Source organism: Panicum hallii, chromosome 8 (assembly GCF_002211085.1).
Source record: "Panicum hallii strain FIL2 chromosome 8, PHallii_v3.1, whole genome shotgun sequence".
Lineage (NCBI taxonomy): Eukaryota > Viridiplantae > Streptophyta > Magnoliopsida > Poales > Poaceae > Panicum > Panicum hallii.
This window is the reverse complement of record NC_038049.1, coordinates 39,840,019-39,953,581: the sequence shown is the minus strand read 5'-3', so window position 1 is coordinate 39,953,581 and position 113,563 is coordinate 39,840,019. Positions and strand designations below refer to the sequence as shown.

The 113,563-nt window shown below is 43.9% G+C and overlaps 8 protein-coding genes, 1 non-coding gene and 1 pseudogene across 15 annotated transcripts; 7 read left to right on the top strand and 3 right to left on the bottom strand.

The window, feature by feature from the left end:
- Positions 1-4,190: 4,190 nt before the first annotated feature.
- LOC112903817 lies at positions 4,191-6,659 on the top strand. Its single transcript, XM_025973013.1, has one exon. The coding sequence runs from the start codon at positions 4,191-4,193 to the stop codon at positions 6,657-6,659; it is 2,469 nt and encodes an 822-aa protein (XP_025828798.1).
- A 3,109-nt stretch (positions 6,660-9,768) lies between these two features.
- Positions 9,769-11,318, top strand: LOC112903282 (glucan endo-1,3-beta-glucosidase 8-like). The gene is made up of 2 exons (XM_025972519.1): positions 9,769-10,097; positions 10,196-11,318. Exons 1-2 carry the CDS (start codon positions 9,769-9,771, stop codon positions 11,316-11,318), a joined length of 1,452 nt encoding a protein of 483 aa, XP_025828304.1.
- Positions 11,319-11,964: 646 nt separating this feature from the next.
- On the top strand, positions 11,965-16,797 carry LOC112902892 (T-complex protein 1 subunit theta). Of its 2 annotated transcripts, XM_025972083.1 has the most exons (14): positions 11,965-12,256; positions 12,681-12,943; positions 13,027-13,173; positions 13,272-13,433; positions 13,903-13,980; positions 14,287-14,420; positions 14,631-14,703; positions 14,781-14,858; positions 14,939-15,061; positions 15,174-15,268; positions 15,668-15,877; positions 16,186-16,243; positions 16,329-16,418; positions 16,501-16,797. In XM_025972083.1, exons 1-13 carry the CDS (start codon positions 12,103-12,105, stop codon positions 16,398-16,400), a joined length of 1,647 nt encoding a protein of 548 aa, XP_025827868.1. In that variant the 5' UTR covers positions 11,965-12,102; the 3' UTR covers positions 16,401-16,418; positions 16,501-16,797. The 2 variants fall into 2 exon arrangements, with proteins under 2 accessions (XP_025827868.1, XP_025827867.1); XM_025972082.1 differs by having other exon boundaries at positions 16,329-16,797.
- A 5,262-nt stretch (positions 16,798-22,059) lies between these two features.
- Positions 22,060-28,998, top strand: LOC112902476. Of its 5 annotated transcripts, XM_025971581.1 has the most exons (6): positions 22,060-22,260; positions 22,390-22,519; positions 23,354-23,455; positions 24,317-24,450; positions 25,408-26,163; positions 26,248-28,998. In XM_025971581.1, the coding sequence occupies exons 5-6, from the start codon at positions 25,413-25,415 to the stop codon at positions 28,611-28,613; spliced, it is 3,117 nt and encodes a 1,038-aa protein (XP_025827366.1). In that variant the 5' UTR covers positions 22,060-22,260; positions 22,390-22,519; positions 23,354-23,455; positions 24,317-24,450; positions 25,408-25,412; the 3' UTR covers positions 28,614-28,998. The 5 variants fall into 5 exon arrangements, with proteins under 5 accessions (XP_025827366.1, XP_025827362.1, XP_025827363.1 ...); XM_025971577.1 differs by having other exon boundaries at positions 25,408-28,998; XM_025971578.1 differs by having other exon boundaries at positions 24,314-24,450; positions 25,408-28,998.
- A 3,513-nt stretch (positions 28,999-32,511) lies between these two features.
- On the top strand, positions 32,512-99,207 carry LOC112902333 (protein AIR1-like). Of its 2 annotated transcripts, XM_025971359.1 has the most exons (8): positions 32,512-33,067; positions 33,568-33,672; positions 33,756-33,914; positions 34,726-34,887; positions 35,329-35,445; positions 35,536-35,643; positions 35,725-36,168; positions 98,985-99,207. In XM_025971359.1, exons 1-7 carry the CDS (start codon positions 32,642-32,644, stop codon positions 36,154-36,156), a joined length of 1,509 nt encoding a protein of 502 aa, XP_025827144.1. In that variant the 5' UTR covers positions 32,512-32,641; the 3' UTR covers positions 36,157-36,168; positions 98,985-99,207. The 2 variants fall into 2 exon arrangements, with proteins under 2 accessions (XP_025827144.1, XP_025827142.1); XM_025971357.1 differs by lacking the exon at positions 98,985-99,207 and having other exon boundaries at positions 32,513-33,067; positions 35,725-36,328.
- TRNAR-CCU lies at positions 40,710-40,782 on the bottom strand. Its single transcript has one exon. It is a non-coding gene; the product is annotated as a tRNA-Arg (tRNA).
- Positions 41,006-43,091, bottom strand: LOC112903815 (GATA transcription factor 20-like). The gene is made up of 5 exons (XM_025973012.1): positions 43,041-43,091; positions 42,204-42,281; positions 41,659-41,789; positions 41,261-41,366; positions 41,006-41,149 (listed from the first exon to the last, which is right to left on the bottom strand). The coding sequence occupies exons 1-5, from the start codon at positions 43,089-43,091 to the stop codon at positions 41,006-41,008; spliced, it is 510 nt and encodes a 169-aa protein (XP_025828797.1).
- On the top strand, positions 77,403-78,906 carry LOC112903814 (cytochrome b). Its single transcript, XM_025973011.1, is given in 5 exon segments — positions 77,403-77,414; positions 77,833-77,918; positions 78,276-78,298; positions 78,301-78,613; positions 78,615-78,906. Coding segments are annotated over 5 exon segments (726 nt in total).
- On the top strand, positions 95,877-105,855 carry LOC112902334 (annotated as a pseudogene).
- LOC112902335 (zinc finger CCHC domain-containing protein 7-like) lies at positions 99,025-108,986 on the bottom strand. The gene is given in 11 exon segments (XM_025971360.1): positions 99,025-99,169; positions 99,274-99,403; positions 99,484-99,678; positions 105,890-105,997; positions 106,088-106,118; positions 106,120-106,190; positions 106,632-106,793; positions 107,603-107,761; positions 107,845-107,949; positions 108,452-108,730; positions 108,732-108,986. Coding segments are annotated over 10 exon segments (1,275 nt in total). The 5' UTR covers positions 108,849-108,986; the 3' UTR covers positions 99,025-99,169; positions 99,274-99,355.
- Positions 108,987-113,563: the final 4,577 nt, after the last annotated feature.

Genomic DNA, 113,563 nt, shown 5'->3' with positions numbered 1-113,563 from the left:
CGCGTGGGAACTGTTTCCACACTCTTGTTGCGTGGGAATACTAGAAATAAGATGTAGAGCCGGAGATGTTCAGTAGGGTGCCAACTAACAACTTCGGTACAGTAAAGCTGGAAATGATCTTCTCAAGCCGAGCTTGGAACACGTTCGGTTGGATTAAATGACCCGAATGAAGTTTAAAATTTTCGTATTAACTGATTGAAAGTTTGCTTGTTTGGATAAAGATCGTTTCGATAGAAGACGACAAAGAGCTGCAAGGATGAACGGGAGAGTATACTGGTACAAGAACGGAAAAATGAATGGGATCTCGTCTCAAGGCGACGGTCCGCGACGGCTAGGTCGCCCTGGCGCTCCGCCTCGCCAGGCACCTCCTGCCGGGGCGACAACGAGTTGTCGCCGGTTGTGGCAGCCACGGCAACGTCGTCGCGTTCTCGCCGCTGTCAGTGCTCGCGGCGGGCGCGCGCGGCGACACGCTCTACCAGCGGCACGACTTCCTCGGGACGCCATGGCCCGCCGACCTCGCGGCGTTCGCCGCCCGCGTGGGGGGCCGACGTCGTCGCCGGCTGGTCGGCCTCTGGCGGGGCGAAGGTGCTGCTCGGCGGCGGCATTTGGGTGGACGCATTCCGCGGCGAGCTCCGGAAGCCCTGACCGTTCCACCGCCTCGACGGCGGCTGCGTCACGACGTGCCATTCATGTCTACATACGCCAGGGCCATGGACGGGTTCAAGGTGCTCAAGCTGCCTTACAAGCAGGGACGGAGCACCGAGTACTCATGTCAATCTTCCTCCCGGACGCGCGCGCGGCGGCATCTCAGCGCCATGGTGGACGCGGTCACCGCGCTCCCTCCCTGGCGTCCTGCGCGACGCTGTGCCCAAGAAACGGGTACTGGCGACTGTCAAGCCGCCCAAGTTCAAGGTCTCCTACGAGGCTACGACTGCAGGCTCGACAGGGCTCTACCGGGGATGGGGCCCCACCTACCCTTCTCCAGGGACACGGCGAACCTGCGAGGCACGCTGGAGACGGTCGATGATCCGGGCCGGCCGGCGTTCCTGAGCGGCATGGTGTCAGCAAGGCGGTCGTCGAGGTGAACGAGGAAGGGACAGAACCAAGCGCGTTCACCAGGATCCTGCGCGGTGGAGGATATGGCCCGCCGCTGCAGCGTCTCGAGTTTGTGGCCGACCACCACCCGTTCACCGTCATCATCGAGGAGTGGTCAGGGGTGGTGGACTTGTGTTCGCCGGCTGGACACGTTCTCGACGCCGCCATGTGAGCTTAGCTTTTATGGTGTATCATGGTGAATGCCTAATTAAATCCAGAAAAATTTTTTGGGAAATGATCTAGAAAAACTTTACCATGGAAGAAAATTCATAAAAAGATGTCTTCTTGTTATTCCCGTACGTTTCTAGAAATGTGCGAACAATCCAGTCCCAGCCTCGTCGCAGCTTTGTCATGCAGCATTCCACGTTCCTCGACCTTGTTGCGATATCTTGGTAGTTGTGCTTGTGCTAATAGTTTCAAGAAAACCCCCTCACAACCTCACCAAAAATGTCACTTCAAATATAATTATTTACTGCTCCCCTAGTTCAAAATACATGTCACTTTAAAGTTGGGCAGAAGAACAAGAAATCGTATCAAATGATAATATTACCCTTCGTTTACACTACGTTGGAGAGAGATGTTTTATTTATTTGTGACAGTGATAACACTTATTTAGCAAGGGCAAGAAAGGAAGAAAATAGATAAATACCTAGAAGATCTCGGATAACAGGTTTTTGGGAGGAGTTTAGACGGCTCGAATAACATGTATTTAAACCAGGGAGAGTATACTTTTTTAATATTATATATATTTTCTTCAGTGAATCCCAACTGAATTTTTACCCAATAATTTGGAAGCAGCACATTTGCCAGCCAAGAATAAGAGGGGCCAGCATACCATATTTATATCTGCAAAGCAAGAGGGATGCTTTAGCACACACAAAAAATTTGTCCCTAAATTAGAGATAAAAATGACATATTTAGCTTGAGCAATTCAATTGTTGTGTAACAATGAAAACTGAATAGAAAATATACACAGTAGGGAAAATTGTAAAAATAAGACAATGTTTTTAGTGAAAAATAAATAATGTTGGAGAGAAAAAGGATAGAGTAATAATGTAAGAGTACACAGTCCTAAGGGAAAATACCGCATGAGCCTATGAAAATCTAGGACACTGTAAAACACACCAATTATTCCATTATGTATCTAAAAAGGAATATTTCTATGTACCCAATGAGATCCTTAAAAGACACGGATAGCGAATGTGTGGTGTCTAGCTATTACACTTCTAGGACTTCAAGAAAGGAATATAGTATGGTGAAATGATATGTAGAATATACTATAGAATATACTATCTATCGTATTGATAGTCAAGCAGAGTGTGGAGCGCATTTGGCGTGTGTTAGTGTGTAGAGAGAGGGGGGAGAGGGAGAGGATGCTAAAAGACCTTGACAACAAGTATTCATCTTATGGGCAAACTTTTTGAATTGTGGACCCTTTATGCATTGAGAAAGAGGAACCATTAGCATATTTGTATATTAAATTATGGTTATTAGCAAAAATTTCATATGCATAATATGTTTATCTTCTGATACAATGAATTTGAAGGTTGTACGGGATTATCGGTGCTCAAGAAAAAGAGACTCAAGGAGGGTCTTAAATTTTGTTATAAGATCTAGTCATATATTGTAAGCCAGTTACTATCTGCATTAAGGTGTGTATATCCTTCATGTAAGAAATCCTTACTATTTTATTAGAATTTTTTCAACCTAATTCACTAACAAAGTTTTCTCCTCAATGGATGATGACTAAAAATTTCAAGTTTATTGCATTTTATGTTTGATCTGATAGTATAAAAGTAGCTAGCTAACTCTTTTGTTGTTCAACAAGGTGCATGGATGATCTCAGTAAGAGTATGGTCCAAATTATCTAGGACTGGAATTTCGAGACCGGATTTCTCTTGCTTCTGGTATATAAGTATTTGAGGTATGCCTAGCTACTTGATTTCACTTGACCGTAACCTGTTTGATCTATTAACAAAATGTACAAAGGGAAGATTTGGTTTTTATTCATCATTGATTTGGAGAATCTTTTTGGCAAACTTTTTGAATTGTCCAGTTGTCTGTGAATATTCCAAGCCATACTTCAGCCTTGCCTTTGGAGGTTTGCACTTAAGTGCATTACCCTTCTTGAATTGATGCATTTTGTTGGGTTGCTAATCAAGCACACCCTCCACACCATGCAACTCTCGCATGCTCCTAGCAAAAGATTACCAAGATATTATATATCTTCTTTCACATGGTCCATTTTTTTCCCACAAAAACATTTGCTCGAAATACTATTCAAATTTTTCATCGGTCATTTTGTGCTTTTCCTCGATAAAAAATCAAAGTTCTATTTGAACACAAAACTGTTGACCCCATCTGAGTCATGATCATGCATATGGCTTTGCAATTTTATCAATATTTATGCATGCAAATTTTTTGGGGTGCATTTATGGATGAAATCTCAGAGAGATACACCTAGTGATGGTTATACATATGGCCATTGGAAGTGCCTATTTATGCTTGTGAGTTTATGTTGGAATGCATTTATGCATGACATTCCAAAGATTATATACTTTTAAATCCATGCTATATGTATATCATGGGATCAAAGTGTCTAACAAATGACCTCTAAAATATAATAATAATATACAAACAAACAAACAAAAAGGTGGAAATAACGTCTACATTTGATTCCCCTTTTGTCCTTTGATAAACCAATGCCCAGCCGTCCATCCCATGATAAGGGGCTCACAGTTCTGCCATCCCCCGGCCCCACATTTTTGGCCAGCAAATCAGCAACTAATCCGTTCCAAACAAAAAAAATAGCTAAAAAAATCCATGCCAAAATTCTGCCATGCAAAGCACCTTCCAGTTCAAAACTTTCCCGCTTTGCTTCACCTCCAGTTGGAAACCTTGTTTTCTACTGCTGGACATGCAAGCACTTCATCAATGCCACTTCTTGGATCCCATCATCTCCTTCCTAGTTTCGCCTATTCAGAGTGCTCCGTCGCGGCGATCCCCTCTCGGACTCACCGGAACGCGATCTAGCTCCGAATCTAGGCGCTTATCGAGTGAGACAAGAAACCTTCGAGCGAGCTAGAGAGCAGGTAATGGCGCCGGCGACGTCGAGCTCCGGGGCCGCGCGGGGGGTCCGCATCCTGGACCCGGAGGAGGTGAGGAGGAGGGCGGCGCCGTGGACCTCCCTGGGGGTCGACGAGGCCGACTGCGAGGAGGAGGCGGCGGGGAGGGCGAGGGCGAGGGCGCGCGAGTGCGACGTCTACGTCGGGCACGGAGGCGACGCGCGGCGGATGGCGGCGTGGCTGCGCGCCGAGCTGGAGCTGCTGGGCGTGCCCTGCGTCGCGGCCGACCGGCGCCGGTGCGGGGACGCGCCGGCGCACGCGGCTGCGCGGGCCGCCGTGGACGCGGCCGTGGTGGGGGTGGTCCTGGTCACGCCGACGACGCTGCGCAACCCCTACGCCGTCGAGGAGGTCCGGGCCTTCCTGGACCGCGGCGCGCTCGTGCCGGTCTTCGTCGGGGTCAGGAGAGGCGACTTCGTCGCCGAGGACGTCGTGGCGGGGCGCGGTGACCTGTGGGAGAAGTACGGGGGCCATCTCTGGATGGCCTACGACGGGCTGGAGGAGGAGTGGAGGGAGGCCGTGGAGGGGCTGGCCCGCGCGGAGCCGGCGGTGGAGGTGCGCGTCGGCGACCTCCGGGACCGCGTCCTCGACGTGCTCGAGATCCTCGGCGCGCGGCTCGGGCGGCGGGCAATATCCCCGGCCGTCAGGGCGTGGCGCGCCGAGGCGGGCCTGGAGATCCCGTTCCCCTGGAACACGGGCTTCGTCGGCCGGGAGAAGGAGCTGCTCGACCTGGAGTCCATGCTGTGCGGCGGCGCTCGTGCCCACGACAAGGCCTCCAGGAATAGGCCGATGCATCCGAACGGCGCCTTCGTCAGCGAGTGGCCCTTCCTGGACGGCGTCGTCTGCATCTCCGCCGCGTCCGGCGCCGGGAAGACGGAGCTGGCGCTCGAGTTCGCGCACCGGCACTGGCACGAGTACAAGAAGGTGCTCTGGGTGCACGGCGAGGCGAGGTACCTGCGCCAGAGCTACCTCAAGCTCGCCGACCACCTCGGCATCGCCGTCGGCGACAGCTTCCTGCAGTCTACAGGGCGGGCCACCGCCAGGAGCCTCCACGACATCGAGGGCGACGCCATCGCCAAGATCAACAAGGAGCTCGCCCGCGACATCCCGTACCTCGTCGTCATCGACAACCTCGAGAGCGAGAAGGACTGGTGGGACCGCCGGGCCGTCGGGGAGCTCCTGCCACGCGGCTGCCGGCGCACGCGCGTCATCGTCACAACGCGGCTCGCCGGCGGCATCGAGGGGGTCAGGACGCTCGCGCTGGGAGACCTCGACGCGTCCAACGCCATGCGCCTGATGAAGTGCAGCACGCGCGCGCTCAGCGAAGACGACACGGCTATCCTTCGGGACATCCAGGAAACGGTAGGCGGCGTGCCTCTAGGGCTCGCCCTCGTCGGCGCGATGCTCTCCGAGGTCCCCATCGGCCCGGCCGAGCTCCGGGGCGCGATGCGCCGCGCGCCGCATCGGGCGCCGACGTGGGAGGCCAGGGACGACGCCGCGCTGCGCGACAACCCGGGCCTGGTGCAGCTCCTGGACGCGTGCTTCGCGCTGCTGGGGCGGGAGGCAGCCGGGCTCGAGGAGGTGTCTCTCCGGCTGCTGGAGGCCAGCAGCTTCTTCGCGCCGGTGCCGATCCCGGCGGCGATGCTCGTAGACGCCGCCCACGCGGCCGTAGCCGTCGAGACGCCGTGGAAGCGGTTCAAGCGCACGATGAAGCTACCCTGCGCCTCGCCGCGTGCGCCGTCGTTCGCCGGCAGCGCTGAGCAGGAGGCGCTGGCGACGCTGCAGCGCCTAGGGGTGGTCCGGCGGAGCACGCGGGATGGGTGCGTCTCCGTGCACGGCGTGTTCCGGCTCTTCAGCCGCAAGATCGGCTCCGGCCGGGCGGCCCGCGCCGTCATGGACGCCGTCGCCGCGGCCGCCGCGCAGGGTGGCGCGGCGCGGAACGCCGACGACCACACGTGGGCGGCGTGCCTATCTCTGTTCAGGTTCGATGCGCCGGCGGCGAGCGTCGAGCTGCCGGCGCTGGAGCTCGCGCGGTTTGTCACGAGCTCCGTGCTGCCCCTCGCCGCGCACTGCCTGGCCGGGTACTCGGCGTGCAGCGCCGCACTCGAGCTGCTCCGGGAGGCCACCGACGGCGTCTTCGAGGCCGAGGAGAAGTACGTCGGCGCGCCTCGCCGGAGCAGCAACGGCGGCGTGTACGTGGAGCTGGACCCGAAGGTGTACCGGGAGCTCGCGCGGGCGAGGGCGGAGCTCCTGGTGGCGCGGGCGAGGGTGATGATGAGGGCCGGCGAGCGCGCCGTCGCCAAGGACCACTGCCAGTCGGCGATCAACATCCTGGAGGTGGTCTCCGGCGACTGGCACCCTGCGACGCTGGCCGTCCGGGGGTTTCTAGAGCAGGACGTGCTCGTTCAAACCTTGAACGGAGTAGAACCCACCACGGTGTAGCCGTGCATCGGGACCCCGTGAATTTGTAGGAATTGCGTGAATTTTTCCACCGAAATTCCTACCAAAATTCTTGGGGTCAAAAAGAGTAGTTCGTTCTTTTAGAATTTCAGAGTTTGGAATGAGGCATGTTGTTCTTGCTAGAAGTCTAGGTAATGTTCGTTTGCAATATTCTCTTAATGTTAAATTTTTGTTGCTGGAACCTTGAGTTACCGTAGTTATTTGTATCATCATTTGAATTCAGTTCAAAGTCCTGTTTTGATCCATTTGCTATTTCACATTCATGAGTCAAGGAATATTTTTTTCACAAAATCAGTCGGAATTTACAGCTTTGTATATTTGCATACACAACATTACCAATGATTTGTTGATCTCCTCTAGTGACCGATATTTCGTTATGCTTCTTTGGGGTCAAGGTTCAGGTTGACCGTAATTATCTTGGTCAGTTGTTCATCCGGCTTTCACTCATCTGTCACTAGTTTAATGGACTAAATAGGGCATCAGGTCATATGCTACAATCAGAAAAATCATTAAGACCAAGTTCAACTACAATATAGAGATATGAAATTTACAAAAAAAAAGATGAAATAGATAACGATCAATCGCATTTCACGTAAGACATTACTATTTTCATATCTTTCATTTCCAATCGAATCTGATCCCCAACATATTCAGTGCATTAAACTATTGATGGATGGAAGAAAGCTAGATGAACAACTAACCAAGGTACCGTTAGCACGATGCCTGAGCGCAAAGAAGCTCAACCAAATATCGATCACTAGAGAAGGAGATGAACACACGCAACGATGATGGTGTGGATGAAATTGTGCAAGTTTGTCGATTGGACTGATTTCTTGAAAAATATTCCTTGCATCATGAATAGCATACTGATCAACATAAGAATCTTGAAGCTGAATTCAGATGATTTTCTATAGTAAACAAGGTTCTAACAACAACATCTAAACCAAGAGCCTGTGAGCGACCTATTCCTTGCAGCAGCAGCAACAACAACAACATGCCTGAAATTGTAAAGAGTTCAACCACTCTTGGTGACCTTAGGAACTTCTGTAGGAGTATCGGTGAAAAGAGTCACGGAAAAATCTTACAAATTCCCGGGGTTTTGATACATGGCTAGAACATGATGGGTTTGAATCAGTTCATGGTATGAACTAACACATCCTGCTCTAAAAATACTTGGACTCCTAGTGTCTCGCAGGGCGCCAGTCCCCATAGGCAACCTCCAGGATGCTGATCCCAGAAAGTGGTCCTTGGTGATGTCATGCTCCCCGGGCCTCACCATTGCCCTAGCTCGCATTGCCAGGAGCAGCTCTGCCTTCGCCCGCGCGAGCTCATGGTACAATTTCAAGTCTAACTCCAGGCCGCTACTAATGTGGCCGTTGCTCCAACACAATATCTAGTTTTCATAGGACTTGTCCTGCGTCTGATCTAAATCCATACTCATGAAGTTTCATATGGGATTTGGCATGACTAGTTTTAGAGCATATACATTGTCCGGAACTTGGGGATCTCATTTGGAATGTGTGTTCTTTGTCAACATTCATGCCTGATTCCTTTTTGTCTGTAAGGTTGCTTGTTTGCTATGGTTTGATTCAAGCAATTTTGCGTGGGTCTCAAATAAGGACGAAGCATGTCGTAAGAACATCTTTTTTTTTGTTGCTATAGCCTGGGTTTTCTTGCATTAGTGCAATTAAACTCTCATTTCTCCATTTGGCAGTCGCCACATAGCATCTCTAGATAGGTCATCCATCAAATCCTTGAATTATCATAAAAGTCCAATTTTCAACGTTTAATTACAAAACCGGATAGCAGAGGCTATCCAACTGTCGAAACTGCGCAAATTTGGTCCTTTGGGTGGTTTCAAATGTGGTTTTTTTATTTCATAGAAATTAAAAATATTCAAATTCAAACTAAAAATTTATAAGTAATTTGTTTTATATCAAAAATGCGAAATGGATATCAAAAGTTTTCTAAAAATGTAACATATCTATTGGCACTCTACTTATCAGTTATTCTGATCCATTTTCTTATTGTATTTGTTTGCTTGTAGTTATACCTATTATTTTTAAATAAATAAGATTCAAATATACAATAATAGATTGGTTACATTTTTAGAAAAAATTGGTTCTAGTTTCATATTTTCCAGATCTAAAATGAATTAGTTTTGATTTTTTAGATCTAATTAGAATTTTTAATTTTTTAAAAAAATATAAAATCACCTTCGAAACCACCCAAAGGATAAAATTTGTCCGGTTTCGACAGTTGGATGCTCCTTGTTATTCGGTTTTGTAGTTGAAGGTTAAAAATTGGATTTTTACGGTAGTTCGAGGGTATAAACCAGATTTTTCTCTATTTTTAATGAAGCCACGTAGTAGAGAGCCGCTATTAATACTGTACTTGGTTCTACACAAAAAAAATAATTTGAAATCAAGAAAAATTTAATTGCGACCAATATAAAAAAGTTACTTTTTTCTCTTCGTTACTGAGTCACCAAAACCAGCGAACCTTGGTCCTTGGCGAAGCTCGCGCAGTTGAACGCAACACATATATGGTCCGTGGCGGCCGGAGCCGATGCCGTGGCACACAACTCCGGCTAAGAGCGCCTCCGGTCATCGCCGCTGTAACCCTGCACCCCTGGCTCGCGCGCGCCACAATTCGTCGCAGCCTCGGACCCCCAAAACCGCCTCCACCCACCTCGATAGACGTCAGCCGTGCTCAGCCAGCCACCGAGGCTCACACGAACACCGCCCACGCATCCCATTAACCGCCTCCGAGTCCTCCCTCTACTCGATCGTCCCTGACCTCCGTCCCGCCCCCGTTAACCAAGTCCCCAACCTCCCCCGGCAATCATTTCCGCCACCGTGCACCGCCATTGAATGCTCCAGCGGCGATCCGCTTTGCTAAAGCTAGCGAGCCGCGGTTGTTCCACCCGCAGAAAGTGAAGCCAGCATCCATTCACTTCGTAACAGTACCCTTGCGTTATGGTGTCGGCCGGCCGGTCGCGTTGGCCGATCCCTCCCTTTTAAGCCCGCCGGATCCGGGCGTGCGTTTCTTCCCTGGCCGTGGGAGAGGAGCTCGAGCGAGGATCCATCCAATGGCGGCGTTGCGCTGCGTTCTCGCTTCGGTTCTCGTGGCGGCGGTGGCTATGGCGGCGGACGCGCTCGGGGTGAACTGGGGCACGATGTCGACGCGCCGGCTGCCGCCCAAGGTGGTGGCGCGGCTGCTCGCGGACAACGGGTTCCGGAAGGTCAAGATCTTCGACGCCGACGAGCGGACCATGGCGGGGCTCGCCGGGACGGGCATCGAGACGATGGTCGCCGTGCCCAACGACCTGCTCGCCGCCGTCGCCGACTACGGCCGCGCCAGGGAGTGGGTGAAGGAGAACGTCACCAAGTACACCTTCGACGGCGGCGTCAACATCAAGTGCGCACGCTTCGCCATTGTTGATCCGTCCTCTTCTGCGATGTCGCTGTCGCTGCAGTGTTCCTTCAGTTGACGATCTGGTCCGTTCTTGATGCCAGGTTCGTGGCGGTGGGGAACGAACCGTTCCTCCGGGCGTACAACGGCTTGTTCGACCGCGTCACCGTGCCGGCGCTGAGGAACATCCAGCGTGCGCTCGACGAGGCCGGGCACGGCACCAAGGTCAAGGCGACGGTCCCCGTGAACGCGGACGTGTACGACTCGCCGCCGGGCGACCCGGTGCCGTCGGCGGGGAGGTTCCGCGCCGACGTGGCCGGGGTCATGGCCGAGATGGTGCGCTTCCTCAACCGGAGCGGCGCGCCGCTGACGGTAAACATCTACCCGTTCCTCAGCCTGTACGGGAACGACGACTTCCCGCTCGACTACGCCTTCTTCGACGGCGCCAGCAAGGCGAAGCCGGTGGTGGACGGCCGGGTTACCTACACCAACGTGTTCGACGCCAACTTCGACACGCTGGTGTCGGCGCTGAAGAGGGTCGGGCTCGGCCACCTGCCAGTCATGATCGGCGAGGTCGGCTGGCCGACAGACGGCGACAAGCATGCCACGCCGGCGCTGGCGAAGCGGTTCTACGCGGGGCTGCTCCGGCGCCTCGCGGCGAGGAAGGGCACGCCGCTGCGCCCCGGCGCGCGCATCGAGGTCTACCTGTTCGGGCTCATCGACGAGGACGCCAAGAGCGTGGCGCCGGGAAACTTCGAGCGCCACTGGGGCCTCTTCACCTTCGACGGCCGGCCCAAGTTCCCCCTCGCCCTCCGCGGCGGGCGCCCCACGATGCCCGTCCCGGCCAGGGGCGTCGAGTACCTGCCCCGTCGGTGGTGCGTGCTGAACCCAGACGCCGGCGACGACGCCGCGGGGCGGGTCGCGGACAACGTCGGCTACGCTTGCGGCCGCGCCGACTGCACGGCGCTGGGGTACAGGTGCAGCTGCGGCGGCGCGCTGGACGCGCGCGGGAACGCGTCGTACGCGTTCAACGCCTACTACCAGGCGCAGGGGCAGGCCGATTCGGCGTGCGACTTCCAGGGGCTCGCCGTCGTCGTCGACGAGGATGCGTCGCGGGGCAAGTGCAACTTCAGCGTGCAGGTCGTCGGGTCGGAGGCTCCGGCGGCCACAGTGGTGGCGGCGGCGGCGGCTGTGGGTACGGCGGCTCTGCTTCTCGTGTTGCTTTGAGCTTACGCGAGGTGTGAATGCGATGCTTGTAGATTGTAGGTAGGTGACGGCATTAAGATTGTTGTACTAGGTACTTCTGATCACATGAGATGTTTTGTGCTCATATTTGAGAGATCATCAGTTCATATATAATCCCTTTATGAAAAAAAGGAAGAAATTAAGAGTTCAGTTGGAACAAATAACAACTTCATCAAAATGGCCGCAATGTTCAACGAAAAACAACTTCATTAGATGGCAACAATGTTCAAAAGTCTAAGCTATCTCTTTCACACGATGGCAAACCACGCGTGAATTTGACAATCCTCTACATTTTTTTGGATCAAAACTTTGGCACTGCTTCGGCATCGCAAATTTGTGTCCGACTCCAACCCAAAGGCGCCGCATCGCATCACTCTTGCAGATACCATGGCCCGCTTGTCAGCGACCCAGTGGCAGACCGGAATCAGCTTCCTCAGCGAGAAAGATGGGCCGGGGGTCATCAATTAATTGCCGTCCCGTTTCCAAACCAAGCCCATTAGTCCTCCAATTAAAAAGAATGTCGTGTCACCTTCCCGGCCTGGTCCACCAGGCCCATCAAGCCAACCGGGCCGAACCTTCTGGCCTTCTAGGGCTTCCCGTCCCTTCCCCTCCCCACCAATCTAGAACACCCTCCGCATCTGCCCCGCCTCCACTCGCACGCCATCCCACAGCAGCGGCCACTAGGGTTTAAACTTCCTCTCCCCCGATCCGCCTCGCCGCCGGCCGCCAGATCGCCGCCCCCCTCCCGCCCGCCGGAAGACCGAGGATGGTGGGGCTGGGCGCGATGCCGGGGTACGGGATCCAGTCGATGCTCAAGGAGGGCCACCGCCACCTCTCCGGGCTCGAGGAGGCCGTGCTCAAGAACATCGACGCCTGCCGCGAGCTCTCCGCCATCACGCGCACCTCCCTCGGCCCTAACGGTGAGTTGCGCTCTCTCGTGCCTTGCGTTTCTCGCGCTGGGTTGGGTTGGGTCTGTGGCTTGAGGAGTGAGGGGGGATCTGGAGCGAGGAGAGCGTCCGCGATGGGTATGCGTGACTGCGGGAGGCCGTGGGATCGCTTGGTAGGGTGAATGGTCGGGGAGTGAGGGGGATCTGGAGCGAGGAGTGGAGCTGATTGTTGGAGCTATGATGAATGTTTGGGTAGTGCGAGACAATTGGCGCACGGCGTGCCTTTTGAAATTGCTCATTGTTGTGTGCAATGTTTGGTTCACGAGCAATTAGATTGTCCAGAACTACTAGTCTGCTACCCTCTGTGAATCTCATCTGAATTATTAGGTTGCGCTGGTCCTTAAGATGCTGGAATGTTTATGGTGGACGCTTAATTTTTCTTGTTTCCTGTATGCAGGAATGAACAAAATGGTTATTAATCACTTGGACAAGCTGTTCGTGACAAACGATGCTGCCACCATCGTGAACGAGCTCGAGGTTCAGCACCCGGCTGCTAAGATCCTGGTACTAGCTAGCAGGGCACAGCAGGAGGAGATTGGGGATGGGGCTAATCTCACCATATCGTTCGCCGGTGAACTGCTTGAGAAGGCAGAGGAGCTCATCAGGATGGGCTTGCATCCGAGCGAGATCATCATTGGCTACACCAAGGCCATCAACAAGGTGACTTACCCTCCCAATTGAAAGGCTTTTGTATTGTTGAAACCTGCAGTCTGATGGCAGGTTCTTTGTGCCTTTATATGCAGACGATTGAGATCTTGGAGGACCTTGTCGAGAAAGGCTCTGAGAATATGGATGTAAGGAATAAGGAGGAGGTTGCGTTGAGGATGAGATCAGCTGTTGCGAGCAAGCAATTTGGCCAGGAGGATATACTGTGTCCTCTTGTGGCTGATGTAAGCTAATCTATGCCTACCAGCTTATAGAGAGCTATTTCTTCCATGTGTCATCCTGGTATCAACTAATTTTAGGTTTTTGTATTGTTTCGCTTCAGGCCTGCATGCAAGTTTGCCCCAAAAATCCTGCAAACTTCAATGTCGACAATGTTAGAGTGGCTAAGCTGGTTGGAGGTGGTTTGCACAATTCTACTGTGGTCCGCGGGATGGTTCTAAAAAATGATGCTGTTGGGAGCATCAAAAGGGCGGAAAAGGCAAAGGTAACCTCAAAATGCCACACTTAATTTCATATCACACGTTAGTCCTATCTGTCTATGTTCTATACTTCTATCCATTCAATTACTTTTGATGTTTCTTAGTGAAAGTTGTGACTTTAGTAGTGTAGTTACAGAGTATTTTCACCAAGCAACAAGTATTTTGTTGTTAGGATGCTCAGGTTAATAATTATCAAGACATGCCAACTTAATCATGCATCTATTGTTTACGTTTGGTTAGGGTTGCGTAGATCACAAAGCGTTCTTTTTATGTATCTGTATCCTTTAATTCTACACTGCTGTTAAACAGAGTGAATTTGTGGATAAAATTGTGGAACTTAAATGCGACGTGCATTAATGTGTTATATTATTAAGCTTCTAGAAATTTAATATGCACTGGAATCCTAACCATGTATTTTTCGTACGATGTTTGGTGCTGTTTCTTTCTGAAGTCTTAAGATCAACCTATATTCAGATTGCAGTGTTTGCTGGTGGTGTTGATACTTCTGCAACTGAAACGAAGGGAACTGTGTTGATACATTCTGCTGAGCAGGTACGATCTTACCATGATGAACTTTTTTCCACTTTCTGCCATGAAGTTGTTCCTCGTTTCCCAGCATTCTTTATAGTTTTGAGTATTGCAAACTAAGCTGGCTTCTATTAATAGGTATAGTGTCTTACACTCTGTAGTAGTTGTGCTTCCAACGGTACATTGCCGTTTCTTAATTCGTGGATTCGTCTCATGTGCAGTTAATTTGGTTTCAACTCTCCGTGTCCTAACTTGTTCTTTGAAGCACATGATATTGCTTCTCTTCTATGGTGCATGGGAAACTCTGTAATCTACAAATTACTTTTGCAGCTAGAAAATTATGCTAAGACCGAGGAAGCAAAGGTGGAGGAGCTTATCAAAGCCGTTGCTGACTCAGGTGCCAAGGTTATTGTTAGTGGGGCCGCAGTTGGTGATATGGCGCTACATTTCTGTGAACGTTACAAGTGAGTATATGCATCCTGATCTGAACAGTTTTGTGCAATGTTTTTTTTCTGTTGAACAATTCTTTTAGACTGGAGGGCAATTATATATACTGTATCCTCTCTGAAACCCTCAATTCAAGTTGTTCACGAAAGCATCTCAAAGTCGGATTTTAAGTACGGTAGATGATAACTCTTGTCATGTCTGATCACTTATTGATGTTCTGTCTGCAGACTAATGGTTCTGAAAATCAGCTCAAAGTTTGAATTGAGAAGATTCTGCCGTACTACTGGGGCTGTTGCAATTGTAAGTTCTGTTTTTAAACCATGCTTGTTGCAAAGTGGAAGCATACTTATTCTGGTTTTGCGTGTTTTCCAAAACAGTTGAAACTTAGCCAACCAAATGCGGACGAATTAGGATATGCAGACTCTGTTTCGGTGGAGGAAATTGGTGGTGCTCGAGTATGTTCTGTCCTCCTTTGTGCCTTTGCAGAAGATAAAGTTCGCTTCACTCTTTTCTCACAACATAGTTTGTTCTATAGGTGACTGTTGTCAAGAATGAGGAAGGTGGAAATTCTGTTTCTACTGTTGTCTTGAGGGGCAGTACTGACAGTATACTAGATGATCTTGAAAGAGCTGTCGATGATGGTGTCAATACTTACAAGGTATATCTGCGGTATCTATAGTAGATTCGATCTACCTCTTTGCATTGTTTTGGAATAAATACATGTTTTTTTCTGTTTAGTTAATTTATCTTACTGTTGTTTTTTATACCAGTCAATGTGCAGGGACAGTCGGATAATTCCTGGTGCAGCTGCGACGGAAATAGAACTGGCAAAGAGATTGAAGGAGTTTTCTTTGAAGGAAACAGGGTAAGATTCTAACATTGTACTAAATAACTTTTCATGTATACAATATTAGCTGGAGGACATCTGAAACATGTTGCTAGTTAAAAAACAGAAGGGTCTTAACATATTGCATTAGGTTGCTAGTTTATGACAATGTTCATTGATATGTGTGGAATCCAGTATGATGTCAATTTATTGGGACACGATGATAGATGGGACAATCATGTGATTTCTTTTTTATCATCATATTTAGAGGCAAGTGCCAAGTTTATATAGTTTTATCGATTAGTTGGGGCTGATCTATTGAATATGTAACTGTTTTATTACTACAATCAATTTTTGTAGTTTGGTGGATGATACCATGAAACCGTGAATTATATAAATGTTTTGCCTCATCAATGTTGATGGTTAGCTATTATGCAGGTTGGACCAGTATGCCATTGCAAAATTTGCTGAAAGTTTTGAAATGGTTCCAAGAACCATATCTGAAAATGCTGGACTTAACGCAATGGAGATAATATCATCTCTTTATGCTGAGCATGCTGCTGGTAATACAAAAGTTGGCATTGACCTGGAGGAAGGTGTTTGCAAGGATGTCTCTGTCTTGAAAATATGGGACCTCTACGTCACAAAGTAAGTCAATCTAGTAACATATTGGAAGAACAGATGTAATTAGAAATCATGTGGAAAGCTGTTCTGAATATGCTCTTTATCTTTATAGCTATAGTGTGTGTCATCGTACTATAACATGTACTCATTGTGGTGTGCTGATTTTATCATAGATGTTGTGGGAAATCCAAAAATGATTGCACCATAGTGGTCCTCATACGCATTATGGTTTTTCAAATTTGGGGAATGGATTTGCATGATTTCTTTAGTGGTTTGAGCTACTTTTGCTTACCGCTTTAGCACATCTCACTTTGCTTATTTTGCCTGCACAGGTTTTTTGCCCTGAAATACTCAGCTGATGCTGTATGCACCGTACTACGGGTTGACCAGGTACGACTGCCAATCTAATGTTATAATTCTTTTTTAGACAATAAGATTATATATGGTCCATAAGTTGGATTCATGAACTGTGCAGATCATCATGGCAAAGCCAGCAGGAGGGCCCAGGAGAGATGCCCAGCCTGGTGGTGGGATGGATGAGGATTAGTTTTGCACTTTCGCTTGTGTACGCTTGTTTTCATGGTGTCATGCTTGCGAGGTTTCAGAGCAGAGAACATCTGTATCTTACCTAGGCTTTGGTTCTGTAGAAGATTTTGGGTGCCTGGAGCTCACGTTTGGGAGCGTTTCATGGTTGAGCTGATATCCCATGGGGAATTCGCTGAGTCCTTTCCTGGTGTATTGCGGTGGTGATGTATCAAATGATTGACTCCAGGGTTTCTTCTTTCAGTTTATCACACAAACTGAGCTCATGTAAGTGATACTTTAGTTCTAGCCGGAAGACTGAAAGTTGTCTTGATGGTTATTAGTCAATTTGCGAAGGCAGTGTGCCTCCTTTGCTCAATTGCTCCGATGGTGAGCATTTTATATGGGATTGTTATAACTGAGGAATGAGTCTCGTTTGGTGATGGTGGTATCCACCCCCGTATTATCTATCATAGCTGCAGATGCAGCACATAGTTATAATTATTTTCGATCGAGTTATTTTGTACCTCCACTTAGTAGCTGTTATCACTTATGAGTGTTGCCGGGGGCGTCGAACTTTGACACTTTCACCCAAGGCTCCTTCGAGACCTATCTTTCTAGCCATGTCATAGATCATTCTCCTATATTCATAAAACAGTTTGGATATACTCCGTTTCAAATTGTATGTTTTGACACTGTTGATATTTGGACATATTCTATTCTAGCTTTGTCCTAATTTATAAAAAGGAGTACCAGTATAGCATATAACATCAAATTAATTTTATTAAATTCATTGTAAAATTCATATTGATAGCGTATCTTCACATGTCAGACATTGTGTTTAAAAATTAAGGCCCTCAAATGTTTCGAAACGGATGATGTCTAAACTTGATCAAAGTATTCACTTTTGAGGAACCCACAGCCATATATTAAGGTTGATTTGGTCCGGGCGCTTAAAGCCTTTCTCGGTGCAAATTATATGAGAGTTTCATTTGCATTTAATAAGGTGCCATATCAGCAAAATAAATAATAAGGTAGTACATTATAATGTTTATAAGCAGAGAGATGGTTGTAGTTTTAAAACTCATTGAACACAGTTACCAATGTCTTGGAAGCTATTTAAAACTTCCGTTCCGAGGGCTTGAGTTTCATCTACTCTTATTGGCCATTTAAGTGATATGCTAAGCTATGTAACATAAAATAAAACTTTGCATTGTGAGATATAATTCCATTCATCAACTCAAACCAGACATCTTGCTTAGCACAGCAGCATAAAACTGACATTTATAACTTCCCTTCCCAATCTTGAAAACAACGTGATAAGAGGAAACTATGTGCAAAATCCATTGCTCATCAACAAACAAAATATGTCTATATCTCTATTTGTACTTTCTAAAATTGTTTCTCCTAAGTTTTCATTTTTCAGCCATAAAAGGTAGTCCGCTCATACCATTTTCATTTTTTTAGATATATTTTTGACTTCATTCATCCATTGGCAAACACATGTAATTTCAATCCAAGCAAAAACCGTTTTGACCTATAAGCTTAATAAGGACAATTGATGATAGCGTGAGGGTAGGTCTTGAGGTTTGGGGAGCATAAGAGGGCTGCAGCTTCCTAATATTAGTTAGGTTGTCACCCAATTTCCTTTCTTTGAAAAGGTAAATTAATTATAAATCGCTTTGTACCACATGCTTACCCACATGCATAAGACATTCGACTATATTATTAAAAATTATTTCATGCTAGATTCAATAGAAACATTTAATGTTGTCGATGTTAATTATGGTCAAGTTAGAAAAGTTTGAGTTAGGACAAAACTAAATGTGTTATTTAAAAGGACTTGATAAATTATGGCCGGCCGTAGTTTAGCTTTCTGCTACGGCGCCCATTTTGGAAAAGTCAAAATACAACGCGGCCTGCTCTTTTTCTTTCTTTTTCTTTTTTTAGTAAAAAGCTGCTACCCGCTGCACCGAGCGCAACTGCTATTACCAGAGTAAGATAAGGACAAAAAGATAACGTTAGCGCATGCAAAAATCAATCTCAAGTCTAGAAAATGCTACAATTTTACAATCGAGCATCAAAATTGAAATCCGATTGCACTATTATGTTGCCCCTAACAAAAAAATCAAAATAAGATCTCACTTTAATATGTTTCGATGATATTTTTATCATACAATCCCAAAAGCACTTTTGTTAAAAGTTGAAAGCATATCATAATAAACTCCTAAGCAATTTAGAATAGATGTACAAAAAATATGCTGTCACCTCCTACTTGATTCACCGAAACTGCTTAAAACAGCATAAAACAATGAAAAATAAAATGTAAGATACTCAACAAAATTGCTTAATGAACTGTATTGTTATGCTGAGATAAAACAATATTATTGCTTACTGTAACCAATATTATTGCCTCTGTATAATAGTTTTGTTAAGAACCAACATTAAAATGCTTACACGAGACTGGAAAAAGACATAACTAACCCAATTAAAATGCTTATGAGTTTTTACCAAAATGCTAGTTGATTTAGTATAAGTTGCCTACAAATAAAAAGAATGCACAAATTCAACTTGGTGTCCATTGCGGTGCGCCCGCCGTCGCTGTTCTACCCGCACGCTCCACTGCCCTTCTGCACGCCGGCACCGCCGCGGCCCCTCGCATCACCGCGCGCTCGCCTGCGCTCCGCCTATGTCCACTCTGTCCCACCCGCCCGCGCTGCTCCGCCCAGGCCGCTCCGCCCCGCGCCGCTCCGCCTGAGCCGCTTTGTCCCCGCCGCTATGCCCACGCCGCTCCGCCCGCGCCGAGCCGCTCCGTGCAGCCCTTCCCACGCCGATCTGCTGCGCCTGCTCCACAACGAGCCGCACGAGCCGAGCTGCTCCGCCGTGCAGGAAGGCGGCCACTGGGGAAGATGAGGGGAGGCTGCGGCGGAGGACGGAATAGGAGGGTAGGTGGCAGTAGGGAGAGGAACCGGCGGGGGAAGAGGAGGGAAGGGTAGGGCATGTGGGGGAGAGGAGGAGGGGAGGGCACGTATCGGTGGGGAAAAGATAAGATTGAGAGGGAGAGGAGTGAGAGGGATAAAAAGAGGTGGAGTAGATGCAGTGGCCATACGATTGCGTAAACGTACGGCCGGCGATAATCAAGTCATTATCTATTTAAAAATAATTCAATGGTTACATTAAAGATCACATACTTTAGGAAACCTACTATTTAAATAATTTAATAGTTACATTAAAGATTACATAGTTTAGGAAACCTATGCTTGGTTTCCTTGCATCTGGTTGAAGCAGGCTTGGGTATCCATATGTAAAACAACACTCTATACCTATACTGGTATGCAAAATGTGCCTTAGAGCCATGCTCAACGAAAATAAGCTTTTCCATCATTTTCTGATGTGCCTCGGCGGCTTGATGCAAGGGTGTATGTAGAAGACTTTTCGCGTGTTGTGTTTGTGGCTTAGCGACCGGATTCATTGCAACAAAACAACATCTCTACCACACCTGGCTCAATGTGGCCAGTAAACCAAACATGCGATGGGTGCATGCATTAGATCACGTACTAACACACACCAAGCATGAGTCATCCTAGGTGAATTCATCATGATTTAAATTTTCATGACCACAATTTATACACACATAAGCAAGTGCTTTTTACAACGACATTTGTTATCCAAAAAAATTTATTTGTAGGCATGTAATATGTGCACACTTTTTCACCCGTGGTGGTCAAATTTGTAATTGTACTAGCCGAATATACAAAGCCCTAAAAGCAAAAATCCCCGCAAATTCCCCTTCCCCGAACCTGCACTGCGCCACTCCTCCACTCTCCACCGCCCACCGCTGCGGGCCTGCGGCGATGGACGGCAAGCCGGAGCGCCAGCACGATCGACCGACCTCGATGGCCTGCTACTGGTATGTCACCGCGCCTCATCCAAAGCTTGGTCGAGTTCATTTGCCACCGCATCGTCTCCTCACTTCGTGACCAGCATTTCGCGCTCGCGAGGAGAAGCGCATCAATCGGCCCCGTGTAGGGTGAGGGAGGCGCGGGACCGCAGGGGACGCCGGGGGATCCTCGTGCATCGCGTAGGGTTGCCGTTGGGCGGCGAGCATTTTGAGGTGAGTGGAGTCCGGCCACGCGCATTTGCTTGAGGTGCCTTGGGGCCAGGGAACGTGAAGGGTCTTTGGTTCATGTTCCATTCGTGAGACAATCCCTACACCTCTCGTGCCTGGAGAGTTCGTTATCCTGTAGGAATGCAGTGCAACGCGGTGGTCAGTGTAAAATAAAAATTATTATAGCTAGTTTGAAATATATATTATTTTACAAGCTAAATGTCATTACTTAAACATACTTCCATTTCTTTTTAGGCAATAGCTTCTAATAATAATAATAAAGATTTTATATGTCTTGTGTATGGTTGTCTAGTACTTTATTTATTTATAGCTTATATTAGCTAGCACATAAAATATCTATCAATATGATATTTTGCTTCACTTTATAATTTAAAGTGTTGCAAGGCATGTTTATAGTACTTAGGATTTTTCAGCTGAAACAATTTGTTATAATCCTAGAAAATATATCTGTGCATTGCTACGGATGATACTGTGAAATATTTAATAACCTTATCGGTTTAAGTATCATCATGATATAATTAAATTTCACATGACAACATCTCGTTCAAATTTTTTTCAAATAAATAAAGTTTTGACCTCTAGCACTTCTTAACACTTTCGTATATGCCACCCATCCCCTTCCTTAAAAAATCTACCTGAAATCTCTCACGATGCTCACTGTTGCGACCTTGATTTTAGCAATGACGAGGGTGCCCACCATATTAGCATACGCGCTTGTCCCGACACTATAGTCTGATGACCTGCTAATTTACACCTATTGATCTGTTGCGTATTTATAGTTCACCCCTATCCCTATTATTACCAGAAAAGCCCAAGACTAACGAGCTATTTATATTTGACTTGCTAGAAACTAAATTTAAGCTAAGCTATATTTGGAATCAAGCCAAGCTTGGATCTAACCTGGAGCTTGCGAGCTCCAACGATCCGAAATTGAGGTATTCGATGAAGTTTGAGTATTTCAATTTTGCGTGGCATGTGTATGCACCTGCTACCTTTATTAATTAAATTTTCAACAATTGAAAGTTAAAATAATATAGTTGGAGGGTAGAACATTGTATTAGCTAGCGAGTTACTGTATTGCACAAGCTAAAATATGCATAATAATACTCTCTGTATTCTTTTTTAATAGTTCTGTTTCATATTGGTACAATGATCAAGAAGAAAAATCTTGCCTATCATCTCATTAATTACGACTTCTCATTTTCGATGTTATTATATGCGTACAATAATTTTTTAAGAGAAGTTACTCCGCACGCCATCCATACTATTCCGAAGATGTCAAGTTAAATAGAACTATCAAAAGGGAATAATTTAATTTTGGAAATAGTGTTATTGAAAGAAAATAGAGAGAATAAAGCTAAATGTTCAAATATGCTTTTCATACCATTTATTTGTCAAATTAAATACGTTTTCTAGGCTAATTACACTATTAAAAATCTTGTATGTATCATCAATACTGCTGTCGTAAAATTGTTGTGTGTAGTTTTTGCGAGAGTTAAACATGGTCGGATTTACCTCGGCTCGGGATGCTCCAGCTTTAGTGGCAGGCTCGCTGGAGCTCGGCTCATTGACAGCCCTCCCGCTCAGGGCTCAGCCGCTCAGGTTCATCTCCTCCCTCTGTTTCTTAAACCTTTCCCTTCTCACGGACTCTCTCCTCCCTTGCTCTTCCTTCCCTGGCGGCGACGACTGGGCGAGCGGCGGCGCCATTTGTCCTGTCTTCGCCCAGCCGTTTGCCGGCGACGAGCGCATCCTCCAGGTATGCCCGCCCCTTCTCTTTCCTTCTGCTGTGCGAGACGGAGCACCCCAAACCCTAACAAAACTATTCGTATTCGGATCTGAATCCAGTTACAATATATTACCTACTAACTTCGATTTCGTTTGCAAGAATTATCGGGTGTACATGTGTACACCCATGTCCGATGCTGGGTCCACTCCTGGCGGTGGTGAAGAGAATGGATTAGAGTGAAACGAAGGGCAACGAGGATAGAGATGAGCAGTATGGGGAATTTGTACATGTATGTTTGGGGGAATGGTTAGATTTTGGTGGCTTTATTCAATGTATTAGAAATTAGCAAACAACATTTGACGTTTGACGGTTTATATAATTTGGGGAATGTTGGCGCTATATGCCTTTATGCTCTTTCTGATTTAGTTGTGAGTGCTGTATTGCTTGCCTGAACATATTCTGGTTTAGTTTCTAGGGTCATCTGCTTGTGGACCTTTGAGGTACATAAATAGATATTTGTGTGCGTATTGAATGTACACTCTGGATGGGTGTCAATTGAATTAGATGCATAAATAATAAGTGTTCCAGAAATAGGTCTTCTAGGCGACATAGCATTATCCGGCCTCCTACCTTTTGTCGTGTGATTGCTGTTTAGAGTTTAGACCTATAGTCAGGCTGATTATGCTTTACAATCACTATGAATAGGGTAACTGAATGAATGCTTGTTGAAAGTAATAGTGAATATTGCTACTTATATGTTATATATACTTCGTAGAGCTGTTTTTGCAACATGAGTACACTTGTGACAGTGCATTGGCTGGAGAAATCATTTATGTTTCATTATGAATCTTGCATCTTCTGTTCATACCTGCGATACCCTCTGTGCGCGCATGTTTGTGTCCCGTCTTCTTACTTAAAATATGGTACACTGTTCCGAAAATTACATAGCTGGAACACATTTAATGTTATGCTGTGTGCAGAATTTAAGGTTCAATTTGTCATAGACAATAGAGGGCACAAAACATAGCACATGTGAATACTGTATGATTCATTGCCTGCCAACTTATTGATATACGTATGTGGATGGTTTTAGTCATGAAACATGTTGTGTGCAACTGTGCAGGTGACACTGCATAACAATTATTTCTTTCATTAAAAATGGAGCGATGAATCATAAACGGTTCACAAGGATGACATGGTGTTGCTGGTTTCATATGCACACCAGGTAACCCCTGTTCATAATAGTTTCCTTTCCTCTTGACATGCTTACTGATGAAAAAAGAGGTATATTACACACAGTTATTAGTCTCAGTCAGTTTACATGCCTGTTTGGATTTGGGCCATTTGTCAGCTATGTTAGCATTTAATATAAGTGCTAAGTTTGCCTTATTGGAAAGGGATGACTCTATGCAATAGAAGTAGAAGAGGCTAATATGTAGTAAGGGGTTGCAGGGCTCAGTAAACCAATGGTATCTTTTTAGCATTGTTCCCACAGAGCTACACTGTTAATGAGGGTAGCACATAACTGTTTGGAGAAGGGGGGACACCTAAAATATCTGGGAGGATTGGTGAAATTGAAGTCTGTATGTTATGCACCTTATCGCTTTTAGTGCTTGTTTCCAGCTATTGAGAGTCCTTGTTACTTTTTCATACTTGTTATGCTTCTGGACAGTTAGTCTGCATATCGTTTGCATCAATTGGATAATTTTTTCGTCCTCCTGTTTAATTCTATTGTTTGGGCCCCATCAAACTCCTTCTCAACCCTTTGAACACTACATTACAGTTGCAGTTGGCAGCTCATGTTAACCTTTTCCCGGTGACTTCTTCATCATGTCTACTCTCTAGAATTGGCGGGGACGCCACTTTCTCAACTTTATTCTAGCTCACCATTTTTTAGTTTAACAACTAAATAAATAAGGGTAATAAAGAGCCAAGTATTTGTTGTCACTGTGCTTTACTTTGAGCGCCTTAACTCATCTGCTGCAAATGTTTTTCGTCACTAAATCATGCATAATGCAAACTATGTTAGCAGGTCTTGTCCATCGACACCTAACTAAATCATGCATAATGCAAACTATGTTAGCAGGTCTTGTCCATCGACACCTACTATCTCGTGCAATTCTTTGATGACAACCAACCGCAGAAGCCACATATTTACTTTCCCAAGAAAGTTGATATGCGTAGAGGATAAAGAATAGTGCTCCACTCTAACGTGACACTGTAAGCAATGCCATACTTATGTAAATTTTCATTTTGTCGATTTTGATCTTGTCCATGCTTTACTTATGTGTCTTTATTTTTCTCTGTATCCTATTATTCTATCATTGCCTACATGATGATGTGTCATTGGTTGTGTTGGAAAGCATGCTATTTACAATGATATATGAATATATTATATACAGTCTCAGTACGTTCGTATGTTCGCTTCTGTTTGTTGACTCGGTGCTATGTCAGATGCTGCGATGATTTTTAAGTCATATAGACATATACGTACTTGTGGATTTGCTATTCATTTGGAATGAGAGTTTCTCTTTTCTTCATTTAGAATGAGTGTTTGGATCATTCTTGGTCCTTCCCTCATCTGATAATTGTGCACCTAAATTTTACCTTATACCTAGAATAGAATGGTACCCAAATGTTCAATCACAATTATGGGCAAGATCATATGGGTTTAATATATGAATTTGTTTTGGATATGTAAGAAAAGTATTGGTTGGATTGTGTTATAGATAGAATCACTGAGTATTCTTTCATTCTTGATCTCATTTTACTCCTCATGCTTTTTAATTTAACTATTAACATAACTATTTACACTCACTTTACTCAAGTGAATTATGTTGGAAAGAAGATGGCATTTTTGGCACGATTCTGCATGTCTCCTTGAAGTTGCATAGTTTTTTATTGTTCCATTTTAAGTTCGACACTAGTATTTTCTTATAGAATCCAAAGAATTGTGTATTTTTAGGTGCTACTAATGCTATGGTTTTAAAGGCATGTTTTCAATTACGTTGTTTTCTGTCTTATAAATTTTCTGGGTCTGATGCACTAAAGGTTTTGGGATAATATTGTTTGAGAGAGTGCTCCAGAGGTGTTCTTCCACTTTCGAATAGTTTCTACTTAATGAATGACATTTCTCCAGAGCATATATCTGATGCAATTTTGTGCCGAATTTTACAGAGAATATGATCGAGTGCAATAGAGAAGAGGCCTTAAGGGCCAGGGAAATTGCTGTAAAGATGATGGAAAACAAAGATTTTGTTGGTGCAGAGAAGATTGTGCTTAAAGCTCAAAAGCTTTTTCCAGAGCTTGAAAATGCATCTCAGCTGTTAACCATCTGCAATGTGCACTCTGCAGCAGAGTTAAGGGTGAACGGAGAGCTGGACTTCTATGGAATCCTTCGAGTGGAGGAAGGAGCGGATGAAGCCTTGATAAGAAAGCAGTACCGCAAGCTTGCATTTTCACTTCATCCTGATAAAAATTGTTTCGTGGGTGCTGAAGCAGCTTTCAAGTTGGTTGCTGAAGCTCATTCTGTACTATGTGATCCCACAAAGCGATCTCATTATGACCTGAAAAGGAAGAATGGATTTAGAAATGTGCCAAAGCCAGCTAAACAGCAGCCATCAAAGAAAACTGAATCGAATAAACGGAGCAGGCCTGGACCTGGAGAAACATTTTGGACCATATGCTCACATTGTCAGATGCGATACCAGTACTTCATCAATATCCTGAACACCATGGTCCTCTGTGTGAGCTGCCAAAGGAATTTTTTTGCATACAATCTGTATGAATGGCCCATACCCACTTCATCAAGTGTACCCAATGGCTTCCAAGTTCCGGCAAACATGTTTCGTAAACAGCATGACAGTCACGGTCAACAAAGTCACCCTGTGAAGCCTTCATGTGCAGGTAGAGACACCGATGTGAAGCCAAATGGTACCCAAGACCCTTCACACATGTTTCCAAATCAACAGCATGGAGTTCCCTGTCAAAACGCTCATCCTGTGAAGCCTTCTGCAGGTGGGGACACAGATGTGAAGCTGAGGACGAATGTGGCCCAACACCAACATGATGAATACATGAAAGGCTATAGCAGACCAGGTTGTCATAAGAAGGCTAATCAACCGGAAGCATCAAGGGGACAATTTCAATATTCAACACTGAAACAAGATAAATCTTCTGTCCCATCTGAAAATGGGAATATGCAGGGAAGGTCAATGCCAGATTCTGCTGATCCAAACATTGTCAACAAACAGAAGTCGGTTCGAGAAGATGCATCAGCGGAGCCAGATGCCACGAATGTGTCTTGTTCTGCAAAGCTTTCTTCTGCAGGTGGAAAAACAGATGGGGATCCAATGATAACTGTCGCGGGCAGAAGATCAATGCCAGATTCTGTCGATCCAAACATCACTGACATAAGGAACTTGGATAAAGAAGATGCAACTGCAGTGCCTAGTGCTGCAGGATCCTCTGGTACCCGAAGATCAGGTAGGAGGAAGCAAGATGCTGATGGAAATATTTTCCTGAACATTGATATCGAAAAGAGGCAGAGGAAGAATGATTTGCCATCTAATGTTAGGCAACCAGATCCACCTCATGTCTCCAACAATGTTGGCATCCAAGAGACGGAAAAAGCTATGGATACAGGTGATCAGGGAAATATCAAGGAAGAAGCTCCTGAAACTGATATAAATGATCAAGACAATATCAAGGAAGAAGCTCCTGAAACTGCAAGCGGAAAGAAACCTTCCTATTCTGAGTTGGTAACCTTTCCTGATCCAGATATCTTCAATTTTGAGCAGTTCAGAGATATCAATCTGTTTGCAGTTGGTCAGATATGGGCCCTTTATGATAATCTTGATGGCATGCCAAGGTATTACGCTCGAATAAAGCAATTTGATGCCTCCAACTTCAAAGTGCATTTGACTTGGCTGGAGTACGATGCGATGGATGAAGCTGAGGAGAGTTGGATCGATGAAGAACTGCCTACTGCCTGTGGAAACTTTTGCCTTGGGAAAGGAAGTGATGTATCACATGACAGGTCCATGTTTTCTCACATTGCTACATGGACGAAAGGTAAAAAAAGGAATTCGTATGTCATATATCCTAATAAGGGTGAGGTGTGGGCTCTTTACAAGTGCTGGAGCATGGAATGGAGCTCTGATGCAGATAACCATAGATCATATGAGTACGAAGTTGTGGAAATCCTATCAAATGTGTCAGTCAGTGATGGTGCCACTGTTATCCCACTGGTCAGGATCAAGGGATTTGTCAGTTTATTTGCGACAGCTAAGGATAAATCTTCGTTCGTGATACCATCAAGTGAGCTTCTCAGATTTTCTCATAGCATCCCCTTTTATCGGACAAACGGAAATGAAAAGGTTGGCGTCCCAGGAGGATTTCTGGAACTTGACAATGCATGCCTCCCTGCTGACCTGGATGCGGCATTTTCTTCTGTTACTCTTGACTCTTACATGTCTCTTGGCAAGAAAGAAAGCAGCACATTCGTTGATACAAGCCATAGAACAGATCCTCGAGATGAGCAAATTGCTCAGGAGAATCACTCTGAAGCACACAGTTGCCACCCGATGTCTACAGATAATCGTAAAGATATGTCTCCTGAACAAAATACAACCTCCAAGAAAACTGCCAGTGATGCCAATAAATTTGGTGATTTCTTTCTGCAAAACAACATTTCCCCCACCGTATATACATATCCTGATTCAGATTTCCATAGCTTTGAAGAAGGTCGCTCCTGTGAGAAGTTTACACGTGGACAAATATGGGCCTTGTTCAGCGATGCTGATAAATTCCCCAAGTTCTATGCCTGGGTAAGAAAAGTCGAGCAAGAACCTTTCAGGGTGGATTTAATCTGGCTCGAGGCTTGCCCTGAACATGAGCAGGAGAAGCGGTGGTTGGAGCAGGACATACCCATCAGCTGCGGCACATTCAGGGTCCGAACCTGGAGAGGCACGTATGACACAAACGAAACCTTCTCTCATCTAGTATGCGCCAGAGATACCAGCAGGATGCGAGAGGTCACAATCTTCCCTGAATTAGGTGCCATCTGGGCCGTCTACATGAACTGGGCGCCTGACTGGGTTCCATCCAGCGATGGGGCTTGTGACCTCGCGATCTGCATGGTCAGCGAGCGCACTGAAGCCAGCACGAAGCTCACCTTCCTGACCCAGGTCAGCGGGTACCGAGCCGTGTTCAGACTCGACAAGCAAAAAGGCATCCTGGAGGTACCTGCCAGGGAGAGGCTGAGGTTCTCCCACCAGATTCCCTCGATCTGCCTGACCGAAGAGCAAGGCGGCAAGCTCCGGGGCTTCTACGAGCTTGACCCTGCCTCCGTCCCTGACTCCTTCCTGTACAGGGACACCTGACCGGACGACGACAACCACTACTATCCGCAAATGTTGGAGCGGACACTGAAGTAGTTTAACCCAAGTTAGACTCGCACTAGAATTCTTTTGTCTCAAGAGTTCGGCTGCCAATTAATTGGATGTACATATATGCTCGTTAGCTTAGTCTTACCGGAACACGGATACGGTTATGGGGAGGCCTGGTTCTCTTGTGGGGCGCTATCTGGTAGCAAGGGCAAACCATCTGTGTGCTGGTGCTTCTTGTTAAGTGTCACCAAGTCTGGTCACCTGTGGTGGTTAATCACATTGGGCTGCGATCGGTGAAAGCAACACTGATTCGCTAGGCTGCTCACATGACATGTTCAATGGTTAAAAGCTAATTATTATGATGCTAGCGTGGAACTTATATTTCTTGCTAGTGCAATGTGGTTAAACTGTGAGATACTGTGCTGTAACTTCGACAGTTAAAACATGGAGAGCTGTAAACTAACCTTGGCGCGGCTGGAGTGCTGGACGGTTAGAATGTGGCCTCCAAACGCTGTTTAACTTGAAGCATAAGGCTGCTGTAACTTGCGGAAATTGGTACGCATGTGGTGACTCGTGAAACTCGTAATGCTTGCGTTTCGACCTTCGAAATATTCCCAGAGTGAAAATTTGCATTCGCAAAGCTAGTCGGCGGCCGGCCGCGACAACGAAGCGGCGCGACAAACCAAATTCAAACGCGCGGGCGGGTGGGCTGATTGGCAGCTGGGCCTTATGAGTTTCTTGTTTTCGCCTTGACTTGTTTAGTGGTTAATGGGTTGGGCCTTTATTCGTTTTTTTTAGGAAGGGGCCAACGGCGGGAACAGCCGCGCGGGCTCCGTGCCCGCGACGGCGGCGGCGTCGAGGTAGCTCATGTCGCGCTGGCGAAGCCGCCGAACGGTGCGCCCGTGCCCGTGCCTGCTGCTCAACTAGGAGCTCGTGCAACGCCGCCGCCTTTGCCGACGCCGTTTGCCTCCTGGCACACGTTCGACGCAGGCGCAGGATCGACGGAGCAACATCAGCAACAAGGGTGCATCGTATCGAACAATTACCTGACAAAACTGAATCATCCGTCCAATTTCGTTGTGTTGTAATCCGAATCGAGTGGTTTCATATCCACTGCGATGCGTAACCTACTGATCTGAATTGAGTGGCTTGAATTTTGTTGCTATTGGATAGACACTAGGACAGCCTGCGCGCTACGCCGCCGCGCCCGTATACTTGCAGCTATGATCTCTTCTGCTCTTCTTTTATTTCTTTGCGGTTGTGCACATCACTTGCTAGCTGATACCAAAACACCATACAACACTATGCAATAATATATATTACTAATCACAAAATGCTCGTACACTATGCAAGCATATAAAGCTTACAAACACATTCATAAAAGCATGTTTGGATCCACCGAGCTAAATTTAGCTGCTAGGGATCCAAACGGTCCAACTAAAAGATCAACTAAAGCTAAAATTTACTTGAGTTTAGCTATTTCAACACAGCTAAAGTTAGCTAAATTTTAGCTGGAGAATGCAAACACCCTAACTAAAGTTTAGCTAGAAGATCTTTTAGCTAGCTAAAGTTTAACTTTAAAATTTTAGGTAGCGAAATTTTAGTTGGGTGAATCCATACAAGCTCTAATATTGAATGATTTATTGAATACAGTAGTTATCAGCATGCTGTCCATAACAAATTGAACAGAGGAGTGCACGATCAACATACATAAGGAACGTGAAGAAAACATTATAGGAAAAAATATACGAAGACCATGCAGATGTGAGTATTACATGATGAAGCAGGGCACACAGAAGGGCCAACACACAGGCAAGCTAAGTGAAACACAAATAATGACATCGGCCGGCAGAAGACTTGGCCACCGATGGGGCCATGATGGGGACGCGCGTCAAGAAATGATACAGGCAAAACTGCAGAGTTAGCCTGTTCGCTCGGATTTCTTCTGGGATAAGATGTTACTGTTGTATTAGTCTGAAGTGAAAAATTATTAGTTACAAAGGGGAGATCAGGAAGCGGCGAGGAAGAGGACTAGTAGACGACGCACTACCCCGACAGTGGGAGCAGGAGTCACCATTTAGGCGACTGGATCGCCTCAAGTGGTGGAGGCGCTGCGGCGCCGGCGGAGAGGAGGCCGCGGCCAGGACTGGAGCCGGAGATGATGGCGGCATGGCGGAGGCGGAGCGGCGGAGGGGAGTCACCGAGTAGGGGACTAGGGAGGAGGCTGTACGGGTAGTTTGGAAACTGGAAGGAAACGGGAGGGATAGTTTTGGGATTTTAAATTGTTTTGATTTTTAAGAAATAGAAATAACGAAATTCCTAATAAAAATATTACAAGTTCTTTTCATATACCTACTCTTTTCACCTTTCCCCCGTCAAGTAATTATTTTCTTCCCTGCTACCAGCAAAAATAAGCTTTTCCTCCTTGATGTTCATGTGGCTGTTTCATATATTGTGACTTCAGCATAAAACACCATGCTAAGCTCAGCTCTCATTGATCTTCACTTTTATTTGAATTTTTGTAAAACTATACTTATTGTGTAGTCTATAAAAATTAATATGTAAGGCTTATCTGTACATTTTTCTTTCCCACTGCTCCTTTACCCGCCTTTGCGAAGGTATAATAAATTAAACATAACTATCTAATGTTTGGTCATTTGGGAAGATGTCTTAAAAAAAATATAAATGTCAAACATGTTAGTAATTAATGCTATGTGCAAAGAAACTACAACAATAAGTAGATTTTCAAATAATTAAATAAACTTAGGAGCACGGGTGAGCAAATAATACACGTATTAGGGGCAAAGATGATAATGGCAGCTACACCACATTAGCATCTTAAATGGTTTAAGTCCTAGATATAACATAAGAAATGAGAATTATCCATTGAATGAAAATAGGTTTTTAGCAACTTATAAAATAATGTGTAAGAAAAAACTCAATATATTGTATAAACCTGTCTTTTCCGTGGGAAAATGGAAGATACATGTCATTGCATTAGAGATGTTTGCTTATTATGTTTATTAATCTTTGTAGTAGATAATTCCATTGAGACTTCAAGTAATTATGTGTTATGTACAATTTCCCGTATCTATATAGAAGCATGATGATTAGTGCAATCATTACAGAGGGACGGAGGTTATATTAATTTGGGTTCTTGTACATACACATGTATATTTGCCAATATCATTATTATGATTGAAAAAACTAATCATACATATTTATCTATGTACATAATTGGTATGTTTCATATTAAAAATGTAAACATATAGCCGATAACAAATAACCTTTTCATTTTAATATATTATGAAACTATCTTCAAACTACTCTTCGAAAAAGGTTACAATGCATTTTCAGAATCCTACCTATCAACAACCAATCTTTTCCACCATCAGGGATGCAAAAGCTGGTGCCGGCTGCAGCATCATCAAGCTGTTTCCATCAAACTATATATTTGTAATAGCATGACATAATCAAGTGGGAGATAAATTGATTCATATTGTGTAATATGAAGGTTGGAGGTCGTGGAATTCAAGAAAAAAACCACTTATTTATTTTAACTCTAAATTGTTAAATAATAATTTACAATTTAAGGCTAAAACAAAAGTATTTTTAGAACTTGATCGGTCACGAAGCTCTCTAGATTTATATTATATATACCGGATCGAAAAGTGTATCACCTTTCGTCGCTCGATTGAGAGAAGAAATTTAACGGGTGCTATCTGCCTCTCCAAGTTCTACGAGACTCCATCCTAGCCGTCGATCGGGCATCGCACGCTGGACTTCACGTGCACCCTCTGCTCCATCTCCACTCGTCGCCGCACATCGCACAATGACGTGCGGGTCCCACCCCACGTTGCACACGCAGCGGCACGCCTCTCCCGGGCCCGCACGAGCAGACGAACCCAAACCCATGTCCTGGCCCGGGGAGACGCTGGCCAAGGGGCTTTTCCACCGCGCGCCGCCTCCAGATCGAGCGCGCTAGGGTTTGCTCCGCCGCCCCGCCGCCACCGCAGCCGCCGATGGCCCAGCGCTGGCGCTCGAGGGCGCGGCGGGACCCGGACGTGGACGACGACGACGTCGGCGGCTCCTCCCCGCCCTCCCGGCGCCCGCGCCGGGGCGGCAGCGGCGACGAGGAGGAGGAGGAGGACGACGACGTGGGTAACGAGGACCTCAGCCTGGAGATCGTCGCGCGCGCGCGGCGGAGGCGGCGGAAGCGGCACGGGGCTTCCGGCGGCGGGACCCCCGGGCTTGCCGACCTGCTGCAGGTGTCCTCCGGCGACGAGGAGGCCGGCGAGGACGCCGTGGTGGAGCTCGGCGAGGCGGAGGAGCCCCGGAGGAAGCAGAGGAAGAAGCAGCGGAAGAGGCAGAGGAAGAAGCACCGGAAGGAGGCGGCCGAGGCTGCAGCGGCGGCCGCCACTTCCGCCCCCGGCGAGGAGCAGAAGGAGGTAAGCATGATCATTGCTCGTCCTCTTCCCCTTGCTCGTGCTCGTTCGGTATGATTGAAGTGTTCGATTCAGGCCCCGGTGGCATGTATGGTTCAGTGATTTTAGCTACGGAATCCCAGATAGCATCAAAGTTGAGCTGGGAGCTGTGTGATTGTACTGCCTGTAATGTGAGCACAGAGGAAGCTACTGAATCCATCGGATGTAGGAATCCAAAGTCGTGCCCCATTGCTTAGTCTATGCCTTCCTACTGTTGCTGGCTAGGTATTAGCTGGTTTTGTTTGAAAATTGTCTAAAGGCAGATAGCTGTGCTTTCTATATTAGTAGGCATAGCCCAATGAAGCTGGAGAGATGCCTATTTTACTGTTGTGTATGAATCGAGAGTGATGAATTGCGGACGTTCACATGTGGGACTCAGGGATGTTATGTTCAGAGCTTTTATTGGAAACAAAAATGTAAGGTTTTCCTGGAGAGGCACTAGTTGATTTTTTTTTCGGCTTCAGGTTGGTGGCACTCAGCAGGGACCAATTGGGATAGCAGAATCGGTGCTAACTGAAGATGGGGCTGATGTCCCTGCATCTGACAATATGGTTCTGCGGAAGCTCCTTGTAAGTGCCAACTGCCAATTAAATTTCTTGTATCTGGCTGCTCACATAAGCTTACCATTGTTTTTGCTTCTACTTGTGATCAGCGCATACCGAGATACTTCGATCCTGGGGAAACATTGTTGGAGACTTGCTATAATTGTAGCGAGGAAGGACATGTGGCCGCAAACTGCCCAATGGAAAAGCGGAAGAAACCTTGCTTTGTTTGTGGGTTGTTTGGGCACAATGCAAAGCAGTGCACGCAGGTTGGTCTCCCTAGCTCCGAGGGATTATCACTCGGTGACTTGGGTATGTCTATTCATGCCCTTGATGAGTGCATTCTATTTGGTTCCTATTGTTTGTAAGCTCAATGTTTCTGTAATTGAGGATATTTCAACATGTGCTTAAGTTTTAACATGTTTTACCTTATTTAGGTTTTGATTCTTGCAATCATGAAAATGTACCTCCTTCATGCTGTGAGAACATCAAGAAATTTACCTTAAGCTAAATTGGAGCATTTTTATCATCATTCTGTTTAGCTCTTGCGTCTCTACAAATGCTAGGCAAAATGGAAATATATCTTAAGCCTGTTACTACATTTTTACAGTAAATGCCTTCTGTTTAGCTCCTGCATGAACGCTCATGTTTCTAGGCGAAATGGAAATTTATTGCTGATTTTCTGTACAAAGCACACTTGATGCCAAACATTAGCAGAATGCTTATGTTCCTTCAAATTAGATCTGCTGTTCATTTTGATCAAACAACTGCTTTATGTTCATCATGCCAGTTTGTCTTTTGATTCGACTCTGCTCTGTTCACTAAGTTCACTGTTCCTATTCTCATGCTTTTTTGACACCATGTCAATATAAGTATATTTACTTCTATGATTTGTGAAATCTTCCTTTTCGTAATCGCGCATGCCTGATGAAGTTTTCCATTGTTTCTTTGAATCTTCTGTATTAGTCATCTATTCTGGTACTGTAATCTGTATATCTTGTTCTTGTAATTATTTTTGCTATAATTCTTACTGGTGTTTGGCATTCTCAAGAATAAACAAATTGTTAATGCTTTTCACAGGGTCAAGATTGTTTCATCTGCAAAAAAGGAGGTCATATGGCGAAAGACTGCCCTGATAAGCACAAGAGGAATGATCATCAATCCACTTTGTGTTTAAGATGTGGAGAAATAGGTCATGATATGTTTGGATGTACCAATGATTACCCACCAGATGATATTAAGGTTACTGCTTCTTTGCCTTGTTTTAGCTAATTTGCTACCTTCCTGTCATAATTGAATTTTGTTTGTTGGTGTTTATTTTCCATAGTCTCTATTTCCCTCTAGTATTGGTCTGAAGAAAAATGCATATAGAAGAATTAAATGTGAGGTAGATTTTTTCTTTTTTATCGTGTTTGGGATAGGTGACTGGGCTGTAGGATGCATGAACTGTGTAATCTTTATGCCAGACCTTCCCTTCTATTCAATGGTAGCATGATCCCTGAATCTTGCATGTACAGTTTTTTGAATCTGCAATAGCTGGATAGGGTAGGTGCCCTCTATGTTAGAATCAAACTATTTATGTAGTGCAATAGTGTCCCTGCTGCTAATTTAGATTCATGTTCTAGTCATGAATCATCTAGAATAGCTTCCCCCTTGTTAATGCCTCTGTTTTGGATTATGCAGCAAATAAGATGCTATGTGTGTAATCAGAATGGTCATCTATGCTGTTTTGATGTCGCTGACAATTGCCCCAAACAAATTAGCTGTTACAATTGTGCCAAATCTGGTCATTCTGGTCTGGTAAGTTTTAATGCTTATAAATTATTATTTGCACTGTTTCCGCATGTTGCTTCTCATGGCAGGTGATTAACATTGGACCTTCTATTCTAGGGATGTGCCAAGCAACGCAGGGAAACTAGCGCTATCTCAACTCCAACCGAGTGCTACAAATGTGGCGAGGAAGGCCACTTCGCACGTGGCTGCACAAAGAATGCCAAGGTTGGTATAAGCATCTCACAAGTTGTCTGCCTGATAAGAGTTAACTGTGTATTTATGCCGTTCTGTTTCTTTTTTCCACAGTTCCATCGGTTGAAAGGCAAGTCATCATCACACAATCAGAGAAAGGAAAAATGGAAAAAGGATTCCAGTGCAAGATCAGCTCCTCAACATGATCGTAAAACAAGTAAAAGGAAGAGCCCCCATTTCGAGGATAGAATGGACATACCTCGGCATAAATCCAAAGCTAGGGGTGGTTGGACTGGTGGTGATGATCTTGATGATCTACCGTTCAAGAAGTACAAATCCAATGGGTGGGGTTCTCCATCTACACCCAAGAAGCCGTACATGAATCGCCAGATCTCCGACGGTGACTACTTCACGCCCCAGTCCTCACGAAGGCACAACCATGATTACACATCACCGAACTCGAATTATTCACCCAGTGCAAAGAAGTATGGGTTTTCGTCAAGATTCGCTGCCAGCAACACCCATGTCCGGTTCGGGAGAAGTTAGCTGGATGCATATGTCCAATTTTGTTATTTCGATTATGATTGTCCCCTGGGGATGAACTCTGCCTGTCGGTTCATACCCTCTGATAGTTGTTTTGTCTATTAAAATTATATGTATTGCGGTTCCATTCAGTTTTAACTCTGAGCAAGCTTCCTTGGTGTTACGCTGCAGTTCATTCTTACTGCAAAGCAGCTACTGTAGTCTGCAGCTTCCCTTTCAACCTTCCTGGTGTTGTCCGAAATCACATGCAAATGTCAACTCTTTCTAAGAACGCTAGGTAGTCTGGACTAGGATTTCAACAACTATACCAGTTCACTAGTGTCAAGGATTTGCACTAAAGTACTCGAACTGAACCAAGTAAATTTGCTTACTAGCGCATCATCTTTCATGCGCTTCTCTTCCAGCGTGCTGCGTGCAGGTAGTTCCAGCGTGCTGCGTGCAAGTAGTGGCAAGTAAATTTCTTCAGCTTCTCGTCCTATTCGCTTCCGCCTGTCTGACGCTTAGCCAAACTAAGGTTTCTGCTAGCTGCAAACTTGAACCCACACAAGACTATATGGATTCTGCCAGCTGCTAACTTGAACCCACACAAGACTACATGGATTCTGCCAGCTGCTAACTTGAACCCACATAAGACTACATAGAGCTCCCCACTGGCCTAATGTCCAACGGTCATATGCAATCTAATTTTCAGTATGACACACAATTCATATTTTTCAAAGATTTGACAATAAAAGATTTGTCCAACCTAATTGAACGTGAGAAAAAACAAAAACAGAAATAAAAATAGATTCCCAAAGGTGGATGACATCAGAATGACAAGTAGTTTAGTACAGACCAGTCAAGAACCCCATGATCAAATGCACACACAAACACATAGCAATAGCAGTCAAGTACATAGATCGGATTCGCAGTCGGTAAGTTTCAGAGTCAATCTATCTCAGACATCGATCTCGTGTTGCTCCAAGAGATGGCGCCACCAATCTGCAGCAAAGGAAAGTAAAAGAAAAGAAAGAAAGAAAGCATATAAAATGAAACCCACAAGTAGGCGATTGCAGTCCAAGGTACAGTACAAGGAGTGAAGATCGCTACCTCTGGAGCTCTGCTCGTGGAGGTAGTGACAGTGTAGACTAGCCTCGCGTAGAGTCTCACACCTAACGATGCATCCCTTTCTCTGCCAGAGGAAGCCACCGCCATGGTCCTTCATGCAATGGTCTTCGAGCTGTGAACCAACCAAGAGTCATCACTGTCACAGATTAGGATACATGCTGCTTTATTAGCCGAAGAGATTAGGATACATGCTGCTTTATTAGCCGAAGAATTTGAGATTCAGAGAAAGGGATGCATCGTTAGGTGTGAGACTCTACGCGAGGCTGGTCTACACTGTCACTACCTCCACGAGCAGAGCTCCAGAGGTAGCGATCTTCACTCCTTGTACTGTACCTTGGACTACAATCGCCTACTTGTGGGTTTCATCTGATATGCTTTCTTTCTTTCTTTTCTTTGTGGAAATAACAAATGTCGCAGACCTCCATGCCTTTCTTTCCGCTGAGCTCCAACTTTCGGTTCCAGCAGAACGTAGCGTAAGTCAGCGCGACCTCGTCGCCACGGTCCTCGCGCTCCCGGTAGAGCTCTGCAATGTTGTAACTGCCCTTGAACGGATTGGGCTGCAAGGAAGGGTTCATGCCATTTATCAAGAAACAAGCATGGGCATTTTGAGACATTGCATATGCTTACGACAGAAAAAAAATGTGCAGATGACCAAAGAGAGCTAGGAAATTCAGCTCAACAGCACCAGAGCAATCAACAGCATCAGAGACTAGAGGGAAGAGCCGTGGAGCCGAGGAAAGTACGAGCACGGCGGTGCGGTGGCTGACAAGTGACAAGCAACTGATTCTTGCGGACACAAACTAATGGATACTCTACGCAACGGAACCAAGAACCGCGACAGAGTCCGGCTGAACAAATCAAAAACCAAGAACGAACACAACAAACAGGGGGCTCGAGAATCTGGAAACGGCCAAGAAGCGGACGGAATGAAGGGGAATCCTTACCGGCGGAGGACGTGGACGCGGCGGCGGAGGATGCGGACGCAGAGCCTTGCTCTTGCTCTTCCTCTTCGGCTTCTTGGGCGCGGCAGCGGCGGTGGCGTTCTTGGCCATGGCGGCGTCGACGTTGTTGGCCGCGGCGGTGGCGTTCTTGACTCCGGCGGTGGCGCTCTCCTCAGCTGCATCTTCTTCCACGAGCGGGGCCGGGGCGGTGGCGTTGTTGACTCCGGCGGTGGTGCTCTCCTCAACCACGTCTTCTTCCACGAGTGGGGCCGGGGCGGTGGCGCTCTCGTCAGCCGGCTCGTCTTCTTGCACGAGCGCCGCAGCGGTGGCGGACGATGGGGCCTCCCGCCCTGCGATCGCGCCGCAGCCGTCCTCCGGTCGAAGCAGCTTGTCGTCGTGGGCCTCGACGCCGTCTCAGTGGGCCACCACCCGGCCGCCCCCGCGTCCCGCCGCCTCGCCGACGATCCAACGCGCGCGCGCGCGAGTGTGCACAGCAACGCCGCGGCGACCCACCGGAGGAGGCGCCCCCTCCGGCCTTAACGAACGCTGCCATGCGGCCGACGATCCTCGCCAGACCGAGGCCCGCGGTGGAGCCGGTGGCGGAGCCCATGGCGAAGCGGGCGCTGCACGGTGCTTGCGATGACGACCGCGCGCCATGTCCTTGGCGCAGTGGTGATTCTTGGCCTCGCTACAGTGGGAGGCAGGGAGGGAGGGAGGGTGTGAGGGAGGAGGGGGGTAGGGTGCTTTGTTCTTCCTACCGGGGAGGGGAGGAGGCGGGGGTATTTAAAGGTTGAAGTCGGCTTGAATTTTTAGGGTTGAAGGTTGAAGTCGGCTGAAGATCAAGTTATTCCACTGTCTTCAGCGAAAATTCAGAGTTTCAGATTTCCAGTGGCGTATTTCAAACTTAGGAACTCAATTTAAATATCTTGTCCAAACTTTCCTGGATTTCAAATGACATTATTGCATTCTCTATGCATCCTTCTATACTCAGGTGCACTTTATGTCCAAACTTTCCACACAAAAAACTTACTTAATTTTCAGCCAAAATTTGGCTTTGAACACTGCAGAACCAACACTTCGCCTCTTTTCAGCTTTATTCTCCAAATCAGCATTTTTATCCAACTTTATCTGTCTAATCCGTGCCCAGATCATTCAAATCCTCATTTAAACTTTATTTCATACCGTATTATATGACTTATACTAAAACTTTTATGTTGTCCAAAACTTCACTGTTTAACTAAATTTTAAACTTGAAGCTCCCCAAAATAGCTAATTAACCTTAATGCTCTTCTTCATAAACTTGTCCAAATTCAAATCTTTTTTAGTAGCATTTGAATTTTCTCCACTCATTTATCCTAGTATTTCATTGCCCACTTATGTATACTATTTTAAGTCACTTCTCTTTCAAATTTTGACCAAAGTTTGACCTCATTATTACACGTGGCTCCTTTGCCCAAATGATATCCACCTTTTAACAATGTTCATTAGAGCCTAATCACCTTCCAAATCCTTGGGATGTCACAATGAGTTTTACAACGTAGTTTTCTTTTTTTGAATAGCGTAGTCGGGCATCTAGGCATGGCGACTAGCAACATGAACAAGGCCACGAGCAAAATCTGGGCTTGGGTTGATTTACATTGTCACAGCTGTGAATTTGAGAATCACATATATATTTTCCCATCACAAATTGTAGGTCCTTTGGTTTTTTTATATACATAGATTTTACTATGCATATAGATATACAGTTATACACTATATCTACATACATAGTAAAAGTATGTATCTAGCTGGAAAACTAAAACAACCTATAAATTAAATAAATTGGATAAGACGTTAGAGAGAAGACCTTCCCCAATAAACGCGATGATGACTAATTAGCCTGGATAGTGCTAGACAGCGCTAACTTCGCCTCATGTAATGAGCATGAGCATGGTATGGCGAGATCAGTTCGTATACCAACAACTCCATATGGATGTACGTGGTAATTAATTTGTTAGATCGCAAGATAACAAAAATACCTAGCAAAATGGATCAGGAATAACGTTTTGGGCATAGCATGACACCTCTATACTACTGAGAACTAAACCACAAGCGTGATAAAGCTGTGTTTGGTTGGTGCTAAGTGACATTTCGAACATCAAAACTTCCTAGCTTTTGCTGGCCCGACAGCCCGGCCCGAGGCTCGAGTTTCTAGCCCGGCACAAGCACGGCACGGCACAACGCCGTGTGCTGGCTTGGTATGGTGTGCCGTGCTTGGGCCACCAGGGCAGCATGGCGGGCGGCCCGATATGGCCTGCTATTTAAGGCCAGCCCGGCCCGCATACTACTTCCATCCACCGGCCCACTCAAAACTCGAACTACCTGGCGCCCCTTTTTTTTCTCCCACCCTCATCTTCCTCGGTTCCCCATTTCCCCTCCATGATGGCCGTACAGACGCATTGTTTGAGTTGAAACAGACTTTGGTTTAACCGTTTAAGAGTGCAACCTCGGGTTAAAAAAAAAGGAAAACGCGCCAGGTAGGGGTCGAACCTACGGCCTTCTGCTTAGGAAACAGACGCTCTATCCACTGAGCTACAGGCGCGTGAATGGCAACTAAGATCAGAATATCTTACTGTACTTCTCCCAATTGTCCAACAGCACGGCAGATCAAACAAATAAGTACATCATGGTACGTGCTAAATCACCCGAATTACGCAGGGTCGTAACAGTCGAAGTAGTAATAAATCTAATCGCCCGTGTTACCCGGTTTAATTCGCCTTGAATTTGGGCACCGAACACACTCCGCTGCAGAGAAAAGAACTTCATCAGGCAGTGTGGCACTCTTCTGAAGAAGAACCAGTCAACCTGCTACCCGGTTGTACGGACGTGTCGGTGTGCAGCAAATACGCATGCAACCTCACCGCCCCGCCGCCGCAGCAAGCCGCGCTCGTGAGCTTCCTGATCTTGTTCTGCAGGTGAAGCAAGAAACGGAGCATGGAGATGGATGAGAGAGAGAGAGAGAGAGAGAGAGAGAGAGAGAGAGAGAGAGAGGCATGGAATGGAAGGGTTGGAGCACCGACGTTCTTGGCCCACATCAGGCCGCAGGCGTTGCAGAAGGTCCGGTACCCGCTGGGGCCGCGCCGCATCATCGGCGTCGCCTCGCTGCTCTCCCCGCAGTTGGCGCAGCTGCAATGGATGGAGCAACCGATAGATGATCTTAACTTGTTGAGGTCATCGCAACACTGCAGATGTGCGCAGCACGAGGCTCGAATGCTCGATCGACAGCTGTTCGAGCTCCGTCGTCTCCCCCTGGCGCCGGCGTGCGGCGGCGGCGGCAGAGTTCTCAGAGCTCTTCCCCGACGACACGAACTTCCCTCTCCTGCGCGCGATCCTGGGCCAGCAGCGACCGTGCAACGCAAGAAACAGGATGTGAATCCAAGTCATTTGAAGAGCTGCAGATGATCATGCGTACGTGTACCTGGAGGCGATTTCCCTCCGGATGGAGTAGTCGGCCTTGACGTCGAACTTGAGCGTGCTCTTCCTCTTCTCCCGGTACCGCGACACGGCCGCCGTCCGGTCGAAGTCCCGGGGCACGACGATCGGCTGCACCTGGTGTGTGAAATAGATGTTCAGATTTGCTAGAGTTTATCTCATCTGTAAGACTAAGGTGCTGTTTGGATCCAAGGGCAAATGGCAAAAGGGCAAATGGTAAAATTTTTTGCTCCTGTCACATCAGATGTTTGGACGCTAATTAGAAGTATTAAATATAGTTTAATTAAAAAACTAATTACATAGATGAGGACTAAATGACGAGACGAATCTATTAAGCCTAATTAATCCATAATTAGCAAAATTATGGTAGCATTTGCCCTTTTGCACTTTAGGGTGTTTGGATCCAAAAGTAAAAAAAAATGTAAAAGAGCAAAAGTTTTGCACTTTCTCTTTCTCTTTTCATTGGATCCGAACAGGCCCTAAGAGGAGGGGAACACTTGAATGAGTGTTGTCTGATGCAGTATGGTTTACCAGGTGGGTGAGCTGCGGTCTCGCGCTCTGAGCAGGAGCAAGCTCGTAGCCGTTTAGAAGCATGAGGATGGTCTCAACCTGCATTGAAGATTTACAGTCATTGGCTAAAAATGAAGTACTGCTGGGAACTGATAATGCAAGGTGACATAGGCTGAGAATGACACATGGGATTTGGTCCCACATATTAGTGAGACACCTAATGTCATGCCTACCCTTAGTTTGTGGTGACATCTAATGATTTTTTTTAAAAAAAACGAAAGCAAAGGCATCGTAAGAATTGAAGCAACAATTAAGTGATTCCAAATGCTGGTAATATGATGTTCAGAGGCCAGTTTTGCAACTAGAGATAAGGACCAGGAAGTGATGAACACTCAGATGCAATAAGAACAGAGCAGAGGTCCACTCATGAGTAGCAAGGCAAGAGGCGAGGAAATCCTGGCACTGTTTCACAATTCTCCGTTTACTCTGTGTTCTGAAGAACAGAACACTCTGCGACGGCATGCAAGTCCTAATAAACACATAGTTTAGTTTTTTGCTCAAGTAATCCAGCTCTGTCAAGCAAGACAAAACACATCTCAGATTTAACTTTCTGTTTGCTGTCCCGTTGAACTCAAAAGGATCAAGTTATCAGCAGATGAAACTCTCCAATTTTCCAGGAACAAATGGTTCCGGAACACAGTACAATATCATCTTTCACGGATGAACAATGCCAAGAAAAAAGAGACAAAACAAGCACTGTTGGCAAAGAACAAAGAAAAAGAAAGAAATTCTCTCCTTTATCACTAGAAAGAAAAAGCTCTGCCCAAGAAGCCAGCAGCTCGCCACCCGCGCGCTCACCTTCTGCGGCGGCACGGAGTCGAAGACGTACGCTCTCCCCTGGTACGTCATCGACAGCCGCTCCTCCCAGCCGTCGCCGCCGCCAGGCTCCGCCACCGCCAGCCGCTGCCGCCGCTCGCCCTCCTCCGCGTCCGCCGCCGCGGCGCCACCGCCGACGTACGCGCACCCCCCGTCGTCGTCGTCGTGCAGCCCCGGCAGGAGGTACTCCGGGGGGATCACGATGTCGTAGAAGGGGTCCTCCTCCTCGCTTCCTCCTCCTCCTCCTCCGGCGGCGGCGCCCGACAGCGACGGCTGCTGCATTGGTCGGTGGGGGTGGGGAAGCAACAGCGAGGAAGTGAGGGAGGAGCCGGGACGAGGGAGAACGCCCAGCGCGTGCTGCTCTCGGAGTTTAAAGTTTAAACCAACGTGGGGCTGAGGGAATCAGTGTGGGGCGTTGGATCAAGAATGGACGTTCAAGATCGCTGTTCTGCTGGAAATTTCTATTTTTTTTAAATTTTTGTTCCACTTATTTATATGGTGTGTGGAAGATAACTTCTTCATTGAGATTTTTATGTGAAGGCTATTGCATTCAGCAAATGGCTATTCCTTCCTTTTCAAAAAATTGCCTGTGTTGGGTAGGGCTCTAGCTCCAAACGGCTCGTGGGAGCCGAGCTGATGAAGCTTTTTTTTTATCTCTTTCACCAACTTCCTACAAGCCGGAGCTATTTTAAAACTTTCAGGGGTGGAGACTTTGAAGCCGAGGAGCTTCCGCTTAAGGTTAAGATCAAAAGAGACATTATCTCCGAAGAACAATGATGCGCTGCAATACAATTTTTTTTACATTCATGAGATGGAAGCTGAAAATTGGAACCCATTTACAGTCAGCCATCGTTGCCGCATCAGTACAAGGAAAGAAACGCCGTGTCAAGCCAGGTCATATCTATACCCACCTGTATACACGTCCCTTACCAAAATCTTATGTACTCAACTTTGCTCTACGAATGAAGCAATATCTACCCTCGGGGAACCCTTATACCCGACCGTAATGGAAATTTGAATCAATATGCTCCGCGCCACTGCCCTGGCGGGAAGATGGAAAATCCCGAAAAATTCATCGTTGCCATGAATTGCTACCGGTGACGGTGGCTTGAAGAACTGAATCGAGGGCCATGGCAGATGGCATCCCCTGAAATGGCCAACAACTCGAAGTTTCCACCTGGAAGTCTAAATTCCCGATGCTCCCTTTTTAGCTGCTACTCTGATATTGAGGCAATTAGGCCTTCATCATGATTCACGAGACCAGCTCGGTTGTGAACATTTTCAATTGTAAATTCGGACTGGCTTCTCATATGAGTGACGGTTCTGCAGGTGGCCAAAATCATCAGAACAGAGTTAGAATCATATTAACAGTGCTTTTTTAATTATTGGAATCTGAATATAAAACAACATAGGAATGTTACAGTAAAGTGCAACAGAATTGAAAAGTGGTGATGTGAATGTACATGTCCTAGTTAGGGAAATGGTTTCAGTAATGATCTACCACGTTTCTACAAATGTCTTTCTTTGGTGGCAGCAATTGTGAAATCATTCTGGGCAAGCTCAAGCTTAGATTCAGATAAAACGGACTACAACTGATTTCTCTAAACTACCAAGACAAACCAAAAGATCCTTAATCTATTTACTGAAAATTTCAACGACTCAAAGGAATCTCGTAAAGATGCAGCTATCAAGACCACAAAGCACGGCATAATTGTGCCCAAGTAAGGATGATAGAACTATGGTGTACAAAATTGACACTATAAATTTGACAGCATCATTTCATAAGAAAGCTGCATACCTGATTCACTGTATAGGCCCTTTTTGGTGCAGTATCAGTGTGCTCCATCCCAAGATATTGCTCCCAAGCTCCACAGACCTCTCTCCTCTGTAGGAATCAGAGGACAAAGGTAGCACGCAGAAAAAGTGCATGGATGGAGCTAGAGAAGCATATAGGCATGTAACACCCTAAATTTCAAACTAGAAGTCTAAAATAAACTTGGTTAGGTGTTATCTAGAATTCATAAGGTTGAATTCAAATTCTTTTGGATTTAGAACGTTTATCGTGAATTAAAAGTATTTTATTCATCTATAAAAGAAATATAAGGGAATATAGGATATGTGCATTTCATGCCCTTTGCATTTTTTCATTGGTTGTGGTTCATTTGGATTTAAATTTCGAATTCAAAGTTCAAAAGCATTTGAATTTGCATTTCATATCTATAGTCTCCCTCTCTTTCTCCTCCTTGGGCCGGCCCATCTCTCTCTCTTCCTTTCCTTCCTTTTTCCCACGCGCAGCCCAGCTGGCCGGCCTCCCTCTCCCCTTCTCTCCTTTCCTTCCCGCACGCGACCCACCAGTCGTCGCCCCGGCCCATCAGCCCGTGCGCGCGTCCCCTCCCTCCTTTTCTCTCTCGCGCTGATAGGCGGGTCCCGCTTGTTAGGCCCTTCGTCCCCCCCCTCGCGCCGGGTCCGGACTCGAACTCGAGTCCGGTTCGCACCCTCCTGCGCCGTCCTCGCCGCTCTCCGCCCTAGGCCCGCACGCCAATGCGCCTCACGGCCCTCCTATAAGTACCGCCCGTACCCTAGGGGTTTTTCCCTCAAGCCGCAGCCGCCTCGCGCCCTCAAAACCCTAGCGCCGAGCTCCGCCGCCGCCATTGCCACCCCGCATCTCGGGCCGCCGCCGCGCCGCCATTTTGCCGCTCCCCACCGTCGAGCAAGCCATCCAGGAGTACCGCGTGGTGGTGAGAACACCCGCCTGCCGCTTCGTTTCCTTTCTCTGGCTTCCCCGCGCCCGCACAGCCTCGCCGTCGAATCCGCGCCGCCTCTCGCCGCCGGCCGTCACCTACGGCCTCTGGTGGTCCTTCTTAACCCCCTAATTGGGTTCTCCAACACGCGGGCTACCTTCTGGTCCAGATCCGAGCCAAAACCGTGGCCAGAAATGCGTTATCGCGTTTCTCCGGTGAAGTCACGCCGCGCGCCGCCGTCCGAGCCGCCGCCGGCGTTTCCCCTCCGCCGTCCGAGCCGCCAGCCGCATCCCCACCGTCGGATCAAGATCCAATCTAGACCCGAGTCAATAGATCCGGGTACCGGTCAACCAAGGCAGTTTTGCAGTTTAGCCCTTAAGTTTTCTGGAAATCATCCTGCAGTCCACTGTAGTTCAAAAGTAATCGCGATTAGGTCCTTTTTCTTCTGTTTAGGCCCCTGTCTTTTCCTAAAATAGAACCCGCCATCCTTAACCCTTCTGTTTTTCAATCTAGCCCCTAGGACTAAGGTTTAATCATGATCTAGCCCTCGGTTTCTTCTGTTAGGGCCCTTCTAGTTTCAAATCCTTCACAAATAAGCCCCTGGAATCATATTTTAGCCCTAATTTCTCCATTTTCATTGATTCTTGCGCTCACGTGATCCTTACGATATATTTAGTAGCTTTATTGCATTATTTTATTCTAATTATATTGATTGGTGTACTGTTTCTTATTTATTGTATTTGTTTGCTTGTGTGTGCTTGTGTACGACGATAGACGTTACGCAGTTCGAGGGTCCGCAAGAGCCGAACTTTGAAGAAGTTCCTGAGCAGCAGCAGTTTGTTAACGATGGCAAGTGGTTCTTGATCATATTTCAGTCCTATTAATATTACAATTACACCTTTACTTTATATGCATGCATGTGTCTAGAATATGATGGATCCCAAGTTAAGGACATGCCTAGTTTCAATTGAACTTCCTTGATTAAACCTGGGTATTTATATTTATATTGTAGCTACGCTAATTGCTTCTACATAGATTTTGGTTGGATAACCTGGATATCATGATAATGTTTTACTTATATTTTGGAATATTGATTGGTGATAAATAAGATTATTAAATTAATTGAACATGGAGAACTACTCAGGAAAACAGTGCAACCACAATACTACATGGCTCTAGTCTTGGCTAATTAATTAGAAACTTTAGCTTGTAAAGGTCTTACCGAAAGGGCAAGAGGGGAGTGCGTAGATGGGGTATAGCTCGGTCCTCTTGAGGCGTAGATATGATCCTGGGTAAGGCGTCTTCCTCATTAGGGAGGGTTATGACCACTGCGGTCTGAAACCTTAGCGGACTGTTGCAAGTTAGGGAATCTTTGTAAAGGCCTCGTAGTGAATCCCTGCCACTCACCTAAGAAGTGTTTAAGGACCTTGCAAACCCGGGTATCAAGGGAAACACGAGTTGTGGGTAAAGTGTACAACCTCTGCAGAGTGAAAACTGATATATCAGCCGTGCTCATGGTTAAGAGCGGCTTGGACACTCACATGATAATTAAACTTAAAGATGTTCTAAATTGCTGGTTTTTGATTTATTTATCTCTGTGTTATGGATTGATTCATCCCAGATAGTTTATTTAAGGACTGGTATATACTTACACTTAGCTAATGCTTGCCTAATTAAAACTTGACCAACTAAAAATGCTTATCGCAGTCAACCCATGTCAGCTTTTCCTTGGTCATAGCCTTGCATGTCATATAATTTACTCCACTTGCTAAGTTCCAACCATAAGTGTACTCACACTTGCTTTATTAAAAATAATGCTGCTCAGAACAAGATAATTGCCCGATGTTTCCTGAAGATATTGAAGAATAATAGGCGTATGTCTCCCAGTCAACTGCCTGTGAAGTTGGAGTCCGCTGCTATTTATCGACGTTATTTATTCGTTTAAGATTAAGACTGTCGGTCATGTAATAAAGTACTATTTTACTCTATTTCGTTAATGCATTGTTTTGGATATTTGCCTATGACGTCTACTATATGTGCGGAACTTGATCCTGGCGCTGGGATGCATTCGGTTACCTTTTCTAAACCGGGTGTGACAAGGTAGAATCAACAATTTACCTGAAAACGGGAAGTTATATCATCTGAATCCTGGAGGTAGTTTGGCCGATTCATCGATATGAAAGCAAACTTCCACTAGTCACATGAACATTAATAGGTATATTAGTTGTGGAGCTGCATAATATGCAATGCAACTCAAGGTGAAAGAAAAGGAAAGACAGTGACAGAAAGAATAGCAAGAATCCAAAAGCCCTATCCGGGAAGTAACAAAATCAAGATCTACAATTAAATATGACTTCGTTATGCTTGTTTTCTGTCACAGATAAGAAAAATAATTGACAAACCATTCTACAAGACACAAAATGTGTGCATCAAATTCACTTATGATTGACAGGATTTTTCCTGTAACTTATAGATTTTGATAATACAGTATGCCATCTGAACTCTGCTAATTACAGAATAACCAAATCAGAAATCATGGTGTTATTTATGAATACTAATCTATTATCACACCATCACTCCATCCATTAAAAGAAACTTCGACAGATGGTCACCTTGGAAAATTCCTCATCAGAGATTTGGAGTTTACTCTGTATGCGCTTCTTGACTTCTGTTAAAGTCTCACCTTCACGAACAAGTAGAAAAAAAGGGTCTCCGAAGTTCTGGATTTGCTGTATGTTAAAAGAGTGTTGGTTACTAACAAGTGTATCATAAATATTGAATGTCTATATCTTCATATACAACTCAAAAAGGAAAACCAGCTTATAGATCTTGTGGTAAAAGACTTCTAGCACACGTAGTTCAGCATTAGGACTGGATAGTTCAACCTGTTCATGAGTACGATTAAAAGCTTCAGGAAACAAACCAATCAGAGAAACATAACAAAACCACTTTACAGTTGATGGATGGCAGTGATAGCGATTATAAAAGACAAAAGCTTTTATGTCTTAACACAGTGATAGCAAAGTACGATAATGCAAGTAGTATGACCAGACCCTTTTACCAGACAAGACTAGCCACTCAATTTGCTACCTTTCATTTACCTGTCTTTGCTCAAGAACATATCTTTTTATTGTATAACGATATACTCCCTCCCTTTTTAAATATAAGATGATTTGGACACTTGTCCTAAATATCGTATATTTAAAAATGGAGGGAGTCACATTTTGAAGAAGAGACGAGCCTACCTGTTCCTAGAATCCCACCCACCCACCCACACCCCCCTCATTTTGTGTTTGCTAAATTCACCGAGAATTAATCTAAGTCTGTTGGCAACAATGGTTGACTTGGGGGGGGGGGGGCTAACAAATTTTAGGTGGCAAGGAACGTACTTAAGTAGAGGGGCACACCCCAAAAAGTAATCTTGTGCATACGGTTCAAAACATCAAAGAAGAAAAGGAACAAGCGTATTAAGAAGGGTATATGGATACATTCAAGTCCAATCCAATAATTAAGCTTAGTTCCAATAAAGTGTAACTCTGGAGCATAAAATTACACTAAAAAAGGACAGGGAGAATGAACCTTTGTTTTCAAGTCATTTATCACATCAGCAATGGTGCTATTCTTTGGAAGCCTGATGCTATGAATAACAACCTGGGAGAAAAGATGTCATATGAAGATATATACAAAATACTTGAGGCAGTACAAGATATGGGCCTGGCAGCAAAACAAACGTCATCCTATGTAGGATGGTGGAATGCAACTTTCAGGGTTTTCAGGAATTGCAATTCTGGAAGTGGAATATCCAACACTTCATAATACAAGATGTCAGATGTCTGTACCAGATGGATGATGCTTTAGTAGGAAGTTCAATACATTTTCTTACACGGAAACCATGCTCAAATTGACCAAAAGAAATGAAAAACATTAACCTGATTGTAATGGATGAGCATGTCCAACAGATGTTCCACTCCTCGATATTTGATGGGTTGTGGTTTAGGTTGCTGAGAGTAGCATTTATGGGATGTAAGGCGGATTTTCGCTGGATCATCCAACCCAAGTTGATGAGCTACACTGCCGGAGAAAGGCACATCAGTGCCGGTCACAGGGAGATTTAGTGCCGGTCCCTGTGACCGGCACTAAATGGCCGGCACTAACGTGACAGTCGTTAGTGCCGGCTATATTGACCGGCACTAAATGGCGCGTGTTAGTGCCGGTCCGTAAAACCAGCCGGCACTAACGTGCCCGACCGGCCCGGCTCCTGGCAACAAGGTTAGTGCCGGCTGGTATAACTGGCCGGCACTAAATCTTTTTTCTTATTTATCTTTTGTTTTTCATTTTGATACGTATGGCTATGCGTATTTCTACCGTATGCGACTACATAATCGTACTTTTTGCATTGCACAGTAATATTAGGACAGCATATTACACTAATATTATATATATATATATATTCATCATGTATGGAACAATTAGGAGTTTAAAAGTACTTGAGATATTACAAATTATTAAGAACATCAACTATAGTAATTTATCAGCTTCCCCGTCGTCGGATCTTTTTCGGCGACGCTTGTACGGACATCGCCATAAAATTCGCCCTTAGGATTTATGACTTCATCGAGCAGGAATCCGCATATAGCTTCTTGAATTGCCCTAATCCGAGCCATTTCAATGAGTTCTTCTTTCATTCGCCAACGCTGTCACATTTTTCGAAAAAAATATGAGAATAAAAGATAATGAATTAAAATGATGAGCAGATGTGATTGTGCTCACGTACATTGAATGCCTCCACTGTCATTTGCCCTTTTTCACTTGCAAAAGTGTTGATCCACTCGCATACGTAGTATCCACATAAGTTGTTTCCTTGTCCCTGTCTCCAACACTATGGACAAATATGGGTTAAGATATAGAATTTTTCTGATGTTTATTGCGAATGATATTAGTAGCGAGAGTATATTCATACCGGAAAATCAGTCACCCAACAAAGAGGCTCGATTTCACCTATGGGCAAGCCTATGTGTTTGCGGAGGTAGCGACGCCATGCAGTATTTACCACCTCGATGAGATCTTGGTACTTTGATTTATCTTGCCTTAACGAGTCGTACACCAAGATCTTGTGCTCGTCAATCCGAATACAAAGCAATATCCAATGAAAGCTGTGCATATACATACGCATAACCAATTAATGTTGATTAAAATAGTTATTAAATAGTATTATTAATACGAAGGGACTGAAAAAAAGAGGCTAATAAAGAACGACTCACTGATGGTTGTATGGCAAGAGAATGAAGGGACACATGCTATTCTTACGCAACCCCCTGTATATAATATTGACTATTTCTTCAGGGTTTTGCTCTACCGTTTTCTCGTGTATAATATCGGGGTCGAAGAACCCGACGTTATGGAAGTTCTTTTTTCGGCAAATTTGAATTTTTGACCTACGGGACACAAGAAAAATGGGGATCAGTCAACACACAAGGCTAAAAATAATGAAACGAGAGACAATACTCACATGCACCATACACTCACGAGGGACTTGTCAAGGGTATTTTGATGGTATAAATCGTAAAGTGCTTCAAACTTGATATATACTTCACCTGCCCCCCGCCAGAAATGCTCATCTTTAATCCGGGCTGGGAACATCTCTAATTCATTAGCTTTAGATTGCATGGCATACCATTTGTGTAACTCGGCCATTCTCGTTGGTAGGAATGGTAGCAACTCTGGCCATATCAAAGGTTCACCAAGTACAAACTTTTTCCTGCCGCGGGTATTCTGTAGGGCCTCCCCAAGCAATTGAGCCCTTGTTAGATCAGTTTGCAATATCATCCCAGCCATGGTCATCGGATCTCTTGATTCATCAGGACATTCTTCACGCGGCACTATCAACGGAGGGATCGATTGTTTGGACTGCTATCCGACCTGGGGAACGGTCTTTGCATTGATCTGTCGATTCTTGGGGTTGTTGTAGCACTTTCTGATGTGCCGATAATAATCCGACTCCCTTTCTTTCTCCTTGGTGGGATCTTTAATGAAGTGTTTAATGAAGTGTGCCTTCGCAACCGGATCTTTTTCTGGCTTCTTGTTCGCAGCCTCCCTCAGTAGCTTGCGCTTCAGCAAGAAGGTTTCAAACGATTCTTCTGCCTCTTTCTCTTCTGGAGCCTTCGCTTTCTTCTTTCTTTGCTGCTTATGAGATGGCTGGACCGAAGGTACCGTGTATGCCTTCTGTTGCTGACTCTGATTCTGTTGTGCGGCTGGTGATGATGCCGAAATTGGCTCGCTTTGTGCGGCTGGTGATGGCGGATCCATGCTGGGGTCCCGTGCAGGCGGTGGAGAAGGTGGGCCAACACTAGGATTCCTGTCATCAGCTGGCATTGGTGATCTTTGCCTTGAGCACCGAGCGGAATCTGTGGCTGCTTGCACCAATCTTATGTCGTGCTTTGGCCATGCAATCCATGCGTGTACGGCATGTTGTAGTTCTGTTTCTTCGGGACCTATAGGGATCGGGAGGTCCAAGTCTTCCCAGCGTTCTTCAGTAATTCGGTCAACAAAGACTCTGGCGAATCCTTTAGGAATTGGCTGGCAATGTATTGTCCTGCCTTCTTCTTGGACTTCCGCATAACCCTCAACACAAACTTTGAGCTTTTTCCCATAAAGAACCAGAAGCTCACATTGGGTCCTAACGAGGATGTCGTCGATGGGGTCCTTCGTCCTGTCGGCACCCAAATTAGGGTGCTCTGTGGAAGCAACACTGCTACGACGCTGAGAAGGGGTGCTGAACTCCACATTGGCAGCTGGTTGGTCCGAGCGTTGCCCAACTGCTGCCTCAAGTGACATTATCTGGTTTTCTAGGCTACAGATCTTCTCTGCCACTACTGCCTTGCTTCTGCATCGGCTTCGGTAGGTTTCGAGATCTCCGGAAAAGCCATATTTCCATGGAACTACATCCATGCCTCGGGTCCGTCCAGTGTGTTCCGCATTCCCAAGAGCGTAAGTCAGCTCGTCATTCTCTCTGTTCGGCTGGAAGGTTCCTTCTTCCGTACGCCTGATTGCGTCGTCAAGTCTTTGGGCAGCCTCTCTTAGTACGTCGCTAGTCACAAACATTCCAGTGTCGGGGTCTAGTGTGCCTCCATGAGCATAGAAGTAATACCTTGCTCGTTTGGGCCAACTCAAGGTCTGCGGTACGATTCCTTTTGCAATTAAATTATTTTCCATCTTTTCCCATTTCGGAACAGCAACCTTATAACCTCCAGGCCCAAGTCTATGGAAGTTTGTCTTTTTGCTAGCATTCATTTTGCCTTGAATCGAGGCTGCCATGCTGTCAGCACTGTGCTTGTAATTCACGAATTCATTCCACCACTCTCATTGCTTCTTCCAGACTTTATCAAAATCTGGTATGAGACCCTTGTTGACAAAGTTTGCCACCAATTTTTTCTTAAATGAGCCGAACTGAAATGCCATCTTCTTAAATACCCATCCCTTTACTTTGTCAGCTTTGCCCGGGGGAAAGTTGAAGTGCAACAACACTTCTTTCCATAACAAATCTTTCTCTGAATCTGGCACGATATCTTCAGGTCGATCATAGACTTTATTTCTCTTCCAAAGCTTGTACTTTATGGGGACGTTCTCCCTAACAAGATATCCAATTGATTTACAAAGGTCGTCTTAATTTGATCAGGGGCTAGTGGCTCGCCGGTTGCTTCGTTGATCTCCGTGATGGTCGTACATCCTACCATCTTCCTCTTGGAGCTACGTTTCCGTTTAGGCTTCGTCGATCCTGATGCCTGAAAGAATCACAAATTTATCAAGCGGGTTGCTAGCAACTAGTGGACGTCGCGGCAGGTATTGATAAAACGTTTATCTTGATACCTGGAAGAATCACTAAATTTCATACCTCGGCTTCCTCGACATTTTCTTCTTCCTCCCCACTAATATCTTGCTCCTCGTCGCCATGATAATGCAAGTTTAAAAATTGGCTGCCATCGTTCTCGTCCTCATGAAACTCTGGAGCTATTTGCCCAGTACTACCACAAATGAGCTCGTGCATTAACTCGTCTTGGTTGTCCGTAGGATCCATTTCCACTACCCGAAACAATAAAAAAATATTAAGTATTTTCTAGTACTAATAAAATATATGTATTTGCAAGGTTTCAGTCTTAACATTTCGACATCAAGGTGTCATACATGCATTTTTTAATTATGATATGCTATACCTTTGTCCCAAACTATAGCAATTTTTAGATTTGATCAAAGTCAAATATATTAATTATAAATTTAACTATAACTAGGTTCATACCCGTGAATTGCTACGGGCGATGAAAAAAAATTACAGTAACACACAGAGTACAGGGAACATATAATACAATTAGACACAATGTCACATAAATAAAAGAATAGCCTCTGTAATCATATTCAAATGAAAAAAGCAAAAATAAAATAAAAAATCAACAGACCATCCAGCAGCGTGATGCTTGATGATATCAACTGAAACCAACACATTAAACCCCACGTACCCATATTGACATTTGAATTATAGAAATGGTGTTCTAACATGGATTAGCATTGAGCATTACACGTACATCAAGCATTGACCACACACAATATGTCATACAACTCATAGATCAGACATAAATTTTATTTGAGTGGTCTACTGCTAATAAACAAGTACATCTCAAATATAGGAAATCTAGACTACATTAACAAATGTCTTTGACTCCTGCCTCCTGGGATATACTGTGTTTGTGTTTAGCTCCATATCAGTCAAGAAGATGGCTTCTGTTACTGCAGAAATCTTTATAATTGGATACTAAAACAGGCAAACAGCTAGGGCAGGAAGCTAAAGAAAATACAAACAGAGATCAGAAATAAGCATCCATCAGCCCATCACAAAGCTTATTCAAGCACAAATAGATATATCCATGTTTAAAGAGCACTTGTTCATAGGCCATTAGAAAACTAACACAATATAGAAGTTCCCTTACTGAAAAACAAGATTCTATCCAGCTCTGGTCATATGTTTATGAAATTCACGTGCAAGTAGCTGGTTAATACATGCAGTTTGTATGACATAATTCACGTGCAAGTAGCTGGTTAATACCGAAGAATATAACTCATCTACTAATGATTAAAGTTGAGAAGATCAAGCAAATGCAGATATAAACCTTCTTCAGCAGATTCTTCGGAGGGCGAGGAGGAGGTCCGGAGGGAGGGGTCGACGGTGGGGGCCGGAGCTTCGGGCGCCGCAGCAATGGCGCGAGGACGCCGAGCAGTGGCGCGTGGACCTCGAGGTGGCAGGGGCAGCCGGGCGGCCGGGCTGCGCGGAACTAGCAGTCACCAGCCAGTGTGAATCCATCAAAACACAAAACTCCATAAAGTATGTTACAACTTAGAAACAAACTAACTACTCATAAGTTGAACCATATCATGTCTTAGAGCAATGAGCTTACACAGAGATGGTTCATGTGAATAAGAAACCAAGAAGGCATCGAGTTTTGACACTTAGCATGGGATTCCAAGATGGTTCATGTGAATAAGAAACCAAGAAGGCATCGACTGATATGTGTTCAGTAGAAGTGCTGATTTGATAGGTAATAAAAATGAACTAGTAAAGCGGATGAAAAGATAAGAATCTCTTGCTCAAAAAACAAGTAAGATAATTAGGTGGTTTGCCCTGATGGCCTGAGCTGTCAGAGAGACTTCACCAAAGATATGTGCCTATGCACATGGTTACGCGAGGAAGGGGTCATTAACATTGGTCAAATCAATTTTATACTAATGGCATATATAAAAACATCACGACGTGGAGAATTTATTGATCAAATATTCAACATGTGAGTCATACTGCTTAACTTGAAAGGAACTAGGGTATTTGAAAGGGAAAAAGACTATAGACGTGTACGAAATAAATTCAGATGAAAAAGAGAAACTAAATCGCTGTTTTGCTTTTTGCATAGAACAACAAATAATCATTGTAGCTTTTAGAAATGAACTATTTTACTTGCTGCTTAATTGATTGATAACGAGCATGAGACAACTTGTTCCCTAAAGAATATTTTCTAAACTTGGAAATATTATCTTCTAACACATGGGATATATTTAGACCTTGCACCACCATCACATGAATGACCCTGCATATGATTATAGTAATTATATGTACACAATAATATGAGCTACACAATAATTATAGTAATTATTTGTACACAATAATATGAGCTCTGAAAAGCTGTGCGCCTCTGCATTCCAACACAATGTAATGTGGATTGAGAAAATTAACAAGGCTCATTGATTGTGACTATATGCTTCTTCTAGTTTAAAACATAGATACAATAATGCTAAATGTTTCTATACTTTTAGGTCCTTTGATTGCTTAGTGGCATGCCTAAAAACACTTATTTTCATCTTGACATACAGCACAAAAGCATTTTATTATAGACAGTACAATGATGCGTGCATAGAGGCAAAACAGCAAGTTGATGCGTGCATGACAATGGCAGGAGACAGTATAATTTTGCGTTGGTCGAAATATCGTCCTCCAAATTAACCAGATGCTTTTGCAATTAGTCAAGGCAAGACTAAGAAGCAGGGTATCACGTAACTCAAAACATTATTAATGTGCAATTAACCAGATGCTTTTGCAAGTTGATGTGCTCACCTCGAACCCGTTTTTGCGATCGGAGGGCGAGGAGGAAGTCCGGAGGGAGGGGTCGACGGTGGGGCCGGCCGGAGCTTCGGGCGGCGGCAGCAATGGGGCGTGAGGACGCGGAGCAGTGGCGCGAGGACCTCGAGGCGGCAGGGGCAGCCGGGCGGCCGGGCTGCGCAGGACGGGCCGCGCGCGAGGACGACGAGGTGCGCCGCGGCCGGAGCTTCAAGCGGCGGCAGCAATGGGGCGCGAGGACGCGGAGCAGTGGCGCGAGGACCCCGAGGCGGCAGGGGCAGCCGGGCGGCCGGGCTGCGCGGAAGGGGCCGCGCGCGAGGACGACGACGTGCGCGGCGGCCGGAGCTTCGGGCGGCGGCAGCAATGGCGCTAGGACGTCGGGGCGGCGGCTAAGTTGGGGCGACGTCGATCTGAATGGGCGAAGGGGCTAATTTGTTGGGGGGATGGCGCGGTTAGTGCCGGCTAACATTACCAGCCGGCACTAACACGCCCACGTGACGTCAGGTGGGCGCGTTAGTGCCGGCTAAGGTTACCAGCCGGCACTAACGTGTACCATCAGCGCGGGAATTGGCGCGCGGGAACTGGCCACGCCAGTTCCCATTCACTAAATTTGTAGTATTCATAAATTTATTCAACATAGGCTCAATAATTAGAATAATATAACAAAAATTTATATCTTATTTTTAGCTACACAATAATTATAGTAATTATATGTACACAATAATAATAGTAATTGAAGTAAATTAACGAATATGCAACCATTATCAATTATGTGTAGCGTAAAGGGTTTATATGTGTATATGTTTCTGTTATTGATAATAAATCGAAAACATTTCATTTTGATCCATGCAAAATTCTTCAAAAAACTTTTCAATAGTACCCTATACAATGATGTAATCAATTCGCATATTACTTGATTATTTGTTTGTAATTTAATGTTTCAATGCTTCTAGTAATGCAAAATTAGTGAATGTAAATAATATTTATACCATGCAAAAATATAATATTATCTGAAGATGATATTATGTCATAATTGGAGAAATAGTATCAAGAATTGAGATAAATACGATGCGGTGCGTTACATTACATCACTGATTGAGAGAATTCAATACATAATTTATATAAAACTACTACTCATTATCATTATCTACTGGAACATTGATAATCTTCCTTTTGATGAAAGTGCCTTGAGCGTGATCACAGCGTAAGTAAGGTGTGTCCTCTTTGGATAAGAGGATGCTAGGGTCAACGTCAACTGAGAATGGAGGAAGGTCATCAATCTGGTCATAATCTTCTGAATTGTCCGAAATATCCTCAACTCCAACAACTTTTCTTTTTCCTGGAAGAACTATGTGCCGTTTCGGCTCATTTCCAGCCTTGTCTGCTTCAGACGTCTTATCTGACTTCTTCTTCGGTTTGCTCGACATGTCCTTCACATAGAACACTTGTGTCACATCCTTGGCTAGAACAAATGGTTCATCTTTATATTCAATCTTTTTAAAGTCAACTATGGTCATCCCATACCGGTCCTTCGTTACGCCTCCTCCAGCCACCCATTCGCAAAGAAATAAAGGGACAACTATGGGTCCATATTCAAGTTCCCATATCTCCTCTATGACACCATAGTAGTTGTTCTTTTCTCCGTTACTATTTACTATACACATACGGACACCACTGTTTTGGTTGGTGCTTTTTTTGTCTTGAGCTCTCGTATAAAATGTATACCCATTGATTTCGTACCGTTGGTATTGCTAGACAGTGATTGATGGTCCCCTAGCCAGCCATTGAAGTTCTTGATCAACTGTGTTGTTGCCCAATAATTTTCGTCTGAACCAGCCGTCAAAAGTTTTTATATGTTGGCGTGTAATCCAAGAAAGATTCTTTTGTGGATTTTCAGACTGTATAATATTCATGTGCTCATCAATATATGGAGCCACCTTGGATGAATTCTGAAGAACCGTGAAGTTTGCTTGGCTGAATTCACTACAAGGGATGTGCACATTACATTTCTTTCCTAGTGTGCCTTTTCCCTTTAGTCGCCCCTCATGGTGTGACACGGGGAGCTCAATCAGATTGAGATCAGGAAGATAGTCAATGCAAAACTCAATGACCTCCTCGGTTCCATAGCCCTTAGCAATGCATCCTTCTGGGCGATACTGTTCAAGCAATCGAACATGCTTTCCTTCTTCTCTTTACTCAGATTATAGCTGGCAGGTTTTAAATAGTGGCGTCCTTTGTCTCTCTTCTCGGGTTGCAAGCCTTGTCGTCCAGCTAGCATCCACATATCGCGCCTTGCTTCCAATGTGTCTTTTGACTTACCATACACTCCCAGAAAGCCTAGTAGGTTGACGCAAAGATTCTTCGACAGATGCATCACATCAATTGCGTTGCGAACCTGTAAGACTTGCCAATAAGGTAGGTTCCACAATATAGATTTCTTCTTCCACATTGGAACATGTCCCTGGTCATCCTTCGGAACAGGTTGGCTACCGGGACCCTTTCCAAATACTACCTTCACATCCTTGATCATCGAGAACACACGCTTTCCATTATGGAACAGAGGCTTACGACGAGTTTCGGGCTCTCCTTTGAAATGCTTCCCTTCGGTTCTTAGGGGGTGATCGGTAGGAAGGAATCGGCGATGGCCCATGTATACGCACTTCTTACAGTGTTTCAAATAAATGCTATCGGTTTAATCATAACAGTGGGTGCAGGCCATGTATCCCATGTTCGACTGTCCCGAAAGTTTTGCAAGTGCAGGCCAATCATTGATGCATACAAAAAGCAAAGCTCGGAGGTTGAAAGACTCCTGTTTATACTCATCCCACACATGTACACCTTCTTCTTTCCAGAGCAGTAAGAGATCATCCATCAAGGGTTGCAGGAACACATCAATATCGTTGCCAGGTTCTTTTGGCCCTTCTATAAGCACCGGCATCATGATGAACTTATGCTTCAGGCATAACCAAGGAGGAAGGTTGAACATACATAGGGTCACGGGCCATGTACTATGAGCGCTGCCAAACTCACCGTACGGATTCATTCCATCCGCACTTAGAGCAAATCTTATATTCCTTGGGTCGTTGTCAAATTGAGGATACTCTCGGTTAAGGTTTCTCCACTGGGACCCATCTGCTGGGTGTCTGATCATGTGATCCTCCTTACGGTCTTCTTTGTGCCACCGTATCAACTTAGCGTTGTTCTTGTTTTTGAAAAAGTGCTTCAGACGTGGTATTATAGGGAAGTACCACACCAACTTTGCGGGAACTCTCTTCTTTACCGGCTCCCCATCAACATCACCTGGATCATCTCGCCTGATCTTATACCGCAATGCGCTACAAACAGGACAAGCTTTCAAGTTCTCGTATTCGCCGCGATACAGGATGCAGTCGTTAAGACATGTGTGAATCTTCTGCACGTCCAATCCAAGAGGGCAAACCATCTTTTTAGCTTCGTATGTTGTTGACGGCAGTTCATTACCCTCAGGAAGCATGTTCTTTACAATCTTTAATAGCTCACCAAATCCCTTATCGGTGACACCATTAGTTGCCTTCCATTTCAGCATCTCTAGCGTGGTACCCAACTTCTTCTGCTCCGGTTTGCAATTAGGGAACAACGGCCTTTTGTGACCCTCCAACATCTTCTCAAACTTTAATGCCTCCTTCACAATGTCACTGTCTTTCTGTGCATCAAGCAACGCCTGACCTAGCTCGTCAGGTGGCTCCTCTTGTGCAACATTTGCTTCACCCTCGTCCATTGGTTCATCTTGAAAGCCACCTGCTTCATGAACCCATGCCCAATCTGGAAGATTGTTATCACCATCATCATCTTCTTCATTATCTTCCATCATAACTCCAACTTCGCCGTGCTTAGTCCAAAGGCTATAGTTACTCATGAAACCATTCAAGGCCAGGTGATTCCATAGAGTTTCTCTTTTCCGAAATTCCTTTTTATTTTCGCAAACACTGCATGGACAACACATTAAACCCTTTGGCGACCTATTTGCCATTGCTGCCTTGAGAAAAGAATCTAAACCCTGAATCCACGCCGAGGTGCTCCGGCTTCCGTGCATCCATTGCCGGTCCATCTGTACAAATTAAAAAAAAATCATGCTCATTATCCCTAAAAACAGGTTACTATGAAGTAATTCAAAAAAAATGTAAATGTAAATCTGCTTTTGTCCGTGGTATTTTCTCCGTTTGTTTTGAATTTTTTTATAGATTTATAGGTTTTACAATACACCTAGACGTAATATATATATATATATATATATATATATATATATGCAGATGCATAGAAAAACTATGAATTTAGAAAAGTCTAAACGACTGATAATCTACGGAGGGAGTAGATTTGAGAGTGAAACTGTGAGAAACTCTCCAGAGGCATATCCAAGGTTTGGAAATTCTAAAAAAAATCAGACATATACAGTAGGAGCTTGCAAAATTTTATGATCAAACTCAATCTCATTTTTGAGATATGAAAATCAGCAGATGGCTACATGAGTAGTGATGAAATAGATACATATTGCTATCTGTCAACTTCATATCCCATGAGGTTGAACTCAATTTTAAAATTTTGCAAGCTTATGTAAGATCACCTATTCTATATGTTTTTGGATATCATTTTCGAAACCTCTAAATATGGTTTTGGGAAGGATTTTGATGATTCTTATGTATTAAGTACATAAATCTCCTTGCATTATGACAATAATATCCATATATATCGTTTTGAGAAAGTTTTGTTTGCAGCCATTTGGCATCATTCCTTTTGTTGGATAGGAAGAAATACATCTAGGACATGTATATTGAGTGGAAATACACCAAATCTTTATCAACTTGCATTCAATAGTAGCCATACAGTTCAAAAAGTTCTACAGTGAATTGCCTCTGTAGTTTTACTCAAGATTTATTTGCAAAGCTTCGAATTATACATACATCGGGATATTTATAATTTGCAGAAATTTTTCTAGAGATTATTATATGGCTTGTGCATTTATTGTGTGCGGGTTGTCCAATAGATCACGACCCCCTTTTTGTACATCTTGCTGTGGTGCATTTGCTTTGTCGGGATTGATTTCAGTTTCTTGGGCTTGTACATGTAATAACTAGTGGGTGCCCTGATTTATTTCGTATTGTGGCCATGAACCCCACAACAACAAGTCTATTTGTCATGTTTTCATGAATTAAAGGAAAAGTTATTTCTTCATACTTGATATGAGATGGTATACATGGTTTTGTTTCTTTTTCATAACATTAGTGTTTAGTAGGATCAAGAACTGCAGTGTGATTAAAATTGAGAAATCACCATAGATAGTATAAACGTATTGAAATAATAATTAGCTCATTGTCCCTCATCCTTAAAATCTCTAAAATTTTGCATAGTAACATATACACATGCCCCCGTGAAATAATTTAAAAAAATTACTCTAAATGTGTCATAGTCAAACTATCTAGAAAACCTTCTCTAAAAAGTAACAAATCGATTCTATTTTGCTCAAATTAATGAACAAATCGGAAAATGATGCTCATTTTTTCTCAACCTTCAAATCACTATTTTCTTTATCTAGAAAGCATGAAACAAAGAATAAACACCGTGAAAAAAGAGTGGAAGAAGATACTAACCTTTGGTGCACTTGGATGGGTGAAATCCTCACAAATTTGGGAAAAAATGGGCAGCACCTCCCCTGTAACACGCCATGGGAGTGAGAAGAGCTCGGTTGAAGGCTCGGGAAGAAGGAGTGCCAAATGAAATGGAGGGCTGGGTTTGGAGTGGCCGGTATATACGGGGCAAGTTAGTGCCGGCTAGTGGCTTTGGCCGGCACTAACTGTGTACGTTTAGTGCCGGCTAGAGCAGACAGCCGGCACTAACTTGTAATTGACCAAGTTAGTGCCGGCTAGAAATGCCGACCGGCACTAACATGCATTTTGACCGTTGTGGCAGCCGTCTGACAGTTGGGGGATGGCATGTTAGTGCCGGCTGGTGTTTCTAGCCGGCACTAACGTGCCCGCCTTACACTGTTGAGGCACGTTAGTGCCGGCTCGTTTTTGACCGGCACTAACGTGCTGGTACCGATAGACCGTTTTCTAGTAGTGCTACTCTCTCAACAACATCATCATAAGTAGGAAGCTTTGACCTTGAGGAATGGAAAAAAACATATGGGGGTGAGATATCCATTCAATTAAACAATTTAACTGGAAAATTTATGCACAATAAGCAAACCCTCACAGTTCCAATGAAAAATCATCATCCTTTGGCTTCTCCAAAGACCGGAAATGCACAACCTGCAGCAAGCAAAGTACTTTGAGGAACATGATGCGAAAGCAAGTTTTAACTGTCAGCAAAAGCTACAAGGTAAAAAGGCATTGTTCTCAAGAATAAACCATATTGCTGACAAATAAACTCTAGAGAAACTACTAATAAAGAACTGAAGAGAAGAAAAGGAAAAGGGATGAGCGAGCAATGTGGACATATGTCCCTTTAGCAGCATATCATTAGGGGCAATTCAATAAACAAGCAACATCAAGCTGCAGCAGCAGAAGATTCGGCAGAGGCTTGGTGATGGTTATTATTAAGGAGGACACACATTAGAAATTAAACATGGCATGATAGATAAGTTCCATTGGAACAGAAATAAAGCTATAGATAAAAACCTTAACTGGAATATTTTATAGTGACCTAAAACATACCAGAAACGATGTGGAATATGACCATAAATGGATGTGGCAGAATGACAACGTGCAACAATAGCTTACAAACAGGAAATGAAAAAATTGTATGAAAATTGGAAGAACAAATACAAGTGTTATAGCTACAGTCCAAGACTGTAATCAAGTTGGAGATATGGATACCATACCTGTCTATTATGCTATTATGGACATACTCCAAAAATGAAGGAACGTCTGGATATCGCATCTGTGTATCATGGTCAGCTCTAGGTGATTTTTGGAAACAAATAATGTCCCCATCGTCAAGCTACAATATAGGGAATTTTGGAAATAATTCATAAGTAACCCTTTAAACTGAGTTATTCATCCCTTTGAATAGAAGTGTGTTGACAAACCTAATTAGAAAAAAAAAGTAAGTTTCTTATCAATAACTTCACACATTACGGTTGGCTCAAACTTAATTTCCTGCATGTACCAATGGAACCATTTAAGCACCTCATAAGATCATCATGGGCAGATGAATTAAATCATCTGGACTACAATGCATTAGTCTAACAAAGAATGTTTAAAGGATTTGTCATCTGGACAAAGTATTATCAAATCATGAAAATAATCTTGCCTCATAAAGCTCAATTTCTTGATCTGGAGAAAATCCGGCCATTTCGTTTAGTTTTGCCAGGATTTCTGAAGGTTTGCCGAAGGCCTTCACGAAGAGCCTCCCCATAAAACTACATGGATGTAACAGTGCCACGAACCACATGATGATACACTTTTTTTAATGGAGGATAGAGAAACACTACTGAAGACAAGATGAAAATATCGTCAGTCCAAACAGAAGATGTACAAAAGTTCTTCCTTTTCTGGGTTGTAGAGTTTGAAGAAAAGAAGAATGTCATCCTTGCGCTTCTTAGGAGGAGGGAGAGGCCGCAAATCCTGAATGAGTAAACCGAGTTAGGCAAGGACTCCACAGCTGAGTACAACAGCAGACACTAAAATAAGTATCATGCAGCACAGGAAGGAAGCATAAGTCCATCATATCATTACAGACCAAGTTCTACTTCCAGAAACAGCTTCAACTCACCACTGTGTGCCTTATTTGCCTCCCTCAGTTGCGCCACCTGCCCAGTTAAAAAAAGATTAGATACATTCAAACTAATTGAAGTGTGAAGAATACAGACAAAACAAAAATGAAAAATAACACTGCAAGGTTGCACAATAGTCCTAGCAATTCTTGCTATGGAATCTTGACAATTGAATTGATTTTCTGGAAGCAAAATATTCCATATCTTAAGGAGAAAACTACATCGATCCTTGAAAATGATGAAAGAGTTCACATGCTTTATGATGTTCCTCCTACATACACTACATTATATGCAATATTGAACATTGATAGTGCCTGTCATGAATCCTAATTCGTAATCACACTAATGTCCATTAGATATAGATACATAACAGATCACATAAAAATACATTTTATGAATTGCACGAGTCAAATCTGCATATCAATTCATCACCAGGTACCCAGTTGGTAACCATTAAACCTTATCCCCAACCACTGGTTTTATACTTCAATACATAAGCATTTCCAACTTATACAACCCAGTCAGTTCTCGACTTCATTATTGTCAGTATCGGCATGCAAATAAAAAAAAAAGTTACATCACTTCCCAAGTATCTTGCAGAATAAATTATCATCTCCAACACTTCAGGGCAATGAATAACTTACATATTGTGTTTCTTCATTAGGGGTCAATGGACGATTAGGGCGGTATGTATGGCTTTGCCTTTTAGCCCACAACCAGAAGCGCTGAAACTGAACTGGGATGCCATATACCTTGGCAACTTCCTCCTATTGTACAGTTCATCATAAAAGTTAAATAAACAATTAAGTCGAATCCAATTTCAAGATCTATAACCACTTAACCAGCAACAAGAAAGATTTGCAACCATAGAAATGACTTTGTTCTGAGGGGCACATTACCTTGAAAGAACTAAACAACATTTGCTTCTGTATTCAGAAATTATGGACCTTTTCATGGTCCACCAGGTCAAAATATATATCCTTTCCAATTTGCTGCTTCGAATCCTCATCTCGAGCTACCTAGATTTATTTGTCAAAATAGAATGCTCAAAAAGAATCTAGAAACTTCAAATGGCTTCACAAAGGTTTAGGCCTACTTTATATGAGAGTGACACTATCTACTATTCTAAAATTGTAAGCGTGACTCCTACAATCACTGGTCATCCGGCACATAATAAACACAGATTTAGTTGGCTAATTTTGGTTCTCCAATTTAAGAATGTAAGACAGTAATATAGTATAGTTCTATTCAACCGTTAAATAGCTAAGCACAAGGAAAATTAACTAAATTATCTAGCAACTAGTCAAGTAAATGTGCAAAAAGAATAAACCAATACAAAAGCCTACCATTGCTCAGATAGAGTGGGCCGTATAAATGCATAGTAATGACGACCATGTACCCCACCACTATGAATGAGAACACTAAGTAAAAGCAGATAAACAGTATTAGTACACAACAAAAATGCAAGAAGCGAGTTTGGCTTAGATGGTGGAGGCGAAAGGACTATGAACTATATTCTTGTATTCAGTAGTAGATATCAAAGGGCATATATAGTGTACAAGAGATGAATCTCCAGAGCAAACCCTAGACTAGAGTGGAGTTCCTAAACTGCCCTTGACTCAAGGATGGTACAACACAGGTACCCTTGCACATCATATTACCACAATACACAATTACACCTAACAGCAAGGAGCAATGAGGTCACTGAACACTATTACGACACTGAAAATATGATTCTAACAAACTGCCACTGGCCCTCTACACAATAAATAAGAAGAAAACTGTGAATGGTATGTGATGATTCTTAGAAAGAGCTTCCTTGATCATATATGGAAATCTGCACATGCATGTGACTATACTGCACATGATCTACCAATTTGTTTAAACTTCTGTCTACTTGAGCATAGTACAGCAACCTATGCTCCACATACCATGTTGGTAAAACAAATTGCAATTGTTTTTACATGGGACAACTAGAAATTCTCTGGTGCTTCGAACTCTCAAAGACCATAACAAAAACAACATGTCACAGTCTGGTAAATAAACTAATAGATTTTAAAGCCATACAAAGATGTTACAGTAAATGGTATGAGTAACTAAAAAGGCATTACCTGTGAAGAGCATAAAGGTTTCTTGTACTTCGATGATCTGCATCTGGAGCAAGGTATTTGCCACCATCTCTATCCAGATCAAGTTGCAGAGGGAACTCGTAGTGATCATTAATCTGAGCAAGCAAGCATATATAACAGACATGGCAAACTCAGAATAGGAACAAAAGAATAGGTCTTCAAAACATTTAGATTGACTGTAATTGCTATGCACATCCATCATTTTTCATTCTAAGCAGGGTGGTGGCCTCTGTGCCCAAAGTGCACCACCGATCAATTCGCTCATCATCATAACGGTTTGGATGATTTGGAAACATTGCAAAGGGCGGGTGTGTTTGAGAACTTGCGGCCAGATGTTGAGAGGCTGGTGACAGGCATCTGGGATAAAGCCGCACTTAGGGTCATGGCTGGTGCAAAGCACCCTCGTATCTGCTGCTTTAGTTGATAGTGTTTATGTTGGTAAGGCCTGTTGGTCTTCTGTGTGCATGGGTGCTTTTGTTTTGTTTCATTTTGGCTTTGTTTTGTTTGGTGTTCTGGGTTGCGCCCCAGCAGTGTTACTCAGATTGTTGTCTTTTGTTACTTCTTAATACAACTATGAGCAGCTCTCCTGCAAGTTCGAGGAATAAAAATTATTCCTTAAAAGCATCATTTTCAACAGATGATGCAGGGACTTAAAGCAATCTGTTTTTTTCCTCTATGATTGAAAACTAATGTCAAATCTACTTGATGTTTCTTGACTGAAAAATTGTTAGTGTTGTTATTCCCTATTGCTCCTGTGATTTGCATTAATGCTTGGCGAAAGACGAGCCACGTTAAGGCGCATCTCAGATCTCAAAATGATCGGAGACGTGCCCTCCCACGGAGCGTCTCGCATTTGTCTCCCCCACACCACAGCGCCGCGCCCGCATTTTTAGCTCGACTCTCTTTCTGTAATCTGAGACGTGCCCTTAGAGGCTTGTCTCAGATTGCTTGCTCCTATTTGCTGTTTTGGCGTAGTGCATGTTGCATCGCATTTGCAAGTATAGGCTTACAACCCAGATCTTATCTTTGGAAATGGACCAAATGTTCGTAGAAAGAATACCCAAGTAAATATGGATAGAACAGCAAAATCAATCCATCAACCATGGAACATACATTATAAATTACTATGGCAACCATCCCACCTAGCCACCTAGGCCGACCACCCACCTAATCGCAAATTAGGTGCTAGGCATGGGTCTGCCACCAAACTAGCACCCACGAGAACTGGTTATTATGGTTCTGAAAATATATCGATACTTCTAACATGTCATGATCAACAGTTATGGTTTACTCATCATTTATAGCGTATACACTCTCAAACCATAATGAAACATTACGAACTAAGAAATGTTAATTAGCAAAATATTCTATTTTTATAGATTAGCCAGGAAAACAGTCGACTAATCATATTTGCACCTGATTGATCACTTAGTGTCTCAACAGTCACCTTTTATACAAATGGTGAAAATCTAACCAGTTGAACTGACTAAAGTTGGCAGATTTTCACAATAGTAGTATTGTTGGTAGCTAACAATTTTTACTCGACACTAAGGTTGCATTGCATGGCACAATGTTGCATGTTTAATTGAGGCTTCATTATGAATTAAGGGAATTCAAAATTTAGTATTCAAGTTCAGAGACCTGATACTAGTCTACGCACAACCATGTTAAGAAGACTGCCTACACTGCCATCCAAAATGGGATCATAAAAGTTGAAATGGACACAAAACCACTAGATACATAAGGTTAAGAGATTCCAGCCTGATGCAAGAAAAGTATTTAAAACCGGCAAACTTTCCAGGCAAAGGCATAATGATAGATTTGGTGAAAATTGCAGTTTGTTCAAAACCTTATATTCCCAGGTTTATATGTGCTGTTTTGGCACGTAACATTTTCTAGATTAACCACGTTAAACTCGCATTCTTCCCTTCATAATCATAAGAAGCCTAACATTTACTCCCCCTATACCCTATATTTAAGTGCACATTTATAACAGGGAAACTATGGACAGCACAGCATGAAGCAAGACTGCACCTTTGCGTAGCATATAATTTGGCGGGATCTGGTTTACAACAGCCAGGCTAAACTGAGCATAGCGGCTCCAACCATATGGGAGGTTGGCTGAGTCAGCAACATCCAAGTACATTGAGAAGTAGTCCACATTGTTTCCCTTGGGGAAAATCAGCACACGCCTGCATGAAGGTCAACAGATGTTATGGATACCCAGAAACAACACAGGGTAAATAATTAAAAAAATAAAAACATTGATGGCTGCTGTTTCCGGAACAATGCAAGGGATCTGGAGCTCACCATTTGAACCCGCCAACGACAAAAACCTCTGAGTACTGCTTCTTCCCATTGAACCGGGTGAAGTTCTCGATTGTCCACGTGAACCGCGATGTAGGCAGATCTTCCACTGGCTGGCTCTCTGCCGTGCTCGCCACCTCTGTATGTGCCTCCTCTGTCCGTGGCACCGCTGCCAACAGCCAGCAAACACGTCCGCACTAGAATCAGGATCACGCCAACGGACACAACACACACTCAAATTCCTAATGCAGCACAATGCCGAACCACACTAGAAGTCAGAGTGAAGCAAAGCAGAAAACGAGTTGGGCGCACAGTACACCTTCCATGGGCTGCGCTGCGTCCGCGTCGGTGGCGGCGACCTCCTGATGGGGCACGAGCATCTCCTCATCCTCCTGCTGCGGAGAAGGAGGGCAACGGGAGGAGAGGTCAGATACGACAAACTCATGAACCCTAGGGACGGAGATAGAGGAGCGCCACTCCGATCAGTTGGGAGGTGGCTCGCCGGGCTGGAGGCAATGGAGGAGTGCGGCCGCGTGGAAGGGGAGATTGGGAAGCGGCAAGAAAGGGGATTAGTAGACGACGCACGTACCCCGACAGTGGGAGCAGGAGTCACCATTTAGGCGATTGGGTCGCCTCCAGTGGTGGAGGTGCCGTGGCGCCGGCGGAGAGGAGGCCGCGGCCGGGACCGGAGCCGGAGACGATGACGGCATGGCGGAGGCGGAGCGGCAGAGGGGAGTCGCCGAGTAGGGGACTAGGGAGGAGGCCGTACATGTAGTTTGGAAACTGGAAGGGAACGGGAGGGGTAGTTTTGGGATTTTAAATTATTTCAATTTTTAAGAAATAGAAATAACAAAATTCCTAATAAAAATATTACAAGTTCTTTTCATATACCTACTCTTTTCACCTTTCCCTTGTCAAGTAATTATTTTCTTCCCTGCTACCAGCAAAAATAAGCTTTTCCTCCTTGATGTTCATGTGGCTGTTTCACATGTTGTGACTTCAGCATAAAACACCATGCTAAGCTCAGCTCTCATTGATCTTCACTTCTGTTTGAATTTTTGTAAAACTATGCTTATTGTGTAGTATATAAAAATTAATTTGTAAGGCTTATCCGTACATTGAATCCACTGCCTTGATCCACTTGGCTACATCCGCCCCTTATCCAACTAAAGGATTTTCTCTTTTTTCCATTCATCATTATTCTATTTATTCTGACCTCCATACCTTGATCGAGATAGTGGACATAGGATGCCACTCTTTAAAATGAAAAAAAGGAGTAATCAGCTGTGACACAAAAAAAAAATGAATCCGTTTGTAGCTCGTCATTTATTGGCAAAAATCAAAAAGGTTAATATGAAGGAGGAGAAAGAAATAATAGTAACGTGGGCTGGGCCATCAGATGCAATGACACCCCGAGCCAATTATAGCTCAAGCTCATGGGGCGTCTTGTTTGCATATGATGTCAGACGATCTCTTTTACAAACTCCTCTTTGTAGCGATGTGGAAAAAGGCAACAACCGAATACAAAGCAGAAAAAGCGAGTGAGATCTTGACTTTCAATTATCATACAACATAGAAGTATTTAATCAAATCAGAAAGTGGGATTTGACCAAAACGGCATAATTGAAAGCTCTCGTCTCAGTCGCTTTTTTCCGTCTATGTATAAGGCTCTTTCGAAGCGGAATGTATTTTGCTAATATGCACCACGGCACGGAGTTTAGATGAAATCCCGGTGGACCTTTGGGCTGCTTTATCTTATTCCACTGCAGAATTGGGGGTTCACAAGAACTTTGACATCTTTCTACGAGAGCTGACAGGCGAACGAAGAAATTTTGAACAAAAGGAGAGAAAAACAAAGCAATGCCAAGAGCTCCGTCAATCTGCTGTTCATCGATAGACAAAGCTCTCTCTTTTTCATCTCGTGCCAGATGTAACAAAAGATTAGTCCTTTTTCCTTCTCGCGAACCATGGGAGCGCCCAGCGCCTAGAAGAGCAAAGCTCATTTTCAAAACTGGGTCAAGCGGCGCATTAAAAAGGGCTGGCCCGTTAAAAGGACGCTTACTTTGCGAACGAAGTTCAGAATCAACAAGGGTTCTCCGAACGAAGGGAGTGTACAACTGGGGCGCAGCCCCACTTTTTTGTTGGAGAGATAGAATGGAGTTCTTCATGAAGTTCGAGATAAAGGAAAAAAGAAAAGTTTCTCTATAGCCTCTGCATTTTGAGACATTATGGCTTTGGGGTCGACCCCGGTAACAAAAAAGGAATCCATAAAAACTTGGGATCCAACACCATGATAAAATACTACCCTCATGATTAGACCATGTCCATGTGATCCGGAGTTTATCGAGAAAAGGTCCCATCCTTCAATATCATGATTGGGTCAACCAGGCCAGATCATAAGTGAAATAGTTTCATCGGGTCGACCAGGTCAGGGTCGTCATGAGTGAATAGAAAATCGAAAACGTACATAGCTGTTCCAGCAGAAATATTTTGTTTAATTCTACCACTTCTACTAGAAGTAGCCTTTTTAGTGCTAGCTGAACGTAAAGAAATGGCTTTTGTGCAACGTCGAAAGGGTCATGATGTAGTGGGATCGTTTGGATTGTTACAACCTCTAGCAGATGGTTTTAAATTGATTCTAAAAGAACCTATTTCACCAAGTAGTGCTAATTTCTCCCTTTTTAGAATGGCTCCAATGGCTACATTTATGTTAAGTCTGGTCGCTTGGGCCGTTGTACCTTTTGATTATGGTATGGTATTGTCAGATCTGAACATAGGGCTACTTTATTTGTTTGCCATGAAGCTCTCGCCTTACCAACGAGCCGACTGTTGATGGCTGTTGGTCACGACTACTACAAAAAAGTGAAGATGAATCTTTCTATTTCACATGGAGGAGTGTGCATCTTTATGTTGGGTGTTCTTCTGTCATGCGACCCGATGGCTGATGTGCGACCTGTGGCCCACGCCTCCTATTCTATTTGTTCAGGGCGGGCGGCGTGAACTCTGATTCGATTCGGGTATTCAATCCCGCTGCTGAGATGATCCCCTTAGTTAGTTTTCCGGTAAGCTAATACGGGCGCAGGTCTAGTTAACGTTCAAGTAGAATCCCCATCAGACTCTCATTTGTTGGTTGGGATGGGATCTTAGGAGAGAAAGGAAAGCCCTGAGACAAAGTGAGCCTACAGGAGGGTGTCAAAATGCCTCAAAGTCTGTGAAGCAAGTTCTAAAGAAAGTTTGAAAGCTCACTGCGGAAAGGGTTTTGACCTGCTTGTCAGATTGCCCCATTACGGGTGTGTTACGACAGCAAGCGAAACAGCTAAAAGCGTTCGCTTCGCCGCGCCCAACTATTCTTATTCACGGGAAAGCTAACTGAAAGATTCGATTCGGACTTCGTAGAGCCGGTGCTGCTGCAAGGGAGAAGGATCTGATAAAAGGCGAAGATAAAAGGCGGATTCTATTGATTTTCCCAGCATTTCCTCAACCAGTGGTGTTCCCATGTGGTGGTATACCAATATTGAATTTGTTTCATTCGTTATCGCTATCCCGGGCCATGCCTTGTAGGAAAGGATCGCTCGCTATAGGTAACCCGTTAATTCGTAAAACATATGTTTCGTACGATATTATGTTTCGTAGAAAGCCGAATCCCGGTATTCGTATAGGAATAGGTGTCTTTGGCCAATCAATTGGAGCTGAAAGTTTCCGCTAGTAATTTTCCTCACCAGTAAAAAACCAGAGAGAGAATTCCAGATATCAATTAACAGCTTGCCAACCTATCCCTAGACCGACGGATTGATTGACTAACCTATTTACCAGGCAGGTATACCAATACTAATTGCAACAGGAGATACATATAGTGTTTAACAGACAGTTGACATCTCACGATGGAGAGACTTTCCAGTTGACAGAAGAGCAATTGCAAGAGATAGGACACAGCTAGACGGATGGCACACATATTTACTTATAGCTTAGTTTCCTATTGACCTCGGCTGTGTAAGGAAATACTTTTTGTGGGTGGCGGTTTTGATTTCTTTTTGTTATTATCTACTTAAAACAACCCATCCATACTCTCTTTTGTATACGAGTAGTAGCGAAATTCCTTGTCGCATAAGTAGCGACCTGCATGAATGGTGTAACAACTGCCCCGCTGTCTCCGACATGGACCCGGTGAAATTGAATTCTCCGTGAAGATGCGGAGTACCAACAGCTAGACAGTAAGACCCCGTGCACCTTGACTATAGCTTCGCAGTGACAACCTTGATCAAATGTGTAGGATAGGTGGGAGGTGGTGACACACAACGACCGATCCTGAAAGACCACTCTTTCATCTAAGGATGCCTAACCGCCGCACCGATCACTCGGGAGGGGGGGACACTACAAGGTAGGTTGTTTATCTGGGGCGGATGCCTCCTAAAGAGTAACGGAGGTGTGCGAAGGTAGGCTCAAGCGTTGATTCTGCTCATGAGCATAATGGTATAAGCCTACCTGACTGTGAGACCGACTGGTCGAACAGAGATGAAAGTCGGCCATAGTGATCCGGGAGTCCCATGTGGAAGGGCTCTCGCTCAACGGATCAAAGGTACGCCGGGTAAAGCTTGAAGATAAGTTTTGTACTCGATTAATTTCTCAGTCCCTCTAGTCGGGTGGGGCCGGCCGGCCGGATCCCCCTGAAAACCGTACGTGCAGGTCTCCCCGCATGTGGCTCACGCCATTTGAGGTGGCCCAGCCCAGCATTCATTCGCAAATCCTCTAGTGAAATTGAGACTGCTCGACCAGCAAGAGGATGTGCGTTAGCGCAATGGCTTTCGCGCTCAATCCCTTGCTTGTTCGGAAGCTAATTTGTGTGTAGGCAGTGCTATCTATCTACCATTGACTGTATCTATTCATTGATACATTGGCTCGCTCCCCCCCTCTTTTTCCAAGAATGAATGAGCTGCTCGGACCTTCCATTTCCGTCAAATGACCCAGCTTCCCCTGGCTCTTCCACCGTCCAGGCTCCCTTTCCTCCCTATGCTCCCCCGGCGCAGGCCCACCACTCTTCGCGCCTGTGGCGTTTTTGCCAGACGGTCTTTGCCAGTAGTGCCATCCTCCAATTCCCTGTATGTTCGATAGAGCCTAATATTCCCCCAGAGTAAGCCGCTTACCCCCCGAACCGTACAAGATAGTCACCACCTATCATACGGCTTTCTAAAAAAATGGAAGTAGCTCGATTCCAGTATCAAGGAAAATGGGTTGTAGAAATCTTCTTTGAGAAAAAGTTAAACACTAGGAAAAATGAATCTTTTTTTAATACTTTATAAGCATGGAAGACCCTAGCAATGTTAGGTATTACTAAAGATGAAGATCGAAGTCCATCCAAGTCTAGAAGTAAGCTCGAGACAAGTGAACAAAGGCTGGCGTAAGCACAAGGGCGAGCTGAAGAAAGCTTTGGAAGAAATTGGTTCTGACGTTGAAGATAGGCTAGCTAGGACTGAAGCTTTGAAGCGGATTGGTACTGCTTTTCCTTTGGGCTCAGGCATGGTTGACAAGTGGGGCTTTCCCTTTTTGTTTCCCTTCGGAACTGGAACTACTGCTGGAGCATCCAATTCGTCAGTTACTGGCATGTCTGTGGTGAAAGCACCTTTTTTCAAAGCAAAGGCGCGCAGCGTTTAATTAAATAATGGGCAAATCGGGAGTTTGCAAGCTACAAACTTACTTGTGGTAGTGTAGAAGAAGGTCTGGCATATCGAGGAATAGGAGCCACACCAACAATGAATGGTCGAATCGTTGAGTAGTAAGTAGTAGGGGAAGTTAATCTTCTTCTTTTTTCGAAGCTGTCGGTTCGTCCTAGTTTTTGGTGAGTGCTTCTTTTTCCAATCCATCCTTTCCCTTCGCTAGTCTTAGTTCTTAGAAAATCAAGTAAACCACTGCCCAGGATTTCTTTTTGGGGCTCGCCCCATCTATAATGTTTCACACACCAGAAAAAACTAGAACGAAGCAAGCTTCATGCGTGGTACCAGATAGATGTCATCAAAGACAGATCACTGATTCGGAGATCAACACTATTCCAGAGGTATATGACAAAAATGGTGGGAGAGACCTCTATGTTCCTCAGCTTAAATCATTCTAAGATTGTTTACAATTCTATCATCTATTTGACATGAGGTCCAGAGGGTGGTCTTGGAGCAAGAAAAGTGTTGAGTCCAGGCGCATCATGGTACGACTGAGACTGAGTTGGGTAGGAGCAAGCAGTTGGATTGGCCTGACTCTTCAAGACCAAAGATACTCGGCTTCCTCTTCATCAAGTCACTAAATTCGACCCTTAGTTAGCTGCACCAAAACTAGAGTAGGGCCAAGCAAAGCCTAGGATGAATCTCTCTTCTAGTCTAGCTTCCGCTTACACTGAAGCTTCCACTCCCATATGGGCAAGAAGAGCTCCTTCTCTTTTTGCCAGAGCAAAGACTCGCCTTTCTTCTTTTCTGGCAGGATATGAAGACGGAAGCATGATGACTGAGATGAATAGCCCATCCTTTAGTGAGCTGCTGAAAGACGTGCTGTTAGCCAACGCGAGTCATCAGTATGCATGGAATAGGGTAGGTTAGCATATATAAAGGACGTGAGATTGAAGCAAGAAAATCTCTTCCTTCCCCTTCCTATGCAAGCCTGATTAGCTAATGGAGACAGAATGGAGTCATTTTCCCTATAGAGCGATAGACAGAACCAAGGCAAATCTCTATGTTAGACATGATGACTACGTCATGTTTTCTTTTGCTGGAAAGCATCCACTCGGCCTTCTTCCCTAGTCTACCACTGATGGCAGACTAATCCCTCGATATGAAAACAATATCGAAGCGAGGATAGAGTTTTTGATCTCTGTTTTCGAACCCGAGACCTTTTGCTCAACCGTGAAAGGCTTTGACCATTCCCAAGAAAAAAAGAAAAATCTATCATCCAATTTGATCTCTAAGATAGACAAAGTCTGGTTCACCAAAGAGCCTTATCCTACGTCACTGCCTCGTCAACCTTACCGCGAATCCCGAGCTTCCTCTTCTCATTTTGATGATGCAAATCATTATGATAATTTTTATCGGTTTGGAGACCATATATCCAAGCCTGAAGCGATCAAATGTAGTTAAACCGATCCCTGGGGATGCTGTTCCAGGAAGAGCTACAGTTGAAGGAGATGCTGGTGAAAGTTCACCTGTTTCAGTTTCAGTTGGAGTACTAGCCCCAAGGGAAGGAGTAGAGGTTGAGAAGGCAAAGAAATCATTTTTATGTATCGGAAGGGAAAGAACCATCCATTGGCAAGCACCCACTCAACTAGATGCTAAACAAGGAATTGCATTTTTCTTGTTTAGTGTACCTAGCACTCACAACCCATTAGTTGGAAGGCAATCACCAACTTAGCACACTAGAGCATACAACTACCTTTAGCAACCTTTTCTCGAGCTAGACTCTAGTAGCTCAAGCCTGCCGTAGTTGGGCAGGACCACTAGGGGATTGGCTCCGGGTGTAGGTAGGGTCAAATCCGCAAGGGTCATGCAAATACATAGGCCCCTTCCCTTCTGCCGAGTTGTTTAGAAGGCGCTTTCCATTCTACGGTCCCTCGGAGCGAAGGGTTAGGCAGGTAGCACGAGCCCTCTGACTTCCAGCTAAGTGCTGTATGCGACTCCCGCGAAGCGAATGAAAGGAAGCTCTTCGAGCTTTCTCCGCCAGCTGCTTATGTAGTGGTCGGCATTCCTACGTGCTCCGACTGATCCCCACTGGTGGCTATACTTGATTTCGTGTCTGATCGAACTTGAAATTAGCCCATTGAGCTTCTTGGATTCCAAACCAGAAAGAAGGATCACACACAAGAAAATACGCCGACATTTGTCCTACTCTAGTTGGTTCTTCAGGCTCCTAACCGAAGCCAAGGAGCAAAACAATCTCAAGAGTAAGAGCTCTGTTTCCGTTCCCTACTTGCTTGCCTGCTTACTTCTTCCAAAAACACTACCCTGTGCCAGTTTCCTTACCTGAGGACGGAACTGCTTTCCTTCCTGTTAGCTATTCTCCCCTGGCAAGAATCTTCTCTCTTCTATAAAAATTATCGATCTTCACGTCGGTATGTATATTGGTCATTGGTATCTTGAAGCCACGGAGAAGGTTAGCTACAATCACTCAATTTGTGGTAATCGAAAATATGTCAAAACGCATTTAAGGTAGACTGGTATCAACATCTTCACCTTAGGTTCTGGATGGTATGATCTGGACTCTGAAGCTTTGTTAGCTCAGGTTAATATTTGTTCACATCTTGCTTCGACAGGTATTAACTGGTAGATCCCTTCCTTAGGTGCCATGATGGGGTATTACTGTTTGAATAGAATCCAATGAAATCATAATTGATCTCGGATAAATAACTCCTAAAGGGTCGTTTATGTTAAGGTCGGTATTGTGACAGGGGTAAATATCCGTTTGTGGAGAGATCACGTTGACACTATGCTATACTAAAGAATGGAGAGGTATCAGACCAAGAAGAGGTTTGTACTGACCCCTGCTCTCTAGTAAAGTCTCAAGCGATATAACAGTAAAAGTGGAGTAATTGTTATAATCTCTCCGATGTTCCCACTGGTGCCTCTTTTTCTAGTGGTACTATAATTCCTATTCCCATCCCTTTATTCCCTTTTTTGGTCTATCTACATTCAAGGAAATTCATACGCTCCATGGACAGAGCAAAAGGTGGAGTGTTGGTCAAAGCAAGCCGCCCTATTCTATTACCAGACAAAATTGGGAGAAGCTCATCCGCTAGAAATGCTCAATAAGGTAAGCTAGGGTTGGCAGAGAAGAAATAGAAAGAATCGAATACAAAACAACTCCGTTGATTGAATGTCAAAGCCTTCGGCCCTTCTTCTTTCTCAACTTTAAAGCTCTTGCTTAAACCGATTGGGAGTCCTCCATCTCTCTTAAAGTTTTCAGGAATCATTTCTTTTTCATTCCAATTCATGTCCTGAAGCTTTGCAAGGATCGGATAAGGCTAAAAAGAGAAAAAGCAGGGCTTGGCTTATTCTATTCATTTGCACCACCTGACAGAGATTCTTTCACAGCCTCGTTCAGCTAGTAGAATTCTTTCTAGATCTCGTTCTTTTCACTTTCTGGGCTGAGACTGTCCAATTTCATTCTTGCCTGGGAAGAGAGGATCGGAACTCACACTCGATCCCTACTCTTTCCTCGTACCTCACAGGTTTTCGAGGCCGAGGGTGAACTGGACTCGCATTCACTTGCTGGGAAAAAGAGAGTGGATCAGGCTACGACTGAGGCTGAGGATAGGTCACAGGACGGATGAGGTAAAGTATTCCAAAACGGAGGATTCCAACCCGAGGAAGTAGGTCAACCACCTTGAATATGGCTCCATGGAAGTAGTTAGGGGATAAGCCCAAGGAGGGATGTGACTCATCAAAGGAAGTTGCCGACTCGTGTAGGTAAGCAAGAAAGTAGACTCCTTCAATATTGGTAATAATCCGGCAAAGGGGGCATTATTCAGAGCAGGCTCAATGGACAATGGGGATGGAATAGCTGTTGGATGGTTAGGACATCCCGTCTTTAGAGATAAAGAAGGACGCGAGCTTTTTGTACGCCGTATGCCTACTTTTTTTGAAACATTTCCGGTAGTTTTGGTAGATGAAGAGGGTTCAGTTCATTAGCTGGTATTGTTTAGTCATTCAGATAGTGACTGGCGCTTTTTTAGCTATGCATCACACACCTCATGTGGATATAACTTTCAACAGCGTAGAACACATTATGAGAGATGTTGAAGGGGGCTGGTTGCTCCGTTGTATGCATGCTAATGGGGCAAGTATGTTTCTCATTGTGGTTCACCTTCATATTTTTCATGGTCTATATTATGCGAGTTATAGCAGTCCTAGGGAATTTGTTTGGTGTCTCGGAGTTGTCATATTCCTATAAATGATTGTGACAGCTTTTATAGGATACGTACCACCTTGGGGTCAGATGAGCTTTTGGGGAGTTAAATTGTTTTTTCAGTCTCCATCATTTACTCCCCATTATTTTAGCAGGCGCCAGTCTTCTTCATCTGGCTGCATTGCATCAATATGGATCAAATAATCCATTGGGTGTACATTCTGAGATGGATAAAATTGCTTCTTACCCTTATTTTTATGTAAAGGATCTTGTAGGTCGGGTAGCTTCTGCTATCTTTTTTTCCATTTGGATTTTTTTTTTTGCTCCCAATGTTTTGGGGCATCCCGACAATTATATACCTGCTAATCCGATGCCCACCCCGCCTCACCAACTGTAAGATGCAGAACGGTGAAAAGAACTGCCAACATTCCAACAGATCCGATGAACAAGAACAATTTAAGAAGCCGGAACATAAGCTGGAAATCCGCACTAAATTTCTTTCTTCCCATGGATACCACCTAAAGAAAGATCCTGATCAGCAACTTAACAAGGGCAGCTCCATTTTGAAGAACTTAAAAAAAAGAGTAACAAGATGCACACCAAAGCAAGTTCAAGCGATAGTTGATCAATAAGTTAGCACTTTCTCAAAATCCATAGATACCTTGTGGAAGAAAAAGATATTGATTTTGGGCTAAGTAGATCCATAGAAGATATATGCTATGAATAGATCAAGAATTGCTAAGCTTACAGAAGAAATTGCATTAATGAGAAATTCATATGAATTTTGGCTTAAGATAGTTACTTGACTTAAAAGCATTCTCGAGTATGTCAGTTTCTATTCCAGCCCAGCAACGAAGTGCCCGTCGGTCTGCAACATTCCCTGGTACGAGTATGCAACATAGTGACTAGTTGATTCTTCAATTCCTTGAAGCCCGTTGCGTAGTCCGTGTCGAGTTGTCCAATCCTTTATCAATAGGTACAACGGCAATCAGCGTCCTTCAATTCATGCTAGTCATTGAGAACTCAGCATGTCGTCGTATTCTGGCGAACTCCGATCCGTTGTTGGCTCTGAAAGTGCATTTGCTAGTTTGAAAGAAGCTGAATCCGGGGGCAAATGGGATTTAAAATGATTCTTCTGTTTCATAGCATGCAGCGTAGACTCACTTGGTAAATAGCCTTCCCTAAAAGAGGCAAGGTGCTCACACATGAAATTCCCTTTTTCAGGATATCATATTTTACTTTTAAGCCATACTAGGGGCAAAGCCATCGAGACTATATCCATCACCAGGATGAAGCTAAGCCTGAATTTCATTAGGATAAGCAAGAGATATCTAGTACGGTAACTGTGGTTGAATTGCTGCATAGCCCCCCCCCCCCCCCCCCACCTAATACGAATTTGGCAAATCCTAGTTCTCAAGTTAGCGCACCATTCTTTTCATTGAGGTAAGTAAATATTAGTAGGCAGCCCGTTGCAAGTAAGGAAAGAGCAAGAGCTAGGGCAAAGTGCTTGAGTTACGGTTGTGGACTCTGAATTATAAGCCGAAGAAGCATTCCTGTTTCCTGGCCCCTTCAAATATTGAAAAATCAACTCTATGTATCTGCCGCCCATATTGATATTGATTTTGCGGCCTTTGTGCAGGTATTGGTATGGGTCATGTTGTTGAGTTGGAAGCAGTTGGTTAAGGTAAGTATATATTGGCACTTCTGGTTTCATGGAATTTCCAGCATAGGGAAAAAGTCTTGGTTGGGAGGGATATTTGGTATTGAATTGGGTCTTGGTTGTGGTGGTGGAGGTGCAGGATTAGGTCTAATATGAGGTCTCATGTTTTGAGCTGGTTCGGAACTTTCATCTTTCTTCTGGTGCTGCAAGGACCTGCCTCAAAGTAGATCTTCGGAAAGCCTACGACAGCACGGCAATTTCTCAACAATAAAAAAACCCATCTTCCCTTCCGGCGACTTATAGATGGGATCTAAATCTACAAACACGTCTTTTTTGAAACTCGATTGAGTCTATATTTAGGTCTTTGAGACAGGCTCAAAATAAAAATCCAAATAGGTTGGAGCTGCTTTTGCTTACTCCTTTCCTTGGTACTGCCTAGTAGGAAAGAAAAAGACTCTATCTCGAACCGTTGCCAGCAGCTTAGAATTCTACAGTGACACAGGCATGCATGTATCAGAACAACAACGTGATCACAGCTGCTGCTACGAGGACTAACGTCACAAGGGAAATCCGGCTGGAACTGAAGGCCACCGATTGCGCGGCACGGACGTCGAAAGCTCCCCCATAGTCGACGGGGGCACTAGTCCTGGGATGGCATCTGCTGGACGGCCTGGCTTACTCGATCCTGTGTGCTTGCATTGATTCAGACGTGAGATTAAGCATGCAGAATAATGCTAGCCTTGCTTCCATATGGATATAGGTAAAGAAGACTACCCCGCCAGAGCATACATACCCACACTACCTAAATGCCTAGATCTCTCGATGCATCACGGCTTTGAAAGCAAATCAGTAGACAAGGGGCCTAGACACAAACAAGGGGCGATGCGAATGGAAGCGCAATCAGGTAAAATAACAAACCTAGGTTTCCCGCTTCCGATTACTAAAGTGCTAAACCAACCGTCCCTCGAGATGGAATGATTTGAAGCACACTGGATATCTGACTTATGACTACCAGGAAGACAAGAACGTAGGGATCATCATCAGTCTTCTTCGGCTACCTGTCTCAAATGAAAGTCCCAGGCTAAAATAGAAAGATTTCGTAGTTAGACCGTTGATACCCTGTCTAGCTGAATAACTGACCACAGGGAGAATGGCAAGCTTCCTCGTTAACTTGCGAGGGTCAGCACTTATTTCGTATGGGGTGCAACTACAGTGCTTGGGAGGTCTAGTGATCGGTCTCAAAAGTAAGATAGGAATGGTCATAGAATCGATTATATGCCTTCTCTTTCCATAAGACCGATGATACTTACCAGAAGTTAAATACAGAAAAGTAGAAAATTGGAAGGAGCAGGATCCGAAGAGGTAGCTGCTACAAGAATGGAATATTGCAAAGCAATCGCTTCTGAAAGAATTTGAACTAATTGTGCCACAGTCGAGCGTTTTTGCCCAATCACAACATAGACACAATACAATGTCTCACTCTCATTTGTGCCCCTTGAGTTCATTGGCTTTTGGTTTAATATAGTATCGATAGCTATTGCTGTTTTTCCAGTTTGTCTGTCCCCAATTATAAGTTCTCGTTGACCATGGCATATAGGAACCAGGCTATCCACTGCTTTTAAGCCTGTTTGCATAGGTTCGTGGATAGATTTACGTTCAATAATCCCTGGTTGGGTGGCCAAAAACACTAAATATGCCTTGTCAAGCTTTCAGCTAGGCTCCATAGCTCTCTTTGTAGCTAAGGAGATCCCAGAAAAAAAGAAGAAGGCACTCCCCTAAACATTTCTCATAGCTCAAAGGAAGTCGAGCCCCTCCTAGAGCGAATGGACAGACCAAATCAACCAACTCGGTCTTCAAATGTATGCTTACTAAGTGTTGTGAAACCAATGGTGAGGATTGGTCACATAGGTGACCTACAGTTGGGTATATACACAAACAACCTAAAAATGAGAGGAAAGACTCCATGAATCATGGTGTATGGAGCTCTCATTCCCCGGTCATCAGTCTACGATTGGCAGTACCGCATCGATTGGGAGACATAGAAAGCGATCGTTTACACAAATTGATCCACCCACCGCCTGTACAAGAGCAAGAGCATCAAGCTTGGCATGAAAGGCAGTGACGTGACATTTGTTTCATTGCTTTAGGAAAGGAGCCGTACCTTTGCTTTCATCAATCGCTTCTGATTCCCTTCCGTGCATAGGTTCTACAACTAGATAATTATCTAAAGGGATAGCGCTAGTTCCAATCACAACCTTAGCAGAGGACCCCTTTTCCATAGTAGCAGAAATCTTTCCATTCGCCATTCGTAGTAGTTATGAGCTCGAGCTTGTGGAGATGTTAGTTGCTAACTCGAATTCATGTAATCCGGCTGGGAGCTGAATTGCCAACTTCCCCACTATTGTCTGTCCCGAAACTTGTTTATCCCTGGACCCTCTCTTGTTTACTAGCGAATCCGGTAAATACTTTATAAAGGAAAGGTATGCCATCACAAAACATAGGTTCAACTCGGAGACCCATCCCGTTGTGACAGTTCGTGTACTTGTAATGCTAGACATATATTTTGTTAGTGTGAAATATGTGTTTGTTAAGTGTAAAGCTTGTGTGTGCTTGTGTGAAGCTTTTGAAAATTTAAAGTGCAAGTAAAAAGGGTATTTTTGTAATTACAGAAAAATCTAGGGTTGTTTTTGGAAAATGTATTTGGATTAGGGTAATTTCAAAATAAGTAAAAGGTGGTTTTGTAAACATGTTTTTCTTATTTTATTCCCTATAAAAATATATATCTTTACCCAAAAAGTTGCATTAGAAATGCATGTGCTGAGTTGTGTAAAAATTTTGGGTAAAGTGGTAAAAATAGGGTATTTATGTAATTTTATAAAAGTATAAGTCCTTTTATGCAAATATTTGATTTACAAAAGTAACTTTCAAATTTACTCAGGACTAAAGTGTAAAAAGTGCAAGTCATCATGACATGTCTATCCAACCATTATGACGAGTCTATCCCGTCATTATGACGTGTCATAAATGCTTGCATTTAGGTCCTGAATTTTATAAAGTTACGCTCTTTAGGACAAAAGTAATTCAAATCCGACTTTTGTTCAAAAATTCACGTGTAAAAATATAAGTTTTGAGTTTTTGAACTTGAGCCCTAAAGCAATGTTGTAGAGTTTGAAAAACTCTCCAACTTTTGTTTTGGGCATTTCTTCATTAGGGTTTTAAATCAACAGGAAATTTTGCTTTACAAACAAGTCCCTACAGTTTTCTGAAATTACGCACAAGTCCTTGGGAAATCTCAATTCTCTTTCTCCTCTGTTTTCTTCTCACTGGTGCCTTTCTTTTTCCCCACCGCCGGCGTCTGTTCTCTGGCCCATCCTTATCCCCATCCTGTTCTTCCCCTTTCTCTTTCCTCTACCGGCCGAGCATGCCACAAGCGCGCAGGAGCTGGGCGGTGGCGCAGCGTGCGTGCGATGGCTCGGCGCGCGGGCGAGCGCAGGCGCAAGTACGCACGGGAGGCTGCGGGCGAGCCAGGCAGCGGGCGCCAGCGCGAGGAGCCGGCCGGCGCGGCAGCAAGCACAGGAGCGTATCGCGCGGCCCAGGCAGGGCGCTGGCGAGGGAGCAGGCGAGCGGAGCGGGCGGGGGTAGCTCGGCTGGCGCAGGCGGGCCGTGGGAGCCGGAGGCGAGCCGGCGCGGGCAGCAGGCAGATGCGGGGCGCTGGTGGGCGGAGCGCGCACAGGCACTAGCGTGCGGCTCGGCATGGGAGTAGACGGGCGCTGGGCGAACGCGCGGCGCAGGCAGGCCCGGGCAGGAGCGAGCAGGCGCTCGGGATCCAGGCAGCACTGGAGTGGATACTACGCAGGAGGAGGCGTGGGCGGCAGTTGCTGGGCGGCAGGCCGGCGTTGGGTACGGCGGTTCGGATTGGGCGCGACGCAAGTGCTGGCGGCGCGCAGCGCGGAGCGCGGAGGTGGAGTTGCAGCACTGGGCTAGTGCAAGCGTGCGTTTGCGGCTCGGAGTGAGCGCGCGCGACGCGGGAACAGGCTTGTGCGGGCACAGCGCGACCCGGCGTGCAGGACTGAACGTGCAGGTGGAGCTCTGGCGCGGTGGTTTGGCGTGGGCTAGCACGAGGACAGCAAGGCCCCGCGCGTGGAGAACCTGGTGGTGGTCTGGCGTAGGCGACCGTAGCAGGTGTGACGTGGGCCAAGCACGCACGCGGTTCAGTCGTGTACGGGAGCGACGTGGCAAGGCCGAAGCAAGCGACGCCAAGCTCTTGCGCAAGTACCGGCGGCGCGTAGCGGGGCTTCTGCGCGAGATGCAGGAACACGGTGGCGTCGACCTTGACTATGCCATGGTGATCTTTGGTGGTGCAGGAGTGGCCGTATCGAAGATGCAGTTAAGGTGTTCGATGAAATGCTGGCCGCGGGAGAACTGATGCTAACTGCAGTGATGCACAACGCATTGACCGGAGGTCGTCGAGGAGAGGACAACGGAAGGCACGGCCCTAATGCAAGCAGACCACGGTCCTCGTGAAGGCGGAGGAGTGGTTATGGCATGACGAACTGAAAGGAAAGGCGGCGAAACGAAGGCGAAGGTCCGAACAGATTTGGACTAGCACGTCCGCGGATGCGAGCGAAGTGTTCTACCAGTGGCCGACTCGGCTCGTTTCTACAGGCGCGTGCGTATGCAAAGCAACAAACCACGCGCAAGCAAGTTGGAGGCCGATGGTGTGGAAGTAGAACGGGAGCGGCGGCCTTGCGAATGGTTGCGCAAGTATGCCGACAGTGCACGCACCGGAGCAGTCAGGTCAAGGAGGGTTTCTTCTTGTGCGTGAGCAGAGGAAGTTCAACCCGTGAGCAGGAAAACCCTAAGGTTTGCATAAAAGTGGGCATAGCGAATCAATTCGGCTCCATCGTCTTGTCCCATGATCCACGACATCCAGCAACTTCTACTCTTTGTCACCGTCGAGCTCTTCTCCTCGCTAATCTTGTTCGCCACGGGAATTCACTTTTCACCCGTTCTTCTCCACAACCAAAGCTACCCCAAGGTTTGCCCTGATTCACTGAATCCTCCTAATGCCGGCGACTCCTTTGCTGGAATATCGTCGTTAACTTCCTGTTATCTGTTTTCCCAGACCAGGGACTTAATTGCTTTAATTTAGAAAGTTCTAGGGTGTTTTCTATAAGATCTCTAGAGCTTTCTTTATTTCAAATCAATGAACTTCTACATTTTATAGATTTTCGTAAGAAGTTCATAAAAATACAAAATCAGTTTTGTTGGAAACCCTAGATCAAAATCTACAAGTTTTATGTTGTGATCTTGAGTAAAAGTCTTTGATGTGTGCTCTAGGTCAAATGTTAGGGAATGAATGTTTTATTGTGCTTTATATTGTATGCTTGTGTTATAGCGGAAAAGTAAGCCATAGAATATATGTCTTAAATAGAGATGTATGATGTTTAGTTAATCCTTTCATATGAGTGCTCTTATCCCTGCCATCAAGACTTTAACCTTGTCTGATTTCCGTTTCCTTAAGATCCTTTTCGTAAAAGGATCCCTGTTAGTTTGTATATATCTGCTGCTTAGCTAATACTTCTCGACAGCTATGCTTCAGTGTCAGGTTATCAACCCAGGCACTTAGCATCTGTTTTCTTTGAGTCTATGATGTTCCTGTGTAACAGCTGTCAGTCGATGCTTCTACCCTCGACTGGTTAGCTGATACGGTTGTTATCTTTCTGATATCGGCTACTGCTGATACCATTCTTTTGTTCTGTCCTACGTCGGCTACACATAGTCGATGTATCGGAAATGCACACACAATCTTAGAATTCTTGCTATCGGCCGATCCAAGCCGATTCTAGTTGTTTTCCATATCGGTCAAATAGAGCCGATCAATCTTTAGTTTTCCCATCTTTATCCACACACTTCTATCAGCCGATTTATTTCCTGAAAGATCGGCTATATATCTATCGGTCACATATCCTCAACCACACTCCAATCGGCTGTACGTCACTCAATTATTGTGCTGACGTAATCGAGCCGATACAACCACACCTAGTTACCTACGATAACACTTAAGCACATCTCAGTCAAGACACAACTATTTTAGGAATTATCCCTCTACTAAAGTGATCGGTGTTTTCATCGATCAATCAGGAAACTGGTGCACCTGTCAATCGACTACCCAGACCAAAGTACACAACCCTCGATCAGTAAGATCGCACAATAGACACGCCTCTAGTAGACACGACCTAAGCACATCAATCAGCTAAATCTGATGCATCCTCATCGGTTAAGGTCAAGACCAATGCACCAACCCATTAGATAAACCAAAGACGTGCTGATAATCCAATCGGCAAGATCCTTTCTTTGTCTATTCTTACTGCCAATTTCTCCTTCAAACGGAAATCAGCCGATTTCCTAAGGCAAAGTAGATAGTTTCCTCCTTTGCCAATTCTATCGGCTGAACCCCGGCTGTTTCCAATCAACTCTGCTGTAGTTTTCAACAAATTGCCGATCTTAATTAGTTGTCCACCTAAAACTCTATCTAAGTCTAGTTTCAGATCTTTTTGGTTGTTATATGAGTGGTATGTTAAATGAGTATTGGATTGCAACTGTATTGTGAAGTAAGATAGTTTTATGTGCACACCTTGAATGTAATGTTGCATTGCATGTAGATACGACTACTTCTGCAAACAGTACCTACAAGATCTCCTAGGAGTCTACAAAGGATTTTCCTGAAGACCAAATGAACGTCACCAAGGGATTAACTGAAGCCCCGAACCAAAGTTCGGAAGATATTGACATTTCTGACTTCAGTCCCACCAGTAAAGGCAAGCCCCAGACATAACCCACTATATTAATTACACTGCAATCTATATCTATTTACGTATTCTATGCATTAAGTTCTTAGGAATTGCTTGAAACCCTAGTTGCATTTTCCTAGGAACCAATGTATTGAATGATAGCACTTGAGTCCGACTAGCTGCTATGCTAATAGGACCGGTAGAAGTTGGGTGATTCCCTATCACTCGCGCGATATAGGAATTGTAATGTTTACATTCCTGTTATCACTATAAGGATGACGGACAGGAGTTTTATGAGGTATCATGGTTAAGGTGATACCCCGTCTGTGTTGTTGAAATTGATAAGATCGCGGTGTGTGCCGATCGGGGTTAAGCGTTTGAAAGTACTAACCACATGCCGTGAGTTTTGGGTAAGCGGCAAGCCTAGTAGCCAATCGGCCCGAGGAGTGGACATACCTCCCACCACTCGTCTTGCTTCTTCTGGTTACTTATGTTCGACGTGTGGGAATACGTGTTGCAAGGGCAATCAGGAGTACGGGTTTTGTAGTCGCGCTACAGACGTACGTCCTGCACTTTGGAAGTGCGTATGGTCCTGCAGTCGCTTGTGGTGGACCTGTCCACGAGTCGGAATGAAAGGCAAACGGTTGCTTCGGAACTATCGTTGGATGTTCCAAGCGTGTGAGTTAGGTTTACCTTGCAAGGTTAAATTCGATTCAGAATCGTCCGCTTCTCACGATGATTGAGACTGCTTGATCCCTTTATCACACAGAGTAACAAGAGCAACTATATGATGAGTAATACTGATGGTTGAGATAAAGAGCTCTACCTTGCTTGCTTAGTTATAAGTGCTTATCTAGAATGAATAATCACATAGAACTTGAAAGCTAAAAGTCAAAAATAAGGATCTACTCTTAGTTGCTTTTCAGCTGAAACTAAACCTAGAGCTATTATAAGCCTTCATAAGTCTAGTTACATGGCTATGTATACCATGAACGGGTAAGCCTTGCTGAGTATTAGTATACTCAGCCTTGCTAGCTATATATTTTGCAGGTAATGTCTGGAAAACCCTACTCTTCCCTGCCTTGGCCCTGTGCTCTCCCAGAAGGTTGGTCCGTGGAATAGGATCCGTCCCCGGCCAACACCGATGATCTCGAGTGATGTCGTGCCCGGGCTTAGCATGACATCCACCTTAACGACGTGTTGTAAATCATCGCGTATGTTTTCCGCTGCCAAAAACCATAGTATTAACAGTTTGTAATCTTTTCTCTAAATTTGAAACTTCGTACTTCTTTTGGAAACTCTTGTAATGTAAATCCCTGTGATGTAAAAATGTGATGGTGATTGTATCTCTGGACTCACCTTCGTGTGAGGTAACCTTATTTGATCCTGTGTATCGGTGGTTTATCGGGACGTTACCCGACAGGCCAAGGGATTATACCGTTTGAAGCACGTTGGAGCCCTCGGGAGTGGACTCGCGTACTTGAGCCGGTATAATTCAGGTTGGTTCTGCCACACCCGTAACCCTACTCCAGTCTCGCACATCCCATCCAGGCAAAGCAGTCTTCCCAAACTAACTAATTGTTGAATTAGTACTTGCTATACTAATAGCTCTTCAATCTGTTTATTGCTGCTTCATTGTCCTTTCCCTTTGCTCTAGCGTTAGTCGCAGGACTCCCTGTTGCATTAGTCGTAGTCATCTATTTGTAGAAATCGTAGGAAAGATCGTGGGAACCTACACCGTACCTTTCGTAGTCAATACGATGAAACCAAAGCCTTAGTAGAGGAAGGAACCGATCTGATTCCCAGAACCGAGGCAACCGAAACAGGTTTCTCCACTACTGCCGTTATTGAACGAGGACAAGGACAGCTGCCCCGTTGGGCGTAGATTTCATCCCGTTAGTGTGCATTGTTGAACCCAAAGACAAGTAGGGATTTTTATATTGATAGCTAAGGGGATGTGGGGATACCTCTATTGAATCTATTGAATTTGTTTCATTCCGAGGTGCCAAAGCCGTTGATTCGAAACCTAGGATATTCCCTTTGATTTTGTTAGAGGAGCCTTTATCCGGATAGGAAGGTATGGTTGCTGGTATTAATCTAGCTAGTAGGAAGGAAGCCGTTAAATCCGATACTACCATTGAATGTATATACGAATCCCTTTTCGTAGCAAGGAAAAAGCCGAAACCTCGGAGCCTAATCCTGTAGAGGGACTACTTTCTATACTACATATCATGTGCTTGGCTTTCGCCTAGCTCTCCTTTCTTCCATACGGGCTACCTACTTATGGACTAGTAGTTTTTAGGCTAAGTGAACGGGTAGCTACTGGTTGACGGTGAGACTGATCCTACATAATTGGTTTCGACTTCCTTTGATGTTAGTTGAGATAGTTTGATATTTCAAATAAGTGTTTCCGCTTGAACGAGGTATTTTTCTCTGTACTTGAACAACTCTTCTATTTTTAGTTTCTATGTTCGATATTTATAGAAGAGAGACCTTTTTACCAGGAAGAAGAATCCACTTGTCTAGTGGGGTTTCATAGACGAATCGAGCCTTCTTTGGCCTTTGGTTACCAGGAGGGGTGCATCACGTGCGTGCGAGATAGGAGTGGTGGGTACGATCTCAATCGAAGGAAAATAGGTGTAGGTTGCGCTTTCGCAATAGTGTAGTACTTGAGGCAGAATCCACCACCTAAGAATTAGGCATGATTGATAAAAAGCTTATCTGTAGACGGATAAGTGAGTCTCCAACCTTAGCTAGTTGTACAAGGCACACTGCCAAGGAGTATGTATTAGCCAGACCTAGAAATTCATTACCATGATTCCCCATCAAAGAAATCCGTTCCTTCTCTTCCTAAATTCTAAACCAAAGCAAGTGGTGAACTTCCACAATGGTCGGCACTCTCTACTCTGGTTCCTTGTTGTTGCTGGAGGAAAAAACCCTCTTATTTGTGTGGATAGATATACGAGAAATAGATGCCTAGCTTGCTATGCCCGATAACGGCATTGAAGTAGTGAATTTATCAGTACCATATCAGTGGCATACAACTTCGTACCTAACAGCCGAGTTGAGTGGTGCTTTTTTTCGAGACCTTGGCTTCAACCAATCAATTGAATCTTGGACACATTTAATTCTTAGATATTGCTTAAGGGATCACCACATATATTCATCAGATTATCATGTTTGTCTCGTCTTGCTATTTCCATCGACCAACCATGAGAGTGTTAATCAACTCCACCTGGAGGAAGTGCCAAAGGCGTCTGTCTATCATACATAGCGTAGGAAGGTGGAGCTTTGGTCGTGGACACTAGGGGAGACAAGTAAAATAATGAGTCAAATAATGAGTAGAGAAGGCAAGCCCAAGAGTGTAAGAGCACAAGATGAAGCATGGCCTTGGCATATGAGATTTTGCCATTTGCACTTGATAAAAGAAGATGGAAAAAGGGATGTCCAAATCAACCTGTGAAGCATGTATTTTAGGAAAAGATAGTCTATATAGTGGTAGTACTTTTCCATCAAAAGCAAGATAAAGAGAATCAAGCACCACTTATCAACCGGTTGGGGAATGTACAAAGAATGCTGAAGAATAAACAGCGTAAAAGGGGAAGAGTTCAAAAACCAGCTAACTAAGCCTATCACACCAAATAGAAAAGAGACAAAAAGACCAAAACAAGCTTTTTTTCAAGCTCTACAAGTCCTATATATAGTGGTTTTCTTAAAGCCCAAGTAGGACAAAGAAATGCAAGTAAATACCCTCGATTCATTCCTTTTATGCGAGTGGGAAAGCTAGCTAGAAATCAATGACAAGGAGTAGAGCCTAGAGCAAAAGGGCCTGGCGTCAGGTTAGTTAAAGCAATAAAGTCAATGCTGGTGCTCGCTTATTCAATCCTTTTTTCTCTCCTCCTTTGTACTAATCACTAGCGCTAAGAACTAGGTCAAAAGGAAAGTCAGCCCTTAATACAGAGTTTTCTACTAGTTCTTACTTGTGTTAGTGAAGCCAGATAGTTCAACTTACCTGTCCAAAGTCAATCTATGAAAAGTCTTCCTTATAGGCGCACCCAGCTGTAAGAGAGTAGAAGCAATCGGAGTAAATAAATCCCATAGTGAAATGAGCATTAGATGTTGACTAGAAACCCGAGCTTCCTCTTCTCGTTTTGATGATGCAAATCATTATGACGATTTTTATCGGTTTGGAGACCATATATCCAAGCCTGAAGCGATCAAATGTAGTTAAACCGGTCCCTGGGGATACTGTTCCAGGAAGAGCTACAGTTGAAGGAGATGCTGCAGAAAGTTCACCTGTTTCAGTTTCAATTGGAGTACTAGCCCCAAGGGAAGGAGCAGAGGTATCAGATATGTACATTTTTTTTTGTCCACTGCCCGTTTACCCACCTTTGCGAAGGTATAATAAATCAAACATAATTATCTAATGTTTGGTCATTTGGGAAGATGTCTTAAAGAAAATATAAATGTCAAACATGTTGATAATTAATGCTATGTGAAAAGAAACTACAACAATAAGTAGATTTTTTCAAATAATTAAATAAACTTAGGAGCACGGGTGAGCAAATAATACACGTATTAGGGGAAAAGATGATAATGGCAGCTACACCACATTAGAATCTTAAATGGTTTAAGTCCTAGATATAACACAAGAAATGAGAATTATCCATTGAATGAAAATAGTTTTTTTAGCAACTTATAAAATAATGTGTGAGGAAAAACTCAATATATTGTATAAACCTGTTTTTTCCGTGGGAAAATGGAAGATACATGTCATTGCATTAGAGGTGTTTGCTTATTATGTTTATTAATCTTTGTAGTAGATAATTCCATTGAGACTTGAAGTAATTATGTGTTATGTACAATTTCCAGTAGCTATATAGAAGCATGATGATTAGTGCAATCATTACAAAGGGACGGAGGTTACATTAGTTTGGGTTCTTGTACATACACATGTATATTTGCCAATATCATTATTATGATTGAAAAAACTAATCATACATATTTATCTATGTACATAATTGGTATGTTTCATATTAAAAATGTAAACGTATAGCAGATAACAAATAACCTTTTCATTTTAATATATTATGAAACTATCTTCAAACTACTCTTCGAAAAGGGTTAGGATGCATTTTCAGAATCCTACCTATCAACAACCAATCTTTTCCACCATCATGGATGCAAAAGCTGTTGCCGGCTGCAGCATCATCAAGCTGTTTCCATCAAACTATATATTTGTAATAGCATGACATAATCAAGTGGGAGATAAATTGATTCATATTGTGCAATATGAAGGTTGGAGGTTGTGGAATTCGAGAAAAAACCACTTATTTGTTTTAACTCTAAATTGTTAAATGATAATTTACAATTTGAGGCTAAAACAAAAGCATTCTTAGAACTTGATCGGTCACGAAGTTCTCTAGATTTATATTATATATACCGGATCGAAAAGTGTATCACCTTTCAAATTGTGGCTCGATTGAGAGAAGAAATTTACCGGGCGCTATCTGCCTCCCCAAGTTCTACGAGACTCCATCCTAGCCGTCGATCGGGCATCGCACGCTGGACTTCACGTGCACCCTCTGCTCCATCTCCACTCATCGCCGCACATCGCACAATGACGTGCGGGTCCCACCCCACGTCGCACACGCAGCGGCACGCCTCTCCCGAGCCCGCACAAGCAGACGAACCCAAACTATAGACGGCAATGGGTAAAATCCACGCGGATATTAACTTTGTATATCCGTATCCGCGTACTAAAATTCGTACCCACAGCCGCGCCCGCAACCCGCCACGGGCACGAAACGACGCCCGTATCCGCTATCCGCGGATATCCGCGTACCCGTAGGCACGCCCGTGTTACATTTCAACAGCAAGTAAACATTATTTATTTAACGGGACAAATAAATCTGAGCATAGTCTTATACATGAGTACATGATACATCACACATTAACAGAAACAAACGCATACAACCATACAAGAGTCCGTGTTCAAAACTATTATTACATAAAAGTCCAATTGAGCCAAGCAAATATTAGAAATCATTAGTCGGAAACTCGGAATCACCAGTGCTGATGCAAGAATCTGCCTTCATTTCTTCTTGAATGTCTTCAAGACATGACCAGAAGCTGTTGACCCTCCCATCACCGTCATCTACAAACAAGTTTCACATATATTAGTAGCTACAGTTTACAGATCTTATATCAAAAATACATTCTAGAGTACTACCTTTAAGAGTATTACGAAGCCAACTTTGACCACACATCAAAGCCTCCAACATTTTAGGAGTAAGATGACTGCGATGCTCACTTAAAACCCTTCCACTAGTGCTAAAAGCTGATTCAGAAGCTACTGTTGTGATTGGAATAGCTAAGATGTCACGAGCAATTTGCCTCAAAATGGGATACCGAGTCCCCTCCAACTTCCACCAACCAAGGATATCAAAATATTCATTCTCATCATGAGGAAGAGTTTCTTCATCCAAATAGCGATCTAGCTCATTCTTACTTCTAACAAACCTAGTAGTCTTCTTATTTGCAGCAAGGATTTTAAAAATAGACAACACACCAGCTGCATCAACCGAAGAACTAGCACCACTAGATGATGTACTAACAAAGTCTTGTTCTTTAACATAGTATTGTTTCATCAAATCAGATAGCAATTCATGGGCCTCTGTCACATAAATTTCAGCATGTTCTTCACCAAAAAGGGCAATATAGCAAGCATGTAATATTGTCATCTTAAAACGTGGATCAAGAATGACAGCAACAGCCATAAGACCATGTATATCAGTCTAATACTTGTCATACTTTTCTATCATGGCAGCAGACATTTCCCTAATTATTTCATACTCATCATGCTCCCAAGATTTGATCTTAAGTTTAATCTCACATACTTGGAAAAAAAAGGTTGGCCGTCACATATTTAGTCCCAGAAAATAACTTAGTGAGGTTATAGAATAATTCTAATTTCTCACAAACTATACTAGCAAATATCCAATCATTTGGTGGTGGACAAACATAGTTCCTATCAAGCTCATCCAAGCGTTCAAAAATCTTTCTATAGGGTATAGCAATTCTAAGCATGATATAGGTTGAGTTCCATCTAGTTTTGCAATCTAGTTGCAACTTCTTGACCAATTCAACATTTTCATCTAAAGTTGTTTTCTCAAACTTTTCATACCTCTTTGGTGTAGCAACCCAGTAAGCAATACTGTCTCGGATGTTTAAAACGGCACTTCCAATGACGTCCATGCCATCTTTGACGATGAGGTTGAGAATATGTGCGCAGCACCGCATATGCAGCCATTTACCTCTCAAAAGCATATTAGTTACACCAAGTCTTGTCTCCATTAAGCCAATCATACTATCATTGGTGCTGCAATTATCAAGAGTCACGGTTGATACCCTCCGATCAATATCCCAGCTCTGGAGGCACTTGTGCAATGCATCACAAATAACTTCAGTGGTATGCAATCATCTGTCCAAAGATCAGTTGTAACAGCAACACGGCAATTGGTCCTTTGCAGGAATATCCTAGCTTTCCTTTTCTCACCCTCATAGAAATGCATTATGTCCTTTCTAATAGTATTTCTAGTACCCATTTTAAACAAAGGTTGCAGGGCAGTAACAAAATTACGAAAACCATAGTGGTCAATAATGGACAGTGGGTACTCATGCAATATGATCATGGAATAAAGAGCTTTCCTAGCTACTTCTTGATCAAACATATAGTTTTCTACAGTAATTGCCCCTTTTTCAGTGGTTCCAAACCGCAAATTACTTTGAATTTTATCTCCTGGCTTCTTATTATTTAAAGGACAAGATTTTCAGATGGGTTGTACCATTCCTTGATACGGCTGAAAGTTTCTTGCCACAATGATTGTATTTGGCCTTCCATTCTCCATCAACACAAACTTGGACGAAGTCATTCCACACTTTAGAATAAAGTTTCCTCCTTTTACCAGGAGCAGCAATAGCTTCTTCCTCCCCATCCGAAATGTGCACAACATTATCTTCTGTTGTATCAGCTGCAGCCACTACAGCACCTGATGCTTGGGAACCTGTAACTTGGGAGCTTCTAGGAGCACTAACCATTGCAACTGTAGAACAATTAACATGTTCTTAAGTTAAATATCTAGAGAATAAATAGTTAGAGAATAAAGGTACATGATCTTAAATTAAATAGCTAGAGAATAAACACACAAGTACACAACTTTAATCATGATTCAGTGATGGGACAAAATACTTTGAGATCTCATTTTGATGGGACAATTAACTGTCAAATAAAAGAGTGATTAAATAAAGAATACAAAGGTATGTTGGGAAGATACTACCAAAAGATCTTATTGACTGTGAAACTCATTTCAAAACCTCTTCTGCAGTCATTAGGAACAGAAGTGCGGACACACATGCTAATTTTTTAGACTGCTTCTAATAATATCAGCTAAATTCTAGGTATATTTTTCTAGATCATGCATAATTAGGCATCGTTTCTGCATTCATGCATTTGGTACCTGATACCTTATGTCAACCTCAAAGTAGGATGCTTACATCTGAATGATGCTCTTTACAGTTAATTTGCAGCTATAGTTCTTACTTTTTTTTCTATGCTTGGTAACCGGTAATTCAGCTATTTGATTGGAGATAGTGATAGTCCGACAAATAAATATATAGTTACTTTTGTTTTCTCTGACACTGAACTGCTGTATGAACTATGGTCCTCATGCAATAAGATGGACCGGTGCTTGTTGACCAGGAACTCTAAAAAACTTATGCTTCTCATGACCTTGTTTCTCAGGCCCGCGATTACATCTTGTACTTGTCACTTTTTGATATTCTTGACACAGTGCTACATGGCCTGAACAGAATCTTTTGAAAACTCTGGGCCCCCACGTCGCACACGCAGCGGCACGCCTCTCCCGGGCCCGCACGAGCAGACGAACCCAAACCCATGTCCTGGCCCGGGGAGACGCTGGCCAAGGAGGGGCTTTTCCACGGCGCGCCGCCTCCAGATCGAGCGCGCTAGGGTTTGCTCCGCCGCCCCGCCGCCACCGCAGCCGCCGATGGCCCAGCGCTGGCGCTCGAGGGCGCGGCGGGACCCGGACGTGGACGACGACGACGTCGGCGGCGGCTCCCCGCCCTCCCGGCGCCCGCGCCGGGGCGGTAGCGGCGACGAGGAGGAGGAGGAAGGAGGACGACGACGTGGGTAACGAGGACCTCAGCCTGGAGATCGTCGCGCGCGCGCGGCGGAAGCGGCACGGGGCTTCCGGCGGCGGGACCCCCGGGCTTGCCGACCTGCTGCAGGTGTCCTCCGGCGACGAGGAGGCCGGCGAGGACGCCGTGGTGGAGCTCGGCGAGGCGGAGGAGCCCCGGAGGAAGCAGAGGAAGAAGCACCGGAAGGAGGCGGCCGAGGCTGCAGCGGCGGCCGCCACTTCCGCCCCCGGCGAGGAGCAGCAGGAGGTAAGCATGAGCATTCCTCGTCCTCTTCCCCTTGCTCGTGCTCGTTCGGTATGATTGAAGTGTTCGATTCAGGCCCCGGTGGCATGTATGGTTCAGTGATTTTAGCTACGGAATCCCAGATAGAATCAAAGTTGAGCTGGGAGCTGTGTGATTGTACTGCCTGTAATGTGAGCACAGAGGAAGCTACTGAATCCATCGGATGTAGGAATCCAAAGTCGTGCCCCATTGCTTAGTCTATGCCTTCCTACTGTTGCTGGCTAGGTATTAGCTGGTTTTGTTTGAAAATTGTCTAAAGGCAGATAGCTGTGCTTTCTATATTAGTAGGCATAGCCCAATGAAGCCGGAGAGATGCCTATTTTACTGTTGTGTATGAATCGAGAGTGATGAATTGCGGACGTTCACATGTGGGACTCAGGGATGTTATGTTCAGAGCTTTTATTGGAAACAAAAATGTAAGGTTTTCCTGGAGAGGCACTAGTTGATTTCTTCTTTTCGGCTTCAGGTTGGTGGCACTCAGCAGGGACCTATTGGGATAGCAGAATCGGTGCTAACTGAAGATGGGGCTGATGTCCCTGCATCTGACAACATGGTTCTGCGGAAGCTCCTTGTAAGTGCCAACTGCCAATTAAATTTCTTGTATCTGGCTGCTCACATAAGCTTACCATTGTTTTTGCTTCTACTTGTGATCAGCGCATACCGAGATACTTCGATCCTGGGGAATCATTGTTGGAGACTTGCTATAATTGTAGCGAGGAAGGACATGTGGCCGCAAACTGCCCAATGGAAAAGCGGAAGAAACCTTGCTTTGTTTGTGGGTTGTTTGGGCACAATGCAAAGCAGTGCACGCAGGTTGGTCTCCCTAGCTCCGAGGGATTATCACTCGGTGACTTGGGTATGTCCATTCATGCCCTTGATGAGTGCATTCTATTTGGTTCCTATTGTTTGTAAGCGCAATGTTTCTGTAATTGAGGATATTTCAACATGTGCTTAAGTTTTAACATGTTTTACCTTATTTAGGTTTCGATTCTTGCAATCATGAAAATGTACCTCCTCATGCTGTGAGAACATCAAGAAATTTACCTTAAGCTAAATTGGAGCATTTTTATCATCATTCTGTTTAGCTCTTGCGTCTCTACAAATGCTAGGCAAAATGGAAATATATCTTAAGCGTGTTACTACATTTTTACAGTAAATGCCTTCTGTTTAGCTCCTGCATGAACGCTCATGTTTCTAGGCGAAATGGAAATTTATTGCTGATTTTCTGTACAAAGCACACTTGATGCCAAACATTAGCAGAATGCTTATGTTCCTTCAAATTAGATCTGCTGTTCATTTTGATCAAACAACTGCTTTATGTTCATCATGCCAGTTTGTCTTTTGATTCGCCTCTGCTCTGTTCACTAAGTTCACTGTTCCTATTCTCATGCTTATTGACACCATGTCAATATAAGTATATTTACTTCTATGATTTGTGAAATCTTCCTTTTCGTAATCACGCATGCCTGATGAAGTTTTCCATTGTTTCTTTGAATCTTCTGTATTAGTCATCTATTCTGGTACTGTAATCTCTATATCTTGTTCTTGTAATTATTTTTGCTATAATTCTTACTGGTGTTTGGCATTCTCAAGAATAAACAAATTGTTAATGCTTTTCACAGGGTCAAGATTGTTTCATCTGCAAAAAAAGAGGTCATATGGCGAAAGACTGCCCTGATAAGCACAAGAGGAATGATCATCAATCCACTTTGTGTTTAAGATGTGGAGAAATAGGTCATGATATGTTTGGATGTACCAATGATTACCCACCAGATGATATTAAGGTTACTGCTTCTTTGCCTTGTTTTAGCTAATTTGCTACCTTCCTGTCATAATTGAATTTTGTTTGTTGGTGTTTATTTTCCATAGTCTCTATTTCCCTCTAGTATTGGTCTGAAGAAAAATGCATATAGAAGAATTAAATGTGAGGTAGATTTTTTCTTTTTTATCGTGTTTGGGATAGGTGACTGGGCAGTAGGATGCATGAACTGTGTAATCTTTATGCCAGACCTTCCCTTCTATTCAATGGTAGCATGATCCCTGAATCTTGCATGTACAATTTTTTGAATCTGCAATAGCTGGATAGGGTAGGTGCCCTCTATGTTAGAATCAAACTATTTATGTAGTGCAATAGTGTCCCTGCTGCTAATTTAGATCCATGTTCTAGTCATGAATCATCTAGAATAGCTTCCCCCTTGTTAATGCCTCTGTTTTGGATTATGCAGCAAATAAGATGCTATGTGTGTAATCAGAATGGTCATCTATGCTGTTTTGATGTCGCTGACAATTGCCCCAAACAATTGTGCCAAATCTGGTCATTCTGGTCTGGTAAGTTTTAATGCTTATAAATTATTATTTGCACTGTTTCCGCATGTTGCTTCTCATGGCAGGTGATTAACATTGGACCTTCTATTCTAGGGATGTGCCAAGCAACGTAGGGAAACTAGCGCTATCTCAACTCCAACCGAGTGCTACAAATGTGGCGAGGAAGGCCACTTCGCACGTGGCTGCACAAAGAATGCCAAGGTTGGTATAAGCATCTCACAAGTTGTCTGCCTGATAAGAGTTAACCTATGATCAAATGCATACACAAACACATAGCAATAGCAGTCAAGTACACGGATCGGATTCACAGTCAGTAAGTTTAAGAGTCAATGTATCTCAAACATCGATCCCGTGTTGTTCCAAGAGATGGCACCACCAATCTGCAGGAAAGGAAAGTAAAAGAAAAGAAAGAAAGAAAGCATATCAGATGAAACCCATAAGTAGGCGATTGCCAAGGTACAGTACAAGAAGTGAAGATCGCTACCTCTGGAGCTCTGCTCGTGGAGGTAGTGACAGTGTAGACCAGCCTTGCGTAGAGTCTCACACGTAACGATGCATCCTTTTCTCTAGCAGAGGAAGCAACCGCCATGGTCCTTCATGCAATGGTCCTCGAGCTGTGAACCAACCTAGAGTCATCACTGTCACAGATTAGGATACATGCTGCTTTATTAGCCGAAGAATTTGAGATTCATACCCTTTCTTTGTCAAACGACTCCACCTTGCCTTTGTGGAAATAACAAATATCGTAGACCTCCATGCCTTTCTTTCCGCTGAGCTCCAACTTTCGGTTCCAGCAGAACGTAGCGTAAGTCAGCGCGACCTTGTCATCACAGTCCTCGCGCTCCCGGTAAAGCTCTGCAATGTTGTAACCGCCCTCGAACAGATTGGGCTGCAAGGAAGGGTTCATGCCATTTATTAAGAAACAAGCGTGGGCATTTTGAAACATTGCATATGCTTACGACAGGAAAAAAATGTGCAGATGACCAAAGAGAGCTAGGAAATTCAGCTCAACAGCACCAGAGCAATCAACATCATCAGAGACTAGAGGGAAGAGTCGTGGAGCCGAGAAAAGTACGAGCATGGCGATGCGACGGCTGACAAGTGACAAGCAACTGATTCTTGCGAATACAAACTAACGGATACTCTACGCAATAGAACCAAGAACCGCGATAGAGTACGGCTGAACAAATCAAAAACCAAGAACGAACGCAACAAACAGGGGGCCCGAGAAGCAAGAAACGGCCAAGAAGCGAACAGAATGAAGGGGAATCCTTACCGGCGGCGCAGGACGCGGATGCGACGGCGGAGGACGCGGACGCGGAGCCTTGCTCTTCCTCTTTGGCTTCTGGGCGCTGTAACATTCCGGGTTTGCACCCAGAATGTTATTGTACAAAATTTATGAATTTCAAAAAAATTTCGTGTATGTGCTTTGACAGGGACAAAAATAAGTATAAGTTCTCTCCATCTCGAAATTTTAGTAAATTTTACTTAACATTTTAAATTAAGGTTCACTAAGATGTTAGTGCTGTGGGAGATGAAAGCAAAAGAAGCATACGTGCAGAAAAATATTTTAGTATGCCATATATTACAGCTGAATTGAAATCTCCATTTTGTGGAATGCACCAACTCCATAGAAGGAATGTCCATGAAACTATATATATAGGAAACTTTAGAGATTCAAACGCCTGGTTGTACTCAACTGACTGAACATTGGGACCATTATGAAGTTTCACATTGTAAAATTGATCATTTGTGAATTTACGTATTAGTGGATGCATCACAAATTCACGTGTGATCATATGCTTTTCACAAGATAATTTTTGCAGCCTTTCATAAATGCTCACATCATATCCTGCTTCTTTACAAATCTAATAATCGATAAGAAAAAAATTCATTTAGATATCAAGGTTTATTTTGGCCAAGACTTAAAATATTATAAATGGATGGAATCCAGATATAAACAAAAGACAGAAAACTATATCATGCTTACATGTGAGGGAGAAAGAGGCAGCATGTCAGAAGAGGTAGGGAGTTCTAGTTGGGGCCATATTGTTAGTGAGAGAAAGAAAAGGTAGATGTGATGTCTGGTGGATCCCACATGCTACATCAGCGAAAACTACATCCAGAACTATTATAAACTGTTGCAAGGGTAATTTGAACAGTTTTGAGAGACGAGGGACGTATCGTGTCTATTTTCGAGTTTAGGGGGCAAACTATGATAATATTCTGAAGAAAACATATGTACCTTGCTGTGGACTAAAGGTTGTATATGAAGATGGTCGCCAAAGAAGATGGTCGCCAAAGAAGACAATGTGCCGTACGAAGACAATATGCCGTACAGGAAGCAGAAGAGAGACTGGCAAATCACATTCTTTAATTCGATCAGCATCACTGATTATTAGGATATCAAATGTTTCCATGTCCAAGCCATGCAACTTATTTGTGCCATCAACAGTGGTAATAATGATTCTAGAATGTTCAATGCAAAACCCGTCAATTTCATCCCTGTCTTTTATATGAGGCAACTTCAAAGACTTGATGAGTTCATCCAATAGTATTATGCAGCCAATCCTTTTTTCATTAAGTGACTTGCAATTGAGTAAGTACGGTCAGAAGCAATAATATCTGTAGCAGATGTAGGTTCGAATGCTGCTGCAACATTCATCCGTCAAATCCTTATCCAACAAAACCTTAATTATTTCTTTCATGAGATGCAGTAGATCCACAGGGATGCTACTATCTTTTTCCGGCAAACAAACTGCTGAAGGATGGTTGATAAGGTAAGCTAGAGAATCACGAATATGATTCGACAATATGCGAAACTTATCATTGAGTGAACTTCGGATTAAATTTTGTGTCTCCATTTACTTATTGTTGTTCATATCGTTCGTGATCTTGTTTCGATCCGATCTACTAGATAGGTGTAGATCTTGTATATTGAATTCCTGCATAGGCTTTGCAATATCTTTTACCAATTTTGTATTCAAAGGGAATCATCAAAAGTTAAGTATATTTTGAATTTAGTTGGTTATTTAATCCCGGCTGGAAGATCCGACCTTAGGTCGGATCATTCGCCGCGCGGAAGATCCGACCCTAGGCTGGATCATCTGGCCGCTGACATTTTTCGGCCAGATTTTCTTAAAAAAATTAAACAAGGTCTATTCACCCCTCTCTCTAAGCCTAGTGTTGTTCTTTCAATTGGTATCAGAGTCTAATCCCTTGATTAAGGTTTAACCGCTAAAGGAAACACACTATGGCCGGAATTGGTGATAACTCCAGTATTGGTGCATCCTCCGAGAAAGAACATATGATTGTGGAATCATGCTCAGATGATGATGATGATTTCGTTATAAGCGATATTGATGAGAGCTTGGAGGAAGGTCAAATAGCACAAGAAAAATAAATGGATATGAGATGCCCTTATTCAAGAGAGGCATTAATCTTGAAGAGTTGATAAAAAACATTGCTCATGGTGCGTCAAGGGTGAACAACATTGAAGCAAAGATCTTTGGTTAAGATTCTTAGCAAGGTTGCTAAGGACTCAAACAATCTTAAGGAAAAAGAGAACACCATTGAGCGCAAACATCTTCCAACTACACAATTGATTACACGGTCATGTGGGATCAAAATAGGAAGATGGTGATCAAGTATGTTGGCGCTCATGCCAAGAAAATAATAAATGATGAGAAATGTTTGGGTGCCCAAGATGTCTCGGTCGAACCCTCAAGGATCCAACCTCGTTTGGGTATCTAAAATCAAGATTTGATTTGTTTTATTTTGTAGTCATATTCCTCCAGTGGTTCTACATGGTTGCTAGATAGCGGTTGTTCAAATCATATGATCGGAGAGAAAAAAATATTTACTAATTTTAAGGAATATAATTCGCCTATTGAGAGAATCATGTTTGGCGATAATAATTATGGTGATGCTGTTGATCAAGGTGATATCTCTATCTCAAAAGATTCATCACTTACTAATGTTTATTTAGTTGATACTTTGAGGTATAATTTGTTATCCGTTTCACAACTTTGTGAGAAAGGCTACAATTATCTTTTTACTAATGAGGGTGTGATCATCTTGAGAAGCGAGGATTCCTCTATTGCATTTACAGGTTGTTTAAAGGGAAAATTTTATTTAGTTAATTTCACAACTACTAAAGTGGAACCTAAGACATATTTAGTAACAAAATCTAATTTGGATTGGCTTTGATATCGCCGAGTTGCTCACGTTGGCATGAGAAATTTGGCCAAACTTTAAAAAGGTGAGCACATCCTAACAAATGTTACTTTTGAGAAAGACAGGTTATGTAGTGCTTGCCAAGCCGGGAAACAATTTGGCGCTCCTCATCCACCCAAGAACATATTAACTAGCTCAAGATCTCTGAAACTACTTCATATGGATTTATTTGGTCCAATTGCTTATGTTAGCATTGGTGGAAATAAATATGATCTTGTTATTGTGGATGACTTCTCTAGATACACTTGGTATACTTATTGCAAGATAAAAGTGAAGCTCAAAGGGTTATCAAAAAATTTATTAGAAGAGCACAAAATAAGTTTGAATTAAAGATTAAAAATATTAGAAGTAATAAAGGTTCGGAGTTTCGGAATCTCAATGTGGAGAAATATCTTGATGAAGAAGGGATAAGCATGAGCTCTCAGCTCCTTATACTCCTCAATAAAATGGCATTGTTAAAAGGAAGAATAGAACTCTTATTGAGATGACTAGAACTATACTTGATGAGTACAAGACTCCGGATTCATTTTGGACCGAAACAATTAATACGGCTTGCCATGCCGTGAATCATCTCTATCTTTAAAAGTACTTGGGCAATACTACATATGAGATCCTCACCGGTAACAAGGAAAAGGTGCATTACTTTAGAGTCTTTGGTTGCAAATGTTATATTCTGAAAAAAAAAACAAAAATTCTAAGTTTGCACTTAAGGCCGACGAAGTTTTTCTACTTGGATATAGTACTAATGAACATGCCTATCATGTTTTCAACAAAACCTCCGAATTTGTTGAGATCACGGTAGATGTGAAATTTGATGAATCAAACAGCTCTCAAGTAGAGCAAATTGAAAATGACCTTGTAGGTAATGAAGAGCCTCCAAACCACAATCCATTTTGAAGATGGATCTAGGAGAAGTAAGACCTCATAAAGATTAAGAAGAAGAGCAAGCGGAAATCCAAGCTCCAAATATTTATCCTAATCTTAATTCATCGTATCATCAACAAGAGTCGAACACCAAATTCTTCTCAAGATCAAGATCAAGCTCATGGTGACGATCATGATCGTGGCAATGATATAGTTTCATGTCTTTTATTTATGTCTGGATTCCATCCATTTATAATATTTTAAGTCTTGACCAAAATAATCTTATGCCTTGATATCTAAATGAACTTTTTTCTTATCGATTATTAGATTTGTAAAGAAGCAGGATATGATGTGAGCATTTATGAAAGGCTGCAAAAATTATCTTGTGAAAAGCATATGCTCACACGTGAATTTGTGATGCATCCACTAATATGTAAATTCACAAATGATCAATTTTACAATGTGAAATTTCATAATCGTCCCAATGTTCAGTCAGTTGAGTACAACCAGACGTTTGAATCTCTAAAGTTTCCTATATATATATATAATTTCATGGACATTCCTTCTATGGAGTTGGTGCATTCCACAAAATGGAGATATCAATTCAGCTGTAATATATGGCATACTAAAATATTTTTCTGCACGTATGCTTCTTTTGCTTTCATCTCCCACAGCACTAACATCTTAGTGGACCTTAGTTTAAAATGTTAAGTAAAATTTACTAAAATTTCGAGATGGAGAGAACTTATACTTATTTTTAGTCCCTGTCAAGGCACATACACGAATTTTTCTTGAAATTCATGAATTTTGTACAATAACATTCTGGGTGCAAACCCGGAATGTTACAACGCCCAGAAGCCGAAGAGGAAGAGCAAGGCTCCGCGTCCGCGTCCTCCGCCGTCGCATCCGCGTCCTGCGCCGCCGGTAAGGATTCCCCTTCATTCTGTTCGCTTCTTGGCCGTTTCTTGCTTCTCGGGCCCCCTGTTTGTTGCGTTCGTTCTTGGTTTTTGATTTGTTCAGCCGTACTCTATCGCGGTTCTTGGTTCTATTGCGTAGAGTATCCGTTAGTTTGTATTCGCAAGAATCAGTTGCTTGTCACTTGTCAGCCGTCGCATCGCCATGCTCGTACTTTCCTCGGCTCCACGACTCTTCCCTCTAGTCTCTGATGATGTTGATTGCTCTGGTGCTGTTGAGCTGAATTTCCTAGCTCTCTTTGGTCATCTGCACATTTTTTTTCCTGTCGTAAGCATATGCAATGTTTCAAAATGCCCACGCTTGTTTCTTAATAAATGGCATGAACCCTTCCTTGCAGCCCAATCTGTTCGAGGGCGGTTACAACATTGCAGAGCTTTACCGGGAGCGCGAGGACTGTGATGACAAGGTCGCGCTGACTTACGCTACGTTCTGCTGGAACCGAAAGTTGGAGCTCAGCGGAAAGAAAGGCATGGAGGTCTACGATATTTGTTATTTCCACAAAGGCAAGGTGGAGTCGTTTGACAAAGAAAGGGTATGAATCTCAAATTCTTCGGCTAATAAAGCAGCATGTATCCTAATCTGTGACAGTGATGACTCTAGGTTGGTTCACAGCTCGAGGACCATTGCATGAAGGACCATGGCGGTTGCTTCCTCTGCTAGAGAAAAGGATGCATCGTTACGTGTGAGACTCTACGCAAGGCTGGTCTACACTGTCACTACCTCCACGAGCAGAGCTCCAGAGGTAGCGATCTTCACTTCTTGTACTGTACCTTGGCAATCGCCTACTTATGGGTTTCATCTGATATGCTTTCTTTCTTTCTTTTCTTTTACTTTCCTTTCCTGCAGATTGGTGGTGCCATCTCTTGGAACAACACGGGATCGATGTTTGAGATACATTGACTCTTAAACTTACTGACTGTGAATCCGATCCGTGTACTTGACTGCTATTGCTATGTGTTTGTGTATGCATTTGATCATAGGTTAACTCTTATCAGGCAGACAACTTGTGAGATGCTTATACCAACCTTGGCATTCTTTGTGCAGCCACGTGCGAAGTGGCCTTCCTCGCCACATTTGTAGCACTCGGTTGGAGTTGAGATAGCGCTAGTTTCCCTACGTTGCTTGGCACATCCCTAGAATAGAAGGTCCAATGTTAATCACCTGCCATGAGAAGCAACATGCGGAAACAGTGCAAATAATAATTTATAAGCATTAAAACTTACCAGACCAGAATGACCAGATTTGGCACAATTGTTTGGGGCAATTGTCAGCGACATCAAAACAGCATAGATGACCATTCTGATTACACACATAGCATCTTATTTGCTGCATAATCCAAAACAGAGGCATTAACAAGGGGGAAGCTATTCTAGATGATTCATGACTAGAACATGGATCTAAATTAGCAGCAGGGACACTATTGCACTACATAAATAGTTTGATTCTAACATAGAGGGCACCTACCCTATCCAGCTATTGCAGATTCAAAAAATTGTACATGCAAGATTCAGGGATCATGCTACCATTGAATAGAAGGGAAGGTCTGGCATAAAGATTACACAGTTCATGCATCCTACTGCCCAGTCACCTATCCCAAACACGATAAAAAAGAAAAAATCTACCTCACATTTAATTCTTCTATATGCATTTTTCTTCAGACCAATACTAGAGGGAAATAGAGACTATGGAAAATAAACACCAACAAACAAAATTCAATTATGACAGGAAGGTAGCAAATTAGCTAAAACAAGGCAAAGAAGCAGTAACCTTAATATCATCTGGTGGGTAATCATTGGTACATCCAAACATATCATGACCTATTTCTCCACATCTTAAACACAAAGTGGATTGATGATCATTCCTCTTGTGCTTATCAGGGCAGTCTTTCGCCATATGACCTCTTTTTTTGCAGATGAAACAATCTTGACCCTGTGAAAAGCATTAACAATTTGTTTATTCTTGAGAATGCCAAACACCAGTAAGAATTATAGCAAAAATAATTACAAGAACAAGATATAGAGATTACAGTACCAGAATAGATGACTAATACAGAAGATTCAAAGAAACAATGGAAAACTTCATCAGGCATGCGTGATTACGAAAAGGAAGATTTCACAAATCATAGAAGTAAATATACTTATATTGACATGGTGTCAATAAGCATGAGAATAGGAACAGTGAACTTAGTGAACAGAGCAGAGGCGAATCAAAAGACAAACTGGCATGATGAACATAAAGCAGTTGTTTGATCAAAATGAACAGCAGATCTAATTTGAAGGAACATAAGCATTCTGCTAATGTTTGGCATCAAGTGTGCTTTGTACAGAAAATCAGCAATAAATTTCCATTTCGCCTAGAAACATGAGCGTTCATGCAGGAGCTAAACAGAAGGCATTTACTGTAAAAATGTAGTAACACGCTTAAGATATATTTCCATTTTGCCTAGCATTTGTAGAGACGCAAGAGCTAAACAGAATGATGATAAAAATGCTCCAATTTAGCTTAAGGTAAATTTCTTGATGTTCTCACAGCATGAGGAGGTACATTTTCATGATTGCAAGAATCGAAACCTAAATAAGGTAAAACATGTTAAAACTTAAGCACATGTTGAAATATCCTCAATTACAGAAACATTGCGCTTACAAACAATAGGAACCAAATAGAATGCACTCATCAAGGGCATGAATGGACATACCCAAGTCACCGAGTGATAATCCCTCGGAGCTAGGGAGACCAACCTGCGTGCACTGCTTTGCATTGTGCCCAAACAACCCACAAACAAAGCAAGGTTTCTTCCGCTTTTCCATTGGGCAGTTTGCGGCCACATGTCCTTCCTCGCTACAATTATAGCAAGTCTCCAACAATGATTCCCCAGGATCGAAGTATCTCGGTATGCGCTGATCACAAGTAGAAGCAAAAACAATGGTAAGCTTATGTGAGCAGCCAGATACAAGAAATTTAATTGGCAGTTGGCACTTACAAGGAGCTTCCGCAGAACCATGTTGTCAGATGCAGGGACATCAGCCCCATCTTCAGTTAGCACCGATTCTGCTATCCCAATAGGTCCCTGCTGAGTGCCACCAACCTGAAGCCGAAAAGAAGAAATCAACTAGTGCCTCTCCAGGAAAACCTTACATTTTTGTTTCCAATAAAAGCTCTGAACATAACATCCCTGAGTCCCACATGTGAACGTCCGCAATTCATCACTCTCGATTCATACACAACAGTAAAATAGGCATCTCTCCGGCTTCATTGGGCTATGCCTACTAATATAGAAAGCACAGCTATCTGCCTTTAGACAATTTTCAAACAAAACCAGCTAATACCTAGCCAGCAACAGTAGGAAGGCATAGACTAAGCAATGGGGCACGACTTTGGATTCCTACATCCGATGGATTCAGTAGCTTCCTCTGTGCTCACATTACAGGCAGTACAATCACACAGCTCCCAGCTCAACTTTGATTCTATCTGGGATTCCGTAGCTAAAATCACTGAACCATACATGCCACCGGGGCCTGAATCGAACACTTCAATCATACCGAACGAGCACGAGCAAGGGGAAGAGGACGAGGAATGCTCATGCTTACCTCCTGCTGCTCCTCGCCGGGGGCGGAAGTGGCGGCCGCCGCTGCAGCCTCGGCCGCCTCCTTCCGGTGCTTCTTCCTCTGCTTCCTCCGGGGCTCCTCCGCCTCGCCGAGCTCCACCACGGCGTCCTCGCCGGCCTCCTCGTCGCCGGAGGACACCTGCAGCAGGTCGGCAAGCCCGGGGGTCCCGCCGCCGGAAGCCCCGTGCCGCTTCCGCCGCGCGCGCGCGACGATCTCCAGGCTGAGGTCCTCGTTACCCACGTCGTCGTCCTCCTTCCTCCTCCTCCTCGTCGCCGCTACCGCCCCGGCGCGGGCGCCGGGAGGGCGGGGAGCCGCCGCCGACGTCGTCGTCGTCCACGTCCGGGTCCCGCCGCGCCCTCGAGCGCCAGCGCTGGGCCATCGGCGGCTGCGGTGGCGGCGGGGCGGCGGAGCAAACCCTAGCGCGCTCGATCTGGAGGCGGCGCGCCGTGGAAAAGCCCCTCCTTGGCCAGCGTCTCCCCGGGCCAGGACATGGGTTTGGGTTCGTCTGCTCGTGCGGGCCCGGGAGAGGCGTGCCGCTGCGTGTGCGACGTGGGGTGGGACCAGCACGTCATTGTGCGATGTGCGCGACGAGTGGAGATGGAGCAGAGGGTGCACGTGAAGTCCAGCGTGCGATGCCCGATCGACGGCTAGGATGGAGTCTTGTAGAACTTGGAGAGGCAGATAGCGCCCGTTAAATTTCTTCTCTCAATCGAGCTCAAGTTCTAAGAATGCGCCCGTTACACTTTTCGATCCGGTATATATAATATAAACCTAGTGAGCTTCGTGACCGATCAAGTTCTAAGAATGCTTTTGTTTTAGCCTCAAATTGTAAATTATCATTTAACAATTTAGAGTTAAAACAAATAAGTGGTTTTTTCTTGAATTCCACAACCTCCAACCTTCATATTGCATGGTTCGGTGAAATTAAACTGAGACGCATGGCGCCTGATCATCCTTGGATTTTAATTCAGTTCCAAGTAGAACTAGAATCTATCGAAGTTGCATTGGCATGGGGAGTGGCAGGAGAGTGCAAGCTTTTGATTTCGGGTTCTTTTTTTTTAGTGAAAAGAGGCCTATTAGGATGGGATTCCTGTTTGGGCTTGCGCTGGCAACTCCGTTTGCCGGTGCAAAGGGCTTGCTTAGGCCACTTCAATTTTGCAGCTAGTGACCGGATCCATTTCTGCATTGAGTCATCCAGTGTTATTGAAAATGTCTTGCCATTTTTCTTTTGACAACTTTACCATTTGAAAAACTTTTCATAACCACATTTCATGGTAATACAAACAGGCCTTGAAGGCTCGATTTTGAAATATTCAAAAGTTAGATGACTCCCATAATCGTTTGATTCTGGATTTTAGAAATCGTCTAACTTTTAAATTTCTTTAAATCGAACCTTTAAAATTGGCCAGAAACTGAAACAAATAGTACCTTCACCGGAGAGATGTTACTTGCTATACTGAACAAATATAGCTTGTGGGAATCATAATAAAATGCAACATGAAACAAAGGGCCCACTTGGTTCAGGGTTTGAATCTCGTGGCTGAGGGGAAAACTGTTTTTTGGTATTTTGATTTTCGATCAGTTTTGTCTATAGCAATGGATGCCTGGGATTTGCTCTTTGGTAGGTGATCTAGGCTGGGAATATTAGAAATTGCACTTGCTACAAGGTGTGCTGTCACAAACAAGCGCCAGAAGAAAGGGATATTTTAATGGTAAAGTGTCACGACACGTAAAAGGCGGGTCAGATCTTTTGGGAAACTTTAAATTCATTTTCTCTTGAACCGTGGACCATTTTCTCTAGATTTGAACCTTTGCGCTGCATAGAATTAATGTAACACAAATGAAGTCAAATATATATATTTTTCTTATTTTTCTAAATGTTACTCTCTTCATTTCAAATTATAGGTCATTTTGATTTTTCTAAGTACATAGTTTTTGCTATGTATGTAAGTGCATAGAAAAAATATATACCTAAAGATGCAAAAACGACCTATAATTTAACATGGAGGTGGTAGCACTAATTATAGAACAGGTTTTTTATCCACCCCCTTAGTCCCGGCCGAGGTTGGGCCCGGACTAATGAAGGCATTAGTCCCGGATCTAACGGCTAGGATAGAGGAGAGCAGGGAGGAGCCTTTTATCCTGGTTAGAGCCACCAAACAGGACTAAAGGTCCATCATTAGTCCCGGTTGGTGGTTCCAACCGGGACTAATGGCGCGCAGCACAGTTAGTTCCGATGGTAGTCTCCAACCGACGACCCTTTACTCCTGGTCGGTGGCTCGAACCGAGACTAAATTCCCCAAGCATTTTTAGCCCCTTCTTCTTCCCCCTGCCCGAGCCATTCTTCCAGTCGTGTTCTTCTTGTTCTTGGCTCACGTGTGGGGAGTTCATGCCCATTTTCTCCAAGATTTGTGAAGGTTTTTTATTTCTCCATCCAACGGTTCTAAAGGTTATAAACTTTCTCCCCTCAACTTTCATTGCTAGTGGAGCTCATTTCATGGTTTAGAAATAGAGATTTTAAGATTGGGTTAAATGTTGGAATTTTTTCAGTTTATACACCATTTGAGCTAAAATTTACTTAAGATTTGCATGTGTAGATGTGATTTACATGTATTAATTCATCATAATGAGTACATAGAGTAGAATGATATTTTTTGGAATGGGCGTATATATATATAGAGAGAGAGGGGTGGGGAATACTATTTAAAAGAAATATGGATATGACAATGAGTATATTAGAAATTTTTCTATTTGTAAAATAAGAGTATGTATATATGATCATACATGCATACTCTTATTTTAAAAGTGAAATGTGAATGTGTGAATGTGAAATTTCAAATTGAATAATTATTGAAAGTGAAAAAAGGTATATTTAGTATTTATTTTGCATCATGAATTAATTATTTTGACATTCTAATAATGTATTTATTCAGGCTCACATTGAAACTATCGAGGAAAAAAGTCTTTATTTCGGAATATGTATCTATCATTAACCTTGACCCTGCAGTGATGACCTGCCATTCGGGGCCAACATTGATATCCATGACACGTTGCGGTATAAGAAGGTAATGAAAGAGTATGACATAGGTTCCAATACAGAAATCATCACCTTTGAGCGAGGTGAGGATGCCACCATTCGGAATAAGGCCGTACTCCTGCATCACATTCTTATACCGCACCGTGTCACCGATATCAATGTTGGACCCGAATGGTAATATCATCATCGCAGGGTCAAGGTTAACAACAGATACATGTTCTAAAATATTTTTTTTACTTCTCGATGGTCTTAGCATAATTCGCTTGAAATATGAGTTTGGCAAGAGTCTTGTTCCCCCTAAAATAGTGCCTAAGCTTCCAACGTAAATGTGCAGGCTATATGATTACTACTTGCTCATGTTGTCAGACCCGGGACTGCGTACATAGTGTAGTTCATACAGGAATAGGGGATAGGACATGTCCTATACCTTATCTGTATTGTATTCTACTCGCATGCGAAGTAGTACTAGCCGATACAGAAGGAAGCTGCTCGAGTTGTACTCGAGGGCAATTTCTGGGCTAGTGTCGGACTAGGATTCATGTAACCCTGTCCTCCCGGATATATAAGGGCGGGCAGGGACCCCCTCAAAACACATCAACACCCAAGGCAATACAAACCACCAAACAGGACGTAGGGTATTACGCACCTCATGGCCCGAACCTGTCTAAACCTTGTGTTGCTTGCACCTTCAAGTTCCTGATCTCAGCATCACCCTACCTAAAACTCACCACCTCGGGTATACCCCTCGGTGGGCAGGCGGTAAAACACCGATACACGTCTAGCTGTGGCGACATCATGCTGGGTGTGTGGATTAAAGATGAAGATTACTTTCGTGGCGAGGATGTGATAGGGTTGAATTTCGAAGAATTATACAAATATACCATCAAGACACCATCGACATCTCTTTCATCAGCATCTGGCTTCTGTAAGTTGTGTTCTTTAATTTTCATTTACATAATTAGCGAATCTTATTACATGCCCCCAATCAAATTTTTTATTTCTTTTGTGTCATGTAAAATTGTGATTCAAACTTGCAGGAAGAATGACTACTTTCACTTGGGCTTCATCAACCCAGTGGTTATGAATTACGTTACTCTAAAGCACAACCCTCAAAAAACATTTGATAACTTATACAGGTTCTTATCCATTCAGCATTACAAGCAGAATATATTATTTCTTTACAACCTTCAGTGAGTGTTTTCTACCGTGGAATCCTTTTACTTTTGTATAATTAAATTTTTTAACCCTAACAAAAAGTGGGTCTATATAATCTTGCAGAAATCATCGGATACTAATTGTGATAAACCCTATCATACGCTTAGCGATTGTTATGGATTCATTAAAGAAAGATCCAGAAGATTACAAAAGCATGACCGACTTGTTGAAAAGGTAATTACTAATTGTGATAATTCGTGACATGCGCTTATCAATAAATATATTTATTCATTCTCGATTATGCGCAGGGTTTGGGAAAGGTTAAGTGAAAAAAATCAGGTAATTTTATAGGCGAGCTTAGATTCAAGACAAACTTTCAGGTACGCGCTGGATGCTGCTTTGCAAGTTTTATTTATTTTATTATATATTCATATGGATATCTGATAAATTCTTTTTTTATCTTAAAGTATTTGGGGCAGGCACAGGATAATAATTTATGCGCATACTATGTTTGCGAGAACATTCAAAATTTTGTAGGTCCTTACAAGATATATACTTCTTGAAACGCGGAAGTAAGTAATACACAACATCTCGCAATGTTTCAAATAATTTTGAAAATTGTCAAAATTAGTATTTTGCACTTTTTTATATATCGCTAGGATGCGGGATCAGCTCCTTCCAGGGGTAAAAGTTTTGGCGATTTAAGAAGCCCTGACAGGATTTATTTATGACCAAATCATCAACCAGATGGTGAATTCCACTATGATGGACACAATCTTAATAGAAGTGGTAAATATAGCATAGATGTTATATAAAACTTTATCCCACTTTGTATGTATATGTATATATATAGGAAAAATCCATTCTACACGCGCTTGTAGCTACTCTACATGTGCATCACA

Bases quoted from the DNA above. Each gene is read 5' to 3' on its own strand.
- LOC112903817 (XM_025973013.1), top strand. From the start codon at position 4,191: ATGGCGCCGGCGACGTCGAGCTCCGGGGCCGCGCGGGGGGTCCGCATC.
- LOC112903282 (XM_025972519.1), top strand. From the start codon at position 9,769: ATGGCGGCGTTGCGCTGCGTTCTCGCTTCGGTTCTCGTGGCGGCGGTG. The intron at 10,098-10,195 runs GTGCGCACGCTT...TCTTGATGCCAG, and splicing joins GACGGCGGCGTCAACATCAA to GTTCGTGGCGGTGGGGAACG.
- LOC112902892 (XM_025972083.1), top strand. From the start codon at position 12,103: ATGGTGGGGCTGGGCGCGATGCCGGGGTACGGGATCCAGTCGATGCTC. The intron at 14,421-14,630 runs GTGAGTATATGC...TTCTGTCTGCAG, and splicing joins CATTTCTGTGAACGTTACAA to ACTAATGGTTCTGAAAATCA. The intron at 15,062-15,173 runs GTATATCTGCGG...TTTTTATACCAG, and splicing joins ATGGTGTCAATACTTACAAG to TCAATGTGCAGGGACAGTCG.
- LOC112902476 (XM_025971579.1), top strand. From the start codon at position 25,413: ATGATCGAGTGCAATAGAGAAGAGGCCTTAAGGGCCAGGGAAATTGCT.
- LOC112902333 (XM_025971359.1), top strand. From the start codon at position 32,642: ATGGCCCAGCGCTGGCGCTCGAGGGCGCGGCGGGACCCGGACGTGGAC. The intron at 35,446-35,535 runs GTAAGTTTTAAT...CTTCTATTCTAG, and splicing joins AATCTGGTCATTCTGGTCTG to GGATGTGCCAAGCAACGCAG. The intron at 35,644-35,724 runs GTTGGTATAAGC...TTTTTTCCACAG, and splicing joins GCTGCACAAAGAATGCCAAG to TTCCATCGGTTGAAAGGCAA.
- LOC112903815 (XM_025973012.1), bottom strand. From the start codon at position 43,091: ATGACGTACCAGGGGAGAGCGTACGTCTTCGACTCCGTGCCGCCGCAG. The intron at 42,282-43,040 runs GTGAGCGCGCGG...TCTTCAATGCAG, and splicing joins ACTCCGTGCCGCCGCAGAAG to GTTGAGACCATCCTCATGCT. The intron at 41,790-42,203 runs GTAAACCATACT...TTCACACACCAG, and splicing joins GACCGCAGCTCACCCACCTG to GTGCAGCCGATCGTCGTGCC.